The sequence below is a fragment of the Argopecten irradians genome, chromosome 1 (assembly GCF_041381155.1).
Source record: "Argopecten irradians isolate NY chromosome 1, Ai_NY, whole genome shotgun sequence".
Taxonomy (NCBI): domain Eukaryota; kingdom Metazoa; phylum Mollusca; class Bivalvia; order Pectinida; family Pectinidae; genus Argopecten; species Argopecten irradians.
This window is the reverse complement of record NC_091134.1, coordinates 7,807,495-7,951,673: the sequence shown is the minus strand read 5'-3', so window position 1 is coordinate 7,951,673 and position 144,179 is coordinate 7,807,495. Positions and strand designations below refer to the sequence as shown.

Below are 144,179 nucleotides of genomic sequence, written 5' to 3'. Positions count from 1 at the left end.
TTTATAGATCATGTGACTCTTTTAGACAGATAAAAAGTTTAAACTTATCATATAACATTCAAGCATATCATGTATCTACATCAACTATCGAGTGAACACATCTGCAGATAAACCTTTACCACATGCAACCATGAGGAAATTATACAATGTTCAACACGAACATTACATCTGTCAAGTGTATGACCATCTCAATGACACTTTGTGAAGTTTTCAGTCTGGATTGATAATACTTTTTTAAAGTTGGATTTATTTACTTTTATGTTTATTTTTGAGAAATGTTTTGTTAATAATGTTGCTTCAGAATAAATCAAACTACACAGTGATGCTATCATTTCCAAATATTATTCGACATGAGGACGTTTACATGTCAGAAAATGGGCGATATTCTCTGTCGGAAATACTCAAAATATTGCCGATGTTTTATAACTTAAAAAAACAATATATGCACAAATTATTTTTTTTTGTAATTTTTTATTTTTTGTCAAACAATACATCAGTTTTACATTAATCACATATTCATGAATTATTGATATAGTTATCTTCCATGCACATCTTTCACTCTGCCATTCTTTCATTCATCATTATAATTTCATTGTTTGATTTTTTTATAGAGAGAGGGGAGGGAGAGAAAAAATAAAAATAAAAAAGAACAAAGAATTGGGAAGGAAAGAAGGGATAATGGGATGAACTAGAAACGAGAGATCGTGAAGAATAATATTTAAATGTAGATATATTCTTATATGAAGAATAATGATTCAACTAAATCAAAACATGATTAAAAAAAAGTAAAGAAAGAAAAAGAAAGAAAGAAAGAAGGGGAAAAAAAGAAAAAAAAGGAGGCAAGAAGTTAGATAGTCATTCTATATTTGATAGTTACAATTGAATTAAAAATTACTGCTCAACATCCTGATCAAAAGCAAGCATGACACATGTATGTATGACAACAAATAAATATATATTCTATTTTAATAAAAGATATGTGCAACTGTCAGGGATTTGTGAGTTCTATTAGCTTTATCCATTTTTTCCAATCTTTGGTAAATTTTTTAAAAGTTTTTTCTACTTTTTTATAAGCTATATATCTTTGAACATAATAATAATCTTTAATACAGTTTAAAAAAGCCATCACATTTAAAGAACCATGTAAACATCTTGTTTTATAAATATAGTGTTTGATAAAAAGAACAATTTCATTGTCGATTCTTTGATATATGCCGTTATGATTAAATTTTCCGAAAAGCATAGTTTCTTTATTAATTACAAATGGTATAAACAGAATATCTAAAAGACTTTCAAAATTAGCTAAAAAATTCTGAACTTCAGAGCATTCCCAAAATAGATGAGTGATTGTCTCCCTTTCTAAAGCACATAACAAACAATAAGGATTATTAGAGAGACCAATTTTACAAAGATAAGTGTTAGTTGTTAGTATATAATGGGAGATTCGGAACTGAAGCCACTGAAGTTTAGTATTATTGGTAGAGATGAAGGGTATATTATATATATCTTTCTTGATCGTAGTCAAAAGAGGTTCCTCATTTAGCTTTACCAGTTATTACAGTATTGTTTTTGACAAGTGCTCTATAAAAATCTTGGACTCCACAAATGTTTTTCAGTATAATTTCAAGACTAAAAGGAATAATTGGATAAAATAGTATTTCATTTGGTAAATTTACATTCTTCAGATACTTTTTTAATGCTAGATATCAGTCCATTATATTGAAGATAATTACTTATTACACCATAACTATTACAAAGTTCATCATATGTAAGGAATGAACATGGAGAAACACTTTTTAACAGGTCTTGTATATTTGAAATTCCCTTTCTAAACCATGATTGGTAGAAAATCGTTTTATTTCCAACAGTAATGTTTTTATTGTACCAAATTGGTGTCTTAAGAAGAGTGTTTTTCGCTTCTAATTGATTATCCTTTATTCTTAGTTTGAACCATGCTGTAAATACATCCTTCCAAAAATCATTCTTACAATTAGATAAAATTTTATTCAGATATTCACTTCCACAGTTTGCCAGATAAAGAAAGTTTACTTTAGTTTTTAGAATAATTTGCCATTTACCATTTGATCTAAAAATTCTTCTTATCCACCCTATCTTTAACGAGTCTATAAACGATGAAAGATGAATCATTTTCAAACCTCCATCTATATAATTCTGGATAACTACATCTCGCTTAACTTTATCTGAGTTGCTATTCCAAAGAAAATTAAAAAGAACTGTGTTAAGATGTTTTACAAAATTTTCATCTGGATTTGGAAGTGAAATAAAAAGATGATTTAACTGAGAAATTAAGAGAGATTTTAAGATACACACTCTACCAATAGGAGATATTTTCCTTTTGTTCCATGTTTGTATTAAAATTTTTAGTTTACATAATTTTTTATCAAAGTTCATTTTTGGTATTTTATGAAGATCAACATGAAAGTCAATACCAAGAAGTGTAAATTTAGTAACTCCCTACTGTATTTATTTTAAGTCCTGAAATTTTGGCATAAATATTTAATTCTGTAACAGCTGCCTTCAAAGAGTTTTCAGATCCATCAAGTATTAGAGAAGTGTCATCAGCATATTGAGAATTTAAAATACTACAATTTTCTATATTTATACCAACAATGTTTCTGTTATTTCTAATACGAATAGCTAAGACTTCCGCACAGATGATAAAAATATAAGGAGCGATTGGATCGCCTTGACGACAACCGCGCATAATATTAAAAAAATGAAGACAAATTACCTCCTTGATTAATTGCAGAGCTAGCATTATGATGTAAAACTTTTATCCAATTTCTTAAACTATTTCCAACATTAAAGTATTTCAGAGTTTTATCAATAAATTTCCAGGAAACGGAGTCAAAAGCTTTTTCGAAATCAATTATTAACAACATTCCAGAGATATCATATTCCTCAGTGTATTGCATAATGTCATAAATTAATCTTGTATTTTCTCCTAAATATCGCCAAGAAATAAAACCTGTCTGGTCTGAATTTAAAATGTTACCCAAAATATTTTTAACCCTGTTAGCTATTGTCCCAGAAGCTATTTTATATACAATGTTTAATAAAGAAATTGGACGCCAGTTTTTAATAAAGTATTTTGATTTGTTTGGCTTTGGAATACAGGTGATAATGCCCTGACGTTGTGTGATTGAAAGTTGACCATTGAAGTACCCATAATTAATAGAACGAACAACGAAAAACCCCAATTTACTCCAAAAACATTTGAAAAACTCTGAAGTGTATCCATCCGATCCCGGACTTATTATTTTTCATATTTTTAAGAGTTGTTGATGCTTCTTCAAACGTTATTAGACCCTCCATACTCGAAGATTCTGTATTATTTAATTTTGGAACTTCACAACCTTCTAAAAATTCTTCTAAATTTACTTCCTCAATGTTCTTGTCAACAGAGTATAATTGTTCATAAAAGGATTTAACTTCACTAAGAATTTCATCTTGATTAGTGATAAACTCTCCATTTTCTTTCTCAAGTTTTGGAATAATTTTTGATACATAATTTCTACTTTCTAGATTTAAAAAATATTGTGTAGGCTTTTCCCCTTCCTCTATCCATAAAGCATCTGAACGAATTACACTACCTTTAAGTTTTTCCAACCGAATCTCTTCTAATTCCTTCTTTTTTCTATTCAATTCATCTAGATCTATATCAACAGTAGTTTGATTTTCAAGTTTAGTAATATCTTCTTTCATATTGTTTTCTCTTAAATTCTTTTGCTTCTTTTTAAAAGATGAATATGATATTGTTCTTTCTCTTATTTCCATTAAAAGTGTCTCAAGAAAGAGTTGATCATTTATTATAAATTGTGGGCTGCTATCCTGAATATTATCAATAGAGTCAAGATTATATATTGGCAGACAGTACTGTTTTTTACAGATTTAATTGTATTATTTACCAGGTTCAAAAATTCTTGATTAGTGATAAACTCTCCATTTTCTTTCTCAAGTTTTGGAATAATTTTTGATACATAATTTCTACTTTCTAAATATTGTGTAGGCTTTTCCCCTTCCTCTATCCATAAAGCTTCTGAACGAATTACACTACCTTTAAGTTTTTCCAACCGAATCTCTTCTAATTCCTTCTTTTTTCTATTCAATTCATCTAGATCTATATCAACAGTAGTTTGATTTTCAAGTTTACCAATATCTTCTTTCAGATTAATTTCTGTTAAATTCTTTTGCTTCTTTTTAAAAGATGAATATGATATTGTTCTTCCTCTTATTTCCTTTAAAAGTGTCTCAAGAAAGAGTTGATCATTTATTATAAATTGTAGGCTGCTATCCTGAATATTATCAATAGAGTCAAGATTATATATTGGCAGACAGTACTGTGCTTTTACAGATTTAATTGTATTATTTACCAGGTTCAAATATTCTTGATCATGTAATAATGAGTTGTTAAATTTCCAAAGCCCTTTACCTTTTTTGAAGTCATAAAATTTTAAAACAATCTTTGGAAAAGAATGATCAGACCTATACCCTGCATCAATATTTGCTTCAGAAACACTTGACAATATATTTCGAGAAACAAGAAAAAAATCTAATCTTGATTGTTTTACAGGTGAATGTTTTCGCCATGTATAACGTTTCAAATTTGTATGCTGTTCCCTAAAAACATCTACCATATCTAAATTTTCTATTAAATTTAAAACTTTCTCTCTAGCCTTTGGATTATTGATTTTTATAGCTTTTGTCATAGTCCAGCTCAGGGTCAATATCTAAGTTAAAATCACCACAGATTATATATTTATCATTATTAAAGTCAAGGATAGTATCTTCCACTCTTGTAAAACAATCAGGACAATCGGAGTTTGGACCATAAATATTGATTAATATTATATTTGTACCTTCAATTTCCAAGTCTAATGCTAAAAAATTACCAGACGAGTCTATCTTTTCCTTTTTGATCCTGCAATCAAAATTATTGTTAATTAGTACAGCAACACCCCGTGAGTTAGATTTAAAAGAATTGAAATGACAGTTATAACCCCATTCATTGCGTATTAGTATTTCTTTTTCTTTGGTAAAATGTGTGTCTTGAATGCAGTATATACATGTATCATAACTTTTGTCTCTTAAATATGCAAAGACATATTTACGCTTGAACTTATCCGACAGACAGTTTGCTGTTAGTATCTTAACACCTTCAACTAATTATGAAACCAAAGTTACAAAACATGTCATCATGCTTGCTTCTAATAGCTGGTTGCAGTAGGCATACTGAATAAATCACGTAGAGAAGGTACTGTGGAACACGATAAATATAAATAAATTTCCAACGTGCGTTATTGTTGCAACAATTCCAATTTCTTAAGTATAACTTGCCATCCAGAAAAACAGAGTAGGAAAGAAGAGAACAGAAAAGGGGTAGATAGGATACAATAAAAAACATATACATGGTAGGCCTACTTCGGTCACTACTCTTCCACACCGTGCTCGCTTACTTTACTGTTGTGTCTTTGTCATATTGGCGTATTAACTGAAACATATATTTGTATTCAAATCAAACGCACCAATGACAAAGACTTACATACCGGAAACGGAAGTACAAATCTATATAAGAAAACCTTATCCAAATTAAATCCGGATAAGAAAAAAAATATCTAAAGGGAAATCCTTATTTGATAATAAAAAGAATACAACTCACATTTGAATATAGAGGGCAAAATTTGACTGATACATCTATCTGTATATTTCAGAGGCATTCATTGCGACAGAAATATATTTCTGATTACAAATCAGACAGGAAATTAACGGAACAAAAAATATAGACAGGTAAAGGGAGGCCACTCTTACGGAGATTTACATGAGTTATGGTATCAGAAACATAAATATACATGTTTCTGATATTATTACCATCGAGAAGAAGAACTACAAAAATGGACATAAAAATGAAAATAGCAAACATAAAAAAACTATGTATACTGTACATGAACACAAAATCTGTGTTTTTTGTTTTCCCAAATCGAGGAAACTACTCTCGAAGAACATTTAACGTTACAGTTTTTGCTCACAATTCAATATAACATCAACTCGCACTTACCTTACTCACAGAAATTTAAATATTCCATTTTTTTAATCCAAACAAGAATAATTATGCACAACACAAAAATTCACAGTATTCACAATAACATGTTTATCGCGGATCGGTAATCCAGAGACTTAGTCTCTGGCGGTAGTGCTGTCCACTACCTATAGTCCATTATCGACCTTTTGTAATGAAATCTCAGTTACATGTATTTCAGATTGTGAAAATACTTGTACAAGTAGGTCTATATTTCTATATATTCCTTCTGAAATTTGTGTCATTCAGCAGGAAATCTTCTTCCAAAGGAGTATCAAACAGGATTCTACGTTTTTTGCCGTTTTCCAGAATCACAAATAATTTTCCATCTACGCTATACGAATTCTTAACACAGTTCAAATTGTATGCTGTTTTCAGTTTTTGTTGGTTAAGTCTTGTTAGATTTTCAAAAACAGTCATGCCGGTACCCTTCAGCTGTCGTCTCGCGCGGATGATCTCGTGCTTTCTCCGTCTATGGACAAACTTTATAATAATGTTCCTTGGACGATCTTTATTGAATTTACCTAGCCTGTGAGCAATGTCAATGTCCTCACTCTGTACGGGAATATTCAACTTAATGTTCACAAAAGACACAACAGTTTTAACACAGTCATCTACGGATTCGGAATCTGAGGTATCCCGGAGTCCGGATATACGGATGGAATTCTTCCTACCGTGTTGCTCTAAGTCATTGTATTTAGAGTACACTTCACATTGTACCTTCTGTAGCTCGATGATTGTTTCTTCTTGACTCTGGACTGTTTCTTTTAGTCTGTCATTGCTATTCTCTAAGTCGAAAATCCGACTCTCAAGTTTCTGAATCATGTCCTCATTTTCTTTTCTGATATCACTTTTGAGTTTATGTATCATTTTTTCCATAGTGTCACTAGTGATTAGACTCTCAAGTTATAAATATAAAATGTTATAAATATCCACAAGACTTTCCTCTACAGATTTCTCATCACGTCCTTTAGATTTCCCCTTATTGGAGTTGAAAGTACCTCTTGGAGTCGACATGACTATAGTCTATAAGTGTAAATATTATATATAGTAGGTACAATTGTATGTACACCAGATCCACTGTAGAAGTGTAACGGTTCGATTTGTCGTGTCCTTTAATATGTCACAAACCTTGAGTAACCCAGGTTCTATGGAATCACTCGCGGTTCCGTCCCTATACATCCGTTGAATACAAGGTCAAAGGTCACCTAAGAAACCAGCTTCGTGTACCATGAAGTAAGAGTCAAGGCAGAGATAAACTTAACGATATATTTATTAACAACACATGTATTGCGAAGGTAAAACATATCACAATATACATATACTGATTCTCTCAACTTCCTCACGTTTCCCCATAACTTAAGTACGGTACAAATAGATAACCCATGGGACCGTAGAATTTACAGATACTAATGCCTACACCTACAGTATAAACCTACAGCTAACATCTTAGCAATACTGTAACATTTAGCACCTAATAGACCTACCCACAGTCACCGCCCGACTCCTAACGTTAGAAGGGACTAGAAAGAAATAGGAAGCGAGCCTACCAGCCAAGGGCTTCTATAGACTGACGAATTATCACGTTACACATCAATTTATACCCCGTGTAGAATACGGCAAAAGTCTCGTGCAAAAAGCTACGAAATACTCGATCCTGGCTCAATGCTATAGAGAATATCAACCAATGAAATTACGTAATCCAAATTATCGGCCAATGGCTATTAAGTACAAACGGAAGGAGATACGCGTCTACATCCGGTAAAACACAAGAAAATATCAACATGACAAGCTACCGAAGAATACTATTGCAAAATATGCCGAAGTATCAATCCGACAACCAATATAGGCCATGAGATTTCAACTAAGGTATGCCAAGAATAACAACTGACCCATAAATAACCCAACCCGACGTTGTAAACTATGATTCCTAACACTAAAAATCCATTCCCGCTACATTCCTCCCCCCTCAAATGCTACACCAAGCATTTGGCTTGTACAATCCTAATTTCCATTCGATTCGTATCCACTCACACGTAAATACTGCACATGTACCATAGACATATAGTACGCAACAATAATTAGAAAAAACATCAAAACATGAATAGCCTCCAACCTATTTTTCATGGGTCACACAATATCCCAACATGTAAAATATTCATTTAATATATTATGCTTTTAGATATGATCCATATAATATATAACATCAAATTAACTTTACTTTGCATGACCCATACAAATAACTGAGATAATGAATGTAAAGTAATATACATAAACAAATATATATATCAGTTAGCCGCAATTACTAGCACTAAATGCTTTCGAGAGAAAAAAAAATTAAATATACATACAGCTGATGGAAATTAGCAGTACATGTAGAATGCATATAATGATATCAAAATAATAAGATTGTGGAGGTACAAAAATAACCAAAGTAAATTTCATCCGTTATAGGAAATTATATAGGACTGCTGTTTATGAGGATATGTATAACTTTCACAGATTAGACATAAAAATATCTGATTTTATTATCAAAGGTGGGAAAAGAAAAAGATTAATCTTCCCTTCCATCCAGTATAGACGGACATAACTCCAAAACAAATAAACTATACATATGTATATACAGTGTACATGTGTAATATATACACACAAACGCACAAAAAAACTTCCAGGCATTCAACACAAGTAGCCATTTCATCCGAGAAAAAAAATTAATTAGTAATAACTGAATTGAATTATATACATTCAATTCCAATAATCCAATAGCTAATACTGGATTTATTCATTAACACATGTAACAATTAACAAAGAATACAGTCAATATTTCTTCATTCCACAGATATTTTCGTTTCCAGGCCCCGGAATGCTGCGCGTCACATACTTTCCGTTGAATAAATGGCAGAATACTATATTCATGTATACACATGTACCACACATATTTTCCCACATATAATTTAGATACACACAAGGAAAAATTATCACATAACACATCACATCCTTTGCCGTCACAGAGAGAAAAAAAGAAGAAAAGGATTACATCCACCCCCGCACATTATTCCGCAAATCAATCAAAGATTTCCTCCCTCCCAAGGTTGATAAGTCGGATCCGTCTGGAACCTTTTTCCAGTACCTCCCCAACCAGGCGACCATCAGGCCGGGACACAACGTGAACTTTCTCATCCCGACACTGATGAACGGCGTCCTGCAGACCAGGGATACGGCCGCTGATGGCCTCTCTGGCTACGCGCTCCCTTTCCCTCTGAGCCGCAAGCCTCCTGACAGAGGCACCCGCACGCCATTCCTGCCCCTCAAGGGATTCTGGGGGAAAAGGCATTATTGCCCCTCGTGGATCCATGTAGCACCGATTGGATGACTCTGTACCGACAACATTGTCCACTGCCTGGTTGGACAGATGATGCTTACGCACCATATGCCTCCTCAGTTGGCTTCTATCCACTTGGGAGAAAGTGCACTGCAGACACTTATAACGAATAACTACTGGAAGGTGCCTCTGCTCCCAGTGGCGGTGGAGATGTCGGTATTCCTTGAAAACCAAGGGACCACAACCCTCAACCGGACACATCATGCCACCCTCAGGCCAAGGACCCCTACGATCATCCTCCAGCGTGTCTAACTCAACGGCTGATACGGAGAACTCCATGATGAAGCTGCTAATTATTAAAGATAAAACAAAGCGTAAGTAAGATTTCAGTTTGACTGAAGGGACGTCATTTTTCAACCAAATAGAAAGCTGACACATTTTGCCTTGACAAGCTATATATGATTTATAATACCACACAATATTACAGAGGTTGACTATCAATCTATATATCTATATAGAAATTATTCATAATATATAACAGTATCAGATTTTATCCTTACTTATATGTATATTTAACTCCATTAAAATTGCTTGCAATGAGCTGAACACTTGTATATTATATTATGTATATAATTACTTTACTTAACAGAATACAGCTACAGTCAGCTGAGAGGAAAGAAAGGAAATAAAGAGAAGAATTTTATTGTCGGGGACGGTGGCTGTGGGTAATGTGCTATAACTATGGCGAATACACCATGGGGGCCTTCACAACTCTACCGGTACGTGTACGAACTGGAGGACCAGGGGCTTCCAGATACTCTGTATCCTTACCAGAAACAGTACAAGGTGCTGGGATGGGTTGTTCCTTCCCCCAGACTTCCGGTATCAGCTTTCCTTGGTAAGGCTTAAGATGACCTACATGAACGCTAGTGGGATGGGATTTGGGAGTCTTTTGAATTAGATATGTAACATCTGTGTATTTCCTCAGGACTTTATATGGCCCTGTCCAACCCTGTTCCAACTTGCAAGAAACTGCTGGTAAATACCATCGCCACACAAAATCACCTTCTGCATAAGTCCTAGATTTTAGTCCCCAATCAAAATAATTCACCTGTCTCGCAGCCGCTACACTTAAATTCTCATGTGCGAAACCAAAAGACTTTCTCATGGACTCTTGTAACCAGGCTACATATTGACTAGGGCAATAATCTGGGTCATTTTTAGGTACCCCTACCACTAGATCTAATGGGCATGCTGTCTCCCTACCTAACATTAACATGTTTGGACTATACCCGGTACTGGAGTGACAGGTTGCCCTATAAGCCATTAACACGAATGGTAAATGATCATCCCAGTCCTGATAATTCTGATTTACAAACGATGAGAGCATCTGTATCAACGTTCTATTGAACCGTTCTACAAGGCCATCTGATTGTGGTCTGTACGGGGTCTTTTCAATACCCAGTTTCTCAGCCATACATTTAAACAATTCACTCTCAAATTCCTGCCCCCTGTCACTATGAATCTGTCTAGGTACTCCAAAACGACTGAAAAATTCAGAACAAAGTTTATCTGCAACTGTAAGGGCAGTATGATCGGGGGTAACAAATGCTTCCACCCACTTTGTAAAATAATCACTCACTACAATGATGTATTTGTTTCTATTATTTGTTTCAGGCAGACCTCCCAGAACGTCGATAGCTATTCTATCCATTGGTCTATGCACATGAGCTATGGAGGACCTAAGAGCAGATTTACTTGGACCTGGGCCTGGTTTTCTACGTGCACACTGGTCACACTTCCTACACCACTGTTTTATTGACTCGGTAAGTCCTGGCCAGAAAAACCTTCGCTTAACAGAAGCAATAGTTTTGTCCCTACCGAGATGGCTGGAAGTGGGTCCATTATGCAGTTGCTTCATAATATCATTCCTTAAACAATAGGGTGTTAAAATTCTTTGAATTGTCTCCCCTGTCACACTGTTTAAATCCGTAAGGTACATGACTCCATCATTACCAATGCCCAACTTCACCCATAGTTGTACATACACTCTAACTTCATAGGGCCACAAATACATCCGAGATCTAGATGGTTTCGAGGTAAATTCTTGTTTCAAAGAAATGATTATAGCAATGTGCTCATCTAATCCTTGTAATGATTTTATTTTCTCTACTCTCCAGGACTCTACCCAATTACTAAATGGTTCTTCCGAAGAGCAGGCACTGAGAGGATTTACTCCAACAGACAAGGTGTCTTCCTGGACATGTTCCAAGCCTGTTTCGTACTCGATGGGACCCCCCGGCTTCAATCTGGACAAGCTACTCGTTTACATGGTCTAGTTGGAAGTCTTGACAATCCGTCTGCATTTCCATGCATTCTACCAGGACGGTGCACTATTTCAAAGTTATACATCTCTATGATACTCAACCACCTGGCTAACATTCCCTCAGCATCATTCAAGTTTTTTAACCATATCAACGAAGCATGGTCTGTACGAACAGTAAATTTCTGACCCAAAAGATAATGCTTGAAATGTCGTAAAAACGTTACTACAGCCAAAAGTTCCATATGGGTGGTGCAATAATTTCGTTGAGCTTTGTTTAAGGTTTTACTGGCATATGCGATTACGCGCTCCTCCCCATCCTGAATTTGTGACAGAACAGCCCCTAGACCGGAATTGCTAGCATCTGTATCTAGTATAAAAGGACTATGGAGGTCTGGATAGCTGAGGATAGGTGGACTTGTAAGCAATGATTTTAGCTCATTAAATGACTTGTCACAGTCTTCAGACCATTTAAATGTTTTGTTTTTTCTAGTTAACTTCGTAAGTGGAGCTGCGATGGTAGAAAAGTTGGGAATAAATCGCCTATAGTACCCTGCCATGCCTAGAAAACTTCTTAGTTCTGACACATTGGTTGGCGGGTGCCATTCTAGCACTGACCTACTTTTGCCGGGGTCACAGCTTATTCCGTTCTCTGACACCACATGGCCCAGATAGGAGACATGTGTTTGGAATAGTTCGCACTTACGGGGTTTCAATTTTAAGTGTGCCTCCCGTAAACACTGAAAAACTGTATTGAGGTTTTGTAAGGCCTGGGTAAAACTAGAACCAAAAACAATAACATCGTCCAAGTAGCATAGACACTTAGACCACACAATACCATCCTTAAAAACTAAGGCCATGACTCTTGAAAAAGTAGCTGGGGCGTTGGTCAATCCGAACGGCATAACTGTAAACTGGTACAGCCCTTTATGCGTAGCAAATGCTGTTTTAGCCTTATCCTTTTCTCCCATGCCCACTTGCCAGTACCCACTCGCTAAGTCTAGTGTGGAGAACCACTTAGCACCATGCAACATATCTAGTGTGTCATCAATAAGCGGAAGAGGATAAGCGTCCTTTTAGTAACAGCATTAAGTTGCCGATAATCTACACAAAAACGAACAGCCCCGCATTTCTTGGTCACCAAAACAACCGGAGCAGACCAAGGGCTATTGCTAGGTTCTATGACCCCGCTTTTCAACATTTTATCAAGCTCATCCTCAACCACTTGTTTCTGACCATAGGATATCCTACGAGCTGGTATTTTTATTGGCTCTGCCTGTCCTGTGTCTATATGGTGTTCACCTAAGTGTGTACGACCCAACTGCCCATCAGGTCCCATAAATATATCTTGATAGTCTACAAGCAGTTGTTTTATTTGTGCTTTTTCCTTGTCTTCTAACTTATCAGACACCCCTTCCAACAGTGGTTCTAAATGGCCCGGTAAGTTACTATCAACTATCTCATCATCAGTCCTATAGACCTTTTCTACCACTTCTACCGTAGCTACCTGCGTATTTTCGAGCAACTTAACAGGCTGAGACGACAAATTCAAAACCGACAAGGTAATTTGTTTTCCTTTCCTCGGTTGAACTAGTGTCTTGGCTAACAACAAACCATTACACCCAAAATTTTTGACTGACTCCACTATACCTTCTTCTCCATCTATGTCACCATCAATATAACCAGGAAAATAACATTCTTTGTTTTCAGGAATAGAGACTGTCTCTCTCACCCTAATTCTGGCACAAGTATTGGCTGTAGCCACTACAGGCTGCAATTTACACCTATAATTGCCCAACCTGAGGACTTTCTCCGCAAAGCTTATCTCCCCCTTATGCTTATTCAAGAAGTCTATGCCAATAATACCCCTAAGTCCCTCCAACTTAGCGACTACAACCTCCTGTGTAAAGACTCGGTCTCCTATCCTAAAATTACAAACACACTTTCCATACACTTTTAGATTGTTTCCTGAAGCTGTTGATAACCTCAAATTACTTCTATTCAACTCAGGCTTATTATCTGGTGATATTTGTTCATACACTTCTATGGTAACTATAGTTACTGATGACCCTGAGTCAGTAAGATACTTGGAATTGGTGTTAGCTACTGAAGCGTCAACATACAAACTAGGTTGAACTGCATTTAACATAACTACTGGCCCACTTTTATCACTATCAGAATCGGGGGCTGTACTTTTGGGCACAAGCCCAGCCCTTAGAAGTTTTCCTGACCTTGAACCACTTCCCCACTAGCCTGGCTAGTTTTTGGACATGTGTAGGATAAATGACCCTTTTCCCCACAAGCATAGCATGTTCTTTCAGACATAGGAACCTGACCACTAGGTTTTCTATTAAAATGCCTGGGAGGGGTGGACAACTTTCTGTTAAATTTTTGTATCTCCTGTAGTAGTAGTGCCCCTATATCTTGGTTAACAGGTTCAGTTTCTGTGGACCCTACTGCATGAACTGGGCCTAGCTCTTCTGACATTGTCCTAGGTTTTCTGAGTACTTGTTTGTTAGTAACGGCCTCAAATTCGATAGCACTGCTTATAGCCTAGTCAATTGATTTGGGATGGCTAAACTGTACATGTCTCTTAAGTTCATAAGTATCCAAACCTTCAATGAACTGGTTGACTATACACCTATCTTTCTCCTCCCCCGTTGATTTAGGAAATGCCAATGCAGACGGAGTTCTTAACCTATCACCAAACTCCATTAAAGACTCGCTATTCTCCCTTCTACCACTCTTAAACTCACACTGATAGGCAAACTCTCTACCTGAAGGGGAAAACCTCTCTAACAGAGCGTCTTTTAGGATGTCATAATCCCCAGCCTGACTAAGGGTAAGATCTGATAAAACTTTTAGAGCAGAACCCCTCAAACACATGATGAGTTGCTGAGCCTGCTCATACCTATTCCACTGGTTCCAAGATGCAACTCTCTCAAAATGAATGATAAAGTCTCTAAAATTAACTTTCCCATCAAAGGACTGAGGCTCCTTCTCCTTACGTTTTACATTATAACTACCACCTGTGTAGTAAGAACTATTTCCTTGAACCTGCATAGGGGTTTCCTGTCTGACATACCCCTGTGATGAGTTTTCACTACCCTGCCCACTAGAATGGAATACAGGCTCCCCAAGCCCCTGTGACATGGTATTGTGTCCCTGTAAATCGTTGCTATTTACAAGAGGGAATACTGTCTCACTAGGCCCCTGTGAAATCATATTTTGATCTTGCCTACTTACATTACGAGTTGGGGTATAAATATTATTTGCTGGACCCCTTAAATTTGATAACTGTACAGGCACAGGCTTAGGTACAGGCTTACGAGGCTGGTACGGGATATTGACATTGGTATGCGCCTGCCTAGGTCCCTGTGTATTTAACAAACCCTGCCTATTGTTACCCTGCACAAGTCTCTGGTCTAATGTATGTGTTGGAACATTAACGTTTGAGCCTCTAATTTGGTTATTATAGCTTGAAGATACGGGCGTACTCGACAATATACCTGAAGTTTTAGTATGCCGATTCGGGGCCACGTACTGTTCACCCGGCTTTGGCAAGTTGAGATTACTAACAGGAGCTCGTCTTGTCACCGTAGACTTGTAAGCGTATCGCACGTCTTACCACACCTGACCCAGGTTCTGGCAAGGGGTTTCGGGCCTTATAGGCATAAATACCAGATGCAAGAAACAAAGAACTCACGTGAACGTTTCTATAAGTTTATTAATTATTTATACTGTAGGTGCAAGGTGACATACATACATTATACACACACGTGCACGCCGCCCTCTTACCTAGGCCGCCGCTAGGACACATACAAATAGAAAGGGACAGCGCCCGGCTTCTTCCCAACAATGCACGCACATATTACACACACGACATGACAGTGACACAGTTTAACATGGACTCACCATTGAAGTTCAGCACAACAAGCAACCCTCACACAGAGACTACATACAACAACATCCACTGGACAGCCCCCAGCTCAACGAAGCTACTTTAGACTGCCCAGCGGTCACACGTGCGCCAGTGGTATATTGACCCAGCTGGGCCAATCACCGGCGCCGACAGATAGACACACCCACCCTCACTTACATCCAATCACACGACATCTAACGCACGACGGAAATACACACGTACAACATGGTAGACATAGTACACAACAGACGAGCGATCCCAGCGACGACAACATATAATCATTATATTTACAGGTAAAACATTCTCACTCCTAACTCACAATCGTCCAATACAGCACACATACACACACTAGCTCCATCACATACTCTCGCGCATCCAGTAGGCCCACATCATGCATTCCATAGCGAACTTCCACAGACTTAGTGTTGGTGTATGGTAAACTATTTACAGGTAACCCTGTTCACTATAACCACTAGTGTTACTTTCAGCAAACGAAGGGAATGAGTCCTCACGAGGAGACAAACACGGAAACGTCGGAGATGTCGACTGACGTGCTACTGAGTCACCATGTGTATAAATAGAACCGATAGTCTGTAAACCACTATCTAATGTACACGTGGTATTTGTCAAACTAGAACTACTACCAAGCTGTGGCAAATACCCACTGGTATAGCTAACAACATCTCCACAGTCAGCCATCCTACACCTACAGTATAAACCTACAGCTAACATCTTAGAAATACTGTAACATTTAGCACCTAATAGACCTACCCACAGTCACCGCCCGACTCCTAACGTTAGAAGGGACTAGAAAGAAATAGGAAGTGAGCCTACCAGCCAAGGGCTTCTATAGACTGACGAATTATCACGTTACACATCAATTTATACCCCGTGTAGAATACGGCAAAAGTCTCGTGCAAAAAGCTACGAAATACTCGATCCTGGCGTAATGCTATAGAAAATATCAACCAATGAAATTACGTAATCCAAATTATCGGCCAATGGCTATTAAGTACAAACGGAAGGAGATACGCGTCTACATCCGGTAAAACACAAGAAAACATCAACATGACAAGCTACCGAAGAATACTATTGCAAAATATGCCGAAGTATCAATCCGACAACCAATATAGGCCATGAGATTTCAACTAAGGTATGCCAAGAATAACAACTGGCCCATAAATAACCCAACCCGACGTTGTAAACTATATATGATTCCTAACACTAAAAATCCATTCCCGCTACAGCCCGGTGGGCACACAACATCAGGAGGACGTTTTCATTAGGTCCGATCGCAACGTTGCATTTAAGTTGCAAAAAGGTTGCAAATGAAAGTTTGGGGAACGTTTTTTGACAATGTCCGCCGAATGTTTTCATATAATGTTTTCACAACGTTTGTATGTTACGTTGTTTATTTTCATTATTGTAGTATTTTGAAGTACAATAACAACAAAATATAGTGTTTTTATAATATTTTAATGTCTTCTGCTCATCCTGCATGAAATAGGTGCAACAACTTCCACCTAGACTGTTTGTGTAGGAGCCATTTCACGTACTTCCGTGTGTACTTATGTAAGCATTCTCATCTGTAAAAGAAAAACAGAATAAAATATTAAAAATCTATATAATGATTTAGACGATATATTTTCATGTGCCGGTACGTTATTACATAAATAAAAACACAAATAGGATACAGGCACATCATTGAATTTGTTAAGTTACACGTATATGTGTATACATACTCATAATACTGACTACACACACAGTTTGTTTTTTTGTTTGTTTGTTTGAGATTTACGGCCCATCGACAACTAAGGTCATTTAGGGCCAAACTACAAGTCAGGCATTAATATCAGGATAAAAGATCAGGGTAAGAAAAGGCAAGTAAGGATTAAAACACAGATTGTAAACGTTTATTTGATAAAAAAGGTTTGCATGTGATAAAATAGTTTTGGCTAAAACACACGAGAAAACTCATGCAAAATGTTGATGAAACGATGAAATGTTGAGTTGATACGATGATATGATGAGAAAAACGTTCATATTTTATCTAAAATACCAATTTCTTCGAGATAATTAAAAATACTATTATGTCTCACGGCATGAAACAAAGTGTACATGTCGGAGACATCGTAGTGCTTATCTCGTATGTGCTTAAAATCAATACAGTGCACTAAGATATGCTCCACTGTGAGAGGAGAATCACATGCATGACATGTTGGAGGATCCTCCCCTCTCAATAGATGAATGTGTAAAATATGTGTGTCCAGTTCGGAGCCGAGAGAGAACAACTTCCTCTCTGCGGTCTCTCCGACTGGACGGTTTAAGATTAAGTGTAGGTTGAATTTTAAACAGTTTATTGTTTGCTTCGGTAGACCACCTTTGTTGCCAATGGTGTTTGATGGCTGACTGAATTGAAGGTTTGATGTCGGTGTATGGTAGTTTCAAATCTGTTTGTGCTAGGCGAAGAGCAGTCTTAGCTACTTTATCAGCCTGTTCATTCCCCTTTATACCCACATGACTGGGAATCCAGAGATAAGTAATTTGAGTTTTAGAAGATAATCGAAATGTTCGGATTAAAAGATTTTGGATTAGAGTATTTCTAGGACATCTTGATTTCAAAGCCTGAAGAACCGAAAGAGAGTCTGAACAGATGATTGCCTTTTCAATGCGGTGTTCTTCGATGTGGTCAAGAGCCAGACCGATAGCACAAGATTCCGCAGAGAAAATGGAGGCAACATCTGGAAGTCGGATAGAGGAACAGTGATTAGATGTACAGCATGCTGCCGCAACTTTATCACCATCTTTTGAACCGTCAGTGTAGATCTTAACATGATCAGGGAAAGCTCTGATGCACTCCCGAAAGGAGGATTTATGTTCTTCGGGTAATGCACTGGACTTTGCCCTCTCATGCAAAGATAAATTGATATCAGGTGTTTGAATGAGCCATGGTGGTACATCCGATATGGTGTACTCGTCAATGGCGTCGAAATTTATATTTAGTTCCTGCAAAAAATTTGAAATTCTGATGCCAAATGTTGGTATGAGCTTTTGATTTTGTCTGAATATGTCCTGGTGTTGTGGATTAAATACAAGATCGAATGCGGGGTTTTTGGGATTGGATTTCAGTTGGGCAGCATACTGTAAGGATAATTTCTTTCGTCGATCGTCTAGACATGGCTCATTAGCTTCCACATGGAGACTCTTCACATGTGTTGTTCGAAAAGCTCCAAGTGCCAGACGCAGTCCCTGATTCTGGATAGGGTCAAGCATCTGTAGATAGGAGCTGCGAGCCGATCCATAGACAATAGAGCCGTAGTCAAGTTTTGATCTAATAAGTGCCCGGTAGATACGCAGAAGCATTTCACGGTCTGCACCCCAATCAGAATGGGACAGAACACGTAGAATGTTCAACGCCTTCGAGCACTTATCCTTCAGATGTTTGATATGTTGAACAAAGGACAGTTTCGAATCAAATATTAGTCCAAGAAATTTAGTTTGTTCAACTACTGGAATTTTAATTCCATTGAGTGTGAGGTCAGGATCATTGTGTGGTTTTCGTTTTTGACAGAAGTGCATACAGACAGTTTTTGATCTAGAAAATCTAAAGCCATTTTCGTCAGCCCAATTTTGTAATTTGCCTAAACATTGTTGTAGTTGTCGTTCTATAGTGTGCATGTTTTTTGATCTGTAACAGATCAAGAAATCATCCACAAATAGAGACCCTTCCGTAGATTGGCCAAGACATTTAGTTATGCTGTTAATTTTTAGTCCAAAAAGTGTGACGGACAGGATACCACCCTGAGGGACGCCCATCTCCTGTGTTTCTGTTTCTGAATAAGTTGAACCTGTTCGAACTTTGAAATGCCTGTCAGATATAAAATTTGATATAAACTTTGGCAAATTACCACGTATACCGATGTCATGGAGATCGTTCATGATTCCATATTGCCAAGTTGTGTCGTATGCCTTTTCAAGGTCAAAGAATACGGCGACAAGATGTTCTTTCTTGGCAAATGCTTCTCGTATAAATGTTTCTAGTCTAACTAAGTGGTCTACCGTTCCCCTGCGGTTTCTAAAGCCACTTTGCAAAGGACTTAAAATATTGTTTGATTCCAGGAACCAAACTAATCTAGTATTTATCATACGTTCTAGAGTTTTACAAATACAACTCGTCAATGAAATAGGACGATAGTTATTACACACACAGATAAAATAACTTACCGCGATATAATATAATAAACACTTTCTTTTAAAAACAAGTTTGTATACGAATCAACAAAGACTTACCTTGTAATATATGTCGATATCTGGAAGTTATCCTGTTTATATGCTGTCGAGGCTAAGAAATGTTATCCGTGTGAAGCACGTGTGTAAACAAAGTTTGAATGAACAAAGAACCGGAAGTGAAAATAACCGCGCAAACACCAAACAAATCTTTACGAGTTTCCGCTCCTAGTTTCTGTAGTGCGCGGGGAAAATATGTAAAATGTCATATAAATAAAATCACAATTTATTGGTATAAAAAGACGCTTTATTCTAATGATTTTGATTTTTTGTTTTAAATAGTTAATACTGACCCCTAGCGGATAAACTTTAAAATAAAAGGGAGGTAACACAACTCTTTTATCATAACTCGGTAGTTTACATATTTGACGTAATAATCGGTATGTAAACTTGGTATTTATAATTATACTTTTTGTTTTGTTTTCATCTATTCAATTAATACCTATAGTATCTCTAATTCAAAAAATAAAACTATTTACAAGTACAAAAAATGATTAGATCTAAATATTTTTTTTTTATTAGTTAAGGCCTAAGTTAAGGTATGTATCACTATTTGAATAGATTCATTCGCTTCCTTTAAAAGTTGTTTCCAACAATAATTCTTTTTGAAATATATTAAATTATTGTCATAGTTTTTTTCCTAATCATATAAAAACATTCTCAGGACGTCAAGTGCTAATGTCGTGAGGACGTTTGGAGAAAAACGTTCTCACAACATTGTCAGAATGTCCCCGACGTCGCAACCTAAATAATACGTTGCCAAAATGTTGTCCGGACGTTATGTGCCCACTGGGAGAAGTATACAGGTGTGGGGTGAGTAGATCTCACCGGAGTCACATCATTGTCTCTTAGAAAAGTGTTTCAAAATCAACTTGTACGTATAAGTCTGTGCCAATTTCCACACGTATTCGTTAGAACTCTTCCTCAGACATCATACTGCCAAAAGCTGTGTAGCACAGTTCCATCAAAATATAAGAAAACATAGATCTTTATCGGAGCCCTGTACAGTGTTGTCTAGCTCGGTCACCGTGACCTTGACCTTCCAGCAATATATGCACAAATTACCTGAATATCGTAAACAAACTACATGTAATTAATATCTGTATCGTGGCTCCATCAATATGCTTGCTCTGTAAAACAGTTATTTCTGCTTTGTACGTGCCGATTCACCGTCCGTTCACCGATTTTTTTCAATTTCTATCGTTCCGAGTAGTGTGTTTATTGTAGGATGTTAGTACATTATTTGCCGTTGAAAAATGCACGAAAATAATCTTATCAACTTTAAATGAAGTATATTAAAGGTTTATTGAAGTTTTGACAACAAGTTTTTAACAAAATTATCAACACTCACGGCTGTAAACTCGCCAGCCATTCCAGGACCAACACGGCGTCAGGTAATGGCGATAGTACGGGACCTCGGCCGTTCTTCATGAACGTGAGATTTTCGTTCGGTCAACTTGAATAAAACATCGTCTAAATCATTGTCATATTATATCCTTTTAGGCCTGTGATATTTAAATATCATGACATCGTTCTTGTAATTACAAATAGATGCCGTAATATCAACAGCAGAAGCCATAATGGCGTCCCCGGTAACAGATTTTCTCGGTTAATTTATTCTGAGTTTTATATACATGTAGTAACACTCTGCATTGTAGTGCGTCGGCAGAGTTTGTAACAGTTGTCTCCCTTTGAACGGACTGTTCTTGTTGACATGTTTGACTGTTTGGGGGAATTCTAGTTCATTTTTATAAAATATTAGTGGATAGGCCTAGCAATATTCGATTAAATACCCGTAATTGAAACGGCATTTATTGTCAGTTGAATTATTTTTACTTACAAACAAGTTTATATGCAATTACTGTTAGATTCGCGGTTTGTAGGTTAGTAAGGCTAACAGATGCAGCGTACTCACTAGTATAAGTACCGATATTGAAACACACTTTCGGTGAGAATAATTAATACCTTATTGTAACACGACTGCTGTATAATACACAACGTACGTTGCAATACACAGTGTAAAGTTATCTCCCGTAGTTCCGGAAACTGTCGATAGGATTACCAAGGTATAGTGTTCCGGTGATAATTGAAAACCAGGAGTGATTCCATAATGGCAGGCGTGTATTACACACGCCTCCATTAAAAGATTGAGCCCAGGATAGAATCTTAACCCGGCCGCTGATTGGCTGGCTAATTATGAATTTCAAAAGTAAAAATGTTTTCTGACAGGTAATTATTCATAGATAACCATGATATGAATTTGGAAATTCATATTGAGATTTAGGTTCAAAATATCAACTTTGACAATGAATAGGTAAAAACATTAGAATTTCAGGATTTTTTAGTGAAAAATGCGCCTGATTTCAATAAAGCTACCCCGGTTGGAGTTTGAGCAGAAGGACCAAAACTTTTTCTATTTAGTGTTATATGAGAACCTAGACTTTAATTATAGAAGACAATAGCTAACTAATATTCCTTTGTTTTGATAAAACAGTACAAAACTTTAACAAAGTTTAACACTGTGGTCTATGTAAAATTATTTAGTTGGTTGCTCTCTATAGCGAAAGCAACCGGAAGTATAAGAGTCAGTCACTGGAGCCGAGTGAGTCCATGGATACAAAGGTAAGTCGCCAAGTTTTAGAATAATACGTGTCACTGTGACTATGCATGCAGTTTACTTAGAATTGGCCAGTAAGGTAATGGTGCATATAACGTAGATTCAGGTAATTAGCACGGCTGTAAACGTGTGACATGTGCGTTTAACATCAGATGGGTACGATCACATGGGTGCGCGGTGCATGGTCTCCTCATACATCAGTTGTCAGAATTTAGTTCATGGAACTGGATGCATGTTCCGGTTTAGGTGAACAAGGAATTAGCGGTCAAATCAAGAAATTGGGGGTCAGTCGTCTCTGCCATATTGGAGTGCCGAAAGCCATAAAGGTATAAAACATAAGTTACATATATACAGCTTATACATTTGAAATTTTTAACATTAAGGGGAGACAATTACATTGTATTACATAATGTCTAGTTTGGGGTGTGGTATTTATACCTGCCAGGTATAATTGGCGGAAGGGGTGTAATATTAGGGCTAATTAGTTTATTAAAAGTATGCATTTTATGTTTTAATGATGAAAAATACCTTTCGTGAATTTTTCTCTGTTAATGAAGCATATTAATGGTGTTTCAGGGTCATTCAAGATTTCCGGAAATATGTGTTGGTTGCACAGATTCCAGTCACGGACAAAGACATGCATCTTTTGTGCTCATTACAGGTTTGATCTTTGTTTAATTTGTTTATTTTAAACAGAAAGGCTCTGGAACCATGTTCCTGGTAAATTTGAATATGCAAAAGGTTTGGTATATCTGGTTTTCTTCCAAAATCTTGATATTTTCTATATTATAGGGGGTACCTGAATATGTAATGGATTATCTCCCCTTGACTGGGGACTTTTCCTATTTTTTCATTATATTCATAAAGTCTAATGATGTAACCAATAATTAACTTAAACACCATTAATACTATTTCAATATTTAATACATAATTCGCAATTAATCAACACAGTGTGTAAGCTCAACATTTCATGTTTTCAGAATTACTCCGCGGGTGACTGTCCGAAGGTGAAGCCCTGTCTTGGACAAACCACTTGACCGATTAAGTTCATATTACAGATTTGACATACAGCCGAAATACACTTTATTTAAAATTATTTAGTTGGTTGCTCTCTTAAGGATGTTCCGAACAGTGATCGAATGCGTCGTTCGTTCGGACCTCCTCAGGTCATTGAGTGCACTCGGAACTGCACATGAAAACTCTTTTGTGACTAATATTTTGAAAAATAACGATCTATATGTTATCAGTCTATCGATATCTTATCTTTTAACGTTAAAATCAGGATAGGATAGTCGACAAACAAACGGCGTATTTGTCGATGTTGTACTTAGTTCGGTTTGCCGAAAGCTTGGTATCTACTTCCGGAAAAATCGTACCTAAACAAATGAGAGGGGTACGTGCTAAATCGCTTTAAAAACTCGATAGTAATCCGTTTGCTTATTGAAACCTATCAAAAATTAGAACAGTGAAAGCTTAAAATTTTAATATATCCAACAATTATATGAGAAAATGAGAATAAAGCCTCCTTATTTGTATTCAAACATGTAACCTGGATGGTATTTCCGTGCAAAACTGAGAAAATTCAAATTTATCGTAAATACATCATTTTTGCCATAATTGATCATGATTAGTGAGCATGTTATGACTAGAGTGTACGTGTTTGGTACGCACAAAGTTCCGGTTTGGTATTCATTAGTATACGGTTTGGTATAACAACCTTGTTAAAATTTGAATCGCAAATAAAAACATAGGACAACTTAAGGACAGTATTATCATTTCTGGCAGTCAAATTAACATATTACACGGCAAGACCCGATACATAATTACCATCATAGAAATTTTTTTATATATACATGTAAGTTTGTAATCCTTGTGTTTGGTAGCTGTTATATATATATAAAGTATGCAGCTTCGTCATTTCAAAGTATATATCGGGGAAAGCCGGAAAAAAACATCACACGCTATAACAAGTATGCAACAATTGATTATTAAGCATTGTAAATACAAATCAAGTCTTAGACACTTTTATACTTCCATACTCATGCGTAATGTTTACTCATGATATTTTTTTTTGTTACTATATATATATATGTTATTTTATTCACCCCCAGGGGAGGAGACACATTATCTGTGTGTTCTATATTTACAGATACGCATTTTATTACATATAAAATTAATATTGATGTCCTTATATTTTTAAAACAATTTATTAACATTATAATCTCTCCCGTGATGTTATCTACAGGGCGAAATGAGCGATGCTTATTCAAGTGTTCATTTTTATAAAACAACTTATATCCAATTCTCCATAATTTACTGGCTGTGGTATCATTTTAGTTGTTCGACTGCCCTACACCTATTTAAACAACATTCCTATTAAAAAGAACAAGGACGTATATGAAATCCTTGGAAAGACGTATCATCAGGAATCCCTCAAGGATCCGTGCTGGGCCCACTACTCTCCGTAATTTTCGTGAAAATACCAGAAATGTATATTCATCTGCTGATAATGCTAAAATATCAAAATTATAAAATCATAAAGTGTTTCGTACGAAAGTAGTCTGGTCAAACAAACAAAAAAGAGATTTCTTTCGTGCGTCCTTTTTTGCTTCTTCGTTACTTTGATCGTTTGTTCGTTCCTTCAGTAAATCGGATTGTATTATCCCCTGCGAAACGCGTTTTCTGTGTATATATCACAGTGCCCTAGTTGTGCCTTTTGCTATTTTAAACCTTCCATTTTTGGTATTTTTTTGTAGTCTTGGAAACTAGTCAAAATACCAAATTACTGTTTATTTTTGTCACCAGCTGGTTTTTTTCTTCCGTTTTACAATACACGCATTAATAACTCTTATTTTGAGCTTGATATCTGGGTTTTCATACCAACTGTGAAGCGCGGGGATTATGCCACGCTTTATTTGCGGCTCCCCGTTTGTGATTCAAATATAACTTGGTTGTTATACCAAACCGGAATTTTGTGCGTACCAAACACGTACACTCTAGTCATAACATGCTCACTAATCATGATCAATTACGGCAAAAATGATGTATTTACGATAAATTTGAAGTGGTAGATAGTTTTTGTTCTATCCTAATTCTTCATTCAACATCTTATCCTAAAGAAATGCATCTGAAATCTTGAGATATGTTCATATTTTCACGCATTTTTCTGAGATTTGCATGGAAATACCATCCAGGTTACATGTTTGAATACAAACTGAGAGACTTTATTCTCATTTTCACATACAATGGTTAGACATATTAAAATGTTAAGTTTTCACTGTTCTAATTTTTGATAGGTTTCAATAAACAAATGAAATAACGATTTTTTAAAGCGATTTAGCACATACCCCTCTCATTTGTTTGGGTACAATATTTCCGGGAGTAGATACCAAACAACCGGGGCCAGATCCCGTTACCATACAGTGGGTAGGTGTAGGACCTAGTTTCAACAAACTAGAAAAAATAATATTTTCAGATCTTTGAATTTAGCTAGGCTAATATAACATGAAGCTGCATGTATCTTTTGAGAAGCAAATTACATAACTCATACAAACGGACTGATATATGACGAAACGGTCTTGTACTGAATAAAATGAGATTTCATAACAATAAAGTGATTTAAACATTTTCTGTTCAACTCCGTTAAACTGTGAATATTTGACGCTTAATATACACGTGTTTTAAGGGAGATACATAATGAAATCAAGATATTCCAATTTTGCCAAGTAATCCTCAAGTATAAAACTGCAGATACAGTAATATTTCCATCACTCCATTGCCCCACCCCTGCTTTTCCTTCAATTTGTACAAGCTAGTATATTTCAAGAATATTGCGTATGTAGATGTCTATATGTATCATGTTTAGCTAATATGATCTTCAAGAAGCACTAACACGTTCGAGAAACAAGACTTTATTTACTGTATACATGGACGATAAGACATAGGCCTAACTACTGTAATTAGATAATGCATGTATTTCCTGTTTTGAGAAAATGTATGGATCAAATACTATCTTACGAATCAAAGTACTGAAACTACTGAAAGCTTAAGGCAAGTGAAGAAAGTTAATTTGCAGGTATTCACACGAGTAGACATAAAAAAACAAGTGTTAGCTTCCCAAAAAGCTAAGAAGGCTACCATACAGTATTGTTTAATATGAAGCAATGATAGGAAGGCTTGACAAATTGTTCTTTTCACAGTTATCTAGGGTAGCTGCCATAGTTCTTATTCTCATTTTTGAATAATGATAATTCAAATGCTTTCACAATCAATGTAAAAGATTATCAACTTCATGATATTCAAGTTTTCCGTCAAAAATACACTATACTGATATACATTTACATGTACTTGGACAAGTTTGTGAAATACATAGTATACAAGCATAACTTTTCAGATAAAACTGTACTTTACTTTAGCGCATACAGTTCCACAAATATCCCCTAAGTAAAGCCTAACTTTGTTTCAGCAACCCTATGTACGGACAATTTTTACAAGTAGGTCATGACCATCTAGCGTACAGTATCAGTTATGCTATATCTAGATGCTCTACGCGCTCCCGGCAATGTTTCTATTCAGTACGTGTAGCGACGCCTTGTGTGATTTCTGAGAATAATGTCCAACAACCAGAAAAAGCATTCAGACTTCTCTTGGTTTATCTAATGATAATTTGTTTGCAATGATTTCCCCACTGGTACCCCTTACACACATGAAATCTTCAACAACACATAACCGATTTTTTGTTTGCCCTGCAGGTAGGGCGTTAGAATTGTACCTGCTGCCCCTATTGCATGATCGTAAAAGGCAACTAAATTTAGGATCTTATCTTTTCTATTCTTCCTATCTTACTTTATCTTTCCTAATGCCTCCCTTGGCACCGCCTCACTTTTGGCCTTGAGATGAGCGTTCGCCCCTGTGAGGAAGACTCTGGGTTCTGGCCCCTGGCCGAGACAGACCAAAGTCTATAAAAGTGGTAGTTTCTGCCCTTGCTTAGCTTTCAGCATACGGGGAGTGGGACGACTGGTTCGCCCGTTGTCAGTATAATGTGACCGGGTGGGGTGTGTTGCTTGGTGTCTTCAGTTGCATGGTTAGGTGATATAGCACTATAAAAAGGGCAACAGTTCCACTATACAAGAAGACACAACATGAATATACTGCAGTCTCCCAAAACATGCACCTCGCACATAATACACGCAACACATCGCATACATGGGAGGCCGTCCTTACACGACCATAGCTGTTAATAGGACGTTAATTAATCAAACAAAGAACACACGTAAATCATTTGGGCCAGCCAATCAAAGTGAACAGACTACTTATAACAATGTGAAATCCCCACAACATAGCAGGCAAAGCAACCAATTATAATAGGATGGTAGCAATAATGAAAATCACTGGAACCTACAACTTAAAAAATGTGTTCCTATTCAAATAATCTCCCCAGAGAGAAGTTAGAGTGTAATTAACATTATTTGATTATTGATCTTGAGGACAAGATCATGGAGATATATACAGCTAAAAGCTATTTGCTAGAAAATGACAACAAGGGAAACAAGCTAACTTTACCTTAAGACTCAATTAAAGAACGAAGTAAAATCTGACACATGTCTATCCCTATATGGTGTATGATAACAGATAATGATATTGCTTTTCACAAGTTTCATGGCTTTTATTTTAAATGTTGTTTACAGAAAGCATTGATAAGTAATTATATGCAATATCTAAAATTTACATGTAAAACTTTCTGAATGAACTCAGTGGTATAGATCAACTACAGAAGGAAAGGCAGAGTTATCAAGACAGGAAATTAAATGCAAGTAATAACAAAAGGATCATGGGTCGTAATGATCATCTGACTTTTGGCACAATAAAACATTTAAAAAATAGTAATGGCAAATAATTAAGACAATAAAAAGAACTCTTTAATTTGATTATTTGACCTTGAATGAAGGTCAAGGTCATTCATTTAAACAAACTTGGTAGCCCTTCATCCTAGCATGTCACAGACCAAATATCAGGTCTCTAGGCCTCTTAGTTATTCACAACAAGTCGTTTTAAATATTTACCGGGTATGCCTATTTGGTTCCTGTGACCTAAAATGGCAGCCAATGTCATTGAACGTTGTAGCCTTTCATCCTAGCATGTCACTGGCCCAATATCAGTTCTCTGGGCCTCTTAGTTATTTGCAAGATGTTATAAAAAGATTTTAGACTATTTGACCCCTGTGACCTTAAATGGCGACCAAGGTCATTCATTTGAATAACCTGGTAGCCCTTCATTCCAGCATGACACAAGCCCAATGTCAGTTCTCTAGGCCTCTTAGTTATTCCCAAAAGTTGTTTAAAGTTGTAGCTTTTTGACCCCTGTGACACTGAACGGCAGTCAAGGTCATTCATTTGAACAAACTTGGAAGCCTTTTATCCCAGCTTTTTAATCTTTTTTACCCCTGTGACCTTGAATGTAGATCAAGGTAAATCATTTGAACAAACTCGGTAGCCCTTCTTCTTAGCATGCTGCAGACCAAATATCAGTACCCTGGGCCTTTCTGATATTGAGAAGTCGTTTGAGTGAAAAATTTATGCACGACGACGGAAGGTGCATGATGACTATAGGTTAGTGCTGTGTATCGCAAGGTATCTGACGATGCAATACATATCATGATACAGGGTTCACGATACGTTACGTATCACGATATTTTAATAGACACATCGAATGTCATATTGTTGTTGTAAATGTGTTGTTGGGTTGGTTGTATACACTCACTACAATAGACGCGAGTTTTATAGACAGAAACTTAATAAGACCAGCAAGTGGACTTATAGGTCACAGGCACTGACAAAAGTTTAGTGTTTTGCTCTCCTTGTGATTCCACAATTTTGTTACAAACAAACGTTCGACTGACATTGACCAAGGGAGATAATCCAATGTTCAATTTTTATTTTTAGGTATCGCAATACAAATAAATTGTACACGATGCATTGATGCACCACGTGCATCAAGGGATGCAATACATCGATGCATCCATGTGAATCGTTAAATATCTACTATAGGTCATCCTTACCCTTCAGGTCAGATGATCTAAGAGTTAATTGTCCTATAAAGAATTGGTTGCTGCATCGAAATCCAAAGTGAACAGTGTTTAATGATGTTTATTCAAAAATACTTGAATAAAATAACATAGCATAACATTACAAAACATTATTTTTATTTTACTCTTTAGTTATACATGTCCATCTGAATGTATGCATTTTTATATGTTTTTACATACCGTAAATCTGTTCAATTGAAAATTTACTTGAAACCTGCAGTCCACTAATTATGTCATGTTCTTCATTAGATGTTTTGCAACACTACGGTCAATTGGACAGAAAAGTAACCCTAGATCTGACAACAAAGTTGTCTAGGGCTTTATATATCTGCCATTGCAGCTAGTGAATATATGCCCGTATTATTTCACTGCTTCTTGATAATCTCAATTCTTCAACATTTTGAGTCTGCTGTGGATGACTAGCAAATATTGGGTCCTGTTATTTTAGAATTTAACAAAATATGCAACAATTTCAATAAAAAGTTATAGTCCTCTAACATTAACTTAAACAAGAATTTTGTTAAGTTCAAGTCAGTTGTGGAATCTTGTATACAAGTAATTTGAGTTAATATATTAGCATCATTTTTAATCTTTTTATTTTAAATTTTCATCAATATTTTAAGCTCATGTTTCCAGTTTTTAAATCATAGATAATAATTGTCTTAATAAAATCTAGGCTTAATTCACTTGTCTCTTAAACTTCATATATACACATGTATATTATGTATATATATACATGTACAAATGTATTGTGTATGCATGATTGTATCTCTATATTAATTAGCTACTGTTGTAGCGGAAAAGATATCACCTTTTGACTGAAAGTCAGTCAGATGGTGATATCTTTTCCGCTACAACAGTAGCTATATATTGATTACATCAATATGCTAATTCATTGTCATGTATGTTACACACTATACAAAATCCTACATACCGTTATGTTTTGTGATGTGACACCCCATTACCACGGTATCCAGAAGGACAATTTTGCAAATTAAATCTGTTACACCTACTGACTTAAATGCATTAAGTCGTATGTGATAAAATTAGAAAATAATGCTAGCAGTTAATTTTTGTCAACTTCGACTTTGAAAAGGAAACTGCTCCAAAATTTAAAGTAATGTTCTTGTTCTTGATATAAAATAAAACATCTATATCACATGTTAGCAGAAATACACAGAGACGAAATGAACACTTACGATTTTTGCTGTTTCTGTGTCCAAATACAAATGGAATGTTGTAGGCTTTGATTATTGTCACATGGGTCGGGTTGGGGAAGTACCCGGGTACCTGTCAAAATACATGTAAGAAACATGTGTAGGCCTTCCCGGCCGGGCATCCGTCAAAATAGGAAACATACTGATACTGAGTGATAGATGTCTGTGTAAACGTAAAATTCAGTAATAAGAAGTACAAAATAGCACTCTTTTGTTCTGTTTTACTCACACTGATGACACTTCATCTGCTAACGACATGTTCACAATCAACTTGGTTGCAATTCTTATTTCCCATGATCGGAGAAGTGATCATGAATAGCGCACATGTTTACTTTCACTATCGGTATGCTTCAGATGATAACATCAGAGGCTATCCGAAAGAAGACTACGTCACTCTTTTGTACTTCCTGTTGCGCATGTGCGGTAAAACAACATCTGTCACGGACATTCTGGGCTATGTCAGCTTGTTACATGACGATTGTATGATGTTACCGATTGATATTAAATTGATACACCAATGCCATTTGCAGTATTGGAGAATAAATCTCTCACATTTCATTATGATTACATTAAAATTTGCTCCATCTGAAGATCGCCCCAAACAACATCGGTAAATTGTACCACTAAGCTAACTCACGAAGTTGATACGTTCACATACATGTAGGAATACGTTCACATAGGAATACATGTCGACTACCTAGGTACGGATCGGATACTTCAATTCGGGTACACGAGGACAATATTAGTACCCATAGCAGCCCTACTTATACATACTTAAATCATGTCAATTCCTTTAATTAGTGTTATCTAAACTAGAAGTTCATCCTTTATGCAAATGATTGGCGAGAATATAGGTCATCGATCGCTATCATTCATGCAAATTATTCTCACTATTTTCCATTAATAGACAATGATATTATAGCTTTGGACACATTTTTGAAACTATAACACTTAAGGAAATACTACATATTTTTTTTCATGCAATCATAATTACACTATGACAGCATATTTGCTTTAGAAAGCGGAATTTTTGAACCAGAGTTGTAGTACTTTTTCACGCTAGGTGGTGTCGTAGTCGAAAGGGAATTTCCGGTATTTCCGGTTGTAGAGGCAATACCAATACGCTGTAAGGCTTATAGCCTTAAGCGTAAAAAGCACATGTGCATTGTAAGCTAATGTCAACAACAATACGTGCATTGTAAGCTAATGTCAACAACAGTATTGTATCTGTGATATAGAAACTAAACATGTACATAAAGGCATAGACTAATAATTTTCCTGTCTACAGTAATCAGCTGAACGTAGATTGAGGATTCAGAATAAGAGATTTGTTTTTCTTAGGCGTACACTTGCAGTACAGGTTGTCTTGAGGATCCAGAAATCTGTTTTAGTTTACTTCGGATAATAAATATATATCTACATATATTAGATATGCAGATATCTCCTTAAAAACATACAAAGACATACAGTTGTGCATGATGACATCAATTTTATCGACATTTTTGTGATCAAGTTGAAGTAATCAACTTCGATCGTTGTCGCGTAGCCGCTTTTCATCGCTATAATTTTGGCGCCAAATTCACATTTATGCTTGAATATCTGCCTCAAACGACTATTGAAGCTAAAATATCTTGACGATGGAAAGATAGATTTTGATAAAATATTTTTCCGCTTAAACAATGTAAAATCATGGATTGTCTAAAGGGTAATTGAGGTGAAATTTTTATACGGGATTTTCCATAATCATGTTTTAGATATCATATCCAGACAAAATAATGGCTTATTAGTGCCATTTCTTAGCTTTGTATAGCATCAAATCGGTGGCATCGTGACATAAAATTAAAGTGAATAGTCGGGCAAAGGAAACCAGTCTAAATGCGTTCTTTGGCCTTCCAAAAGTCTTTGTATACCATAATGATGGTCAAGTTCTGCTTACGGTGTCCAGTTTTGACCATTGAAATTTTTGGGGAAGCCCCGTGTAAATTTAGCACAGTTCTAAATATAAATTCGCCAAACTCTTTGAAAACGAGGCTGCGTGGAAATGTCAACATGGACATGTGTTTCTCAGTCGTGTCGGTTTCGTTTCGTGTGATAAACCACTAATGCGGTATGCAAATTGTTGTTTTGAGATGATACATTTGATGCAAAGTATTCTTACATTAATGACAATGCTTTTTAATCATTTTTCGATAAATGCATCTTGTACATGGAAATCGACACAAATATTCGTCCGATGCAGAGATGGGGCCCCGGCAAGGGGCAATTATTGCAGCATCGCATTCGTCGTATTTTACATCAACCGAATCATGAAGGTTAAATACAAATAATCGTAACATAATTTCCCATTTAAAACCACACGAAAACGTTCCATACAACGTCCATGCATGTAGCTGTCAAAGATGTGAAAATAAATTAGCTCATACATAGATATTTTACAAGTACAATATATGTGTTCAATTATTCGTGTAGTTTTTTGCAGAGATTTAATTAAATTATCTATGTCTCTGTTTTTTTTTTTTTTTTTTTTTTTTTTTTTTTTTTTGTAAACAATATTTGAGTTCTGGAGAGAGATGACATGAATGTCCAGCTGGAAGGAAAGAAACTTTTATGATGTATATGTATCGTACAATGTATATATGTAAACGTACATTCCATGTAGCTGCTATAGAATTACAACTAGGAAATTCTCTCAAACATTGATAATATTTAATTCTTCACATTCATGTAGGCCTATGCTGTGAGAATTAACACATCATATATATTTCCAGAAAAGACAGAAGAATCATGAGGTTGGGAAGTTGTAACTTGAGTGGGGGGTTGAAATATAGAAGAAATAGCTACAGATAACTGGAAGTGGAAGGATGCTTTATCATTGATCTGGTCATTGCATATTTGGGGTTTACATGGCTTTTTTTTTGGTTATTTAGTCTCATTGATTTTGGAGCAACTTTGAATCCATATGGTACTGTAAATCTTTCTTTTTTCCATGTGTAGCTATTTCTTCTGTATTTCACCCTCCGCCCAAGTCACAACTTCCCAATAGGTACCACTTTTTTGTTTAGAACTCAAATCAAAGACAGATGTACATAGTACTACATACTACATTTTAGTCTATGTGTTTGTAATCACTGTTACTACAGTATTAATACATAAATGGTCTATGTACAAGTTACACATAGACAATAAATGTGAAATTTGGTTCAGACAAAAAGATTTTTAACATTTCAGATAACTTGCTAGTTTTATGGTTTTATTTATATGTTGAGTCTACTCTCTTGTAAAGTAGAATTTAGAAATCCTAAGACAATGGTATCTATATTGCTATATGTAAAACAAGAGGCCCATGGGCCTTAACGGTCACCTGAGTTAGAATATATAATAAAACAAATTAAAGACATATAAACACTATATGCTGGTCCTTGAAGTTGGTCAGTGATTTATAAATTTCACTTTTTAGCCTATGAAGAGTATTTGCTTCCATCAAACCTGTGAACTTAGAGGTATTTTTTGAAATTTTAATAATTTTGACCCTTCTTGGTCCTGCCCCTCTGGTCCCCCAAGGGGTCCTCGAGGACGGATATGAATGTTAAAATGCTATATCTTAGGCTAATAATTCTTATCAAGTTTGACTAATTTCCTACGAAAATTGGGCAATAATGTTCACAAATATGTTTTTCCTATATAAACTAAAGTAAACTTGACCCCTCCCCGGAGGGTAACGTGAGACCCCAAGGTCATATAATTCAAAATTTTTATAATACACCTTAAGACCTTTCCATCTATAATTTTTTTAGATTTTTGAAGTTTTAGCCTATTTGACCCTTTTTTTGCCCCGCCCTCTGCCCCCAGGGGATCGGCCAGGACCAATGTGGATATGATATTAAAATGCTATCTCAGGCTAATAATTCTAACCAAGTTTGACTCATTTCCTATGAAAATTGAGCAAAAAATGCTCATTAATGTGTTTTTCCTATATAAACTATAGTAAACTTGACCCCCTCCCCAAGGGGAAACGCGAGACCCTAGGGTCATATAATTCACAAATTTTGTAAAGGACCTTAAAACCTTTCTATTTATGAAAAGTATTTGATTCTACCATTTCCAGAATTTCAGAAGAAGATTTTTGAAGTTTTAGCCTATTTGACCCTTTTTTAGCCCCACCCCTCTGCCCCCAGGGGGTCGGCCAGGACCAATGTGGATATGATATTAAAATGCTATCTCAGGCTAATAATTCTAACCAAGTTTGACTCGTTTCCAATGAAAATTGAGCAAAACATGCTCATAAATGTGTTTTCCCTATATAAACTATAGTAAACTTGACCCCCTCCCCAGGGGGAAACGCGAGACCTCAGGGTCATATAATTCACAATTTTTGTAAAGGACCTTAAGACCTTTCTATTTATGAAAAGTATTTGATTCTACCATTTCCAGAATTTCAGAAGAAGATTTTTGAAGTTTTAGCCTATTTGACCCTTTTTTAGCCCCACCCCTCTGCCCCTAGGGGGTCGGCCAGGACCAATGTGGATATGATATTAAAATGCTATCTCAGGCTAATAATTCTAACCAAGTTTGAGTCGTTCCCAATGAAAATTGAGCAAAACATGCTCATAAATGTGTTTTCCCTATATAAACTATAGTAAACTTGACCCCCTCCCCAGGGGGAAACGCGAGACCCCAGGGTCATATAATTCACAATTTTTGTAAAGGACCTTAAGACCTTTCTATTTATGAAAAGTATTTGATTCTACCATTTCCAGAATTTCAGAAGAAGATTTTTGAAGTTTTAGCCTATTTGACCCCTTTTGACCCCGCCCCTAAAGTCCCTGGGGGTCAGTCATAGAAAATTTGTTAATAGGATTAAATGGCCATCTCATACTGATAATTCTGACAACATTTGACTCATTTCCTATAACAAATGACCAAATAATCCGCAAAAATGTGTTTTCCCAATATAAACTTAAGTCGGACGACGGACGACGCACGACGGACGACGCACGACGCACGACGCACGACGACGGACAAAAGGCGATTAGAATAGGTCACTTGAGACTTCGTCTCAGGTGACCTAAAAATCCTTATATTTTAAAAGTAATTGAAAAGCTATCTCACAAGCCCTGACAAACAAATGGGCAGGCATATGGATGCAAGAATTATAATCACTGGATCTAGAGGACTAATATAAACAAATATTTCTACAAAGTTAAACAATGAAAAAGTATTGCATCATAATTTTATTTAATGATTACAGTTGAAAGGAACATTTAATAAATTAATACTGTTTAAATCTTCTGTTCATGATCTTCTAGGTCCATATTGGAAAAGTTTACTTTCAAGAGCACTCAAATCAACATTCTTCAGTCTATTGTATGTATATGTATACATACACTTGTATACAGGTCCAAGGGATGAACTTTCTGTATTCATGTCACTATGCATGCATGGTGCCTGAAAAAAAGAACCAACAATTTTTTATATCTGTTGAATATGACAAAAATTGAAATGATCAATTTCAAATATATATAAATGAATAAATGTAGGTTCATTCTACAGGTTTTTTTTTATTTTAGAGAAAACATTTTATAAGTTGTGAATGTGTCACTGATGCATTTGATAGAATCAAATATTGTTTCAAAAAAGATACAAAATTCATTATCTATAGTTCCAACAAAAATTCAGAATAATTATAAATGATACATGGCTGCAGTACATTTCAACTCTGTAAAGTTTGTCATATACACATGAACCAGGTACAGTTGTAATAAATATACAAACACTATTTATTATTATGACCAGAAATAATACTGTATGTGTCCTCCAAATATATCTAAAGAACAAGCTAAAACCTACATGTACATATGTATATGTGTATATCAGAACATATACAATACAATTTTACCAATTAACCTACAATGTAAATCCTATATACAATGTATGTGTATAACACTACCAGAACATGTACAGAACAAAAATTTACAAATTAAAAATCTATAAATATATACATCAGAACTGTATGAATTGACCGGTAGCATAATATTATAGATTAATTGAAACAAATCTTAGCTTGATAATGCACTAGCGGTTACATTCTAACTGTACATGCATTACAACGGTACATTTTATAAATATACAGGGCATTCATTACCCCTAAAGAGGCCCCACGAAAGAACCGCTATTTACTCCAGGGTTACGTTTTACGCGATTGGGGAACAGGTATGAAACATGTGACCATATGTGACCACTCATTTATGAAAAAATACTGCTAGGGACTATTTACATAATGATCAAAATACGAAGACTCACTCACTATCAGCTGAGCAGGGAGTACCGGGTAGTCGGCCTAGGTACGTACAGTAGCGGTCCGGAGCCGCGTGCTCGTTTGAACTGTTCTCTTCACTATAACAAGTTGTATTAACACTCTCCATGCGTCGTAATGTTACCGAGTCATTTGTTGGGATTGTCGCTGCTCCATTGCCTTTCCTTTCGCATTTTAGGTGAGTCAGTTGGTTGTTTTGGCGGAAACCTTTTGGTTCAAAACTCCGGTAGCCATGTTTTGTTTACTACGGAGAGTGGTGGATGTTGCGCATGCGTTAAGGTTGAACTGCACTCATAGCCGGTCGGGAGGACTTTTAGGATTCCCATAGATATTATTATTTTCTTCGCATGTACAGCGATTTTGACGGAAAGTTTTATTTTTCTAATTCATAAGAAATTATACCGGATATATTAATACCATTTTTACCGATTTTACAGTCACTTGCCCGACTATTCGCTTTAACCAAGGACGTATATGAGAAGGATAAGTCACACTGAGTTTTGGGCAAAGACAGCGCAGGCGCTTTTGTGTTTGTGCACTGACCGTGACGTTGGGCGACGACCGATTTCCTTTGATATCCGCCGCCGCAGCCTTTGATGTAGCATGGGGTGCGAGGGTTACCGTCTTACTTTCTGAAGCGTGCTGCCATTTCATGAGCGGTCGTATTTTAGTTATAACAATTTATATTATCAGACTATTACACTTTATAATGTTGAATACATAAGGTGTCCTTTATAAAAATATTATGGCTCGATTTCGGTCTAATAATATAATCGTGAAAAAAGTCATTTTAGGGGGTAGGGGTATAGAAAGGCTAATTACTAAAAAAATTTCGCGGTCAATTTTGTTTATATTCTTTCATCATAACCCAACTAACTGGCTAATTATGTGGACCAAAAAATAAAGAAAACTTAACGACATTTTTTTTTTTTGAAATTAGGTATAATTTAAGTTGAAATTCAAATGCAAAAAATGACCCTTTTTAGGCCTCATTTACATGCATTCACGTACAAAAATCACAATTCATGTATTTTTAAGAGTGGAAACGACATTGAGGTCATTGATAGCCATATAAACTTATATATTAAAGATAAACTAGAAATATCTGTTAGATATTAAGTGCTCGCTAACTACTTCCTAACTTTAATTTCCAGTATGAAGTCATCCTCGACAACAGGTGTACGTAGCACTTTCGCTCATTATCCTTGGGACTATTACAAGGATATGGTCTACGCCCTTGGTATATTGAAATAAATACTTTCCTTTTCTTCATCAGAACTTTCAATGTGAAATTACTTTGAAATTTGTTAAGTGTGTTCTTTGATGCATAGAAGTGTCTTTTTTATAATCATAATGATATTGATACGATAAACCTGATATGCATTGTATTGTTCCGGAAATATCCAACGTCGATCAGAAACAAATGCTTTTAGCACTGTGTAATGTCACTGTTGTAAATCTATAGTAGATTATCGTTGACAAGTTTATCTTAGTATATGTTTTTGAAAGGTTGGTGTCACTAAATCACGGCGAAATCTATTAAGCGGTATAAGACACTGACTTCCGGTATCGCATGCGCACGTGGAATATGCTCATAGCAGATGTACACAGACTCTACACCCGACAAGGAAAATAAAAGTGCGAGTACGTACGCACTAAAAATGTTGTTTGTAATATTTAAGTCAATTACCAAGCTTTGAAAATATGTGTGTAAAATTGTATTTTGAGAAAAACAGACGGTAAAGTAGGGTTATTGAGAGTACAATATTTCCAAAACCGCTCGGTCAAATTTCAAATAAAAGCCTTAATGAATACAACATGTAGTTCATCAACCAATCTTTCAGTGAACAAATTTTAAAGAAAATTAAACAAGGGGAAATTTCCATGCCTAACTGTATCAAACAACCTTAAAGCTGACAATGCAAGTTAAAAAATATACATTTGAGATTAAAAAAAATCATCAAAATTCGTTTCTGAGACAGACGTGCACCTGTCCCGAACAAGTGATGCTTCCAATTATACAGATATAAACCACCGAAGGCACACACGTGTACATGTGTTGTCTTAGAAACAAATTTGAAAAGAATGAAAAAAAATCTTTTTTATTTAAAGGAACAATTCAGTCTAAGAGAACATCAAAATTTGTACACATATCGGGGGAAAAACCCAGTTCTAATGGAAATTAGATCAGCCGGTTTTACTGTGATATGCCAGAAAAGCCCATGGTGGTGAAATGCGTATGAAACGTTCAAACTCGCTCGCTGTCCGCCATTACACGTTGTGGTCGAACATCTTGTATGCCGAACCCTGTCCCTTGCACGTAGAGCAATGAAACTTTTGTCTAGAACTGCTCAAATCGCTCTGACAGTAGTGTATTTACCTTAATATGTAAATTGTCTTGCCTAAAAATCATTTTATCAGCTCCTCAGTAGTTATGTAGTTCATTTGTTTAACGTGTGTGACTTTGTCTCTGGTATTGGTACAGCGTATATATTGTACCTGCTTAATCGTATTGATTAACGATTTGTAATTACAACGGTATCAATTAAGTACTTTGATTCATGGATTTTAGTGTTAGATAGTCCCTTAATACAAATTTGACTGAATGATAATTTTTAGGAATATAAAACAATAATCTCCCTGAGCTTAGCATAGCATTGTAAGTAGGAGTTGGTCTTCCATGCTCCCATACTAAGAATGCGCATGTGTTCAGTAATGGTTTTCAATGGGAACCTAAATTCAGCCTATTGTCATATTTTTACATGTAAAACTGTAAAACCAGTAAAAGTATACGATGATCATAATCTGTACCCATAGGGAATACATCTTTAGTATTATCATGTGTCAAATCACAATTTAGCTACTTCAATAAGAACAAGACCATTAATTTATATAATGAAAACTCCATCTATTATCATTGTTATAACAAGCTGTCATGTACATATTTTTCCAGAATACTACAATGTCTTTGAAATAAAACAATTCATCTCACATGATATAGAAAATGTAGCACACAACTCCTGATGCATATTCATTAAGGTATAAATCAAATATTATAGACAATAGCTGTAAAAGAAGCATGCTAATATTGGAAATATCTCAGGAACCAGCAACACTTTAATAGAACGGTCACTATAGAGATAGAGGAAATAACAAAAAAAGAACATTGGAAGCTTTTCAAATTTGCCATACCAGTGTCATATCAAATTTGTATCCCCTATTAAATAAGTATGCCCATCTGGGGATACTGTTTTGCCCCATCAAAAAAAGTATTCTTTCAGGTGATATTGAGATATTTGTTGGTCAATATTAAAGGCTCAATTACCCTAACAAGTGACTGTACTAGTTCAATTTTCACATTCTATGTTAAATATTTAGTGTGTAGTTGTGAAAAGCTTACTTAGCATAACAGAAATGTGACCCTTTTGACGATATAATAGTCTAGCAACACTTCGCCTTATAAGCTTGCTTGTAAAAAATCACATGAATATGCAATTTATATATATATAAAAAAGTAGAAACACGTTGTTAGTTTAGCATTAATGCTTTCATCATGTTCTTCAGATGCTTCTATATGTTTACCGGACACTGATAATTTAATGTTATTCAATATATATATATAAAAGGATACTCTATTTATAGTGGTAATTTACAATCATAAAAACATAACATTTTTTCATTGTACTTCTGAAGTGTTATAAATCATACGGCAAATAAATATTATATGGCCATGAATTAATTGGATATCTCATAACTATTGACATTGGCTATATGAACAATGGGCCTTATAATGGTCACCTGTGTTCCGATACAGAATGAAACAAAGACACAGATCGCTATAAATTGGTCCATTGCACCTATAAGTTAAAGTCAGTCAAGACTGATGGTAAAGTAAAAAAAAAAAATAATTTAGATAAAGGAGGGGATTTTAGCAATTTGACCTTTTAATCTATCAAGAGTATTTGATGTCATCATATTCAGATGAAGGTTTTTGAAGTTTAAGTCATTTTAACTCATTTTGCCCTATCACCTCAGGCTTGCTGGGGTCAGCCAAGACAATTTTTTTGGATATTGTATTTAATGCTATCTTTGACTGACAATTGTATCAAGGGTTGACTCATTTCCTATGAAAATTGATCAAATAATACTCATCTATTTGTTACTATTTAGAGCAAGAGCTGTTGGAGAACAGCAAAGCTCGCCTATTCAGAAGAAGTTGATTTTCTAGTATTTACTATTTATATAAAAATTGGTTGTATATCACGTTCAGCATCCATACACATTAGGAAAATAAAATCATAAACATTTATGATGACTTATTCTTAAACAATTGACAAAATAGAAACTTGCTCAAAAACTTTAACATGGAAATATGACAAATTAACAGACTCAAAAACCCCCTAAAGGGCCCCAAATTGGTTGTATTATCACGTTCAGCATCCATACACATTAGGAAAATAAAATCATAAACATTTATGATGACTTAAGCTTAAACAATAGACAAAATAGAAACTTGCTCAAGCACTTTAACATGGAAATATGACAAATTAACAGACTCAAAAAAACCTAAAGGGCCCCAAATTGGTTTTATTATCACGTTCAGCATCCATACACATTAGGAAAATAAAATCATAAACATTTATGATGATTTAAGCTTAAACAATTGACGAAACAGAAACTTGCTCAAAAACTTTAACGTGAAATGGGATGCCAACGCTGGCGCCGACGCCGGGGTGACAACATTAGCTCCCCCTATTCTTCGAATAGGCGAGCTAAAAATTGATCGCCTTCCCGATGAAAATCTGAGACTCTATACAATATATATATATATCTGTTACAATATTCATTTTTTTGTAGAAGGCTTTAAGACCATTATATCTTTGGAGAGTATTTGATTCCATCTTATCTATGAATTAAGTAGAATATTTGTTTTTTTTTTCAAATTTAAGTCATTTTGACCCCTTTTGGCCATGTTCCTTGTTTAAATATTTTAGATTATTTTATTCCTGTGACCTTGAATGAAAGTCATTTGAACAGACTTGGTAGCCCTTCTTCCCAGCATGTCACAGGCCCAATATCAGGTCTCTAGGTCTCTTGAGTATTAACAAGAAGTCATTTATAGATTTTAGCCTATTTGACTCTTGTGACCTTATAAAGGTCAAGGTCATTAATTTGTTTGAACAAACATAAGCTTTAAATCCCAGTATGCCACAGGCCTAATATCAGATCTCTAGGCTTTTCGGTTATTGAAAAGAAGTTGTTTAAAGATATTTTAATTTATTAGATTCTAGCATGCTGTAAACCAAATTTCAGGACTCTATAGGTCTCCTACTTTTGGAGAAAATATGGAAAATGTAATGTCAGCCAGCCAGCTGGATGGACGACGGAGCCCTTTAGGCACGTGAGCTAATAACTAACAAACAATATTTTAAATGTATAATTATGCAGGTCAATAAGACATTAATTTGTGTGTATTACTACATTCAGATTAAAAGTAATGTATTATTTCCTCTGTTCTGTTTCAAACTTTTTAATTTGAATTTCGATCTGTTGAATCATTTTCTTCTCATCCACACGTTTAGGATAGTAGTCAGCAAATGATCCATCGGGCCGTACAAGATAGCTGATGATGGCATGGTCAATCTGAGAAAGACATTAAAATGGAAATTGAATGAGCACTTAATTGGAATCTTTGATGCATGCATTCATTACCTTTATAAAACATTGTGAAGTTACATTTTATCAGCTTTTATTTAAATCTGTTGTGTATACAACTTAAATGTAATACAGTAAATACAGTTAAAATGAACCTCTAGGGATCATCAAAATCACTTTTTTGTAAACATATTTTGTTATACACTTATAAGACATTTTATAGGATGGTGAATCAAAATTATTATGTTATAACCATGTAGAACAAAGGGCTTAATCAGGTTCATTTATTTGTATAGGAATTGTAACTCTTAATCCCAGCATGGCGTACATGTAGAACATGTAGTTAGTGGCTAGAATTGAAGTTTTTAGTCGATTTCAGTCACCATATTTATACCCCTGTGGCAAAGGGTAATTATGCCATCTACTTTTTTTCAGCATGATACATTCCAAATACAAAGTTTCAAGGCCTATTAATTATTGACCAAAGTTGGACTAGATCAGTTAAAATCTACTTTTCCAATGATTTTTTTTTAAATAAGGTAAATTATGCTCTTACATCCTTACTTTATAACAAGAGGCTCATGGGCCTTAAAGAATTTGTGCAATCAAAAATGATAATTTCGGTTTATGCTGGAAATGGCTTTATTAGCACGTGTAGAAACCTCTCGGTGCCGCGCGACCTGAATAACCTGTAAGCCGTCGATATCGAGGTCCAATATTCTGACCACCCGATTATGCATATTTTCTAGCTCTAAACGGTGTGACGTCATAATAGTCCGTGGCTTATAGCTGTACTATAACTGATGTGCTATCACTTACATCGACGGTCACAGGAAAAGCCGATCAGCGATTTTTTATGGTTACTTTTGAGTGAAGTTAATCGTAGAATAACTTTGGCTCGAATGTAAATAACTAAAAGAGTGAAATTCGATGTTTCAAATACTCCAATTTATGCTCTAATAGCAGATACCTTCGTGTAATTATGAAAGAAAATCCACACAGAAATAAAAGTTTTGGATTTTTTGTCGAGAAGTTAAGCAACGAATAAGCTTTAATTAGATAATATTTTCCTGTAGTCTGTATCTTTGATACATTGTGAATTACAAAGTTTGTGACTGTAAAATGAAATTTTACGTAACATTTTAAGAAATCCTTGATTTAAGTTTTGACGTACGTACTCATCGATGATTGATCATTACCAACATTGTGTTGTGTGTTGCTATCCGAATAAATTGAGATACATTTATTACAATACCATAAAACGTTTCAACATATGGTAGAAAGAATTTATTTTTGATATTATAAAAGATCTAAATATTGAGATATTAAGCAAAACAAACTACAAATGTATTTTTTAGACCGTGCGGTCGCTTTCAATTTTTAATCGATATACTAGTAGATACTCCGAAATATATATATAATTAGCGGGGTGTTCTCTGAACGCCAAAATATTTATAAACAATAGGTAGGTGTTGTTTTAGGAAACAATATGAAGGCAATTATATACTGTTTCATATAAGCTGTCTTTATTTTCACCTGTAAAGTCACCTGAGATTTACCTGTATTTCAATCAGTATCATAGATAACATTGGTGGATTTTGGAAAATAATTCCTTCAATATATTCCATACAATATACAATGTAAATTATTAATTAAAGATAATCGGTGCTTAAATATACATAAAATCATAAACATTGCAAATGCTAAGAATTTATAAGGAGCTACATGCGGATTATTAAGAACAATGCATTTTGAGTTCCAGGTGAAATAGTTTTTTCCAAATCATTTACCTGTATTTCAATCAGTATCATAGGTAACATTGGTGGATTTTGGAAAATAATTCCTTCAATATATTCCGTACAATATACAATTTAAATGATTAAAGATAATCGGTGCTTTAATATACATAAAATCATAAACATTGCAAATGCTAAGAATTAATAAGGAGCTTCATGCAGATTATTAAGAACAATGCATTTTGAGTTCCGGGTGAAATATTTCTTTCCAATCATATCTCAATATTATCAGAAAAACAGGTTTCTTGATCAATGTATATTCTAATGTAACAGTATTCTGTATTGACATAGGAGTTCTCCAGGGCCAACTTTCATTTCTTGTGACCGTGCATAGTTCATTTCTTTTATCACATAGACGTACACCTTTAAGTATTTGGTTAGAAAATGAGTGGAGAAAAACAATATCATAAAAGTTCAAATTAATTTTGTTGAAAATTTTGACCTGTTTATCATAGTTTAAGTTGGTAATCTATTAAAGCCGACACAAGCACACTTATATGATGTTTTATAAACATTGGTAATAATCTATCATTGGTTTTTAATGCTCTATAAGTATTTTAGATACAAAATATTTTGAGAAGTCACTTAATAATATAACAAGAGGCCCAGAGGGCCTGTATCACTCACCTGGTTTGTAATGCCTAGGAATGTTCTGAATACAGGTTCATTGTTTCTTTTCTGAAGGAATTTGAATATTTACCTCTAATTCCCCTATTGGTCCCCACTCTTTCTGCTCTAGGGGGTCAAAGCCAAAATATATACGAATTCTGTTAACCGCAAGGATGTTTCTGGGCCAAATTTGATTAAAATCCATAAAGAACTATATGACTATTAGCGATTTATAGGATTTACCGCTATTTCCCATATTGGGCTCTGCCCCTCCTGCACTGGGGTGTCAGAGCCAAAATTTATACAAGTTATGTTCCTCTTCCTCGAAGGATGTGGCCAACTTTGGTTATAATTCATGCAGAACTCTAGGACAAGTAGCGATTTATAGGATTTACCTCTATTTCCCCTAATGGACCCCGCCCTCCTAATCCGGGGGGGGGGGGGGGGGGGGGGGGGGTCAGAGCCAAAATTTATACAACTTCTGTTCCCCTTCCCCCAATGATGTTTCTGGCCAAATTTGGTTACAATCCATGTTACCCCTTTTTACCCCGCCCCTAAGGCCCCTGGGGGTCAGTCATAGAAAATTTGTTAATAGGATTAAATGGCCATCTCATACTGATAATTCTGACAACATTTGACTCATTTCCTATTACAAATGCATGACCAAATAATACGCAAAAATGTGTTTTCCCCAATATAAACTATAGTAAACTTAACCCCCTCCACAGGGGGAAACTAGAGACCCCAGGGTCATAAAATTCACAATTTTTGTAAAGGACCTTAAGACCTTTCTATCTATGAAGAGTATTTGATTCTACCAATTCCAGAATTTCAGAAGAAGATTTTTGAAGTTTTAGCCTATTTGACCCCTCTCAGGTGACCTAAAAAGCTATGTAGCAAGCTAATTATGTAGCTTGTAATACATGTTCAAGTTTCTTGGTAATGTTCAAGTTTCTTGGTAATATCATTTTTCTCATGGTTTCCATGTGCAGTTACTGTAGTGAATTATAATTAAAGGCGGATGGAGAAAATGGAATTTTATCATGGCCTTGAAGTATATTCGTGAAAAATACAATTCTCTTCATGATGAAGTTTCATTGGTAAAGATTTGAAACAGTTGTTAGAAATATCAGGGCCATAAATAATTTCATTTAGTAATGAAAAAACCATGAACTTTCAACTACCCCATGATTACTTTACCTTATTTATGGCCATAATCATGTTCACGGCCAGGAAAATATATATAGTCATGGTCATAAAAATACTGAATTAAAATCATGGTCATGAAGCTATTGTAAAATTTCATGACCATGAAATTAAGATCATAAAATTCAATTGGCATGAAATATGAATTTCATTGATTTTTTATGATCATGATTACTTTACCTTTTTCATGGCCATTTTCGTGGGGTTTGCCAATGATTTTTTCATTGCTTTTTCATAATCTAATTCATGGCATTTTCATGGACTATAATCCAGTAGTGTATATTGATATCTCTCTATTTCCCCACTTTTGACAAACTATAGGTAGCTAAGGTAAACGAATACAGGTAAGCATGGGTAAAAATTATTATGAAACTGACTATAATTGGTTTTTCATTGTTTTCCTTGTACACAACGCCATTCGTCGACCTCACCTGTAATCACATGGCCGCGGGCAATTTGCTATTCAGTGGACTATATCGGGTATTTGCTATTGTCTTACTGTCAATCAGGTTAGGACATCCGTTAATTGGATTGTGATTTGAATTATGGAAACCCCGTACATCTATGCTATAGGTTTTTTTTATTGTCACCTCAATTTTTAACAAGAGGCCAATGGCCTCGTAGCACGATGGTTCAGTTAATTAATGTTCAATGATTGGTTTTGACTAATATTCTTGATTATCACTCATATGCACTGTTTAAACTAATAATTAATTAGGACAATTCAAATGACCACTGGTATTTTATTGTTATCAATGTTGGTATTAAAACAATCATAAAATTCTTTCAAAACAGATGTCATTCATCAAATGTTAAGTTATATATAGATCAACAGTTTTATAAAAATATTAATTTGTACAGAAAAGTTTTTTTTTCTGAGCAGGATTTTAGTGTGAGCATACGCAGAAGCAGCATCTTCTTAGTAAGAATATTGTTGGGACCAATTCAAATAGCATCAACTTAACTTTAATAAAATTCAAAATTTAACAAAGCTTTTTATTCAAATTTATCAGAAAATTGCTATATGATAAAAAATAATTGGGGAAACTTTTTCCTGTATGATTGCTTATCGGTATCACACATGTACAACTATGTATAATCAAAGTGCTAAGTTGACTAGACTTTTAAAAAGATACCTGCTGGAGGAGGGCTTAATTCATTATAGGTGACAAAAAAAATCAAAGATGTTTGGCTGTCCTGGTTATAAGAGGTAAACTGAATTTGCTTCAATACGTTGAAATTTATTACTTATCTTTTATCTCATTTTCTTCAACACAATATAAATTTCACAATTAAGATAACAATGCACAAGTTGTATTGGCTGGGTCTCGGCACAATGGAATGTGTACTACGGGTCAACAAATTGACATTGGCAGCTACAGTCGAGCCTTTCCCAGGGCCTTGATAACAAAATACATTAATCAACTCTCAACCATTGTTTTTCCCTTTAACAGTAAATGGTATATTTAACACATTTACACAAACATATAGGCCTATAAACAGCATCTAGATGAAACTAGGGTACCTGACTTGTGACACTGTCCAGGGAATATAGATTATCCAACACAGGTAATTATGATGTCATGACACTTTGAGTAACATATCTAAGAATAGAAAAATAATGAATATTTCTTAATTGCCTAAATCTTTTCTTTTAAACTATATTTCTTTTGTATGAAGTGTTACCGTCGGCCATATAATTTCCCATAATGCATTGTTTTCCTCATTAAATATTACTATAGACAAAGAAGGAATGAAATATATTTTAATTCCTCAAAAATACAGTTTATGTCTGTTTGTCGCCAAGTTTTATCAGTTCCGTCCTTATCTATAACTACATGTTTGTGCCAAATTTCATTGCTGTTAATGGTGTATAACTTGAGATATCCTGTTCACAAGGTGATTTTCAAAACTAGGGGGTATGCTATAAGCTACGATAGAGCTACGCTCCATCGTGCTAAAAATGAAGATGTAAAAGCAAATGGAAATAAAATATCCCTGATCACACTTAGGAATATATATTACATATATATATATATATATATATATCGTACACAGGTAAAACAATAATGGAAGTTGACATATTCAGAAACAAAAATAGTTCTAAGAACTATTTCAACTAAAGATTTAACCTTAAAAAATATTCCGTAATTTCTAAGGTATTAGTAAAAATTCTAAGTATGTATTTACACCGTTTCGAATCTACATGTATAGTCATACAAGAAGGGTTACAGCATTACCACACTAAATATACTTATTTAAATATCACTAAGTATGTTTTTTGAAAAGGTACAGGAAATTATATCTCTTTATAATGCCTGTATACAGGTAATTTCATTTTTCATTTGAACACTATATGTGGTTACTTTTTGGATTATACGATAAATGTTCATATATCATACTATTAAATTTAGGTATGATATACAAAAGTATCGACAAGGAATGTACTATTTTAAGGATTTAGTATAATATTGAGATATTGAATTTATATATACACTTACACTGTTATTTAGAAACATATATCAGAAATATCATTGATGTATTTCTGCTTTTTACATGTAGTAAACGTTATGGAAAAAATTTCAAAGGCAACAATATAAATAAGGGTCAAAGAAGTAATATCAACAGGATTTTCCAGATGACACGGGATCCAATCAAACGTAAGTCTGTTGGATACGAATTACTTCAAATGGTAAATATGGGACAAGGAAGTACATTTTGTAATTCCAGCCGTGTGGACAAAACAAAATTGTCAATTTTTCGAGGCGATCTGCCCCTTTATCAAGAAATACAAAACGAACACGATTTCAAAATAGGATACGAACAGTAATGCGGGACAAAGTAGAAAAATATCAAACTATATAACACAATGGAGCGCAATTTACCCTTCGGCATGTGGCAGCCGAAGGCCGGATCTACAAAAATGTATCCATGGTGTTCGGCAGAACGTTAAAATATGAGCAATTGGGCGAAATTTATTTAAAGTGCTCATTGGTATATGATGCAAATTTTGTCGCCTCGGTGTGTTTGCAAAGAAGCAAAGTCCCAAAGGCAACAATATACATACACATATTATTTTCGGTATAAGATCGGTACTGTTACTCCAATATCACATAACTGGTAACCGCGTCCACATTTTATTTCTACACAAAAACTGTGCCGTGTTTGCATCGTTATGGCAGAAGTTTGGAATACAAACACGGATTCTTGATATATTCATGCTAAATTTTGGGAGTTTACTCGTAAAAAGATATAGTGTTATAGTGATTTAATTACACAGAAATTTACATAATTTGCCATCTAAATATCAGTCCAGACTGATCCGAACATCATTTTGATATCGCTATCATATTGGACTGATTATCTAATCTAAAGTTAGATATATGCTTGTTTGAATGTTTGAAATGGTGTAAATGGAATGTTTTGAAACTGAAAATATCTACATCATAAAGCTAGAATAACCATTTACTCAAAAAACTCAAATTGTAGATTGTATACGTGTATGTGCCATATAGATGTATAGTACTAGGCTTAACTTGTGTAGCCGCGGACTACTGTGACATCACAAAACCACGTGACCGCCTAGCTCATTATCTCTGAACCGTAGTCGACACTACCCGTCACGACAAAAACCAACCAATAGCACAATTTTTCATTCATCCAAAGCAATATCCTGACGTATTATAAAAAAATGGCTGCACAAATCTTTTCATGGTCACTTGAGTTTGGATACAGAATGAAACAAAGACATATTAACATTATATATTAACTTATCAGGCCCTTGAAGTTAGCCAGTGATTTAAGTTTTTTGGCAACAGAGCAAAACATATGAATAAGAATTAACTTGGCACAAAGAGAGGTAACTCGTATTAAATTAACATATCTAGCATATGATTAAGAGTACTTAAGAGTTATCTTTCTTTGTCCATTCTCTATTTGGAATAAAAATCCAGAAAGAATATCATCCCCAGTAGTTTCCTATAAATTAAAACAAGTGTGCAACACATGTGGAAAAAAAATCCATCAATTTCTCCAAGACTTCTTCCCGTTTTTGTGAAAGTTATACTATTCAAGGCAAGGTCATTCACTTTAACAAGCTTGGTAGCGCTTTGTCTCAACGTGCTACAAGTCCAATTTCAGGTCTAAGATCTTTCAAAACTTCACAAGAGGCCATTTAAAGATTTAAGGATTTTTAGCCCATGTCACCTTGAATGAAGGTCAAGGTGATTCATATTAACAAACTTGGCAGCCATTTATTTCATCATCCTTCAGGCTTAATATTAGGTTTCTAGGATTTCCAAGAAAAGTCATTTGAAGATGTTTAGATATTTTGGCCCCTGTGACCTTTAATATAGGCCAAGGTCAATCATATTAACAAACTATTTCTGAAATAACGATTTCAACACCAATGAAACCATTCAGAATCTGAGTATCATTTTTTATAAATATTTTATTTAACAACTTTTAATTTTCATCGCGGAGTGGTTTCATTGTTTTGATATGCATAGGCTCGCTTAGCGAACGTTATATCTTCATATTTGAAATAACTTTGATACTTTTTGAGGTATAACTGTTTTTGTGTTTTCAAGTTTTACGTCATGGAGGTCATATTACATTTTTTACCTACTTAATTTTGTTCGTGGAACACCTTCAGTTACATGGATTTAACATACTGAAATAATTATTCTATGTCTTAACGTTTTTCTGATAGAGCGTTCACAAAAACAGGAAGAAGAAGAATAAGAAACGAAAACAATAGGTCTTTACATCACATAGTATATAGCCCTAATAAAAAAACTTAACGAAAACAAAGTCTTTTCAAAAAAAGACAAGAGGCCCATGGGCCTAAATGGTCACCTGAGTTAAATTATATAATAAAACAAATAATGAAACAAATTAAAGACATATAAACACTATATGCTGGGCCTTGAAGTTGGTCAGTGATTTATAAATTTGGCTTTTTAGACTATGAAGAGTAATTGCTTCCATCAAACCTGTAAACTTAGAGGTATTTTTTGAAATTTTAATCATTTTTACCGTTTGGTCCGGCCCCTCTGGTCCCCCAGGGGGTCTTCGAGGACGGATATGGATGTTAAAATGCTATATCTTAGGCTAATAATTCTAATCAAGTTTGACTAATTTCCTACGAAAATTGGGCAAATAATGTTCACAAAAATGTTTTTCCTATATAAACTAAAGTAAACTTGACCCCTCCCCAGGGGGTAACGTGAGACCCCAAGGTCATATCATTCACAATTTTTATAACACAACTTAAGACCTTTCCATCTATAATTATTTGATTCTACTATATCCAGAATTTTAGAAGATTTTTGAAGTTTTAGCCTATTTGACCCTTTTTTGCCCCGCCCCTCTGCCCCCAGGTAGTCGGCCAGGACCAATGTGTATATGATATTAAAATGCTATCTCAGGCCAATAATTCTAACAAAGTTTGACTCATTTCCTATGAAAATTGAGCAAAAAATGCTCATTAATGTGTTTTTCTTATATAAACTATTGTAAACTTGACCCACTCCCCAAGGGGAACGTGAGACCCTAGGGTCATATAATTTATAATTTTTATAAACAAACTTTAAGACCTTTTAATCTATAAAGTGTATTTGAATATACCATTTCCAGAATTTTAAAAGAATATTTTTGAAGTTTTAGCCTATTTGACCTTTTTTGGCCCCGCCCCTCTGCCCCCAGTGAGTTGGACTGGACCAATATGGATATGGTATTAAAATGCTATCTCAAACTAATAATTCTAACCAAGTTTGACTCGTTTCCAATGAAAATTGAGCAAAAAATGCTCATAAATGTATTTTCCCTATATAAACTATAGTTAACTTGACCCCCTCCCCAGGGGGAAACGTGAGACCTCAGGGTCATATAATTCACAATTTTTGTAAAGGACCTTAAGACCTTTCTATTTATGAAAAGTATTTGATTCTACCATTTCCAGAATTTCAGAAGAATATTTTTGAAGTTTTAGCCTATTTGACCCTTTTTTAGCCCCACCCTTCTAACCCCAGGGGGTCGGCCAGGACCAATGTGGATATGATATTAAAATGCTATCTCAGGCTAATAATTCTAACCAAGTTTGACTCGTTTCCAATGAAAATTGAGCAAAACATGCATAAATGTGTTTTCCCTATATAAACTATAGTAAACTTGACCCCCTCCCCAGGGGGAAACGTGAGACCCAGGGGTCATATAATTCACAATTTTTGTAAAGGACCTTAAGACCTTTTTATTTATGAAAAATATTTGATTCTACCATTTCCAGAATTTCAGAAGAAGATTTTTGAAGTTTTAGCCTATTTGACCCCTTTTGACCCCGCCCCTAAGGCCCCTGGGGGTCAGTCATAGAAAATTTGTTAATAGGATTAAATGGCCATCTCATACTGATAATTCTGACAACATTTGACTCATTTCCTATTACAAATGACCAAATAATGCGCAAAAATGTGTTTCCCAATATAAACTATAGTAAACTTAACCCCTCCCCAGGGGCAAACTAGAGACCCCAGGGTCATATAATTCACAATTTTTGTAAAGGACCTTAAGACCTTTCTATCTATGAAGAGTATTTGATTCTACCACATCTGTGAGTAGAGAAGAAGATTTTTGAAATTTTACTCAATTTTACCCCTTTTGGCCCCTCCCACAGCCCCTTGGGGGGTGGGGACCATATAATTCACAATTTTGATTGGCCTTATGCCTTAGAAGGTTTGTGCAAAATTTCATTGAAATTGCTTCAGCAGTTTTGGAGAAGAAGACGAAAATGTAAATTGTTTACGGACATACGACGCACGACGCACGACGCACGACGACGGACAAAAGGCGATAAGAATAGGTCACTTGAGACTTCGTCTCAGGTGACCTAATAAAAAGCCATAATTAGACATTAAACGGAATAAAAAGCTATGTGTGAAATTGACCTGCAGTTAAAGGATTTAGGAATACTAATATAAATACTTCATAAGTTTTATAAAAAAGAGAATAATTTGATCTTTTTAATACTGGTTTACCTTACAAGGCATGACTGTCTAGACTACTATCAGTACTTTGATCTCCTCATTGTATAAGAAGAAAAATAATCTGCCAATCTGTTATCAGAAAGTCGGATTAATAATTTTGATATGACTCACAGAATAAATTCACTGAATGGACTCCACAGGTAAATGGCTTTGCCACAGTCCATTCTAACTTTAGATGTATACATATCCAACTAATCAAGATTAGACAATATGTCTGCTTCACTTAATGTATTACTCGAGTCATGTACTATATAATGTATTGATACAATATAGTAAATAACTGAAATCGGGCAAAGGAAGGGTGAAACCACATTATATATCCCAATGCACATTTCCTAAAATAGCACTAGATAATAACTTAATTATCTTTAATCTTACCAAATAATCTCCATTTTCATCTACAGGTCCTGTTGAAAAGAAAATTCTGTAGGTCTTCCTGATATTTTCTAACTGTTCTGGTGTTCCAGTTAAACCAAGCAATGATGGTGAGAACTCTGAAAAGAAGGCCACAAGCTATTACATCAACTTATAAAAGATCCCAGAGGGATCTTGTCGCCTACCAAAGATTCATCTATGTCTGACAAATGAAAGAGGGATCTTTTCTCTGTTTTTCAAACTTAATCTTCTTTCTTTTTTGCTTTTCAAACTAAACTTCTTTTTTCTGCTTTTAAAACTTTAAGCTATCGAAATCCAAGATTGTTGCCTGGCAGCCATCTTGTTTACCGATTGGTTCCAAAATGCAATAGGCAGAACTAGGGCTCTAGAAAAGCCTACATGAAAATTTGAGAACGATCCATGTACTTAAAGTACTGAAACGCAAAGGCTACTTGCTATAGTTGGTTCTAATAGTTGAATACTGTTGCAATGAAAGGAATGAATTGTCCATTTTTTTGTCATAAGGTATTCAATATGCAATTGCATGGTCACATTCTTGTTATGAGAGGTGGTTTATCATTTCTTTTATAATCTGATAATTCTGAAAAAACCAACATAACAATGGAAACTCAATTTACACTACTATTTATTACTCATACACTTTTTGAGGTATTACTGAAATATAAATTTCCATATAAAATAATACATGTATATGTATATTGGTTACATGAAATGTTGCTTACATTTTATTTCTACAAACAATCTGTATTTCATAACTAGAACATTCCAATGTGTTAAGAAATACCTAACCTCCAAATGTTAATGATATATGACAGAACAGAATGCTCCATCACTTTATGCCTACCTGTAGGGATTATTACACATTACATATGAGAACAGTTAAATAGCCGAGTATAAATGGTAGATTATAACATGACTATCTATAAAACAATATTCTTTTTACTCATGAAGTGAAATAACTTATTGATATACAATACACATGTATTGTATATCAATAAGTTATTTCACTTCATGAGTAAAAAAAAAACTATTGTTTTATAGATAGTCATGAAAAGTGTATGAACCTTTGTTTGGGTCAAAATGATATATTTAGTCAAATAAATGACATTATCAAAGTCAAAATTTGACATACCTGATAATTACAATATGCATGTAACTGACAAAAGAACTCCTCATTGAGAAACTCAATAGCGGGACATTGTGATGTTGTAATACATCTTTTATAATTAAAACTTGTTTCTAAGAATAGAAACTTGTATGCGATCATTCGTTAGATACAAATACATGTATATTCAAGTACAATGTATTATATTTCGAAAACAATTTAAATAAACAAATTAAATGCTTATTTCTCACAAGCAAACTACTCAATAGCGGGACATTGTGTGATAAACATACTTTTATAATTAAAACTGTTTTCTAAGCATGCGAGAGATACAAATACATGTATATTCAAGTACAATGTAATTATATTATCGAAAACAATATAAACAGCTTATTTCTCACAAGCAAACTACAGCATATAAACAGCAAGAAGACACTTGTGTCTACACAAAAATCTCAATTCTAAGGTTGCATCCTATTCCATATACTTGTGCATACGTTACAATACTAAGGTTTATATAGGTTATATTAACTTATATTGAAAGTCCATTTAACGTTGCAAAGAGTCTGTTACCAAGTAGAAGTAGTAGTCGGAATATTATGACATGTGGTGACATATATGTACATAGGAACATAAACACGTATGCACTTGATCCGTGCATAAAAAACTGTTTGCTTTACAGTGAATGAACAGAAACCGTGTACGCGCCATGTACTTCAACAGTCTATCGTCTACGACTCCCCTGTGTACTGTGTGTCGAATGTATACACATCCAGCCAGGGAGCTATTTATAGCACAACGCAGACCACCGTTATGGGGAGTCACATTTCGGATAAATATGAAATAATACAAGACAAAAATATATATAATATATATAATATTTCAATTTTTATATGAAAATGTATCTTAATACATCGTCTTTCGGTCATTTAAAAAAAATAAAGGTGATAGACCTACAGATTTCAAGTTAATAAAATCTAGAGCGCACATATTCTAATTAACAGAATTTCAATCAGTTAACATAGAAAGTTAAGTCTTTGATTACACATATTCACATAAGTTGTAATATTGCTGCAGATGGTGCGTAAGAATATCCGCTAACGCTTGAAGCACGTACGCTTTATTCAAGGAATACCCTAACAAGATCTGGATATTGAGAAACTTCTGATCGTGCAAGTTAGACACGATGTAATGATCAAAAGTGTCTCGTCGTGCTCTACCTCTAACATAGTTGGAGTACGTTGCGCCTGCGCTTCTGTCGCATTAATCACCAAACACATACTCAACAACATTTTACCCCGGTGAATACGGTGGCTGATACACTACATCTCCCCGGGAAAATACCGGATTCCCGAAATCCTTAGTTTCGTGTAGCGCATCAGCAAAAAAGTTTTTCATCTCAAATGCATTGGATGGGCATCATTTAGTACATCAAATATCAGCCCCCAAAAATACATCACACGTTTAGCGTTAGGCCTAGTATTTTATTACTTGCGTAACTTTGTAACTCAACGGCTTGGTGACCGACGGGGGCATGACCATATTTACGATTTCCCGACGTCATTTTCACTGATGCTTCGTCGAAGAAGTGCATTTGTTCAGGTTTAAATGCCATCATAGTTGCTATAACATTTGTGACGATACCTTCATAGCCTGGTCGCAATCTTTCTGCGGGAACAGAATCAAGTTTTTTATATGTCATATATCCAATTCACGTTTCACTACATACGACTTTTCAAAGATACGAATGATACATTATTTGGATCACATATATTGTCAGACAGCAATTTACTTTGTATTTCACGACAGTACACACTGGGTTTTGTATTCCATCAGCCCAGAGTCTAGTTCCATCAAAAATCTCTCAAACGCTTCGTCAGCCATTTCTTTTTCGGAAGTGTGAAATTCCCCATCCCACGATACGGTCCAGTGAGTAGGTGATGTAACCTTGCGCTATAAATAGATGTTTGCACAGTGCCTTGTGTCGATACACAGTACACCTGTACAGGTGAACCGAAGTTGGCAGGCAGTTTAAGTAAACGGCTTGTACACGCTTTCGGTGTACTCGCTGGCAGGCAGTTTAAGTAAACGGCTCGTACACGCTTTCGGTTTATTCGCTGTAAGTGTTTCAAGATTCGGTAGAACATTACACACACACACACACACATATATATATACATTTGTACATGCAGGTTTCACATAGAGTAAGAATATAAAATCTGCAATTACTGTTGAATTGTTTTCGTTGATATGAATGAAAGTTACACAGATATTTGGCATGTTTCCTGTTCCAAACAGAAACTAGAAATATGTCTGTTAGACATTAAGTGCTCGCTAAATACTTCCTAACCTTAATTTCCGCTATGAAATCATCCTCTGTAACAGGTGTACATAGCACTTTCGCTCATTATCCTTGGGACTATTGCAAGGAGATAGTTTACGCCCTTTGTGCATTGTAATAAATACTTTCCTTTAATTCATCAGAACTTCAAATGTGAAATTACTTTGAAGTTCTTTATAATATAAAAGTGTGTCTATTATCATATTGATATTGATACGATACACTTGTCTCGCTGTTCAAAATAGTCGTCCGCTAGAACACCGTCCAGTCTCTGCAGGTGGTGACTTACCTGTGTCATGCTTGAACGCCTTTCTGGAGTACATTAGATCTAGAGCTCACCCGACAAGGAAAATAAAAGTAAGAGTACACTCGCACTAAAAATCCTCAAAATGGAAAAACTCATTCAGCATATCTGGACGACTTTCACTGTATGGTAGGCAGGATGTTTTGTTGATCACGTATTGAACAATCATCCAATGGGATTAGTATATTTATTTTCAAATAAGGCTGTATCTAGTACAATTTTGATAAATTCATCAGAGTTGAGTGGTGCAACTTCAGTGCCACAATGACATTTTTTGGGTAAAACTCTTTTTTTCTTTTACTCATTACTGTTGCTCCAAATGGTACGTTTAAATTGCTCTGTGCAAATTTTGTTACCTGCAAAGTAAAATGAATCGAATTAATCTGCAGTTATCAGTTTTAAATTTAGAATGCTTCAAACTTCAAAGACAAAAAAAAAATCAGCATTCAAATCAAAGCACCCATAATATCAAAACTCAATTACCTAGCTCAGGTGTTTGAATAGTCTTTAGTAACTACAGTTTCACCTTCCTTCAGAAAAAGACATTCTATTGGATTGCTTTTTGTGAATTTAATACTGTACTTACTAGTAAGTAGCTCTGAAATTGATAATTATGCAGTGAGCTGAGATGACATTTCATTCTTTTCATGACTGTTGGTCCCAATATTATGAATCACTTTGGTATGTCTGATTGTTATCAATGTGCTAGAGTCACATAGTTACATTTGTCTCCATGCAGAGGGGCCGCTGCACAAGAACACAAACCGAAACACTGACTTCCGCCCTTATGTGGATGCGCATCCGGTTAGGCCAAAATATATGCCATGACAAAGGTTCGATATCAACATCAGTTTGAATGCAATGGAAAGTATTTTGTTAATATTAAAAACATAAAAAATGAAAACATATGGAACAAGAGGCCCAGAGGGCCTGTATCGCTCACCTGGTTTTTGCTAGTAATTTTCACAAGACTCTGACAATTAGAAAAAATAAGCAAAATTGACTCCCAAAGTTTAATTTTGAATCACAACCATACAATGATGCTATTGATACCATACAAATATGCTATCCAATACATAGGTTCAGAGACAAAGTAATTTATATGAAAATAGTAGCCTAACTGACCTTTTTGACCTCGCATATATTGCCGTTTAAGGCCAGGGGATAAGCCCTATCATTTGTACAATTTCAAATCCCAACCCTATAAGGATGCTACCATTGCATTATAATTGCTCTTCCATTCTTAGTTGCAGAGAAGAAGTCGTTTATATGGAAATAGCTAAAATGACCCCTTTTGACCCCACCCTTCAGGCCCCCGGGGGGTCAGCCCCATCATTTGCAAAATTTTGAATCCAAACCCTATAAGGATGTAACCATTGCATTATGAGCGCAATCCCATGTTAAGTTGCAGAGAAAAAGTCACTTATATGGAAATTGACCACTTTTGACCCCGCCCCTCAGGTCCCGGGGGTCAGCCCTATCAATTGCTCAATTTGGAATCCCCAGCCTACAAGGATGCTACCATTGCATTATGGGTGCTATACCATGCTTAGTTGCAGAGAAGAAGTCATTTATATGGAAATAGCCAAATTGACCCCTTTTGACCCCGCTCCTCAGGCTCCGGGGAGGGGGGGTCAGCCCTATCATTTGCACAATTTTGAATCCCAACACTATAAGGATGCAACCATTGCATTATGGGTGCTATACCATGCTTAGTTTCAGAGAAGAAGTCGTTTATATGGAAATAGCCAAATTGACCACTTTTGACCCCGCCCCTCAGGCCCCGGGGGGGGGTCAGCCCCATTATTTGCACAATTTGGAATCCCCATCCTATAAGGATGCTACCATTGCATAATGGGTGCTATGTCATGCTTAGTTGCAGAGAAGAAGTCATTTATATGGAAATAGCCAAATTGACCGCTTTTGACCCCGCCCCTCAGACCACCGGGGGGTCAGCCCTATTTGCGCAATTTTGAATTCCCACCCTATAAGGATGCTACCATTGCATTATGGGTGCTATACCATGCATAATTTCAGAGAAGAAGTCGTTTATATGGAAATAGCCAAATTGACCCCTTTTGACCCCGCCCCTCAGGCCCCGTGGGGGTCAGCCCCATCATTTGCACAATTTGGAATCCCCACCCTATAAGGATGCTACCATTGCATAATGGGTGCTATGCCATGCTTAGTTGCAGAGAAGAAGTCATTTATATGGAAATAGCCAAATTGACCGCTTTTGACCCCGCCCCTCAGACCCCCAGGGGGTCAGCCCTATTTGCGCAATTTTGAATCCCCACCTTATAACGATACTACAATTGCATTATGAGTGCTATCTCATACTTAATTGCAGAGAAGAAGTCATTTATATAGAAATAGCCAAATTGACCCCTTTTGACCCCGCTCCTCAGGCTCCGGGGAGGGGGGGTCAGCCCTATCATTTGCACAATTTTGAATCACAACACTATAAGGATGCTACCATTGCATTATGGGTGCTATACCATGCTTAGTTTCAGAGAAGAAGTCGTTTATATGGAAATAGCCAAATTGACCACTTTTCACCCCGCCCCTCAGGCCCCGGGGGGGTCAGCCCCATCATTTGCACAATTTGGAATCCCCACCCTATAAGGATGCTACCGTTGCATAATGGGTGCTATGCCATGCTTAGTTGCAGAGAAGAAGTCATTTATATGGAAATAGCCAAATTGACCGCTTTTGACCCCGCCGCTCAGACCCCCAAGGGGTCAGCCCTATTTGCGCAATTTTGAATTCCCACCCTATAAGGATGCTACCATTGCATTATGGGTGCTATACCATGCATAGTTTCAGAGAAGAAGTCGTTTATATGGAAATAGCCAAATTGACCCCTTTTGACCCCGCCCCTCAGGCCCCGGGGGGTCAGCCCCATCGTTTGCACAATTTGGAATCCCCACCCTATAAGGATGCTACCATTGCATAATGGGTGCTATGCCATGCTTAGTTGCAGAGAAGAAGTCATTTATATGGAAATAGCCAAATTGACCGCTTTTGACCCCGCCCCTCAGACCACCGGGGGGTCAGCCCTATTTGCGCAATTTTGAATTCCCACCCTATAAGGATGCTACCATTGCATTATGGGTGCTATACCATGCTTAGTTTCAGAGAAGAAGTCGTTTATATGGAAATAGCCAAATTGGCCCCTTTTGACCCCGCGCCTCAGGCCCCCCGGGGGTCAGCCCCATCATTTGTACAATTTTGAATCCCCACCCTATAACGATACTACAATTGCATTATGAGTGCTATCTCATGCTTAGTTTCAGAGAAAAAGTCGTTTATATGGAAATAGCCAAATTGACCCCATTTGACCCCGCCCCTCAGGTCCCCCGGGAGTCAGCCCCATCATTTGTACAATTTTGAATCCCCACCCTATAAAGATACTACAATTGCATTATGAGTGCTATCTCATGCTTAGTTTCAGAGAAGAAGTCGTTTATATGGAAATAGCCAAATTGACCCCATTTGACCCCGCCCCTCAGGCCCCCGGGGAGTCAGCCCCATCATTTGTACAATTTTGAATCCCCACCCTATAAGGATGCTACCATTGCATTATGGGTGCTATCCCATGCTTGGTTTCAGAGAAGAAGTCGTTTATATGGAAATAGCCAAATTGACCCCTTTTGGCCCCGCCCCTCAGGCCCCCGGTGGGGTCAGCCCCATCATTTGTACAATTTTCAGTTAGTAACCCATAAGGATGCTACCAGTTAAATTTTGTTGAAATCCGACCAGCGGTTATGGAGAAGAAGTCGATTGTTGACGGACGACGGACGACGGACGCCGGACGACGGACGACGGATGCCGGACGCTGCGGTATCCCATAAGCTCACCTCGGTCCTTTGGACCAGGTGAGCTAATAAATGGATTTAAAACGCTAAAGTTATTGTGGAACTATATTTTATTTACTCCCGGAACTTGACACATTTTTCCGCCAAATTGGAGCCAGCTGTTTCGTGATTACATCAATTACTCAGCTGTTCCATCAATCGTATAACAATGAAAAAACGAAGTTTTATTTCACCGGAACACTAAATTTAAATGAAATGGTCGGTCGAAATGTAAATATAAGGAATGTTTTTTTTTTTAATTTTTTGTTGTTTACTGGTGTGTAAACTGCATTTTTGTACAGATGACGCGCGTCATTTAAAATATCTGTACAAAAAATGCAGTTTACACACCAGTAAACAACAAAAAATAAAAATCATTTCTTAAACATATCGTTTTAAAAGTATAAACTTGTATAATATCATTTCATGTTATAAGGCAAAGAAGTAATTCTATCAGTGTTCACATTTCATGTTATTAACATTTTTTTAAACTTGGGAAAGATCAAGGTGAAGTAGGGGAGAGTCTCACGAGTACAAATGTTAGGAATTGGTTGCATTTAGAAAGATTAGAAGTAATTAAGTAGATAAGTACAAAAGTACAATAGAAATAAAATTCTGCGAACATGTAAAGAATGCAGTTATAGCAAAAATAAAAGTTTCAAAAGCAAATTATGTTTTTATTAGTACGACTCCTTAATCAATATGACTTAAATTTTTCAAATGTAGTTGTATAATGAGATATATATATATGATTTTTTTTAGATCTATTCCCAAATGTTATTGTTTAATAATTATAAAATATTGTTTGTTCCGGAATTGGCTAGAAGACCGAGACATTTTTTAGACAAACTACTTGGACCCTACCAGTAGTCGTGAAGGAACAGTCGTTGTGTTTTGAGAAAAATACTCTTTGAATCTCATGAAACTTATTATTTCCACATAAACAAAACAAAACCATGATGAAGTATTCGTCAGCAGCTCCAGACTTTCGTAAATCTGGACATACAGTAGAATATGCACATAATCACGACTACTGTTCCGTCACAACTACTGGTTGGATCCAAGTAGAAAACATTTTTTGGAATAAATATAAAAAAAGATGTAAAAAAAATCAATTAAAAGTTTAGTTGATCTCTGAAATGCTCGAAACCGAAACTGAAGAGGCTGTTGAGTGTTTGATATACAGTACTTTTAATTTTTAAAAACCTTTTGTTCCTATGCCCCCTTCCCCCTAAGTGTACAGTAACTCTTAGGTAATGTAAATAAAGTGTTTAGTACAGTAGGCCTACGTGTCATGTAAAACTGCAGTGCAAATCTAATAACGTTGATCATCCATTGTCAAACTACCAGATTTTTCAGGTTTGTCTTCTTTAGTTGTCACTTGTATTTTGTTTATGGCTATCCCTTTCCTGACATTGTCGCATGTCGCTTAGATCTCATCACCCTTCACTGATAGCCCTATTATGTTTATTTTCGTTCTCAAACTGTTATTTTAATCAAATTAGTTATTATATCAATATTTACGTTAGTTATATCTGTTTTACTGTTATTATTAAAATTTTAGTTATTTTTAACTAATACTATGTTATTATTATCTAGTACATGTTATATTTTTGCTACTGGGTTATCTTTATCTTTGCACGCGTTAGTCTTTTATAAATGATGTTAGTTTTAGTGACTGATGCTATTATTTATTGTGCATTGTTATTAATTTAATTTCCCTTGTTATGTTGGCAGCATATGACGTTAGTTTTATGTGGAACTTTGTTAGCATCAACAGAATAAGTTATTTTTCACGTGACCACGTTACGATTAAGTTGAAAACGTTATTTTTTCGCGAAAGCGTTACTTTTTTGTGCAAATACCACTTCCCCATTGTTCTCGAGTGACCCCCTACGGCGGCAGCGCAGTGAGCCGGCGGTCGGCTTGCTTCGCTAGTGCGTTGATCACCGACCCATGACGAGAGCACGGCTCACAATAGTAGTCGACTATATCGCTACCGCATCGCATGTGCTTTGCGATCTGTGCAACTGAACATGGTGTATACAGTTATCAGTTTCTATATTTACCATACCTTTTCTCCAGAGTTCACTGTTTAAATTTATTGAAAATTCCTTTCCATTTCTCTGTCGTCTTTGCAATTATTTACATAAAGGGTTGTGTTTGAATAGGTCATAGTTTAACTACACTGTACAAAGAGTTAATTACTCTGTAAATTTTTGGTTAAATATTTTTCAACATATTATGTATTTCAAGTTGATTGATTATTGCGTTAGAAATATAGCATAAGTTTTAGATATGTTTCTGATAACGTACGTTATTTGTTTTGATCAAAGAAATTATGTACATTTCTTGAATGGATGATTTAACAACATTGTTTGTCCAAGTTATGCATATTATAGAACAAGTGCTGTATATTCAAAACGAACATTGCAAAATCTACTATAACTCTTTATAATATTGTGAATGTATCGTATGTACAGCGAAGACGCAAATTAATAAATGTCAAATACACGTCCATTGAGTACAGTTACAATATTCATAATCTAAAGTCTAAAGAAAAGAGAAATATATTTCAAAGTTAATGCTAAAAACACTGTCACAACAAACTCCATTATACCTGCGCAGCGACCTATGAAAGTTGCCCGCGGGTCCAGCAGTCTCAGCCCGTCAACTTTTAACTTAGCAAAGATCAAAATTTTGAAATGAAAAATAGTGACATAGAGTACTTTACTCGAATAATAAAGAATATGTGTCATGATTTATGACTTTGCAATTGTTCAAGCTAAAATGAAGTGTGTTTTCCTTTCAAGACTAAGACGCAGTCATTCGTAGTCATTAGTTATCGGACACCTAAAATATCCGCATTTCAGTATCAGGAAATGTATTGACATATTTGGTGCGTGACATAATCGATCCTCTGCGAGGCAACGTAGCTCATCACTATCAATACTTGCATACACCTACCTGTGATTTTCATAAACCTATTTTTAGCAATCGGGGATTATTGTTTCGTCAATATTCTAACGCAACTGTGATGCATTCCTGTTAACCGATATTTTTTTTATCAAATAGAATTATCTTTAAGACAGTTTAGATAAAGGTGTCGTCTTTAGAGCTACAGTTGGTGCCTATAACTGCTAATGGAGTAAAGACATCGTACTTGTTTTATCTCACTTACCTACTACACAATAAAATGAACCGTATAAAATATCAAATTCACAGCGAGTCATTTTTTCACAATAAATATGTTCCTTTTAGAAGGAAAATTACACAGCAAATCTACAAATTATGAATTTGACGCCTCATGGTCGTTATGTTTGTTTTGGACAAAAAATATCTAAATGCATGTGTACGTTAAAAATAATTAGAAACCTACCAAAAAGTATAGAAAATTATGCTCGAGTGAGTTCTGAGGTAGTGCTCCACTAGGACATATAGGTACCATTTCGTACCAGCCCGAAAAGTATAGTAGGGTGGGTACGTATATTCGTTCTGGGGTGGGTGGTTACGTTACGTAGTAATCTTCAGAATCATCTCACTTTAAAAAATATTGAATCAAATTTGTATACAAGTCATCTAAAAGAATGTACGTCCTTGTGTTTGGCGATATTTAAACCAGAGATAAAAATGTTCTAAAAATGCACATTTGGAAGAATAAACGGTCCTCCTGCACAATTTTTGTACTTCATTTTAGAATTTTTTCCGCTGCGCGATGCATTTCCTAAAACGTTCAAGCACGTAATGTTCAACCTTTTAATAATAAAAAATCAATACTCATGAACTAGACTAAAAACGTCTATCAAGGGATTCTACTTTTTTAAAAAATGACTCATAAAAGATATATATGTTTATACATGTATGTCTTAGCAAAAATAATTTATTATTGTTTTGAGTTACACAACAATGTGCCGACGGTGTGAAGCCGGTATGTTCAGATCAAGCAGGGTTGCATAATGATATAACGACATTTGCAATTATCATTTTTAAATTCAGGTAACTTTAAATCGAAAAAAAATACCATGTTAAGATCGATTTATAATCATCAAAATACATCGTAAAACTCACCTTAGCCATTCTAAATCGTTTTCTCCCGGGGGACACCCCCCAACACCAATCCCTAGGGAAGCCGACATGTGAAATTTGAGAGATCCTTTCAGCACTTTCGGAAAAATAGCGTTAACAAACTTTAACTATTAAAATCAAAGATGGTTGCCTGGTGGCCATCTTGTTGACCGATCAGTCCCAAAATGCAATATGCATACATGTAACTAGGTCCCTAGGGAAACCCGCATGTGAAATTTGAGATAGATCCCTTCAGCACTTTCGGAAAAATAGCGATAACAAACTTTAACTATTAAAATCCAAGATGTTTGCCTGGTGGCCATCTTATTGACCGATCAGTCTCAAAATGCAATGCACAACAAGCGCTCTAGGGGAACTCACATGTGGAATTTGAGTGAGATCCCTTTAGTACTCTCTGAGAAATAGCGGTAACAAACTAACTATCAAAATCCAAGATGGCTTACTGGCAGCCATCTTGTTGACCAATTGGTCCATACATGCAATAAGCATAACTAGTGCCCTAGGGGAACCTTTATATAAAATTTGAGAGAGATCCCTTCATTACTTTCTGAGAAATTGCGATAACAAACTTTTAACTATCAAAATCCAAGATGGCTGCCTCGTGGCAATCTTGATCACCGATTGGTCCCAAAATGCAATATGCATAACTAGTGCCCTAGGGGAACCTATGTATGAAATTTGATAAAGATCCCTTCAGTTCTTTTTGAAAAGTAGCGATGACAAACTTTAACTATCAAAATCCAAGATGGTTGCCTGGCAGCCATCTTGTTCACCGATTTGTCCAAAAATGTAATATACACAACTACGGCCCTAGGGGAACCTACATACGGAATTTGAGAAAGATAGATATCCCTTTCTGAGAAATAGCGATTTAAAAATTGTTAACGGACGGACAGACGGACGAAATATTAGTCCATGATTACGATAAGTAAGAGTGCAATGACAACATATATCTTTATATATACGATTTCGTATTCTTTCAATGAACAAATATATATCAATAGTTATCACAATGTACTTACGCTATAACCAGAAAATGTTGATATATCTGGTTTTTGGACAACTCACACAACAGCACAAAAAAGATAAACGACTCGTCGCGAGCGTAACAGATGATTGCGAAGTGTCGATCGAGAAACCAATTACAGAATAATCCAGCGTTATATGCTAAATATATGAAATACTTATAAAAGGAGGTGTTGCATATAGGGTGAAAATCCGCCCACGATAAATTTTTGATTTTTGAATTTAGATTAGTTAATTGCATTAATACACATATGTTTATAATACTTAGAACCCGATTGGACCATTATTATGACTACAGTGCCCCCTACATTAACATTGGTAAATTTAATGTCCATTGGGCCTTTTACCTGGCATACCTGGTTAAAGGGAACCATCAATGTTGCCATCGTGTCAGGTAGGGCGTTAGTGATCGTAAAAGGCGACTAAATCTGGTACTTTTTTCGCTGGCGTCAATCAGATGTCTCATTTTACCTTTAGTAACCTATAGGTATCACGAATAATACCATCAAAAGTTTACCAGGTACTGATTACAAGTTATAAGTTTTTTTCTCATCCAACATTCTTCATGAAAGTGCATGCTTTCTAGCAGCTTCATTTTGCTAGATATTTTCGTCTAACTTCTTAGAACAAAAGGAGACCGGAGTACCTATATCAATTAGTTTATATTAGAATCGGTCGGTCAACGTTTATATCAGATCCACTATTTTTTTTAAAAATACTATTGTGACTAAATTAATTTTAGGAAAAAATCTTTGATGAAATATCTTGGTTCGGTCCTTTGATGGGGCAACACCATAGAATATATGAAAGGACATACACGGGATGCCGTCCTTAAATGACTATAGCTGTAGTAGTACGTCAGTGAAAATCAGCGAATCAACCAGTTTAATTTCGCGGTAGACCGATTCCTGCATTCTTTGACTCTATAAAATTGTTTTCATTGTTTGTTTGATTAAATCAACGTCCTATGAACAGCCAGGATCATGTAGGGACGGCATCCTATTTATGCAGTGTCCTGAGTGTATGAAGTGCGTAGTGTGCGATATGGGAGACTGCGGTATATTAATGTTGTGTCTTCTTCTATAGTGGAACTCTTGCCCTTTTCATAGTGCTATATCACTGAAACATGCCGCCGAAGATACCAAGCAACACATTCCCACCCAGTCACATTATATTGACAGCAGGCGAACCAGTCGTCCTACTCTCTTAATGCTGAGCGCTAAGCAGGGTGTGTCTCGGCCAGGTGACAGAACCCAGAGCATACGTCACAGGGGCGAGCTCTCAACCGAAAGCCAAATGTACGGCGGTGTCAAGGAAGACGTTAGGAAGTATAAATTAAGTTAGGAAGAAGAGATGCTATGATACGATCCTAAATTTAGTCGCCTTTTATGATCATGCAATAGGGGCAGTAGGTACAATTCTTACGCCCTACCTGCAGGACCGCGTTTCATTTTAATGTCATAAGGTCATCCAACCCGAAGGCCGAAGGGTCAGTATGACCTATAGTCACCATGCTTTGTCCATTGTCGTGCGCTGTTCGCATTTCGTCGTTCGTATAAACTTTTCATTCAAACGACTTCTTCTCAATATCCGAAAGGCCCAAGAAACTGATATTAGGCATGTAGAATGCTGGAATGATGAGCCACCATGTCTGTGGAAATTAATTACCTTGACCTTCATTAAAGGTCACAGAATTCAAAAAGGCTAAATCTTTAAAAGATTTCTTGTGAATAAATAAGATGCCTAGATACCTGATATAAGGCCTGTGGTATGCTGACATGAAAGACTACCAAGTTCATTTAAATTACAAGGGTCAAATAGGCTAAAAACTTTGAACGACTTATTGTGAATAACTAAGAGGCATTGGAATCTGATATTGGGACTGTAGAATGATAGCTTAAACGACTACCAAGTTTTTTTAAATGAATGACCTTAACCTACCTTCATGGTCACATGAGTCAAATAGACTTAAATCTTTAAACGACTTCTTGTGAATAACTAAGAGGACTAGAGACCTGATATTGTACATGTAACATGTTTGGATGAAGTGCAAATTTCCTAAATCATCTTGCCCGATAGGTCAGGGTGACCTTTAGTGATCGTACTTCGTGCGCCTTCGTTCATAAACTTTTCACTCAAACGACTTCTTCTCAATAATTGAAAGGCATCGAAACATGATGTTAGACCTAACATATTCTTAAATAAAGGGCTACAAAGTTGTTTGTCAAATTAATGACATTGACGTTAATTGAAGGTCACAGGGTTCTAATTGGCAAACATAAACAACTTCTTGACAATAACTAAGACGCCTTGCAGTATGCTGGAATAAAGAGCTTCAGCAGGTCAAATATATGAAAAATTTCAAACAGCTTTTCAATATGTGAAAGGCCTAAAGAACTCAGATAGTGGGCCTGTAGTATTCCGCATGATTTGTTTACTTTACCTACTTTCATTGGTAACATTTTTTAAATATACCAGACACCAAGAACGTCAATTGAAAAGTACCTAGAGTGCAATATCTTATTTGGTGCCCCAAAAATTTAAGCAATTTCAGTCCACTGGATTCTTTTTTTCCATTACTGTATAGTTTGACCATGTTTTACTGCGTGAATAATAGTCGGACATGGGCTTTTTGACTTACGAATGAAATCCCAGTTATCCATGACATGTCAACATATAAGTTACACCGATATACCATGATACGCTAAACGTAACATTTGCTTATTAATAAGTAAAATAAACCCATGAGGACAGAAATACTTCTGACGATTGGTGTAGGAAATATAGATCATGTTGACCTTATTTAACATATTGTCTAGTTCAATATATGGCCCTAAAATTAACATTTTGTGATATGTATGCAAAACATTTTTTATTTAGATGAAGGTCAAATGTCAATACTGTATACATGTCAGTTTGACCGAACTTTGGTACACCAACTTACATGGGATACGTTTTACTCAAGTATGACGTCGCTAAAGCGGCTTTTGATACATGATAGAGCCGAGAGAAGGACAGCTATCATTTAACATTTTTAACTATCAGTATTATCAGTACTTTGATATTGGGTAAGAAATAAAGGGGGTAGACGTACAAAAGTGCAAAAATGTCGGCATACCCAGTAATTCATCGACACACAATATTTTCGTGAGTCAATAAATGATATACGAAGATATTTTTGATTGCTAAAATTTTAGGGTACTCGGGGTTTGTCATTATTATATGAGGATTTATTAAAAACTAATAAAAAAATGAAATTCCTCTATTTTCATGAAAAATTAAGAGCAAAACTGGAAATTGCAAGAAAACCCCAACAGATCTAATGAAGACCAAAATAATTTATCTTTTGGTTTTGTATGCCTTAATATCATACATTAAAGGCGCCCAAGAAGGAATAGGACGTAAAACTTACAAAAGGTGGCGCTGTAGTCGCATGAATAATCTATCCATAGAATTAGTACTGTTCTGATACGAATTATGTGCCGATTGATGTATTTGCACCAAAAAATTAAAAATCGATCGTGGGCGGCCATGCAACACCTCCTTTCCATTAATATAATTTTTAGATACAAAACAAAAACTTCTTCCGGAGTTCTTCGCAAAGGAGTGTGCAGAATATCGTACCTGTTACTTTATTAGCGCATGTCAGTGATATAGATATAATTAGTTCTCCATATAGATCTAGTTATAATGCATTTATTTTACGTTATTTTCTAGATTCCTAATTGATTTGGTAACATCACTTGTTTACCGGAACATATTTACAAAATGATATCGATATTGACATGCATGATCCTTTCTTTAGTGTTACCCTCTAGGACCGGATATTATGTATATGGCTACAATCTTTATGCAAATTACGAGCGAGGATAAGGTCATAGATTGGCTTACTTTATGCTAATTGTCTTGACAATACTACAGTGGAACTAGCTAGGTTAATGCAAACTCGAAGGGACCGAGATAAAACTTCCAAGTTATCCGAGTGTTCGAATTAAGCAAGTTCTCAATTACCCATATCGAAATAAAGTACAGAAAAGCATATAGGCCATGGGCTAGGAGGGTCCCACATGCACACAACCCCCCAAACCTCCGAACCAATATTTTTCTGAACCCTTATGACCCACTGATCACAAATCAAAATGTTAACATTGCATAAGTTGGGATGAACTTCCGGTTATGACGTCATCAAGATGGCCGCCATCTCGAATTTCACTAAAAATTGAAAAATAGTCATAACATTAACATTTTTCAACCGAAGTAGACAAATGAGGTATCAAAATGACCACAATAGAACAACAAATACATATCAGGACCAAAAAATCCAATATATGTACAAATGTATAAATTACAAAAAAGCATGCTTTTACAAACAAGAGGCACAGAGGGCCTGTATCGCTCACCTGGTTTTTTATGACAAGTAATGATCTGAATACAGGTTCATTGTTTCTTTTCTGAAGGAATTTTAATATTAACCTCTAAATCCCCTATTGGGCCCTATTTATAGGATTTACGTCTATTTCCCCTATTGGGCCCCATCCGTCTTGCCCCCAGGGTGTCAGAGCCAAAATCTATACAAGTTCTCTTCCCCCTCCCCCAAGGATGTTTGTGGCCAAATTTGGTTACAATCCATGCAGAACTCTAGGACAAGTAGCGATTTAAAGGATTTACCTCTATTATCCCTATTGGGCCCCGCCCCTTGTCCTAAGGACCTTAGGACCTTTCTATCTATGAAGAGTATTTAATTCTATCACATCTGTGAGTGGAGAAGAAGAAGCTTCCTGGGAGGTGGGGACCATATAATTCACAATTTTGATTGGCCTTATGCCTTAGAAGGTTTGTGCAAAATTTCATTGAAATTGCTTCAGCAGTTTTGGAGAAGAAGTCGAAAATGTAAATTGTTTACGGACATACGACGGACGACGCACGACGCACGACGGACGACGCACGACGCACGACGACGGACAAAAGGCGATTAGAATAGGTCACTTGAGACTTCGTCTCAGGTGACCTAAAAGCATGTTTTTTAGTACTTTTCCGGACACACCATCACGGCAAATTATTCACATGGTATGAGAAATGTTCAGAGTACTTTTCATAAGGCATGACTATTTTCAGAGTACTTTTATTTTGAGGTTTTTTTCTACTCCAATTTTTTTTTTGTGGCCCTTAATTTATTTGTTTCTTCTGTGCATTACCATGTCCAGGTAATATCTTTAAACTTGATGTGTGCAGGGTCCATCTTGGTGGGATTGTGTGTCACAGCACTAACTATGACAGGTCTATTTGAAAAAAACCCTTGAATTGCATCTTCATTTAAGAAAAAACATTGCTAATCGATTTGAACCCTGTCACCTTGAATGAAGGTCAAGGTCATTCATTTGAACATAATATATTATGGGGTAAAAGATACTGATTGAAGAAATGGCAGAAAATGACTTTTTTAGTAAATCAAAGGACCAAAACTCAGCTAAGTAAGGTCCATCGACAGTAACGATCGATATTGGCTAAGCCCTTAAGGCATTTAATCTTGTCACCAAGTTTGAAGAAAATCCCCCGTTTCAGCATATCTGGGTCAAGAAAACATAGCAATTTCCAAGTTCATTTATTTCTAAAGGAGTTGTAATGGGTATAAAACACTTATTACACTTTTTATTGTGTTATGCTTAATCTTTCTCTCCCTCCAGTTTCTATTTACACTGCTACCTTGTCAAAAGGGAATGGATTGTATCAGATGACCTAAACAAGAGGCCAAGAGGGCCTGTATTGCTCACCTGGTTTGTAATGCAAAGTAATGTTTTGAATACAGGATCATTGTTTCTATATGAAGGAATTTGAACATGTACCTCTAAATTCCCTATTGGGCCCTACTCTGTCTGCTCCAAGGGTCAGAGCCAATATTTATACAACCTCTTTTCCCCTTCCCCCAAGCAGGGGATGTTTTTGAGCGAATTTGGTTAGAATCAATGCAAAACTCTATGCCTTGTAGCGATTTAAAGGATTTACTTCTAATTCCCCTATTGGGACCCACCCCTACCCCCCCCCCCCTGCGCCTGGGGGGTCAGAATCAAATTTTATACAAACTCCGTTCCCCTTCCCACAAGAAGCTCCCTGGGGGGTGGGGACCATATAATTCATAATTTTGATTGGCCTTATGCCTTAGAAGGTTTGTGCAAAATTTCATTGAAATTGCTTCAGCAGTTTTGGAGAAGAAGTCGAAAATGTAAATTGTTTACGGACATACGACGCACGACGCACGACGACGGACAAAAGGCGATTAGAATAGGTCACTTGAGACTTCGTCTCAGGTGACCTAAAAAGTATGTTTTTTAGTACTTTTCCGGACACACCATCAGGGCAAAGTACTTTTTTGTACTTTTTTGGGACTCTGAAATTTTGCAGAGTACTTTTTTGTACTTTTCTCGGACTTAGTCATTTTGCAGAGTACTTTCTTGTGTAGTGGTTTTTTTTGACTAAAACATTTTACAGAGAACTTTTTTTGTACATTTTTTGGACTTAGAATTATTCACATGGTATGAGAAATGTTCAGAGTACTTTTCATAAGGCATGACTATTTTCAGTGTACTTTTATTTTGAGGTTTTTTTCTACTCCAATTTGTTTTGTGGCCCTAAATTTATTTGTATCTTCTGTGCATTACCATGTCCAGGTAATATCTTTAAACTTGATGTGTGCAGGGTCCATCTTGGTGGGATTGTGTGTCACAGCACTAACTATGACAGGTCTATTTGAAAAAAAAAACCCTTGAATTGCATCTTCATTTAAGAAAAACATTGCTAATCGATTTGAACCCTGTCACCTTGAATGAAGGTCAAGGTCATTCATTTGAACATAATATATTATGGGGTAAAAGATACTGATTGAAGAAATGGCAGAAAATGACTTTTTTAGTAAATCAAAGGACCAAAACTCAGCTAAGTAAGGTCCATCGACAGTAACGATCGATATTGGCTAAGCCCTTAAGGCATTTAATCTTGTCACCAAGTTTGAAGAAAATCCCCCGTTTCAGCATATCTGGGTCAAGAAAACATAGCAATTTCCAAGTTCATTTATTTCTAAAGGAGTTGTAATGGGTATAAAACACTTATTACACTTTTTATTGTGTTATGCTTAATCTTTCTCTCCCTCCAGTTTCTATTTACACTGCTACCTTGTCAAAAGGGAATGGATTGTATCAGATGACCTAAACAAGAGGCCAAGAGGGCCTGTATTGCTCACCTGGTTTGTAATGCAAAGTAATGTTTTGAATACAGGATCATTGTTTCTATATGAAGGAATTTGAACATGTACCTCTAAATTCCCTATTGGGCCCTACTCTGTCTGCTCCAAGGGTCAGAGCCAATATTTATACAACCTCTTTTCCCCTTACCCCAAGCAGGGGATGTTTTTGAGCGAATTTGGTTAGAATCAATGCAAAACTCTATGCCTTGTAGCGATTTAAAGGATTTACCTCTATTTCCCCTATTGGGACCCGCCCCTACCCCCCCCCCCCTCCCCCCTGCGCCTGGGGGGTCAGAATCAAATTTTATACAAACTCCGTTCCCCTTCCCACAAGGATGTTTCTGACCAAATTTGATAAGAATCTATGCAGAACTCTATGACTACTAGTATTAGTGTTTTAAAGGAAATGTTAACGGACGGATGAACGGATGGTGGACGCCGCGCCATGACAGAAGGTCACTAGCCCTTCGGTCTAGGTGAGGTAAAAATGCTGCTTACATTCACAAATATTTTCAAGTCATACAAATCAATTAACAATTCCACCAGGAATATATACTATTTAAGGTCCATGTGCTAATTTACAGGTTTACCTTTACAGTATTTCTTGATGACCTTTGGTGTGTCTCGATCTGGGTCAATGGTAACGAAAAGGGGCTGTATGTTTGGAATGTCAATCCGTCGATCTGTTCACATCAACAAAATAGATATCATCAATAAAGGCATAAAACATAAATATTCATGCAAACATTAAGTGGGTCTCACTATTTCGTTCAGTAAATAAAATAGGTCTCACTACTATATGTTAGCTTCCTTTTGTGATATCCGACAAATCTTTCATGATTTTTATTTCTCATTTCTATGTATTATTTCGAATTGGGATAGTATAACCTATGTTGTTGTTGATATGTGGATACTGTATACCATTTTTTAGTTAACTGTAACGAATGTTTTTGTTCATGTTGGGATATTGTAACTCATGTTTTTGATGATGTTGAAATACTGTATCCAATGTTTTTGTTGATGTTGGGATATTGTTACCGATGTTTTGGTTGATGTTGGATACTTTATTCCATGTTTTTTTGGGTTTTTTTTGTTTGGTTTTTTTGTTTTTGTTTTTGTAATTCTTTTATTTTTCCAAACTGTCATTTCATTAATACAGTAAATAAATATATAATAATTACACACAATCATATATACTTCCTCACCAACATTTTCTTTCGATTCTGTGATCATTACTAATTCAACTTAATCACTTTAACTTCCTGTCTCTCAATCATACTGGGTTTAAGATAAAAACAAAAACAGAAAACAAGAGGCCCAAGGGACTTAACGGTCATTTTACTACCTTGGCAATAATCATATAGGAAATTAATTAGATTTCGGATCGACCCGAAAAATAACAACACTTTGTCAGTATCATATCATGAAAGTTTCAGCCAAATTGCAGCGGTAGAATTTGAGAAGAAGTTCAAAATGTTTTTTCAAGATGGTGGCTGTGGCGGCCATCTTGGATCATAGTTGAAGAACTTGAAAAGAAGTTCAAAGTGTGAAAAGTTAACGCACGGCGCACGGCGCACAGCGACGACGGAAGAAACATGACGATATATAGGTCATCCTGACCCTTCGGGTCAGATGACTTAAAAAGACCATAGAAGGTATGTATATAATATAGTTTGAAAAATATTTTAAAAAACAAGAAGCCCAGAGGGCCTGTATTGCTCACATGGTTTGTAACGCCAAGTAATGTTCTGAATACAGATTCATTGATTCTTTTCTGAAGGAATTTGAATATTTACCTCTAATTTCCCTATTGGGCCCCACCCCTCCTACCCCCAGGGGGTCAAAGCAAAAAGTTATACAAGTTCTGTTTCCCTTCCCCCAATGATGTTTGTGGCCAAATATGGTCACAAGCCATGCAGAACTCTCGGACAAGTAGCGATTTATAGGATTTACCTCTATTTCCCCTATTGGGCCCCACCCCTCCTGCCCTCGTGGAGTCAGAGCCAAAATTTATACAAGTTCTATTATCCTTTTCTCATGGATGTTTGCCTCTAAATTTGGTCACAATCCATGCAGAACTCTAGGACAAGTAGCGATTTATAGGATTTACCTCTATTTCCCCCTCTTGGGCCCCGTCCCTCCTGCTCCCGGGGGGTCAGAACCAAAATTTATACAAGTTCTATTCCACTGTCCCCAAGGATGTTTCTGGCCAAATTTAATTCCAATCCATGCAGAACCTTAAGACAAGTAGCGATTTATAGAATATATCTCTATCTCCCCTATTTGGCCCCGCCCCTCCTGCCCCCAGGGGCTCAGGGCCAAAATTTATACAAGTTCTGTTCCTCTTCCCCCAAGGATGTTTGTGGCCAACTTTTGTTATAATTCATGCAGAACTCTAGGACAAGTAGCGATTTATAGGATTTACCTCAAATTCCCCTATTGGGCCCCACCCCTTCTGCCCCCATGGAGTCAGAGCCAAAATTTATACAAGTTCTGCTCCCCTTTTCTCATGGATGTTTGCCTCCGAATTTGGTCACAATCCATGCAGAACTCTAGCACAAGTAGCGATTTATAGGATTTACCTCTATCTCCCCTCTTGGGCCCCGCCCCTCCTGCCCCCGGGGGGGGGGGGGGTCGGAACCAAAATTTATATAAGTTCTATTCCCCTGTCCCCAAGGATGTTTCTGGCCAAATTTAATTCCAATCCATGCAGAACCCTAAGACAAGTAGCGATTTATATGATTTATCTCTATCACCCCTATTTGGCCCCGCCCCTCCTGCCCCGGGGGGTCAGAGCCAAAATTTATACAAGTACTATTCCCCTTTCCCCAAGGATGTTTGTGGCTAAATTTAATTCCAATCCATGCAGAACTTTAAAACATGTAGCGATTTATAGGATTTATCTCTATCTCCTCTATTTGGCCCCGCCCCTCCTGCCCCCGGGGGCTCAGGGCCAAAATTTATACAAGTTCCGCCCCTCCTGCCCCCGGGGGTCAGAACCAGAATTTATACAAGTTCTGTTCCTCTTCCCCCAAGGATGTTTGTGGCCAACTTTGGTTATAATTCATGCAGAACTCTAGGACAAGTAGCGATTTATAGGATTTACCTCTATTTCCCCTACTGGGCCGCACCCCTCCTGCCCCTGGGGGGGGTCAGAGCAAAAATTAATACAAGTTCTGTTCCCCTTCCCCCAAGGATGTTTGTGGCCAAATTTGGAACTCTAGGACAAGTAGAGATTTAAGGGAAATGTTGACAGGCAGACGACGGACGGACAGACGGACGGACGACGGACGCCGCGCCATTACATAACCTCGCCGGCCCTTCGGGCCAGGTAAGCTAAAAATATTGCAATGTTGTTTGGTGCAATTGGTCGGTTGAGGTTATATTCTTTGTCATTAAAATTTGTAAACATTTCCTTACAGCAGTAATTATTCCATTATATTTAAGAATGTCAGTGTTTATATTATATTTTTGAACAAACTCATTAAAAGAGAGTAAAGTGATAGAAGATATATCCTTGAAGAAATTACCAAGAACATATATACCTTTTTCATACCATTGGGAATAAAATGCTGTTCTACCGCCAATAAGTATATTTTTATTATGCCAAACTAGTGTAAGCAAGAGTGATCTCCCTTTCACCACCTTCATATTATCTGAAGTATCCAATCTTATCCATGCATTTAGTACATCTTTCCAAAAGGTATTACTAATATTTCCTTGACATTTGTCTATATTATTACCTCCAATGTTCAAAAGCTTATTTAGATCTACCGACTTCCTTAAAAGTGTTTTTCATTTCCCACAAGATCGATAAAGACGCTTAATCCATCCAAGTTTTAAAGAGTCAACACAATTTTGAATATTGATCATTTTCAGTCATCCATAAGCATCATCCTGAGTTATTACATCTCTTTCAACTTTATCTATTTTGCTTTGCCACAAAAATTCAAATAAAATAGAGTTTATTTTTGTATCACTTTATCTCCTGGATTTGGTAGTGAAATAAATAAAAGGTTGAAAAGTGAAATCATTAGTGATTTGATCAGATGGACTTTACTTGTTGGAGTTAGATTCCGTCTATTCCAAGCTTTAACAGTATTTTTAAGTTTCCTTACCTTTTTATCAAAATTCAATTTTATCATTTCATGTAAATCCACACAAAAATCTATTCCTAATAGTTTAAATTTTTCTTTTCCCCATTTCAGATTTAACTCTGGTAAAAATTTGTCTTGACTATATTTTTTACTTCCAATCCATACTATTTCAGTCTTATCAATATCTATTTTTAAACCTGAGATTGACGCAAAACTATTTAATTCATTTATTGATTCCTTCAGTGATTTTTCTGTACCGTCTAATGTAAGATAAGTATCATCAGCATATTGCAATAATAAAATATCTGTGTTATTAATTTCTATTCCTTTGATGAATTTGTTGTTTCTGAAGCAAATTGCTAGGAATTCCGCACATAAAATAAAAATGTATGGTGAAACTGCATGGATCCCCTTGTCTACAGCCTCTCTGTATTCTGAAAAATGGTGAAAAATCCCCCCTAGGTTAACAGAAGCCCCTGCGTTATTATTAAAAAGTTTAACGCAATTTCTAATAGAATTTCTAAAACCAAAAAAATATAATACTTTTTCTATGAATTTCCATGAAACTGAATCAAAAGCTTTTTCAAAGTCTATCATTAGAACCATACCTGGAATATTGATTTTAATCTATTTGCAATTACCCCAGACCCAATTTTATAAACAATTTTTAAGAAAGTTATTGGCCTCCAATTTTTTATATACTGACGCGGTTTAATTGTTTTTCTTTGTAATACAAGTTATTACTCCATGTCGTTGTGTGACAAATAGCTCCCCCCTTATGTACCCATAATTTAAAGAACGAACAATAAAATGACCCAAATGTTTCCAAAAATATTTTAAAAAATTCAACTGTATACCGATCAGAACCTGGACTTTTATTGTTCTTCATATTTCTTTATATTTTAGAAGCTTCATCTATTGTAATAAATCCTTCTAATTTTTCAGCATCCGAAATATTGAGTTTTGAAATGTTTTCAAATTCAAGAAAATCTTCAAGAATTACATCACATAAGTTACTATCTGATTTATAGAGATTTTCGTAGAAGCACTTCATTTCCTGTAAAATTTCTTCTTGTTTTGTTATTATATTACCGTTTTCTTATTGAAGTTTTGGAATAATTTTTGATGTAAAGTTTCTGTTTTCGAGATTGAAAAAATAATTAGTTGGTTTTTCCCCTTCTTCTTCCCATTTTGCCCTAAATCTAATATTACTGCCTTTTATCTTTTTCAGTCTAATTTCTTCTAATTCTTTTTTCTTTAGTTCAATTTCTATTAAATTTAGAATATTTTGGCTTTCTAACCTCTCTATTGACTTTGTGAGATCAATTTCTTTTTGATTCTGTAATTTTTTCTTATATGCAGCATGTGATATTGTTTTACCCCTTATATTCATCAAAAGTGTCTCAAGAAATAATTGGTCATCAATAGTGAATTGAATTTCCAAATCTGGTATATTATCAATATTTTCTATAAATTATAAATGGGTAAACAATAATGTTTTTGTATCAAGGATAACATCATTTACTTCTTTCATATATTCCGAATCATCTAATAAAGAATTGTTAAATTTCCACAGTGCCTTACCTCTCTAAAATTCATGAAATTGAACACTAATTTTTGGGAACAAATGATCAGATCGATATCCAGTTTCAATAGAGAAATTAGTCACAGAAGATACAAGATTATCAGATATAAGAAAAACGTCTAACCTTGACTGTTTTAATGGATTTGGTTTCCTCCAGGTGTATCTTTTAGAATCAGGGTGTTGTTCTCTATAAATGTCAATTAAGTTAATAGTTTTTAATAACTTCCAGGACCTTATCCCTTGCATTGGGGCTATTTATAGATCTATAACTCTCGTCATAATCAATCCTAGGTTTATTACAAGATTAAAATCACCACATATTATTATTTTACTATTTCCAAAAATATCAATAGCATCGGAAAGAAGGTTGAAAAAGTTTGAATCATCAGAATTAGGGCCGTATACAGTAATTAATGTTAATTTCGTATACCGTATATGACCCAATAAGCGCCCATGTCCCTATAAACGCCCCTACCCCTTTTTGAGGCCTCGATTTCAATTGCCCACGCATAAAGAAAGACCAAAACTACACATAACTGTATAGATTTGCAATAATTAAGTCTTATTAGCACTTTTTCCATTTTTAAACGCCCTGGGCGCTTATTGGGTCGAATACGGTATTTAAGTTCTAGATCAATAGCTAAAATGTTACCAAACAGGTCTTTTTTAGTTTCTTTTACTTTAAATTCAAAATTATTATTACATAGAATTGCAACTCCTCTAGCATTTGACTTGAATGAATTAAAGTAGCATTCGTATCCCCATTCGTTACGAATAATATTTTCCTTTTCAGCAGTAAAATGGGTGTCCTGTAAACAGTATATATTATAATGTTTTGCTCTAAGATATGAAAATGTGTCTTTTCTTTTTAAGTGTTCTCCCAGTCCTTGACAATAGCAGACAAAATATTTAAGTCATCCATAATCAAATCACGTGTTTAGAATATTAATGCATAAAAATAACCACTTACAAAAGGAAGATTTTAAATCTGCCATCCACCAAAGAGTAAGCGGAAAAAAGAAGAAAAGGAGAAAAAAAGATTGTAGTAAAACCATGACTAAGCCTATAAAAAGTCAAAATCAACCGTTCATCCACACACCTTCTCAAAACCGAACACGGATGTCATGTACGGAATGAATTCCTCTTTACATGTATCAATAGTAAATAAAACTTCCCAAAACCGATCCCTCCCAATTCCGAATACTGGACCGATTTTGAGATCGGAATAGTCAAATGTAGCTATAAACACAATTCTGAAAACCGGCCTTACCTGAGCGACACCGATTGTTTGCATTGAGGTCTGATCAACCGACCGTGAAATATACACGTACCTGTATCCATAGTTGTCGCATGCCATGTCCTGGGGCACTTTTACAGGTGTGAAGGCTATAGGTAGAGGTACAAAGAAATTATACCAGAGATGGTGATCTTGTCTATTGTTTAGTTATTAAACGAAGGTTTACCACGTACCTGGTGGTCTGTTTACTGTAAGAAAAAATGGAGCAGAGCTAGTAATAAACAGAAAGTTTCGTATTCAATTTTGAGAGTCTCACATTGGTTTTTGTTTTTACTGATGTAGTTGTTGAATAACGAATAATATCTATATGAAGAAGCCGAAGCCATGTATTGTTTTGTCATATAATGCCCGGCATCGACTCATCATCGTATAATTGGACCATATTTAATTTGATTCTTGACGTAACTGGAAGCGATCGGCCGTATGTAGGTTAGTTCGGACGAGAACATCCCCAAGCACATTCACTACGATTATAAGCGGTAACAAAGTCAATATTGTTGTAATCCATTCGTTTTAATCGCATGATTTTCTCTTTTCTGATAACATTTACATTAACAATTAATATCGGTTGGTTATAACGAACACTAGCATTACAGTGTAGTGTAGAAAACGACTTCCGATCAATAAAATCTGGATCGCCATGATCGATATTCCGTTCACTTTTCCAAACTGAACCCTCTCTAAACCGGCCGAAATTCTATGCACAGACCATGATCGGTTAATGGAAGTTCCACTGTACTGCCATCTTGCTTCCCTTCAGTAATCTTCTGGCTCGGATGACTTCATGTTTTTTGCGTCTCTGTACAAATTTGACAATTGTTTTCCTTAGCCGACCGTTGGCGAATTTTCCAAGTCTATGGGCGATATATATGTCTCCACTTTTCAAAGGTACTTTCAGTTGCTTATTCCCAAATGACACAACAAGATCAACACAGTTTTCCACAGATTCTCTATCTGAATTGTCGCGGAGACCGGGTATATATTCTGATACTGCTCTTTCTTCCGTGTTGTTCAAGGAATTGTATTGTCTTTCAAGATCATTCTTTGATTCTTGTAGCTCAATGATCTTTTCTTTCTGCTGCTTGACAACATTGTTAAGCTCATCATTGCTATTTTCCAGATCAAAAATACCACCTTCCACTTTTTAATTCAATTCTCTGTTTTCCTTACGAATGTCACGTTTTAGTTTAGTTATCATATCATCCATGGAGTCCTTGGTAATCAAAGTCTCAAGAATACGATAAATGTCTGATAGACTATCTTCCATAGACGATTTCTCATTATGTGTAGGTCTCCCAGTCTTGGTTGCCCCGGGCGTTCCACATTGTTCAGCATTATGATATTGTAAGAGTTCACATGCACTGTGCTATAGTAGGCAGTTCCACAGGTATACACATATACAGGTGTGTGATGTATAGTACTTACAGGAACATCAAGCCATTATTAGTTCAAGAAATGGTCCAAAGTCATTTTTACCTCAAAATTTAAATTGCGTTTTCTCTAAAAATTGGTTGGGACGATGTCCATGAATCTGTCTGTCAAAACTCTTACAACAGCGTTGCATAGAAATATGGAAAAAAATCACTTGAAGAGGAGCTCCAAAATACGTCACTGACTCGGTCAATGTGACCGTGACCTTTTTTTCTGTATCCCATGTACTATGTTTTGTTGGTATCGGGATACTGTATTAAATACTTTTGTTGATGTTGGGATATTGTAACCCATGTTTTTCTTGATGTAGGGATACTTTTACCCATGTTTTTGTTGATGTTGGGATACTGTAACCCATGTTTTGAGTAATGTTGGTATACTGTAACACATGCTTTTGTTGATGATGGGGTACTATAACCCATGTTTTTGTTGATGTTGGGGTACTATAACACATGTTTTTGTTGATGTTAGGCTGTGTAACCAATGCTTTTGTTAATGTTGGGATACTTCATCCAATCTTTTTGTTGATTCTGGGATATTGTAGCCCATATTTTTGTTGATGTTGTGATACTGTATCCCATGTTCTATTGATGTTAAGATACTGTAACTCATGCTTTTCTTGATGTTGGGAAACTGCAACTCATGTTTTTGTTGATGTATGGACACTGTATACCATGTTTTTGTTCATGTTAGGATATTGCCATCCATGTTTTTGTTGATGTTGAAATACTGTATTCCATGCTCTTGTTGATGTTAAAATACTGTATCCCAAAATTCTGATAATGTTTGGATACTGTAACCCATTTTATTGTTGATGTTGGAATATTATATCCCAAATTTGTAGTTGATGTTGGGATACTGTAACTTATGGTTTTGATGACGTTGGGATATTATAGCCCATGTTTTTTACTGATGTTTGGACACCAGATGTTGGGATACCATGTTTTTATTGATGCTTGGATACTGGATCCTATGTTATTGTGGATGCTGGAATACTTTAACCCATGTTTTTGTCGATGATGAAATACTGTAACCCATGTTTTTGTTGATATTGGGATAGTGTATGCTATATAGTGTATGCTATGTTCTTGTTGATGTTGGGATACTGTATCCCATGTTTTATTGATATCGGGATAATGTATTAAATATTTTTGCTGATGTTGGGATACTATAACCCATGTTTTGTTGATATTTGGATACTTTATCCAATGTTTTGTTGATGATGGGATACTGTATTCAATTTTATTGTTGATGTTGGAATACTGTTTTCAAAGGGTTTTTTTATATTGGGATACTGTAACCAATGTTTTTGTTGACGTTGGAATACTGTAACCCATGTTATTGTTGATGTTTGGATACTGTATCCCATGTTAATGTTGATGTTGGAATACTGTAACCCATGTTTTGGTTGATGTTGGGATACTATAACTCATGTTTTTGTTGATGTTTGGACACTGTATACCATGTTTTTGTTGATGTTGAAAGACTGTATACCAAGATTTTGTTGATGTTGGGATACTGTAACCTATGTTTTTGTTAACGTTGGAATACTATATCCCAAATTTGAAGTTGATGTTTTGATTGATTCTGCGATACTGAAACCCATGTTTTTGTTGATGTTGGGATACTGTTAACCATGATTTCATTGACGTTGGGATACTGTAACCTATGTTTTGATTGATATTGGGGTAGTGTATGCCATGTTATTGTTGATGTTGGGATACTGTATCCCATGTTTTGTTGATATTGGGATACTGTATTAAATACTTTTGCTGATGTTGGGATACTATAACCCATGTTTTTCTTGATGTAGGGATACTTTTACCCATGTTTTTGTTGATGTTGGGATACTATAACCAATGTTTTTTGTTGATGTTGAAATACTGTAACCTATGTTTTTGTTGACGTTGGGATACTGTATCCAAATGGTTTGTTGATGCTTGGATACCGTTTCCCATGTTTTTGTTGATGTTGGGTTACTGCGACTCATGTTTTGCTTGATGCTTGGATAGAGTATGACATGTTTTTCTTCATGATAGGATACTGTATCCCATGTTTTTGTTGATGTTTGGATAGAGTAACCCTGTTTTTCGTTGATGTTTGGATATTATAACCCATATTTATGCTGTACGGATACCGTATCTCATGTTTTTGTTGATGTTAAGATATTGTAACCAATGTTATTGCAGATGTTGGGATACTATGACCCATGTTTTTGTTTGGATACTGTATCCTATGTTTTTGTTGTTGTTAGGATACTGTATGGCATGTTTTTGTTGATGTTGGGGTTCTATATGCTATGTTTTCCATTTATGGTGGGACACTGTAACCCATGTTCTTGTTTGGATACGGTATCCCATGATTTTGTTGTTGGTAGGATATTGTATCCCATGTTTTTGTTGTTGGTAGGATATTGTATCTCATGTAATCGTTGTTGGTAGGATATTGTACATGTATCTCATGTTTTTGTTGATGTTTTGATACTGCTTCCCATGTTTTGTCAATAATTGGATACTGTCTCCCATGCCATGTTGATAATCAGGGATAATGTATCCTATGTTATTCTTGATGTTGGGATACTATGACCCATGTTTTTGTTTGGATACTGAATACCATGGTTTTGTTGTTGTAAGGATACTGTATCAAATGTTTTGTTGATATTGGGATAATGTTATTGTTGATGTTGGAATACTGTTACCTATGTTTTTGTTGACGTTTGGATACTGTATATCATGTTTTTGTTGATTCTGGGATACTTTATCCCATGGGTTTTGTTGTTTGGATACTGTATCCCATGTTTTTGTTGTAAGGAACCTGTATATCATATTTTTTGTTGAATTTTAGATACTGTATCCCATGTCTTTATTGATGTTGGGATACTGATCCCATGTTTTGTCGATATTTGGATACTTTATACCATGTTTTTGTTTCTGTAAGGATACTGTATCTAATGTTTTTGTTGATATTGGGATAATGTATCCCATGTTATTGTTGTTTGGATACTGTAACCTAGGTTTTTGTTGATGTTGGGATACTGTAACTCATTTTTATGCTTTCTTTTTTTGTTTGTTTGATTAATTAACGTCCTATTAACCGCTATGGTCATATAAGGATTTATATTCATGTTGTGTCTTCTTGTATAGTGGAACTGTTGCCCTTTTTATAGTGCTATATCACTGAAGCATGCCGACGAAGACACCAAGCAACACACCCCACCCGATCACATTATACTGACAATGGGCGAACCAGTCGTCCCACTCCTTGTTTGCTGTGCGCTAAGCAGGAGGAGAAACTACCGCTTTTATATACTTTGGTGCGTCTTGGCCAGGGGACAGAACCCAGAGCCTTCCTCACAAGGGCGAACACTCAACTCAAGGCCAAATGTGAAGCGTTGCCAAGGGAGGCATTAGGAAAGATAAAGTCAGTTAGCAAGAAGAGAAAAGATAATATCCTAAATTTAGTCATCTTTTACGATCATGTAATAGGGGCAGCTGGTACAATTGTAACGCCCTACCTACAGGGCTAATGTTTATGCTGTTCGGATGCCGTATCCCATGTTTTTGTTGATGTAAAGATATTGTAACCCATTTTTTTTGTTGATGTTGGGGTACTACAACCCATGCTTTTGTTGACGTTGGGATACTGTAATCCATGTGTTTCTTGATGTTGGGATACTGTATTCCATGTTATTGTGTATGTCGGGATACTGTATCCAATGTTGTTGTTGATGTTGGAATACTGTATTCCATGTTTTTGTTGTTGCTAGGATACTGTATCCCATGTTTTTGTTGATGATGGGATACTGAATACCATGTTTTTGTTGACGTTGGGATATTGTATCTCATGTTTTTGTTGATGATGGGACACTGAATACCATGTTTTTGTTGATGTTGGGATACTGAATACCATGTTTTTTGTTGATGATGGGACACTGAATACCATGTTTTTGTTGATGATGGGACACTGAATACCATGTTTTTGTTGATGATGGGATACTGAATACCATGTTTTTGTTGATGATGGGATACTGAATACCATGTTTTTGTTGATGATGGGATACTGCATCCCATGTTTTTGTTGATGATGGGACACTGAATACCATGTTTTTGTTGATGATGGGACACTGAATACCATGTTTTTGTTGATGATGGGATACTGAATACCATGTTTTTGTTGATGACGGGATACTGAATACCATGTTTTTGTTGATGATGGGATACTGCATCCCATGTTTTTGTTGATGATGGGATACTGAATACCATGTTTTTGTTGATGATGGGATACTGCATCCCATGTTTTTGTTGATAATGGGATATACTGAATACCATGTTTATGCTGCTCGGATACCGTATCCCATGTTTTTGTTGATTTTAAGATATCGTAACCCATTTTTTTGTTGATTTTGGGATACTATAACCCGTGTTTTTGTTGACGTGGGGATACTGTATCCAATGTTGTTGTTGGGATACTGTTACAGTATTCCATTTTATTGTTTATGTCAGGATACTGTATCCAATGTTGTTGTTGATGTTGGGATACTGTATTCTCTTACCTCAGACAAAGATATCCAAAGTTTTACCGTTGTGAGATTTTTCTATCTCACCCTAGGTTAAAGACAAGCTACACAACACCTTTTTAGGTGCCCAACAATTGTATGACGTCTCGACAACAGTATCATGACGTCGTGGTAAAAGTATTATAACGTCACGACAACAATGAAATGACGTCACAAAGATGGTGAAGACGGCGACTCATTGAGATCATGTCATCCTCGCTTGCATAAGTGACATGTTTATTAGAGACCACGTGGTACATGGGGTAAGAGAAAAAGAATCATTCACCCTCTTTGGGGTGCCACATGAGATCTCAACCCTCGGGATAAGATTCTTAAAGGGACAATTCAGTCTAAGAGAACATTAAAATTTGTACATATATCGAAAAAATCCAGTTCTGATGGAAATTAGATCAGTCGGTTTTACTGTGATATGCCAGAAAAGCCCATGGTGGTGAAATGCGAGTGAAATGTTCAAACCCGCTCGCTGTCCGCCATTACACATTGTGGTCAAACATCTTGTATGCCGAACCCTGCCCCTTGCTCGTAGAGTAATGCTACGTTTGTCTAGAACTGATTTGTAATTACAACAGTATTAATAATAATACTTAACAATGACGTGGAATTTGTCAATATTTTGTGTTATATGTTTCATAAAAAATATAGAACAATACATGTATGCCACATTTTGCTTCTTAGTTATGTAACAGAATTAGTCTGGGTGAATTGTCCCTTTAAGCTGTCAAACACTCGGCACAGCCTCATGTTTGACAACTTAAGAATCTTACCCCTCGGGTTGAGAGGGGTTGAGATTCTCCTGTCCTACCCCAAGGGGGTGAAAGATTCTATTATTCCATATTTTTGTTGTTGCTAGGATACTGTCTCCCATGTTTTTGTTGATGATAGGATACTGAATATCATGTTTTTGTTGACGTTGGGATATTGCATCTCATGTTTTGCTGATGTTGGGATACTGTTTCCCATATTTTGTCAATATTTTGATACTATATTGTATCTCATGCTTTTGTTGATGTTTGGATACTGTATCCAATGCTTTTGTTGATGTTGGAACATGTATTCCATGTTTTTGCTGATGTTTGGATACTGTTTTCCATGTTTTTGTTCATGTTAGGATACTGTATCCCATGTTTTTGTTGACTTTCGTATACTTTATCTAATGTTTTTGGTTATGTTGGGATACTGTAACACATATTTTTGTTGCCATTGGGATACTGTAACGGCTGTTTTAGTTTGGAAGTTGTATCTCATGCTTTTGTTGATTTTGGAATACTGTAAGCCATGTTGTTCTTGATATTGAGATAATGTAACCCATGTTTTTGTTGTTGGGATACTGTATCCGAAGTTTTTGTTGTTGCTAGGATAATGCATCCCATGTTTTTGTTGATGATGGGACACTGAATACCATGTTTTTTGTTGGTGATGGGATACTGAATACCTTGTTTTTGACGTTGGGATATTGTATCTCATGTTTTATTATTGATGTTAAGATATTGTAACCCATTTTTTGATGATGATGTTGGGATACTAAAACCCATTTTTTTGTTGATGTTGGGATACTGTAACCCGTGTTTTGTCGATATTTGGATACTGATTACCATGTTTTTGTTGTTGGTAAGATACTGTATCTCATGTTTTTGTTCATGTTTGGTACTGGGATCCTGTAACCTATGTTATTTTATTGTAACATACAGACGACGAAAGCCGCGATATGATTTAAGATCACAGGCCATTTGGGCCAGGTGACTAAAAAACAGTATACTTACTAAAAGCTTCCACGACTTTTGCTATTTTATCGAGCTCCTCTGGACAAACATCAGGACAGTGGGTAAATCCAAAGTAAAACAATACCCATTGTCCTAAGAAGTCCTGATCTGTCCTATCCACTCCATTATGGTCCGTGAGACTCCAGGGCTTTCCTCCTATCTCTACTTTTCCTGTGCTCTCAACATTTTGCTTGATTTTACCTAAAACAACATTAGCCCATTATCTGGTGGGTGGTTTTTTTAACAATTTTAAGGGTTAATGTACAAACATACTAGCATATGCTTACTTTAATGACTATTACAATGCTATAGTGCACATATATATTCTAACTAAATATAATCACCGATCCTAATCGACAACTCACCTATCTTTCGCTTCTGATCCATTCTGTCAAATAAATAGAACACTATACCACACACTCCAGTGATCGCTAACACACCAGCCCAGGCAGTTTTTCTCTGTCAATCAGAAAACACACTTTATTCTAATTCTAAAACACACTTTATTCTTATTCTATTGACTTCCTATATATCACATAAACTTCCCCCATTCTCATTTAATTCATGTTGCCTACTTCAAGGAGATTTCTTTTGTTTGCATATGTCTGAATATTGTACTGAATAAGTAATCTTATGTTTTAATTTTGTTGGTTTCCTTCACATTAGATTAATGAAACAACTTTAGAAAGGTCCTGTTTTCAAAATAGCCAGTTCTCTTATTGAAATTTCCTGTGTGTGGTGCATTGCCCATGTCTTTATTGTCACAAATCTATAATGTATTCAGATTTAGGTCACTTGTTTTTTGGTTGTTTTTTATGGCTCCTCAAAGTTGTACCTTTCAGAAACTGTCTAAGTGATGATAAAATATCTATAATGTGAATACTATGTAAAATATTAATGACAAGAGGCCCATGGGCCTTAATGGTCATCAGACTATAAGCACAATACAACATGTTTAAAGATTTTAGCCTACAATACGCGTCAGGTGGTTAATGTTAGCCAAACAACGCCAGTGTCAGGGTCTAATCACTTCCACCAAATTAGCAACCGGTGGAATCTGGGATGAAACACCGGCTGACACCGGCTCAAAACCTGTGTGGCCATTCATATACCGACACCGCGCAACACGGGGATTAGTGAAACAAAGGACCCTGTTAATAATTGACAGGTCACTGTATGGTACATCGATGTGTTATCTAGGTCGTTATTTACCTGTGTCTACCCTATTCTATAGCCATGCTTCATGAGCTAATAATTTTGTAAAAAACGGATGAAAACCCAATATTATACATTATATTTACCTAATACGGCCAGGCTTGTAATTATAGGAGTTTTATATATCTTGTGAGTAACATGTTTCTTGATATCAAAGGTAAATGATGTCTAGTTAAACAAAAATATGCATTTATTATATATACTTATAATGTATAATGTACATGTACACCTACCCCAAACTCTTAAAAATCCGCTGTGTATATTGTAATCTTGCAACAGAAACAAAGTTCTTAATATGCTTCTAGTTGTACAATTTAACATGTAATTATGAACAAAAGAACATTTTGTATTACAATGAATTGCACCACAGCTGAAACAGAGAGGGTTCGTTTCGAATAAAGTTTCGCGACGAGAGATGGTTACACCATGCCGAAAGTTTCTTTGATGTGGTCACAGCCCCCGTCACAGGTAACCTTCACCAAATCACCGACATTCTGTCGAGAATTGAGAGCCACTCCCACTTATAATTGCAAATGCATGGCGACTTTTGACTGGTTTAAACTTGTGCTCCTGGACCTTTGATTGAAATTGGATTTCATCAGGCTCACGTACATATTGTAACATTTTAAAAATCAAAATTGCTTGCATGTACATTAGGGTACCATACAAGTCAATTCATTTGAACAAACTTAGAAGCCCTTCATCCCAGCATGTTACATGCCCAATATCAGTAACTGGGCTTTCAGGTTTTTGCGAAGAAGTCGTTTAAAGATTTTAGCCTATTTGTCCACTGTGACCTTCAATGAAGGTCATTCATTTGAACAAACTTGGTAGCCCTTCGTCTCAGCATGCCAGGAACCTAATATCAGGTCTCTTAAGGCCTCTTACTTATTCACAAGTTGTTTAATGGCGCCCCCTGGATTTTAGCCTATTTGACACCTGTGACCTTGAATGAATATCAAGGTCATTAACTTGAACAAATTTGGTTGCCCTTCATCCCAGTATGTTATACGCCCAATATCAGTACCCTGGGCTTTCTGCTTCTTGAGAAGATTTTGTTTAAAGATTTTTAGACTTCTTGACCTCTGTGATCTTGAATGAAGGTTAATGTCATTCATTTTAACAAACTTGATAGCCCTTCATCACCGCAAGCCACAGTCCCAATATCAGCTCTCTAAGCCTCTTAGTTATTCACAAGAAGTCGTTTAATGATTTAAACCTATTTGAACCCTGTAACCTTAAATGAAGGTTCATTTGAACCAACTTGATAGACCTTCATCCCAGCATGCCACAGGCCTAATATGAGCATTTTTCCCGCATAAAATTTCATTGGAAATCCACTGGAATTTCTACTGGAATTCCATGAAATCCTGGGATTTCCAGTGGAAATTTTCAGTGTCACTGGAAATTCCAATAATTCTAAAAAATTCCAGTGAAAATTCCACTGTCATGTAAAATCCAAAAGTAAAAATAGAATTTCTTATTAAATTATAAATAAATCAATCATTAAGCTATTCATATTTTTAAACTTCAAACCTTAAATTTAAGAAATCCGGAATAACTTTGAATACTAATAGAAACAAGAGGCCCAGAGGGCCTGTATCGCTCATCTGGTTTGTAATGTCAAGAAGTGTTCTGAATACAGGTTCATTGTTTTTTTTCTGAAGGAATTCGAATATTTACCTCTAATTCTCCGATTGGACCCATCCCGCCTACCCCCAGGGGGTTAAAGCCAAAATCTGTACAAGTTCTGTACCCCTACACCCTCCCCCCCCCCCCTAAGGGTGGTTGTGGCCAAATTTGGTCACAATCCATGCACAACTCTAGGACAAGTAGCGATTTATAGGATTTACCTCTATTTCCTCTATTAGGCCATGCCCTTCCTGACCCCGGGGGTCAGAACCAAAATTTATACAAGTTATGTTCCTCTTCCTCGAAGGATGTTTGTGGCCAACTTTGGTTATAATTCATGCAGAACTCTAGGACAAGTAGCGATTTATAGAATTTACCTCTATTTCCACTATTCGGCCCCGCCCCTCCTGTCCCCGGGGGTCAGAACCAAAATTTATACAAGTTCTGTTCCTCTTCCCTCAAGGATGTCTGTAGCCAAAATTGGTCACAATTCATGCAGAGCTCTAGGACCAGTAGCGATTTATAAGATTTACCTCTAATTCACCTATTGGGCCCGGCCCCTCATGACCCCAGGGGCTCAGAGCCAAAATTTATACAAGTTCTGTTCACCTTTCCCAAAGGATGTTGGTGGCCAAATTTGGTCACAATCCAAGCAGAACTCTAGGACAGGTAACTCTTTATAAGATTTACCTTTAATTCCCCTATTGGGTCCTGCCCCTCCTGCCCCGGGGGGCCAGAGCCAAAATTCATAAAAGTTCTATTCCCCTTCCCTCGAGGAAGTTTCTGGCAAAATTTAGTTTCAATCCATGCAGAACTCTATGACAAGTAGCGATTTATAGGATTTACCTCTATTTCCCCTATTGGGCCCCGCACCTCCTGCCCCCAGGGGGTCAGAGCCAAAATTTATACAAATTTTGTTTCTCTTTTCCAAAGGATGTTTGTGGCCAAATTTGGTCATAATCCATGCAGAATTCTAGGACAAGTAGCGATTTATAGGATAACCTCTATTTTCCCTATTGGGCCCCGCCCCTTCTGCCCCCGGGGGGTCAGAGCCAAAATTAATACAAGTTCTGTTTCTCTTTTCCAAAGGGTGTTTTTGGTCAAATTTGGTTATAATCCATGCAGAATTCTAGGACAAGCAGCGATTTATAGGATTACCTCTGTTTTCCCTATTGGGTCCCGCCCCTTCTGCCCCCGGGGGGTCAGAGCCAAAATGTATATAACTTCTGTTCCCCTCCCCCAAGGTTGTTTATGGCCAAATTTGGTCACAATCAATGCATAACTCTAGGACAAGTAGCGATTTATAGGATTTACCTCTATTTCCCCTATTGGGCCCCGCCCCTTCTGACCCCGGGGGGTCAGAGCCAATATTTATACAATTTCTGTTCCCCTTCCCTCAAGGATGTTTGTGGCCAAATTTGGTCACAGTCGATTTATAAGATTTTCCTCTATTCCCCCTATTGGGCCCCGCCTCTCCTGGCCCCGGGGGATCAGAGCCAACATTTATACAAGTTCTGTTCCCCTTCCCCCAAGGATGATTCTGGCCAAATTTGGTTACAATCCATGCAGAACTCTAGGACAAGTATCGCTTTATAGGATTTACCTTTATTTTGCCTATTGGGCCCCGCCCCTTTTGCCCCCGGGGGGGGGGTCAGAGCCAAAATTTATACAATTTCTGTTCCCCTTCCCCCAAGGATGTTTGTGGCCATATTTGGTTACAATCCATGCAGAACTCTAGGACAAGTAGCGATTTATAGGATTTACCTCTATTTCCCCTATTGGGCCCCGCCTCTCCTGGCCCCAGGGGGTCAGAGCCAACAAGTTATGTTCCATTTCTCCAAAGGATGTTTGTGGCCAAATTTGGTTACGATCCATGCAAAACTTTAGGACAAGTAGCGATTTACATTATTTTGAATAACGTAAGAGGCCCAAAGGTGTCTGTTTGTAATACCAGCAACTAATTATAAAGGTGGATTTATCAGTACACTAGTTCTTTTGTTTACGTTTTTTATTTATTGTCCCAAATTAATAATAAAACATGAGGAATTGAGGGATTCTATTTAGAAATATGATAGTACAGCATTCCTTTGTGAAAGACCTTAGCGGCCCCACGTGTTTGTGACATGACTATTTGAGCGGGAAACACAGAATGTGAAACATCTGGCTGGCGGCCATATTTGTTTACGTCTTTCAGCTGATTACAGAATGTAAACAAACGAATATAAACTGCTTGGCCAACATCGAAAGAAGGTAGGATGTTTGCACGAAGACACGAGGTTATTTATTTTTTTGTTTATTGTTACAATATACCATCGATCTTCTCAAACTCTAGCTGGTGAACACCACTGTAGGGCAACTAGTACGGCAATGATGTTTTGATCGAGCACCGAGCAGGTAGGTTCCAACTTGTAGAGTTTAAATACATTACGTATGGTGTTACAAACCGATATTCAGCACAAGTGTTAATTAGATACCCTACCTTGTATTAAGATCGTGATTTGACGCAAAGTACTCCTATTATCATACAATTGTGACACTTACATACAGCTTGATGCGAGTTCTTAGCAAATAGCAAATGCTTCTCGACTTTACATATCGTGACTGCATTATGCAAATTATGTAGTGTTGTGCTTGTCGGTAAAATCGAGAAGCGTTCCGAAAAACCAATGAACATGGCGGTGATGGTTAAAGTAAGTGAGCTACACAATGTTTAAATGGAGTTTCTACAAAGTACGGGTCTTGACACCTCCAAAGGAGATTGTGGATGAACACAGTAATGGGTACTATTTACCACCACAAGCGTAGATTTTGTGATTTTGGCTTGGTTTTTGACGTACCCATTAGAGGCGAGACGACATTTCGACCGGACAGGAAATGTCTACCTAGCATATTTTTTCGTAAATTTCCAGATTCATCAAGCCATAACTTTGTCAGAACTTGGCCAATTTTGCTCATCAAGCACTTACTGGAAAGATAAATTATTTCTCTTTAAGGTAAGATATGCGTCAATGGTGTATATAGCCCATTTATTTAAAACATCACGTTTTTTTAAAAAATAGGTCCTTTTTTCTCGACCTAAGAGTTCATACCCTTGATACTATAATATAAGTATGTATGTATACTGTTGGTTAAAAATTTTCGTGCCAGGTCCCTGTGGGCGTAACGTCTTGGTTTCTTGATGTCCCTTCATCGTTTTTGAAATTACGTCAGATTGAATTTCGTGCCCGTTAATAGCCGATATATTATATTATTGTCCACTGTACATGTACAGTACCTTTGTATGGCGATGATAATTCTCAATATTTCCTTCTACTTTTAGTTTCCGTTTGATCTATGTTAAACCAGATGGCATATCACGCTATGACTCCAATCTGGTCAAGCGTATATTTATATATTGTCACTGCCCTTTGATATGGCTATTTATATATTGTCACTGTACACATGTACAGTACCTTTGTATGGCTATTAAACCCAACGTAATGATAATCTTAAACCAGATGGGCAATATCACGCTATGAACTCCAATCTGGTCAAGCGTATGAATATTTAACGTTTCCGCCACGTCACTGACAATGTAAGGAGTGTATACTTACGCCTATACATAACGGTCAAATAATCTTAAAAAGTTGTTTTAAAATTTATGCGTTCTATGAAATCTAACAGTATTATCGTGTTGACAAAATAGCCTGTATTAAAAAAATATCATCGCATAATTTTCAATTGTTCGCTTGTTTTAAAACGTTTTGTGTTGAACTATATTCAGAATCTAATGCTATGGCTGTTCCGTTTATTAAACTTGGTGACATCAACACTAGCGCAAGCGGGAAATTCAAAGGATATACGTGCATAGTTTTGAATTTGAATGATCGTAATGGAAATATAAGTAATAAACTGTTACCAGAATGGACATAGTTGATATGAAGCCCATCCGGAAGGAAGATAAATAGAATATTTATTTTCCTTCCGGATGGGTTTCATATCAACTGTATGTCCAATCTGGTAACAGTTTATTGCTTAAATATTAACATTGGCAATTACATGTAGATTTTGGTGTGCGAATTATTTCTTTAGAGTTCAAGAGGTCATAAAAACACCGAGTTTAAGTCAATGTGAGAATTCATTGAATAATATCAATGTATTCTTAAAATTGAAGAAGTATATATATATCTTTTTCTTTCATACCTACTGGCCTCAAAATAAGTCGGCAAATCGAATCTGAACGAAAAATCTAGCTGTGTTTTCTGTCATGTGTGATATTCAAATGCATTTTTTGAAATATAAGAAAACAGAAAATAAGATATTTTTTGGTTTGGTTGAAACTTATCATACTCATCAGCAATCACTACATACCATGAATCATGGTATCATCCGTAACGCCAGCAAATTAGTGATACAAAGCACGGTACCGTGGTCTTCATGTCGCCGAAGCGATACCGGAAACGGATCAAAACATCGTTGCCGTACTAGTTGCACTACAGTGATCACGGTACCGATGGAGGATGGAGTTACGGTAAGTTCAATTCTCCTACCTGTTTACTTCATTTTGAAAGCATGTGGATTCAGTAAAAACACCCAGTTTATCAAATAAGTTAGACCTCATAAACGTTTACATAGCCGTGCTTTCTTTTTGAATGGGCTTGGAAATTATTTCATTGCCGTTCACTTGTAAATTTCAACATCATTTCCAATTTCAAATCACAAGAAATTTTACACGGCAGGGGGTTTGAATGTTATAAATCAATTCAACATCCAACACATTATATCTGGACACAAGTTTCATTTTAAAAATATGGGACTTTGCATATCATCTTTCACTTCTATCCCCACAATTTTGTTTTGTGGTGTATATATATATATATTTATTATATTTTTTAAACTTTCGTTTATTCATCGTTACTAATTAGATTGGGAAATAATATTTGTTTTCTTGAAAACATGGGTGATGAATTAACATTATTAACTTAAATATGTGAGTGTGATTTGGATGCTCATATTCAATTATATTGTTTGTTTTCATGACATTTTTGTGACAAGCAGGTATGATGTATTAATGAGTAATCCTTTTTACACTTTGCTGTCCAGCAGCCATCAGTCAATTAAGTCCTGCAATTCAATCTATATGTGTATAGATTCACATAAATGTGTTTCCATACAACCAGGTCATATATATATAACCTCATATTTTTTCTTTCATTCAAATTGCAGATCAGTGTGTTATAATGATCGAGGGCAGACTGGTTAAAGACATAACATTAATTTGCCAAAGGACCTCTTTCACGAACAATGGAAATTTGCCCCTTCAGTACTTTCTGAGAAATAGCGATAACAAGAATTGTTAACGGACGGACGGACCGACGGACGGACGGACCACGGACCACGGACAAAAAGCGATTTGAATAGCCCACCATCTGATGATGGTGGGCTAAAAATGTAACCAAAATTTTATTTGTTACATTTTGCCTACATATTTGTGATCATAATATGTAATTATTTATACTCTTCAGAAAATAATACAGTTTTATGACATAAAACATTATTTTGATACCTTTTTGGATCAAAAAGGGAACCTTGTCATACACCTCTGCTGGGCAACTTTAATTTGGCCACAGCACAGGCCCCTGAGACCTTTTGAATTGAATTTTTTACACGTATTTCAAGGGTTTGCATTAATGTTGCTACATGTAATATTTAGTTTTCATAAAATTGGTTCGTGGGCAAATTTCCATTGTTCGTGAAAGAGGTCCTTTAAACAGGTAAATATTAATAATGGGATGGGGGGGGGGGGGGGGGGGGGGGGGGGGGGGGTGGTAAATATTAATAATGGGATGGTGGTAACATGTGAACATTTAAATATTTTAAGATGACTGATATACACAATGTATGATCATTGTAAAATAATAATTTTACTATCTAAACATAACCTTTGCTTTCTTTTTTTGTGAAAGTAATATTTCATTGAGACTTTCAATTTAAGTGAATTACACTGAGAAAAATGTCATTTATCAGAATGGCCGTAGGGTCACTGGGGTGTTGATCAGGGGTCAGGGATTGGTCACACCTCTTTTGTTTACTTAATTATCAAGCGACTGCCTGGTATTTTGGTAGTTTAGTAAAACTGTACTGGGGACAAACAGGGCAGTTTTATAGGGGCATGGCGTCGGGTAAAAAGGGCACAGCGCGGCACCATGCGTACATAAGAACACTAAAATAATTTAGTTCTACAAAGGAGAAGGTACGTTAAGACTCGAATATGGCCGCAAAATTAATTATCCAGTAAAGAGCAGCGTATTTTGCCATATAACAGTTGAATACATTTGCTAACACATTACATCCCGAAAATATCCCGCATGTGCCAATTATTTTCACTATGACGTCATCAACATGCAGTTTCCCGCCATTTTTCACATAAATCCTTGAAAAATCATACTTTTTGAGTGGTTTTCTCTAAAAATGAATATGGCCGCCTTCGTGGAGCACAAAGAGATTTTCACACGTCTTATGTGTATCGTGTATTTACGCATATCAATGCAAAATATAAAGTTGGTCCAAAGTGGCGGCCAAATCCTTTTCAAGCCTTTTCTAACCTAAAGATGATGAATTTCTAGCAAAATTTGGCGAGAATAGGAAAATCATCAAATTGATGACGTCATAGGTGATGCACATCGTTTACATGGTTATAAAAGTTATGTTTTGATGAATGGCAAGTATGAGAGTATTTATTGATGTGAAATTGATGTGGATCAGAGTTAATATTTTTTCGGCCTGAAAAATTAAGGCCAAATACTGGTCCTGTCATATCTACTCCATTAATCTAGCCATGTGTGAACTTCTCCTGAGTATACTACTGTGCCATATGCATTCACACTGAATCCATATTGCACATCCTATTTTTTTTCTTTTCAAAATACAGTAATTATGAAGGGGAAACAGTCAACAAAAACAAATGTATAGCTGATGACTGCGCCTCATCAAAGAGACTGAAAATCCACAGCTGTCATCAAGCCACTTTTGCAGGTAAATATTTCAATCTATCCTGGTTGCAGATTGCTGTTGCTAGCAATTATGTAAAAATATGGCATGGTATAAAATTAAAGCAAAAATTTATTTGAGCCAAACAAAACAAATAAGACATTTTAATATATCCATCAAACATTACTGTTCCTGCACATGTACATGTAACTATCAAGTCTTTGTCTTTTTTTTTTAGGCTTTCACTGCCAGGAAAAAGGAATGAAAAACAGCATGTAATGGACTTGCACTGGACAGTGATGAAGGGGAAAAGATTTGGACAGGATTTCATTGCATTGACATATTGAGATTTATATTATAGACAACATTGTGACAAAACCTGATGCCAATGTTTAACAATGTACACGTTTTATCTCTGAATACAATGCTGTGTTGTAAATATTGAATATTTTGGCCTACCTATAGTATTATAAAAGTACTGTACTTTTTAGTACTTTTTCTGGATGAAAAAAAAAGGTCAAAATAAGTACTGTACTGAAAAAAGGTAAAAAAGAGTACAGAGTGTGCTTTTTTGTACTTTTTGTACTATTTTAGTACTTTTTGGCCTACCTACAAAAGTACTATAAAAGTACTGCACTTTTTTAGTACTTTTTTGGATGAAAAAAAAAGTACACATGCATCGGTCATGTGTGCTTTTTTGTAATTTTTTCCTCCCACAGAGTACCTTTTTTTATTTCTTTCTGTATGGTGTAAAACAATAGAGTGTACTAAAAGCATGCTTTTATGAGCCTGTTTTAGTACTTTTGTACTTTTTTGACTCATTTTGGAACCGGGAGTTAAGTTTGGTTCCAAATTCAGTAAAAAAAATGTACTTTTTTTAGTGTACTTTTTTGTACTTTATTTCGGTATGGGCAGAGAACATTGATAGTCAAGGCAGGAAAACATAAGACTACCGGTGTTATGCAAATTAATATTTCATTTATTTTAATTAAATTGTTCCAAAGGTGATGATTAGTGTATTATTAACGATAAACTAATTATGTTTTCTGAAAATATGAACAACTAAAGTCAGTTGTGTTATAAATTTAATTTTTTATTTATTTATTTCATTTAAAGTATACATATGTCATAGAATATAAACAAATATCAAGTATATGCTTAAATGTGATAAAAACATTTTAAATATGCTATGTTTGTGTTAATATTTGTTTATTGTGGTGCACTTTATGATTTCAAACAAAAAAATACAGGTTGTATTTGACGTAATTTCAATAAAATGTGCTTGAAATGCAGTCTACAACGACCCTTGTCTAGAACGATCGCATCGCTTATCGCCCCTGATATCACTAGGTGGCCGTAGATTCGTGACATCATCTGAGACAAACAGCTGTGACAAGAGCCGGGGAATTCAATGGGGCAGCTAGTGAGGCGGGCGATTATAGATATTTAAAACAGTCGCGCTATGTGTAATTGCTATATTGATAAGTGGAAATGTATCCGTATATATAATATACAATCTAACATACCCTGATATAATAAAAACGATCGATCGTTTACTCATTCTAATCGTTATATTCTTGGCTATATTATTGTTATGTTCTTTAGGTCAAAAGTCATTTGACATAGTGTACGTGTGTGTCAACTCAGGTTCGAGGAGGTTGCGCTTCACTTTTGTCTGTAAATTAAAATTGACAGATTAATCAAAGACATGAAGTTTGATCTAGATTTTTTCAAATCAACTTCACGCTGGGAGATTACATGAGATGACATGCGCAAGTCACGTGATTCAGCTTTTAGAGTATCTTAGGGAAAAAGTGCATTGAGATATGTAACCATATGGGAGGGTTTTGGGGGTTGGGTGTAATCTTTCAGCGTGAAGTTGATTTGAAAAAATTTAGATCAAACTTCATGTCTTCGTTTAATCTGTCAAATTTTTCAAATCAACCACGCTGAGAGATCCCACGAGATTTTAGAGTCATTGCCTTTTTTTTAAACAACAATGCAACATTTTGAAGATTCATCATACTTTAATATGTGAAATGTATCCAATAAAATATGTTACAACAAAACTAATGCAGCAGTTCACTCAAGGCAGTATTTCCTTGCAATTGGCTTCTGTCACAACACTCACATATCTCTGATAGAAACGGAAAAAGTATTTTCCTGGCTCCAGCCTGCTGATGCCATTATTTTCTGAACAGTAACAACTCTACTAGAGGCTGCACTAGTTGCAGCTGATCTTGTGCTGTGTGCACCGAATATTGACACATCCACACCTGCTTCGGACATGACAGATTTCAACCATCTGGATATGGTGCTTCTAAACACTGGACCATGCGGTGATACAGTACCAAGAAATAGCTGTGTATTGGTGCCTCTAATGACTTTGGTTCTATTTACATACTCCAGCATAGTACTATAAACACACAGAGAAAGTTTGTCTATTAACTTGGGGATGTGAATAGGAGCCTGGTGATGAGCAGGTCGTGTAGTCTTTAAAATCTTATCCACATAAATAGTCAGTTTATCAGAAGTAAAATGAACATTGCCACATCAATAAGGTGTAAAAACTGGCCTCTTTGGACAGTAACTAAAGCTAATAACATAACTAACTTTTTGGTTAAACTAAGAAGATCTAAAGACTGTAAAGGCTTAAGTTTTTCTAAATGTTCTACAACTCTATCTACATTCCAAGTTTCCGTATATCTTGGTAAACTTGGTCGGTTTGTGAAAACGCCTTTTAAAAATCTACAAACTAATGGGTGATTTCCCACTGGATTGTTCACGGATATGTCCAAAGAACTGATCGCTGATCGTGCAGTATTGATTGCACTATAACCAATACCTCTTTGATAAAGTGACACGAGAAAGTCTAGTACCACATTTATATGCTTAGATGGTCGATATGGATCAATCTCCCCTGACTGGCAAAATTGCACCCACTGCGCGATATAACACCCATACTGTTGTTTTGTCCCTTGTCTCCAAGATGCTGTGATGATATTGGCAACGTCAGCTGAAATTCCTTCGTCCTCCAAAGCTGTCCTGATACAGGAAAAACTCCGAGACGCAGCTGTTGCAGTGGATGTTGTCTGTCCTGTCGTGTTGGATGATAAAGCGACCGACTGACTGGTGGGAGGATGAAACTCTGATCGCATATCAGGCGTAGTAATACTGGAAACCATATCTGAGTTGGCCAGATTGGCGCCACAATTATCATCAATTCCACCTGATCCTCCTCCAGTTTGCGTAACACTCGGTGTAGAATGCTGAAAGGAGGAAAAGAGTACATTATGTATTTAGACCAATTTATGGTAAAAGCGTCCACACCAAGCGCTTGTGGGTCAGGTAAGAATGAAACATAACATGAAAGTTTGTAGTTTAGTCTTGATGCAAATAAATCAACCTGTAAGCCTGGTCACATACGAAAAATGGCACTGAATACGGTAGGGGAAAGTGTCCATTCCATATCGTCGGAAAGCGTTCGTGATAGCGAATCTGCCTGAGTGTTTGAACTACCAGGTATGTGTGAGGCTGATAACCAAATGTTTGGTTCCATACACCAACACCAAAGTTTTTTAACTAGTGTGTGTAATTCCTCTAAACGGCCTCACATACGCTGGATATACGACACTGCTACTGTATTGTCTATCTGTGACCTTATATGTACATTTGTCTTGGTATTACACAAACTTTGTAAAACAAGGAAAGCAACTTTCAACTCCAACACATTAATATGATGTTGTTTCTCCACATATGACCAGTGTCCTCCTCTGTGTAAATTTGAATCATGCATAATACCACCCCAACTTGACTTGGAGCTGTCGGTACTAATCACAAAGTCTGCTGGGGGCCTAATTAGGTGTTTAACGGACATGGAAAGATTATCTATCCACCACTGCAAATCTTGAAGACTAGCATAAGATAACTTAATCCTTCCTTCAAAGTCACCTTTTTGTTGTTTAAGACCTAAGTCCTTTTCCCGTTCAAGATTTTTATAAAACAATGGGGCATACTGTACTCCTGGTTCCGCTGCAACAAGCTTCCCTACCAATATTGCCACATCCCGTATAACAACAATTTGCCTGCGTTTCAGACACTCACACATATGGATAATTTGTTCCTTCTTCTCATGTGGAAGTGAGATAGTCTTTTTAATAGAGTTCAATACAAAACCAAGAAAAACAATATCCTGTGTAGGATGCAAAACTGATTTGTCAGGATGAATTGTAAACCCTAAACTGTCCACTAGGGTCACAGTATCCAATATATTCTGTTCACATGCTGCCTTCGAAGGTGACACTAGCAAACTATCATTTAAATAAGCTAGATTAGTATGTCCTTGTTTTCGAAGTGTGGAAAAAAGTGGTTTCGGGAGTTTTGTGAATATTCTCGGAGCCGAAGCAAGCCCATTCGGTAAGCAAGTGAATTGATAAACTGTGTTGTTCCATACAAATTTAAGGTATTTTCTATAATTGTTCGCGATATTCACGGAGTAGTATGCATCTTTCAAATCAATGGAAGCGAACCAACACTGAGGTGTAACAAGACTAATTGCTGCTTTAATTGTTTCCATCTTAAAATGGCCTCGTATCCACACACTGATTTAATTTTTTTCAAATTTAAAATTAGTCTGTGTGTACCATCTTTTCTCGGCCTTGTGAAATAGTCAAGAAAAACCCATCTGTGACATTGTTAGTTTTCTCTATAACTTTTTATTCCAAAAGTTTGTCCACTTGGGCTTGTAAAATAGCACATTGGTGTGTAGGATATATGCAAGACTTCCGTTGATATAATTCACTAGGCTCTGAAGAGAACTCGATATTGCACCCTCTCACTATTTGCAGAATATCCCTGTCACTGGTAAGTGTAGTCCAATAAGAAAAATGGTTTTGAATTTTTCCTGCCACAAAATTTTCTGGCTTGTTAGTAATATTACTCACATGTTCGTCCAAGTTGTTCACAGTTTGTGATTCTGCGTTGATTTCGGCGGTTTGACACTCTGTCTCTTGTCGCCTACAAAAGGACCAGATGTCCTAGGAGTTGTTTGACGAAGAGGATGTCGGAAACCTCTGGCAGCATAATGGTTGTTATAGGGTTGGAATCTAGTCGGGCCTAGTAACCGCTGGAGAGGTGACTTATAGTTGGTCCTACTGCCTCTAAGGCCCCCTCTGTAGCTTCCTCTATAAGCCCCTGTAAGACTCGGCTGTAACTTGTGTGTAATGTTTTTGGCATCAGTCAACTCTCTGAAACGTTTATCCAGATCATCCCCAAATAAAAGATCACTGACTAGGGTGTCCTAACTACAACATATAATGAAATGAAATGTAGTAGAAATATTTGCTATGCAGTGAGAATTGGCATTTGTAATAAGCATTATAACATGTATATATATTCGTCATAAACTCGAGTATAATTCCAAAATAGAAAATATATTTTTCATATATTAGAAACTTACCTGCACAACTCTTTGTAAGACTGGTGTAAATGTGGCTGAATAGCCTCTCGTCATCTGACAGTCAGATCCGTATATAGTATTTGGATGAGTTTGAACGAGTCCATTGCCAATTTCATACATTCTGATATATCTCCACCGAAAATTGGCCTATTCTCCCTCCTGAAAGTATTCATATTGTCAATCAAATATAGCAGGGGAAAAGAAATGGAACATGCCGTGCTCTGCAAAATTTGGAGCCCCACGTCCAAATCTCTCGCGTTCCGTGTCATGCTCTGCCAAACGGCTTTGTTAACACGAGGAGTTTTGAGTGTGGAGCAATTCCCTGGCCGTTTGTGCAATTCTAGTAAAGCTTTACGTTTCTCTTTGGAAATTTTCATTCGAAAACCATTGCTGACAGCGCTGGCAAGACCTTGAGAAATATCTGGTCCGCATTTGTCCTCTGTATTGAAAAAAATCGCTTAAGTCCGAGATAATGTCCTGAGAAAGTCTCGTAATGACGTCACTTCCGGTGCACGCGCTGGATACAAACAAACACACAAGTATTTACGATGTTGTGTTTCGTCGTAAGGTGTAATCACCAGAGCCTTCGTGAGACTTGCAATTTTTTTCGGTTTCCAAAACATTTGTTAAGGTAATGGGAGAAACTGTGCAGGTTGGTTAACATGAAAAACAACTTCAAGTAAAGATTTCCTTTATTTTATTTGGCAAATGTAAACACTGGTACTTCGCCCGGTCATCGTCAGCTGATCAATGTACTCGGCTCTGTCATCAAAGATAAACCAATAATACAGCATTATATATTGTCTTTTCGACTTGTGTACTGTACATACTTAACAATTGATCAATATATTTTTTTTCACTTTAAAATACAGATAGTGGGTTCTGATCACGAGTCGCAAATTACAGCTAATAAGTCACCACTACGTGTACTGATATTTTCTAGCCACCGGTGTTCTTAAATTACCATTTATTGAATGAAAATTATTTTCAAATAACATATATATAAATATATTATTATCTCAGGAGATAATTTTAAACAATTTTTAAACGAAAACTTTGAAGATTAATATTTAGTAATACTTTAAACTTTTTACTATGAAATTTAAATTCAAGTCCTTATAGATTATTTAAATTTGATATATATCTTTCTTGATATTTTGATGCCTTAACTGATCATAAGAAATTATTAAATATGTAGTTAAAAATGTATAACCAGTTATAATATATTAAGGTCCATGTACCCTGGCCATGGTCACCTGTACAATTATCAGTTTAAAAAAAAACTAACATGAACAATTATGTTATGAAGGTTGCAATTTACAAACATAGTCTATACATGTGCCATATGAAAAAAGTATGGAAGTATATATGCTACATGATGCCATGCAATTTCTATATTGAAAATTTATACATCAATCTATATACAATGTAGTAACAAGGACATAGTCATTCAGATCCCCTGTCAATGGAGATAGCAAAGCTGAAGTAAGTTTGATTGTGGAGACTTATGTGTATGGAAAAAAAAACAGGAAAAAGGAAGTTGAGCTAAAGAAAGATGGAGTATAATTCAAGTAGAGCGGGGCTGCAATCGTTGAATCAGGTATACAGCCTTGACATTTATAATAGACTATATACACAAAGATGGGTGGAGTTTTGCAAAGTAACATTTACCATTTACCATGATATTTTCAGCAATGTTTCCATGGTAACGGAAAAAGTGCAAAAAATGAAAACCTAAAAATAGCAAAAGGTACTACTAGACCATAAAAAGAATGTGTCTGTGAAGTTTCGTGGTTAACGATTGCACATCGGCCCATTTCTTTTTCATTTCTTCCATTTTTCTATTTATCATGCTACTGGAATTTACTCTGAAAAAAATGATTTCATTGATGTTATACAATTAAAAATTGTATTATGCACAATATAACAAAATCAAAAAGGTATCATTTTCAATGTATTTTGGGTTTATGAAGTCAAAGTAAAAAACGAAATAATATAGACGTATTTTCAAATACATTCCAAAATTCCATTCCATTACATTTTCATTTTATTATGGGAGCGTCATGATATCCTAGAAGCAGAATACTTTTTTATGCAAGTGATAAGAATAGAATGGTTTTTACTGTCAGTACAGTTATTGCCAATTAATGTTATATAATACATTTATTAATAAAATAGCAATTTGTGACCAGACATGGATGTCTTTTAACCATCCCTGGCCATCTAACTTGGTAACTTAACTAAAGTTCAATTAAAGTGGAGGTCTGTTGAACTATATTATGATTTTGTAAGAGTTAGTTCCCTTCTGAAAACGTTATGAAAACGTTTCTTATCAAGTTTGATTATAAAAGTTTTCAATAATTATACTACGTGTAGTTTGTATTAGCTACTTCATGGCAAGTGTGTTAATGCGCTGTGGTGATACACTGCTTGCAACATAAACATTTGTTCAAAATAAAAAGAAAGTAAGACAGTGTAAAGGGTTTGTCACTTACTGGTTAGGGATACAGCTCCAAATTTCATGCTTACGTTCGGCAGTAACAGACCGGGAGAATTTGGCTTTTAAGATAGCATTTCGGGGTAGCACCGCTTCAGCTAATGCTACCAGTTCGCTCTCTGTCAAATTTGGCTTCTGCTTGTTTTTCGCCTCCATTATATTGGCAGACGTCAACATGAACGTTGCAGAAACGACGTAAATATGACGTAGATTACGTCATATGGTTGACGTAGCGTCTGGGCATGTTGCCAAACTTTGACGTTACACGTGTAAGTGAAAGTGAAAGAAGAAAATCGCCTGCGTGACGACGGTAACAAACAACAAAACCTATCTTCATGCTTAGAGAGTTCCAAAATCGTAACTTACGAATGTTCGTAAGTTAAGTTTACGATGGGAACTTACGAATGCTTTAGTAAAACAGATCCCAGCATGTCAGGGGCCCAATATCAGGTCTGTAGGCCTCTTAGTTATTCACAAGAAGTTGTTTAAAGAATTTAAGCCTATTTGACCCCTGTTGTGACCTTGAATGAAGGCCAAGGTCATTCATTTGAACAAACTTGGTAGCTCTTCATCCCAGCATGCTACAGGCCTAATATCAGTACCCTGGGCCTTCTGGTTCTTGAGAAGAAGTTGTTTGTGGATTATAGACTTTTTGACCCCTGTGACCTTGAATGAAGATCAAGGTCATTCATTTAAACAGACTTGATAGCCCTTCATCCCAGCATTTCAGGGGCCAAATATCAGTTCTCAAGGCCTTCTGGTTCTTGAGAAGTAGTCGTTTAAATATTTTAGCCTTTTTGAAACCTGTGACCTTCAATGAAGATCAAGGTCAATCATTTGAACAAACTTGATAGCCCTTCATCCCAGCATGTCAGAGGCCCAATATCAGGTCTGTAGACCTCTTAAATATTCACAAGAAGTTGTTTAAAGGATCTTGGCCTATTTTACCCCTGTGACCTTGAATGAAGGTTAAGGTCATTCATTTGAACAAACTTGGTAGCCCTTCATCCCAGCATGCTACGGGCTCAATATTAGTACCCTGGGCCTTCTGATACTTGAGAAGAAGTTGTTTGAGGATTTTAGCCTTTTTGACCCCTGTGACCTTGAATGAAGAACAAGGTCATTCATTTGAACAAACTTGGTAGCCCTTCATCCCAGCATTCTACAGGCCAAATATCAGTACCCTTGGCATTTCGGTTTTTGAGAAGATCGTTTGAATGAAAAGTTTACGCACTGCTGATGGCGCACGGCGCACGACGATGGACGGTGCATGATGACAATAGGTCATCCTGACCCTTCGGGTCAGATGACCTTAAAATGCCACTAAGCTTGTAGCTTGTCAGTTTAAAGCAATAATTTTACAAGGACAGTTTAGGACCCATCTTATAAAACCCACGTGTGTTTTGACTTTTTCCCTACGTAATGAGCATCGCTTTTTCCCTACGTAATGAGCATCGCTAGATCTATAAGGAGTTTCATATGCAATTTTACTATAGATATGAAAATTTGTTAAAATATCTGAAATAAAAAAAATACTAGTCAAGTGAATGTTGATGCAATTTGAAGAATATTTGTTTTGTTTTGATACATGTATATAGATCGGTAAAGCTAACTAGTCATTCAGTTTTGTTAAGCTGGATGAGAGGCCGGAGCGTAGCATTCAGTACCAATTTACCTGTGGATTTGGCGACAGTAATAGAGGCGATAAATAACACGGCTACAGTATACTCATTTCTTGATGTCCAGAAACGATAGCGTGACGGCACGTAAAACACTTCAATTCGGTTACACTCATTCAATACATTGAGACAAGTCAGCGGTAGAGCGGTAGGGGTCTATATAGCAAGGTTGTAAAAGTCAGTAGATCTAAGTGTAGTCAAACAATTAGTATAATAACATATAACATTGGGGGATAATATAATATGATGACCGTTGCTGTTGATAGCACGCAAAACTAAATAAACCAAATCAATTAAAGTATGTGTAGAAAATGTGAAGCATGTGAGATCCGGCAATCACTGACAGTTCTTGACCTCTGTGCAATACACAACGTTACAATATATAGTGTAAAAGTTATCTCCCGTAGTTACGGAGATTGCTGATAGGATTAGTAGGTATAGTGTTCCGGTTGAGAACCTGAGTGAGTTTATAATGGAAGGTGTATACACACCTCCATAAAAATGATTGCCCTTCCCTAATGATGTTTCATACCAATATGGATGAAATCCATCCAAGGATGAAGAAGGAGTAGGATTTAAAAACTTAAAATTAAGAAAATTTCCTCTTTGGGGCCCCGCTCCTCTGCCCCTAGGGGTCGGATCTATCTCATTTATGTAAAATATGATTGTCCTTTCCCAAGGATGTTTCACACCAAATACATGTATGGATGTAATTCACACGGACGGTGCACGGCGACCGACGAAACACGATGACAATAGGTCATCCTGATATTCGGTCAGATGACCTAAAAATGTTTATAATATCAAATAATTGGATATATGGAATTTGAAGATGAATCAGATTGATAGCAGATTATTTTTTGATCAAAAATGATTACAATATTAAGCTACTGACAAGGACTTATCAATCCTTGGCTACCACAGTTGAAAATTATTTTTAATTCATCTCCGGAACTGGTTCCAGTTGAAATGATACTTGCATGTAGACGTTCTGTAAAACACAAGGAAACCCTTGTGATCAGCCCCATCAATTTTAGAGTTTTGAATCCCCACCCTATAAGGATGCTACCATTGCATTATTATTGCTGTCCAATGCTTAGTTTCAGAGAAGTCATTTATATGGAAATAGCCAAATTGAGCTCTTTTGACCCTGCCCTTCAGGCCCCTGAGGGTCAACCCCATCATTTGAACAATTTTGAATCCCCACCCTATAAAGATGCTACCATTGCATAATGAGTGCTATCCCATGCTTAGTTTCAGAGAAGAAGTCGTTTACCTTGAAATAGCCAAATTGACCCCTTTTGATCCCGCCCCTCAGGCCCCCAGGGAGTCAGCCCCATCATTTGTACAATTTTTAATCCCCACTCTATAAGGATGCAACCATTGCATTATGGGTGCTATCCAATGCTTAGTTTCAGAGAAGAAGTTGTTTATGTGGAAATAGCCAAATTGAACCCTTTTGGCCCCGCCCCTCACGCCCCTGGGTGTCAGCCCAATCCTTTGTACAATTCTCAGTTATTAGCCTATAAGGATGCTGCCAGTCAAATTTTCTTGAAATCCAACCAACGATTATGGAGAAGAAGTCGATTGTTGACAGAACGACAAACGGCGGATGATGGACGACAGACGACGGACTACAGATGACGGATGCTGGACGCAACGGTATGGCATAAGCTCATCTTGGTCCTTCGGACCAGGTGAGCTAATAAACACATATATACAAATATATGTTTGTTAAAGATTGAAACAGCTTTTTACTGCAAGTGTCATTCTACGGCAGAATTATGAAAAAGAAGTCAGCATTTTCATTGATCTACAAAAGTTGTAGTCCAAAAAATCTCACTTCGAGTAATACAAACATTTTATATATGATTTTTGTCATTCAGGCCAAAATTTTAATTTTATTATTAAGTTTAATGAATATGCTATATATATTCATGTGGTGAACGTGGCTAAAATGTAGTTAAGTGGTAACATCTAAACGTGCTTTAATATCAGGGCTCAACAAATACGTTTGTCCGACTTGTTCGTACCAGTAGAAATCTGTATACATTATGATACACACTTGCCCGCTAAATTTTAAAGTGATGTTTTGTAAACCAAATGATGGTATAACAACAATTCTCTTTTGCATTTCTATGTATTTTTGTTGTTGTTGTTGTTGTTTTAACCGATTGATAAGAGGTCAAATAACTGATTACGAATAATAATTTGTTGTTAGGAAACATTTTTGCTGCGTCAAATATGAAAAAATGCTGAAAAATTACCATTTTTGAGCTTAAAATCTTATTTTTTCATTTCCTGCGTTCAAATCACTACATATATTGGATTGTTTGGTCCTGACATGTATTTATTGTTCTATTGAAGTCATTTTGATACCTCATTTGTCTACTTTAGTTGGAAAATGTCAATGTTATGATTATTTTTCATTTTTCAGTGAAATTCGAGATGGTGGCCATCTTGATGACGTCATAACCGGAACTTATACGATGTTAACATTGGTTTTTGTTGTTTTGTTGCTTAAACTGATTGATAAGTGGTCAAAAAACTTATTATATCACTGCATATATTGTTTTTTTTTATCCTGATATATATTTGTTGGTCTATTATGGTCATTTTGATACCTCATTTGTCTACTTCAGTTGAAAAATGTCAATGTTATGACTATTTTTCAATTTTTAGTGAAATTCGAGATGGCGGCCATCTTGATGTCGTCATAACCGGAAGTTCATCCCAACTTATGCAATGTTAACATTTTGATTAGTGATCAGTGGGTCATAAGGGTTCAGAAAAATATTGGTTCGGAGGTTTGGGGGGGTGCATGTGGGAACCTCCTAGCTATAGCCCATGGCCTATATTAACTGCCGTTAGTTGGAAGATTACGCCACCTTGGACATTTACGAAATGTTCAACGTCTGTCATGCGCATTTTGATCAGTAGACCATGTTTATTCTAAATTTTGTTAGAGTTGTCTTTCTTTCATTGTGGATTTACACATCCATGTGGCATAATGTAGTCTTGATAAACGCATCTCCGTTTCGCCCTGAAATTTATTTGCTCCTGAACTAATATGACTCAAATTACCAAAATCATTGCTGTGACAATTTTGATGTTTGAGGTGAAATATTGATTTCATTTTTTCCGTTGCAGGATCACTGTCACTAGAAGTGATTAAACGTGTGGGGCGAACCAACTTCGGAGCGAAATATTTTCGTTACAAAATGTCTTCATGCATTGTAAACAACATTTTCTGGATGAAAGTCTAAGTACATGGTACACAATTCACGTGAAAATTTCCAAATTGGATAGTGTATATGGTAAGGATATGAAAGCAGTAATTTGCTATTCCCATTTCAACATTACAGATACGCTTATTTCAGTAATTTTCATATTCAAAATTTGCGATTTAAAATTCCCGTTGAAACCAAAGTTGTTGAATACACTGCTGCTAGGAGCGCTAGTATCTGTGAACAATTTCAAAGCCAATCATATTAAGGAAATTGAATGAAAGAGAATTTTGCACCACGATCACAAAGGCGAGGTCATTAACCTTGCCAAAAAGAGGAGTACATGATATGTAACTCTTCTGTGACCAGCTGGGATCCTGTTCATGTGAAATCGCGGTCAGGATCCCGTTTTGTTCCACATTAATTACCCATCGACAAAAAAAAATTTTGATTAATATTGAAATGAGACTTCAACAAGACTGAAACCTCACAAAAGCAGATCCGTAAAATGACCATTACTGATGTTAATGTGATGAGATCTGGCCCTGATTTCTCGAAACAAACTTAAGTCAAAAACATAAAAGTTACATAAGGAGAAAAACTTAAGTTTTGACATAAGTCTGCACTTAAGTTTCAAGAAATCAGGGCCAGATTAGGTTCTTACATTTCCCTGACTACTTGTGGCTGCCCCTCGTATCTTTGTCCCAGGTGTTTTGATTTGTTTACCAGTCAGCATATTTGTATTCCTAGTGTAGAGACTTCGCTGAAGTGGTATTTTCCCCTGAAATTGAACAATTAAAGGTATTCATGATTGTTATGAAACGGAAACATTTCTCATAAGCTGAATGGAAATAATGGTAAAACAAGAGGCCAAGAGGGCCTGTATCACCCACCAGGTTTGTAATGCCAAGTAATGTTCTGAATACAGGTTCAATGTTTCTTTTCTGAAGGAATTTGAATATTTACCTCTAAATCCCCTATTGGGCCCCACCCCTCCTACCCCCAAGGATGTATGTGGCAAAATTTGGTTACAATCCATGCAGAACTCTATGACAAGTAGAGATTTATAGGATTTACCTCTAATTCCTCTCTTCGGCCCTGCCCCTCCTGCCCTCGGGAGGTCAGAGCCAAAATTTATATAAGTTCTGTTCCCCTTCTCCCAAGGATGATTGTGACCAAATTCGGTTACAATCCATCCAGAACTCTAGGACAAGTAGCGATTTATAGGATTTACCTCTTATTCCCCTATTTGGCCCAACCCCTCCTGCCCCCGGGAGGTCACAGTCAAATTTTATACAAATTTTGTTCTCCTTCGCCCACGGATGTGTGTGGCCAAATTTGGTTACAATTCCCATGCAGAACTTTAGAACAAGTATTGATTTATAGGCCTGTATGGCACAACTAGGGACCAAGGGTACGTGAAGTTTGAACAAAATCCCTTCAGTATTTCTCAAGAAATATCTATAACAAACTTTACCTGCCAAAATCAAAGATGGCTGTCTGGCGGCCATCTTGTTTTTCCGATCAGCCTCAAAATCTGTATGGCACGACTAGGGACAAATGGTAACCTCCATGTGAAATTTGAACAAAATTCCTTCAGTAGTTCTCAAGAAATATCGATAACAAACTTCAACTGACAAAATCAAAGATGGCTGCCTGGTGGCTATCTTGTTTTTCTGATCAGCCTCAAAATCTGTATGGCACAAATATGGACCAAAGACCCTCCATGTGAAGTTTGAACAAAATCCCTGCAGTAGTTTTTAAGAAATAGTGATAACAAGCATTGTTTACGGACAGATGACGGACGACATACGACGGACCATGGACTACGGACACAGGGCGATTTGAAACTAGAAGTCAGTCGGTGTCAGTTATTTTATAAATTTCACTTTTTAATCTATGGAGATTATTTGGTTTCATCAAACCTGTGAATTCAGAAGAAGATTTTTTAAATTTTAGCCATTTTGACTCATTTTGGCCCCGCCCGTCTGGTCCCTTGGGGTCAGCCAGGACCAATATGGATATGGTGTTAAAATGCTATTTCATGCTAATAATTCTAACCCAATTTGACTCATTTCCTATTAAAACTAAGCAAATAATGTTCATAAATGTGTTTTTCCTATATAGACTATAGTAAATTTGACCCCCTCCCCAGGGGAAAATCTGAGATCCGAGGGCCATGAAATTCACAATTTTTGTAAAGGGCCTTAAGACCTTCCAATCTATGAAGAGTATTTGGTTCCATCAAATCTGTGAATTCAGAAGAAAATATTTGAAGTTTTAGCTTATTTGACACTTTTTGCCCCCCCCCCCCCCCCCCCCCAAAGGCCCCTGTGGGTCGGCAAGGACCAATATGAAAATGACTATAAAATGCTATCTCAGGCTAATAATTCTAACCCAGTTTGACTAATTTCCTATGAAAAATAAGCAAATAACATTCATACATGTGTTTTTCCTATATAAACTATAGTAAAGTTGACCCCCTTCCCAGGGGGAAACACAAGACCCCAGGATCATATAATTCACAATTTTTGTAAAGGACCTTAAGACCTTTCCATCTATGAAGAGTATTTGATTCCATCACATCTGTGAGTGGAGAAGAAGATTTTTGAAATTATAGTCAATTTTACCCCTTTTGGCCCCTCCCACATCCCCAAGGGGGGATGGGGACCATATAATTCACAATTTTGATTGGCCTTATGCCTCAGAAGGTTTGTGCAAATTTCATTGAATTTGCTTCAGTGGTTTTTGAGAAGAAGTTGAAAATGTAAATTGTTTACGGACATACGACAGACGACGCACGACAGACAACGCACGACGGACGACGACGGACAAAAGGCGATTAGAATAGGTCACTTGAGACTTTGTCTCAGGTGACCTAAAAATTATGTTCCCCTTCTCCCAAGGATGTTTGTGGCCAAATTTGGTTACAATCCATGCTGAACTCTAAGACAAGTAGTGATTTATATGATTTACCTCTAATTCACGTATTGGGCCCTGCCCCTCCTGCCCCCAGGGGCTTAGAGCCAAAATTTATACAAGTTCTGTTCACCTTTCCCAAAGGATGTTTGTGGCCAAAGGAGCAGTGGCAATAATGAGGCTTAATGGCCCAAAAAAAAATCAATTTATGATACACATTTAATACATATTTTCTATTAATGTGATACTTGATAGATAAAAAGAATTTGGCAGAAAAATTGTGACGTCACCACCCCAAAAATTTGGCGGGAAATGTCACTTTATTTTTAGAAATAACTTAAAATGGCAAAATTTTTGTTGTTCAATTAATTATTTAACTACCTCCGCATTTGTTTACCACCGCATTTGTTTACCAGCCTTAAATGTTGCATATAGAACTATCAGCCTACAATGTAGACTATATCCAAAAATATTTTTGGTACATTCTTGCGGAGGCATTCAAAATTAAACAAGTATGTGAGAAAATGGAGCCTTTTTCAGGCCTATGTATCTACGCTGTCATAACATAAAGTTACATCTTGGGCGGATCGATTTCGGATCAGTAAATTATTGAGATATGATGATAAAATATATATAATCAGCAAGACGTAATCGGCTCTTTGCTATGAAAATAAATCATTAATTTCCCCCCTTTTTCCGCGTCTCTAGGGCCGTTTTCAATTATACGATTTGACTGGTTGGACCTAGTTGTTCGTTTTTAAATTAAAAGCGGACCTGGTGATTTTATATTGTTTTGAGAAGAGCCTTGACAAAGCCCTCACAGGCATGTATCATAAACTGCAGGTCCGTCAGGATTTATACTTGAAATAAAGACTTTACAGACAGTCGAACCAGTTGTTCCGAATAAACGAAAACGGCCTTAATTAAATAAATAAGATCGATGCGATGTAGCCTATCACTTCCGGGTTAACGATCACGTCGTATTGTTTACACGTAACCATTCAAGAACGAGCCTGTTTTATCGACTAGATAGATCTAATTCCTACTATCAACAAAGACGAAATGTAGTCAGATAACTTCACAAGGAAGGTAAGTACACTAAAGTACCAACAAGATCTTTTTTTTAATATTAGGCCTAACGCTTTGTTTCATACGTTGAGCTGTCGTAGGAGCCTGTCATGAACATGTACAGCTGCTTTTGACAGACGTAAAAACAACTAAGATTATGCAATAATTCCCTCATGAAATCGTCGTATACTACAATATAACTGAATTTTCTTATAATAAAAATAACAACAGGAAAATTTTTCTTCATTTGTTTGTGGATATTTTTATCGTGTGCTGTTTAAATATTGGGAAAAAATATGTACTAAAAATAGCCCAGAGTCGTCCGAGAAGATTTCTAATGTCATCGAATAAGCATCAACAAAAACATTCGTTCTAACCAAAAATCAATACTTCGTACGCCTAAAATATGCGAGATATTATATGAATTGCTAATCAAGTTAAACAAACTTACTATATTTATGATATATAACCAAATTATTGTTTGGATGCAATTTATTGCAAGCGAATTACGGCTGAACTAACTTTGCTCAAACTTTCAATGCAATTGTTGAATGGCGCACAAAGCTCAACTGGTTAGGAGGCCGTCATGCAGTTTTAAAGGTAGATAGTTCGAAACCTGACTACGGAGTCTTTTATTTTTATTTTTTTTTTTTTCGGTATTCATTTATTTTCCAAAATATGAAATAGCATTATCACCTTCCGAAATCATTTTGTCATCTTATTTCCATTAATTAAATGTACACATTGTTTAAAGGAGCCCACTTTAACAGCTGGATTCTGGGCCTAATATATATGGTAAAAAGGTTTTGATTGTTTTGATTTGGTCTATCAATAGCCAGGGTCATATTAGAAATGCTGGAGTGCCCGCCTACATGGCAAAAACCTTTTAACCCTTCGACCACCGCAGCCACATGTGGGGAAATGTAATATCATAATCATAAAATATACTGAAGACCAAAAACATTTACAATCAACTTGTAAGCAAATGTATACGTTTCAAATCTTGCGATTATCTGGATTAAATCAAGATGGTTTTCAACTTGCTTTTTTTTATCTGACATTTTATCACATATAATGAAAGCTAATATTATCAAATGTGTTTATCGACGTGTTTAAACATAGTTTTTAGATTACTTTACTTATACTATATAGTGTATAACGTGATTTTTGTTATGCGATTGATCCCTTCACATTGATATTTCTGTTGCTGACTGACTAGTGACCACATGTACATCATTAATTTATTTACAATCCTGTTTATTTTCTATAAACTGTTTGTTTCTTGTATTACACATGTTCCGTGAAGTTTAAAATATAATCCCGGTTTGCTGTCATTTAGCTTCTTTGCTGAGCCTTAATTTTATTTAACATAATTAATGTAAAATGTTTAATCGCTTTGATGTATCAAAATAGCATAATTAATCAGTTAAGTAAAATTATATAAATCAGATGTCGCATACGTTTTTTTGAAGTCTAAAATATTTTTACTTTGCATGTATTTCAGAATGGGACCAAGGGCATACCCTTGTGTGGTTTTTTCTTAACGAAAAAAAACAACAGAGCGGTGGCCTGTCAATGGAGATAAGTCATTGAAGAAGTACTTGTTGAAAACATTTCTTATCCAAACACAAGATGGCGACGTGATTTGTGGTAAGTGCCGTCAACAACATCATAGACATCGACTATCAAACATTCCTTCTTCGACCATTTTCAAACAATCAACTGATCAGAGTATTTTTTCAGCGAAGAAAAACAGACTGTCTTCTCCAAGAAACATAACGTTGCCAATAACATCAACAGGTGGAAGTCACACTAAGTGTGTTGTTTGTCAAGACTCTCCATCCCATTTAGTTGTAGTACCACGCGGCACAAAGTACAATCTGTTTTTAAGAAAAAGGTATCTTATTATCAAGTAGTGCTAGGTGTTGTTCTATACACATTTCAAATGGACTTTTTAACTTTGAAGCATTGGAAAACATTGTAGCATCCCATGATTCTATGTCTATGAACAGAACAGATATCACACATTTGATTTAAAGTATTAGAGATGCCGCCAACAAAAACAAAGATCAACGTATTGATTTTGATTCTCCTGATGCCCTCAGTAGCGATGATTATTTAGTACTCACTGGGTTAGAAAAGGAACAATTTTATGACTTGTGTTCTCATTTGAAAAGTACATTGCGCAATACAAAGAACACAAGTATGAAATCATGTGTTGGTATATTTCTCACCAAGTTGAAAGGAGGTGTGTCAAATAGAATGCTGTCAACCGTGTTAAATATAGGAAAGGATATCATTAGGCGAGCAGTTTCATCAGCAAAACGCTATTGTAAAGGATTTCATCCCATCATACTTAGGATTCCAACATATCAGCCGTGAGGATGTAATTACGAAACACACAAAACCTTTGGCACAGACCCTATTTGGAGGACTTCTGCAGCCAGCTATTCTAGTTATCGATAGAACATATATATGCATCCAGAAGAGTGGTCAATACTTGTTTCAACGTAGAAGTTATAGTATGCACAAGCATAAGCCACTGGTAAAACCTATGATGTTTGTTACAACTTCAGGATACATTGTAAGTGTTTTAGTACCGTACTTGACAGACAGCAAAAATAATGATAGAGGCATCCTTAATCACATTATTAGAAGAAACTGTGAAGAAATAAATTATTGGCTTACAGATAATGATGTGGTTATAGTTGACAGGGGATTTCGGGATTCTGTTGAGCTGTTACAAGAACTCGGAATACAAACAGAGATGCCAACATTTTCCAAGAAAAGACAACACACTACAGCAGAGAGCAATGCTTCCCGTCTTGTGACCAAAATTAGGTAATTTTTGTTGCAGTATATTAATTCTTGCCTCTATGGTAGCATTCATTCGCTTTCCAAATATCATTTACCACAGAACGAATATCAAAGGAAACTTATTTAATCAATTCAATGAATAACACTGATTGTAACATTAGGTTGCTTATTTGTGTTATCAGGAACAACATTCAAAAATATATTGCTCACATTTCTACTTTGTAATTTCAGCCTTAGTAGAAATTATGGTCATACTATGGGCTTTAAATTTATTTCACTGAATTCTGGAGTTTGATAAAACTAAGGCACGATATTTTGTAAAATTTCAGATGGGTGGTGGAGTCTGTGAATGGCCGTCTGAAGACATGGAAGTACTTGGATAGAATACTACCGAACTCACAGATACCCTACAAAGGCGATATGGTTCAGATAGTATGTGCCAGTTAAATAAGTATCGGTTAGAGCTTAGCACGGGTGATACACAACAGGATGAGTTGTTAGGGGCAAACATGTTGTTTCTGTCCAAACAGAAAAACAACTTACAGGCGAAGATTGAAGAAGAAGGGCTTGCATCTAAAAGGATTCTATGGACCAAAATTGATAGTAGTGCGTCCATTCTTTTTCCAATATTGTCAGAAGAGGATTTGCGTAATCTTAAAACGCTTGGTGTTTATCAGATAAAGCTGATGGTATCTGGGGTTTGCGTGACATTCCGACAAAGAATTTCATGTAGGAAAGGATTGGTCACAGTTCTTGATGGATGCAGCTAGTCCAGAACCAGTTATGGTTGATCACAGCGACGAAGAGTCATTGGAATAGTGACTTGCAAAATGAAATTATTCACCTTATATATGCAGATTCCATTCATATTTTATCCTTGTTGCTATTATCAAGCAATTGCTGCTTTTGTTGATGCGGATGCAATTGTTTGAAGAGTTGCATTGGAGGTGTCATGACCCGTACTTTGTTGAAACCCCATTTAAACATCGTGTAGCTCACTTACTTTAACCGTGACCGCCATGTTCATTTGTTTTTCGGAAATCTTCTCGAGTTTACCCACAAGCACAACACTACATAATTTGCATAATGTACTCACGATATGTAAAGTCGAGGAGCGTTCTGAGAGAAAAATGAACATGGCGGTGACGGTTAAAGTAAGTGAGCTACACGATGTTTAAATGGAGTTTCTACAAAATACGGGTCACGACACCTCCAAAGGAGATTGTGGATGAACACAGTTATGGGTACTGTTTACCACCACAAGCGTAGATTTTGTGATTTTGGCTTGGTTTTTGAGGTACCCATTAGAGCCGAGACGACATTTTGACCGGACAGGGAAATGTCTACCTAGCATATTTGACGTAAATTTCCTGATTCATCAAGCCATAACTTCGTCAATACTTGGCCAATTTTGTTCATCAAGAACTCAATGGAAAGATAAATTATTTCTCTTTAATGTAAGATATCCGTCAATGTTGTATAGAACCAATTTATTAAAATAATCACGGTTTTAAAAAAATAGGTCCGTTTTTTTCGACCGCCGAGTTCATACCCTTGATACTACAATATATATATATGTATACTATTGGTTAAAAATTTTCGTGCCAGGTCCCTGTGCTCCTGCCTTAGGGAGGTCAGAGCCAAAATTTATAAAAGTTCTGTTCCCCTTCTCTCAAGGATGTTTGTGGTCAAATTTGGTAGCGATTTAGAGGATTTATCTCTAGCTCTTCTCTTGGGACCCGCCCCTCCTGCCCTCGGGAGGTCAGAACCAAACTTTATAAAAGTTCTGTTCCCCTTCTCCCAAGGATGTTTGTGGCCAAATTTGGTAATAATCCATGCAAAACTCTAGTACAAATAGTGATTTAAAGGATTTACCTCTATTTCCACAATTGGGCCCCGCCCCTACTGCCCCCTTATAGGTCAGAGCCAAAATCTAGGCAAAGTCTGTTCCCTTTCCCCTAACGATGTATCTGGCCAAATTTGATTACATTTCATGCAGAACTCTATGACCAGTAGCGATTTAAAGGATTTACCTCGCGCTATTGGGCCCCGCCCCTACTGCCCCCTCGGGGTCAGAGCCAAAATCTAGGCAAAGTCTGTTCCCTTTCCCCTAACGATGTATCTGGCCAAATTTGATTACATTCGATGCAGAACTCTATGATCTGTAGCGATTTATAGGATTTACCTTTAATTGCCCTATTGGGTCCCACCCCTACTGCCCCAAGGGGGTCAGAGCCAAAATTTAGGCAAAGTCTGTTTCCTTTCCCCCAAGGATGTATCTGGCCAAATTTGGTTACATTCCATGCAGAATTCTATGTCCAGTAGCGATTTAAAGGATATACCTCTATTTGCCATATTGGGCCCCGCCCCTACTGCCCCCTGGGGGTCAGAGCCAAAATTTATACAAACACTGTTCCCCTTCCCCAAAGGATGTTTGTGGCCAAATTTGGTTACAATCCATGCAGAATTCTATGAATAGTAACGATTTAACGGAAATATTGACGGAGCAGATAATCTTAAAACTTCTCTCTAGAAATCAATTGTAAACGTAAAAATTTCAAATTTGACATCATAAAAGCTAGTTACCTAGCACTTATTCTGAAATAATTTTATATTCAAACAACGTTCTATGACGTTACCATTTCAAAACACATGTCTACAATTAACTCGATAAATGTGGCTAAGAAACTAATTTAGATAATAAATAGTTTTAAGTCATTAAATCATGTTACGATTGAATGCAAAATGACATTAGGAATAAGGATTAAAAATATGTAAATTTACTAATAATATAGCAAAATTTTCACTTGCATACTGTATAATGGCCACTGACTGCTGTATAAACCGTAGCAAAACACATGGAATCTGCTGAAAAAGGTAACCCTCGTATAATTATCTATAATATGAAGTTAAGAGAAAAATCTGGATCCAAGCACAGGTAAGAAAATTTTCACAATTATAATCTTGAAAAAGTGTTCCAGTTTGAGTAGCATCCCAGCTTTGATTTATTGTATAGTTTTCCATACTGCATAGCTTATTTCTATAGGTGACTTATGCTTTTTAAGTTGAAGAAGAAAGTATTTCAAATTATTCTGTAGCGGGATTGGACTGTGTTGATTATCGTTGACCAGGTAGCTCAGTAGTAGAGCATTCGCCTTGTGTTCAGAGATCCCGGGTTTGAATCCCGGTCTGGGCACTACATTTCCTTCTCTCCCGTTACAAAAATGGCGCCCAGCTTAAATACCCATGGTAGTAGTATAACGGTCTCAATTGTCGTCGAAAGCGGAGACTTTGACATAGAAGTGAGGTGTGTAGTGGGATTGGACTGGGTTGATCATCGGTGATCAGGTAGAGCATTCGGCTAGTGTGCGGAGGTCCCAGGTTTGAATCCCAGTCTGCTACATTTCCCTTCTCTGCTGTTACAATTCTTTACTATTGGTAACACAAACAAGTTACTAGTAGCGATTAACGAGAAGCACATATCTATCCCCGGACCAACTTCTATATGATATTTTTTAAATAAGTAAACTACATTAAATTTATCCATGTAAAACTTTTATTCGCGTCTAAATGTAAACAATATGAAGATACATATAGAGATACGGTATTGCCATATAATATGTATGCAATTTCTTATGAACTGCGCTCATACAAGGCTTTGCCTTAATTCATGTTAAGCCTACTTCAGTTAGACCTGAATAAACAAAACAAAAACTTACGCAACATCGTAATCGTGCAATGTCCCAGCCTAACGTCCCAGCCTAACTTCAAGAACATCGGAGTGCATTTCCAATGCAGTCTTTGAACTAAGATATGCTCCATATGGTTTAGTTAGATAACAGTTTCGATGCTTAAAAAAGGTCGATTCAATTTAATAGAATAACGTGTCTCTCACTTGGTGGGCGCCGCCATATTGGCCAATGGATACGGTAATTTCCACACATGCGCACAAACGCTTCCGGAAGACAACTCGTACTCCCGGGCCGTTCAAAATTAGATTTGTTCAAAAACTGTCACCATTACACATGTAGAAACATAATATGACTGAATGCATGGCCTTAAAAGGCGCAGCCAGATGTTTCAGTAACAATTAAATATACAATGTTAAAAAGTTCAATTGATGGCAATAACGGAGCCGAATTTCTGTTTATTTTATATTCTGTGACTGTGGGTCATAGACACAATCATATTTCATTCGAAAGCTTTAATTTTATTTTTCCATAGCCTCGGTAAAAAAACAAAAACATTAATACAGATGGCTTTTGCTGGAAATACTTTCGAATTAACTTCATACAAACATCTTATTATTGCATACATCTCGGTTATCTGCATAAGGTGTAAATATATATAGAAAGGAGAAGAGAAAGGAGAATATTGCATTTTGCAATAACGATAGTGAGGGTGAATTTTATTTCCTTAAAAGTGCAAAGTGTATGAAGATTTCATATTAGAAAACCATTTTTTTTGTCCGATATTCCAACATGTTTAAGTTGGTTCAATTACTTAATGCTCAATTAATTAATGCACAAAATATAAAAGAATAAAATAATCTTTGAAACTATATTTCATTAGCCCTAGAAAAGAACATTACTGTAATTAAGATTAAGACCAAGTTTTGTGCTCTCTTTCTCTACTACAATACATTTCAATTTTATGAAGAATGTATGTTTTTATCAAAGTTGTGTGAGTGTGGCGTATATCGTCACTGTAAACCAAAAGCAAATAGAGAATCTGAACCCATAACAAGTTATGATTGACAGTTGTCACCACAAGATGAATTAGCCGTGGTCAGTGTATACCTAATTATATGGTAATTATATAGTGTATACGGTGTAATTGTAAAGGCGCTGATATCCCACAAAATTACGGTAAACTGTACGGGAAAGAACAAATCAAATCATGAATATTAGTAAATCAATACATGTCTATATATAAAGGATACAATTCAATTCTGCCTCATACATTCTGTTGGTCTCATGTAAAACTCAAGCCGTTCTCTTCGAAATTTCAGTGCATGTAATCATAATTCACATAATTAAAACTTATTTTAACGTCTTTCATAACTAAGAACAAACAAGTTGCTCAAATTCACTAAATTTTTGACACATGTACATTTGATTTCTAATAGTTTAACAAAATGTTTCACATACTATCATTTGGACGTTTTCTATTTAATTAATGAGAAAGATAATCTATTTCTTGTAATTTCTTAGATACTGATATGTGAGCTACATGTAATTCGTTTTGTAAGATAATGTTACAAGCAAAACTTACCACATATTTTACAGTGAACATTTAGAAGACAAATGTATATAATGAACACACTGAACATATTGAAAAAATTTGCAATAATTAAAGATTTGAATATATTTATTACTTTAACTGCATTCTCAATATTTTCCGTTTGTCAAAATATCAAAAACTCCTACTAAACAAGTACAAGTAATTTCCCAGTTAAATGCTAGCACTTCCCTTTTCAACAATATCTTCGTCTCAACCATACATGAATCGACGAGAAATCAATACTAAAAGTATTTTGAAGACATTTCAAATTGATTTCTTACTTGAATATTAGATCTATCAAACGCTGCTAGAGATCGTGAACGTAAAAAAAAATCATCATTTGAAACATCATTTACTTGTATATGTAGGTATACAGTATTAACCTAACCAACCATCTTTAATAAGATAGACAACAAACATGTTCATTTTATTTAAATTTACTTTTAATTAATCTCAATGTGTTCCGTCATAAGCTTTGTCTTATATCTGCCTACATAAAAGTGAGGCCGTTTCGACTGGGGCCGTTTTAACTGGGGCCGTTATTGCAGTGGGGCCGTTTTAACCGTACTCCTCATTTATTCACACCCTATCCTTGTTCCAAAACCCCCATTTGAGAAGGAAATCCACATATACTCGATATTACAATATCCCATAATGCCTAGCGCGTAACAGGAGTTCCGGTTGCTTGGTACATGTAAACAAACGATTGCGGAACAAGTTCCCATCTCAGAGTTTATACTAGATAAAACGAGTAAATGTAGATACAGCCGTTGTTTTGGTGAAAGCATATTATGAGAAGGGATTTTTATTTCCGTAACAGATATTCCGTTTTTGGTCAGCTGATTATATTAGAAGGTGGTTATCACTTGAACGCTTGCAAATAAAGAGCAATAGCACTGAGCTTTTGCTGGATGAAGATTACGTTCGTCGGATCATAAAACAGTACAAGTATTAGCTGCCCAAAAAGCTAGGTGGGCTACGCGGATGCTTAACCCGTTGATTGGACAAAATATGGAAATATTAAACAATGGTATTATGATATTGTTTAGCAATTTTAATTGTTTTGTTGAAAGCCATTTTATAATTTGTGAGCTTGTGTTAGTGCAAGGTAGCCAGGTCTGGTACTAGTCCGCTAAACCTGCCTATTTTAAGTTGATTGGCTGCCGTTGGCTCTACTAAATGTGTACAGTATACGGCGGCCATTACAAATGTGTGAAATAGAAGGGTCTCGGAAGTATTTCATTGTACACAGTTGTTTGATTTCATAAATGGGATGTAACATGGGGGCAAAGGAGTACATAAGATCCCAATATAAAGGTATGTGTACGTTTTCCCGGCATTGCATGGACGATATATTAGAAATATGCCGCTGACGTAGCGTAGGCCAAATCTGGCCTACGATTTCACATTTTTAAGAGGTACCGCGAGCTGACTATATATTAGGGGAAAAAAAAGCTTATAATAGAGGCAGGTTTAGCGGACTAGTAAGGTACAGGCGAACAGTTTTAATACTTTAGCTTCCAACAAATTAAAAAGGGTTTTATTCAGATATTGCTATGCTCAGAGAAAAGGCAAAGAAAATTTTGAACTTAATCTAATATGTTTCTATATTTTTCTATGGTCCGTTTTCATTCCGCTTTTAGTATGTACCGTCATCCCGCATTTTAGTATGTTCCATGTCCCATTAATAATATATCTGATTATTAATGTTACATGATGATGATCTGAATTAAATAAGAAATATAAAAGTAATGTCTCGAACATGTTATACTACTACATATATATTTGTTCCATCTGTAAATGGAACCAGATTTAATTAAAATGCCCGATTAATTTCTAGAAAATCCTTATTCAGAATACTTTTACCACGAATGCTTGTTCTACACCGAAATCTAATTAACGGATGCAAGCGCACATGTGACCATGCTTTATCAGGAAGATGGCGTCCGAATCCGAACAGATTAAGTCTGTTTCCGTAATTCGTTTTAATATTACTTCAACAGGCAGTGCTTGTAACACACCGAACATCCATCCGATTCAAGCGTTCTTGCTACATGGCTATCCTGCAAGATGGCGTGATTTGCATCCGATTCTAACTGCTACGCCTCAGGCGGCGTAGCAAAAAGCGTTTGAACCGCTAGATTATAGGTGGTGGCTAAATCTTGTATCCGGTGCCGCACCCGCGCCGGGGACCCGCGCCGGAGACACACGTCGAGCTTTGGTTATATTCGTTTTTCTCTTCAAGGACAGTCTACATATGAAATGAGAGACGTAAGGTGCGATAACAGAGTTATCGTTCCTTCGGAACGAATGTTAACACAACAACTTTTACCTACCAACACGCTTATAACCGCAAGTTGAGTAATAAGGAAACTCAATGGGGACAACCTACGTCACCGGAAGTGATATCGGACACACAAAAACAATGAAAAAACGCCCGCTTCAAGATGAAAATCGGCTGAAATTATGACATAAAAGCAATGCATCTTCTTAACCTATCGTGCGTCAAAGACAGTGTATTGTTAGAGACTCTGTGAAATTATTATATGTCGTCAAACTAGCTCAGATTATGCAAACACCTCGACACAATATTTTTTGACAGCAGGGATATCGGTCACATTTTATTCACTAAAACGTTATAAATTGCAAATAAATAAATTTTGCTGCCACAAAACTGTCCCGTTTACTAATATGTAATATATGACTATTGGAAGAAAATATTTCATTCAGTATATCTGCTAGTGGAGAATCATATACGGTGCTTAATTAGAAGTTATGAAAGTGATATCGGTCACACTTAGATTTTTAGGGATGACGGTCACATCCAAAGTTACGAAAACTGCGGATAAGACGCCAAAATACTTTGATTGAATTTATCTGATCTTGAAAGACGACTTTTGAACCCCCTATCAGCAAATGGTTAACGAGCTATTGAAATCGCTTTTCGTCTATTGCTCATCATCCGTCTGTCTTTTTTTCATAGCGTGGCTATTGGTCACATTTTATTCACCGAAAATATGTCAAGTGTATTTTTTTTAACTTTACTGTTATTTACTGATATAAAATACCTTATATTTCAAAAAGTAGCTATAGTTCATTTTATCCGCTACAAAAGTGACATACATGTATAACCTAGTTGGCGTTTTGTTGTTTTTAAAAAAAGATATCGTTCACAGGGTAACGGTCACATCCAAAGATTTTTAAATGCTTTGTCGCTTCGTAAAGATTGCTGAAATATTGCAGCGTTGTTTTCCCTAACTAATCATTCAGGTAAAGAGGAAATACTACCGAGATACATGATACATCATGAACTATTATCGTAACTATTTTTTTGCTGAATACTTTGGTTATTTGTACACTGTATATTGTTTAGTTTTTGTCTATACATGTATTTGTACACACCCTTTGTTCTTGCATTGTCTTTGCGTATAATTTAAAAACTTTGCAGTGACAATATAGAAAAAACTACATAAAACTTAAAGATGTAAAGGCATCCGATAAAACAAAAGGAAAAGCACACTGATCTATAAGCTACAGAAATACGTGAATACATGATAGACAGGATCACTGAGGGTTTTTAGCTGATAGCGTTAGTACAGTTCTACATGTCAGTTCACTAATAATTTCTCCACAGATTTAACACACAATAACGATTGAAAAGGTACTTAGAATATATCTTAACAACAATAGCACAAATGATCATATGCAAACAAATTATAAAAGCAAATCAGTTGATAACAGTAGGGCCAAGAGATATCGTGACGTTTACCATTGGATTTACAAATCGGTCAATTTAACATATTGGTCCAATATCTTTAGCGCTTCATGTTGAATTAACAGATGTCCAGTTGGCATTCATACTCCCCTTATTGTCAACTGAATGCAATTTAATGAATATATTTTCATTTGATAACACTTGTATGATAACATCCCAAGATATTTGTATCTATAAAGAAAAAAATCAATATCGTCAAGGACGAAACAGCCATTTTCTGTGATCGATGGCACAAAAATTATGACATCACATACAAATAAGCTAATAGCAGATCATGCACCCCTGAATGTCAAATGCGCCTGGTAGGTGTACATATTAGGGTTGCAGTGAAAAAGTAAATATATGTATATGAATGCTATAAAGCATCGTGGTTGTCAAATATTTTCAAGATAGCCAAATATTCATTATTTTGTAATCTTATCTGTCTCAAAAATGAGCATTAATAAATACAATCCTATGTTAAAAATGATTATCAAAATATCTATATCGAACAAAATATTTGATAATTGTATGTCTACATGGTAACGAACTTCAAGTTGTCGATTACCGCGTTTTCCCATTGGTGCATTATGCACAACAAGAGTAAAGACAGAGATACATGTAGTACTTATAAAATTCCAGAAAGGTTCATTAAGTATTAAGCTCACATGTTGAATTTGAACCATAGCAACAAGTCCATCTATTAGAATCAAGAAAGATGACTTTCTAAACATGAAATTTAAAAAAAGATCCTTAATACTCTCTGGTAAATATATGTAGCGGAATCGAAATAAATCGATTTCAGTACTTTAACAGAAATTAAAGACGAACGGATGACTAGCAATGGGGGAAGGCTATTTTCATAGCTCGCCAACCATTTGCTGATGGTGGGTTAAAAGGATCAATTCAATAAAAGTATTTTGACGGGGTATCCATTAGAGTTGCATGAATGCGTAAATAACGACTACATGTACAATGCTGTAATATTCAGTTTTCGTAACTTTGGATGTGACCGTTACCCCTATAGTTCTAAGTGTGACCGATATCACTTTCATAATTTCTAATTAAGCACCGTCTATGTTTCTCCACTAGCAGATATAATGAAGGAAATATTTTCTTTCAACAGTCATATATTACATATTAGTAAACGGGGCGGTTTTGTGACAGCAACATTGATTTATTTACAACTTTTAACAGTTTATTGAATAAAATGTGACCGATATCCCTGCTGTCGAAAAATATTGTGTCGAGGTGTTTGGATTATCTGAGCTAGTCCGCTAAACCTGCCTATATTATTAGGCTTTTTTTATTTATTTTTTTTTTTTTTTTGCCTATTAGGCAAAAAAAAAAAAAAAAAAAAATTAAAAAAAAGCCTAATAATATAGGCAGGTTTAGCGGACTACATCTGAGCTAGTTTGACGATATTAAATAGCTACATAGAATCTCTAACAATACACTGTCTTTGACGCGCGATAGGTTTAGAAGATGCATTGCTGTTATGTCATAATTTCAGCCGATTTTCATCTTGAAGCGGGCGTTTTTTCATTGTTTTTGTGTGTACGATATCACTTCCGATGACGTAGGTTGTCCCCATTGTGACAGATACTTTTGAACGGTATTTTACAGTTAAGTAAATCCTGGCGTGATCTATCGACTGAGATAGATGTTGACTGTACGAAAATTCATATGAGTAAGATATTTTGGGTCAAACAGGCAAAAATCGACATTGTCATCGCTAGTTTCTGTTTAATTCGTCCTAGCGAACAAACGCTCATAGTTGACAAACTGAGATTCTACACATTATTAGTAAAAGTAATTCTGAACAAAACGGTATTTTTGGTTTTTGGAAATATTATACAAAACGACCACAAGAAGGTCTTGGAAATTGGTGGTATTTCACAGCTTCCCAGTAAATTTCCCTGATTGTAAATTTCCACGACAGACGAGATTTCGGGACTTGTGGGTCGCCTTCCTTCAAAGCTTTTCTGATCGATTGGATCGACTAGTGGATCATTCACAAATGGGTCGTATTTATGGAAAAAAATATTTATTTTATTATATAATTACTTGAATTTATAAATCTTGCAATGATATCCAAATATTTCTTGGGATTTGCGTGCATTGTGGAAATGTGTGCTGTTTGGGGCGTTCAACCGCACAAAGGAATGCAATACGGCAGTGCCACCTGGTAGAAGGAATATGCATGGTAACTTTGTGTCGGCACGACGATTTACCCAAAACTACCCAAAACCACCCAAAACTACCCAAAAATACCCAAAACTTACCCAAAACTAACCCAAAACTATTCATAACTTACCCAATATTATCCATAACTACCAAAAACGTGTACAGTACGGAACTTTGCTGACAGTATGCATATATATGACATACTAACGTTAAGTTTGTAATAGTGGTTACTTCCCTTAAGCAGGAAACAACCACTGCTGCCATTTCTTTATTTTCAATGCTAAAGGCCTATGTTACAGACAATATGCAATCACTAGGTCCATCTTTAATTCATAAACTGTCAAAACCGCGTAACCGGCCCAAGGCCTAGTGATCAATTTGTTAAAGAATGTCATTTTAATAAATATGCATATTTTTTTCGCGAACCTGTAGAACCTTAATTTTTATTCATAATTACTAAATCTATAACTGGTTCATCTCCATAAGGACTCCCTTTGCATATGCTGAAATATATATCAGTACAATGTAATACATGTTTCTGATATATGACAAAACAGTTATTTGTAAATCGTCTTTTTTAAACGATATGATCAAATGTATGTATACATTACACACAACGTATGGAAATACATAAATCGACTGCTGTTTTTTTCAATTACTACTGTACATCCAAACAATTCAAAAGTAAGTATAAAATTAATCTGTTCATATGCCTGTCGGCAAGATCTTACTATCAAAGATCGATATTAATCAAAGATAAGTTGTACCTTGGTCACGTATTGGTATCTCCAGTTAAAGGGAGGTAACCGCTATTACAAACTAACGTACGTTCCGGTTTGTCGTTTCTTTGATTATCAACTACGTCATAAAATCCAGACTCAGCAAATGTTACTAACTTTATAAGAAGTTATATAAATATTTTGGGTAGTTTTGGGTAAGTTTTGGGTAGTTTTGGTAGTTTTGGGTAAGTTTTGGGTAGTTTTGGGTAGTTCATTCTGTACTTGTTCTCATAAAATATTTTTTCACTGGGATGGAGTAAAGTGAAGTAATTTACTTCTTTAATTTGTTCATTTTCTAGGTATATTTTCTAGCATAATGCTAAATACAATTAAAAGAATAGCCAAAATAAAGACATGTATGTAACTAATTGTAACTGATTTCTTGTTTAGCCAGGCCGATATTGTCTATTACCATTTTCTTATTTATATGAGAAAAAAATCTTTTTGATAGAAAAGGTATAGCAGAGACTTTTACATGAGTATTAGTTTAATGTCATATTAAAGGCCAGATTTGTTGGTGGAGGAAAGTCGGAATACTTTGAGAAAAACCACCAACCAGCGGTCAGTACTTGGCAACTTCCCCAATGGGATTCAAACTCGCGTCCCAGAGATGGAGCTAAGCTTTTGGTAATATGTTGGTCCGGGACATCTTAATTAACCAATTCGCAACCAGGTCCCCGACTTTTACATGATAATTAGATACAAGCCAGGGTCGTGTAAGGATGTGAGGTTTGTTGGTGGAGGAAAGCCAGAATACTCGGGAGAAAAACCACCGACCAGTGGTCAGTACCTGGCAACTGTCCCAAATGGGATTTGAACTCGCGACCCAGAGGTGGAGCTAGCTATAGGCTTGTGTACATCTTAACCCATTTGGCCAGCGTGGCCCAGGCTTTTACATGGTTATAATATTCAAGACATTTCAAAATCGTTAATGTCATGCCATTATAAAATCTAAATTAAATATCAGAATCAGTATTAATTGCAAGGTCATTTAAGGAGATGATAGAGGAAAGTTGGAGTACCCAGAGAAAAATCACTGACCAGCAGTCAATACCTGGAATCTACCACACATGGGATTCAAACTCGTAACCCAAAGGTAGTGGGCTTGTGGTAAATATGTCAAGACACCACTTTACTACTCAGCACCCACAGCCCCTGACAAGCTACTCCATCTTTTTCACCTTCTGAATAATTTAAAACAGTGCGTTCTAATAAGTGATCAATACTGATGAAAGGACGGCAAAGAAAATGTATCAGAAAGTTGAAATTAAAGTGATCATGAAGTCATTTTGCAGGGACAAATATTATGCAATCATTGTGTGTTTGGCTTTTCATCTGGAATAGGAAAGGGGAGGTAATTGGCTGATTTGCTCACTTTCATGCATTCAGCTAACATTCATTTCAAAACTTCACGGTACCTCTTAATAACTTGTTGGGTGTCGTACAATCCATATTACATGAATTTTGGATATTGACTTGATGTGCATCATTACAGTGTAATTATGTGATTCTCTATTATATGATATACATTCTAATCTTGTTCTCTAAAATGTATGTATTTGTAAGGGATTGAGTGTTTGACGAGGACAATATTGTTTATTATTATCAATTTCATTTTTCTTACTTATATGAGGAAAAACAGTTTCTTTTTGATAAAATGGGTATAGGGGAGTTTTTTACATGATTATTCATGAACATGCATATTTCCAGGGTACATGTAAGAACCCAAAACTTGTGATATCATATACATGACATTTCCAAATCTTTTATACTGGGTATCATGTCATTATTTTTATCTCCCCCTACTGACAGATTCTTTGGAAAAACGCAAATGTATAAATAATATATATATCCCTTCGCTGCCTGAACATGTTTACAAGACTTCTTTCAAATTCGTTACATTGATAACATATTATACATGGTATTTATGATACAGATGAAACGCTTTGAAATCAATATATATTATTGTTATTATTATATAATGACATGATTTTAACTTTAAACATTTTAAAGTTTTTGTTACTGAATTCCGTCTTGAAAATGCTATAACATAACAAAAACAAACATTCTTCATGGAACGGTATGTACTGTAAAGGCAATCTAAAATTGGTCCTAATAGGAAAAGGTATTAAAATTAAAAACAATCAATTTCTCCTTTACTACTGAAAACTGATTTTGAAAGCGTCTGTTTTCATTACCAAGGTCTTTAATTATTTAAAATTGAAGTATTACCTGATAAGCTGTTCTACTTCCATGACAGACACCACATGAGAAGTTCTAATTTGGATTGAATAAAGGGAGGTAATTCTCTAATTTAGCAATGTTTGAGCTATACAGTATTTCCAAGCATAATGCTAAATATTTAATTATATTCTAACCGCTCCTCTTTCACAGAGTAATATATCCCCTTATGATTACCCCCCCCCCCCCCCCCAAACTGGTACTCATCATGGATTTAAGTATTCTTATTGAAATGAATAGCAGATTTTCTGTATAATTAAATTTTTGTCCCTGGAGACAGTGTGATATGAAGGTTTATTTACCCTTAGATGTAATATTCCTCACGAAATATTTCATCTTCAGATAAATAAACCTTCATATCACACTGTCAAAGTGTCCATAAATGTAAAGTAGTGTATGTAGAATTGATGAAAAATAATTTGGTAGACCCATACCCAAGGCAGATTTTCATAGGAATACAAAACATTAAATAGTCATTCTGATCTTACTTTTATTAGGGAAAGTAACCTAAAGACAAAATAATGCATCTTATCTTAACAGGTAAATACATTATTCACCAAAAAGGTATGTGAATGTGTACATTCAGATGCTTTTTGTTAGGAAATTAAAATACACGTATACTTCCGAAGATTAGGATGAGACGTGAAAGAATAGGCTACCTTCCGAAGAATTGGTAAGTTGTAATAGAATCAAACTATCTTCCCAAGGTTAGGATAAGTCTTAAAAGAATCAAACTACCAGTTTTGAATTCGGAGTGCCTGTAACATGCTGAAATCAAATGGAAGGCTACAGAAATTGTTCAAATAAATGGAATTGACCTTAATTTATGGTCACAGTGTCAAATGAGCTTAAATCTTTAAATGACTCCTCTATCAATAATTGACTGGTCTGATGTAGTCATATGCATGGTACATGTATTACGTTTGCAGCATGCTGGGCTGAAGGGCTACTAATTATGATTTTGATCAAATGAATGACCTTGATCTTCATTCACAGTCACAGCCACAGGGGTCAAATAGACTAAAATTGTAAAATGACTTCGAATTGTTGGATATTGTTTCCTTAGCTTATGAAACCGCTCTCTTTTAAGAGTAAAAGCAAGAGTTATATCCCTTTCGCGACACTCATTTATACAGACAAAATAGATCAGAGATATGTAATATGACCCCTTGTGTGTTATTTTTCATTTAATTTCCATACAGTATGCACCGTATACATGTACATTTATATGCATAGCGCATATTTTTGAGAATTATCACGAGTTATCATGGTCCTTTTCGTCTCTCATTTCATCTGCAACATCCCTTAAGGTGTTGCCCCACTAGTTAAAACATATATTCTTTGAGTTATATTTCATCATTCCGTGTAAGTTACGTTACATGAGATGACTCGAACTTTATAAATCACCGATTTCAGTTTGTCAAGTGTCATTTGTATGAAATGAAGAGAAAGAACGACAACTCTGTTACAACTAAATAAATAAACCCGCTTATTTTCGCGATTTGGGTAATAAGGAAACTAACCGATATATTTTGCTTAAATTTTGAATGTAAGTTAATCTCAGCGTGATCTATCGATTGAAATAATCATATCAGCTACGAAAATTCATTAAAGGTGATATTTTTCAGGTAAAACAGGCAAAAATCGGCATTTTGACCACTGGTTTCTGTTTAATTCGGCATAGTGTAATAAGAAATAAACTTAACAATCTGAGACTCTACATATTAATAGTCCTTGTAATTCTGAACAAAACAGTATTTCTGATTTTTGGAAATGTCGCATACAACGACCACAATACAGTCTTGAATAATGGTGGTATTTCGCAGGTTCTCGGTAAATTTCCACAACAGACGAGATATTTCGGGGTCCCGGGCGCCTTCCTTCGGAGCTATCCTGAACGATTGGACCGGCAAATATACCATTTAAAAAAGAGTGATATTTATGAAATTTTCTGTACGAACTAACTAAACATCATAAAATGCGTAAACAATTTATGCACTGATCATCACATTTTTGTTACAAAATGCGTCCAAAATGTGCGACAGTAAAATGGATCTGTTTGCAGTGTCTCGATCACACAAAATCATTCCACACACTAGTGCGCCCCCTATGAGGAATGTGTATTGTTTGTATCCGGTTGAGTAAAAACGTTGAAGCCGCCTTGGTGTTCAAGTTATGACCGGCAATATCAGGTAAGTAGATGCGTATTATTTGGTTAGACACCAATATCATTATCGGTGGATATTCATATCATCCGATATTTTTTAATGTTTTTGTAGGCCTAAAAAATAATACTTATTCTGGCTTTTCGTGATCATCATCGCGAGTGCCTGACAACAACCATGCATGCGTTCTAAATCACGGCTTAACAGCACATAAACTGACAATTATGCTGCATTTGAGTCAGATTCCGTTTGAATATATGTATCTCGTAATAAATCTGTATTGTTTGATAATTAACTGTTATGATAAATTGCTAGTAGTTAAACCATAAATTAATGCAGGTCGTTTCGGTACTGTGTACAATGTAAGCTTACATGTTGTTTCGTTACAAAGTCGTTTCGGTACTTGCTGAAGTCGTTTCGGTACCCTTAAGTGCAATTGCCGAACCGACTTTCAGAAGGTACCGACTTTATTTTGAAGTACCGAAACTACTCGGTGCCAAAACCTCTGACACGGATGCCATCATGATACGATGACACCTGTTTACGTCTGCTGTCTGAAAATAGCACCAAACATGATGTTAATAATTGGTGTTTAGGCCTATACCATGATTAGATCAGAAGGAAAGTGACAAAATGTGACAGTGGCAAGGGAGCTAGCACTTACATGTAACAGTAAACTGAATATTATACAACTAAAGAAAACATGCCAGACAAATCTGGAAAAAAGTACTGTCTGTTAGTTTGACAATGGATATAATCAACATTATCAGAAACATTTGTATGCACTGCAGTTTTACATGACACATAATAATTGCTTAAGTTATTGTACAGACTGGTGGGTGGGGTGGGGGAGGGGTGAGTCAATAATGTTAACAATGAAGATTAATTTCACAATTTTGCTGTGTTGTGTATAGTCAACTACTGCGCAGTAATTAGGATGCCGGCAGGAATCATTAGCTTGACCAGCGTTATGAAAATTTGCATACATGTAATGTAATGCACACCGATCGTCAACCTGTTCAGCCATGTTATAAGTTTTGTAAGTCGCAGATATTAATGACGTCAGCTGTGACGTTGTATGATTGACACGTTGAATCCATGCCTGTTTTCGCCATTCTTACATATAAACAAAATTGAAATTGATCCAAATTTTTACCCAGGGCTTAGCTAGGCCCTGACTATTCTCTTAAGGATTTGAGTTGGGTTAGTGCTGAGACTTATAATTTGAAGACTGCATTCATAAATCTAATAGAATTGAATTAAAATGAACGAATGTTATTGACAGTGTTAGGACATTTGATTTCCTTGACAACATTTTTATAAATATTGACAAAAAATAATTATGTTACTACAGAAGCACAGGGACCTGGCACGAAAATTTAACCAACAGTTTACATATATAGTATACTATACAGTATAACTTGTCTAAACCGAACCCTGTATAAACCGGAAACTTGTCTATACCGATTAATTTGTTTGGTCCCGGCAAATTTCTTAATAAACTATAGTACCCAAAACCTGCATAATTCGGAACCTGTCTACTCTGAAAACCGGAACTGTCTAGGTAATGTTACTATACCTTTCTTTGTAAAATTAACTTGGGCAAACCGACAGCAATGTTTTCACAACATGGGACTGATCTTGAGGTGCCTAAGGGGATTTACCTGTACCGGTATACTAAGGGCTAGATAGTGACAACTTTTCACTTTTCATTCAACGGTTTTGTTACATGTACATTGTATTTGTGAATACTTTTCACGGTCAATTCTAATAATAAAACATACACATAACTTCTGAGGGTTCATTTGAATGTAGCACACCGAGAGAAATGGATCGTACATATACACCTCAGAAACCAAGAAAACGTAGGATGGAATTCTGTGTTCTACCATGTACATATGTGAGAATAAATGTTTGTGCTGTAGAAAAAAAAAATCTTCTGATGATTTCCATGTGAACATATTGTGATAAGGTTGTATCCTCTATAAACCGGACACCTGTATAAACCGAACAAATAGACTGGTCCCGTTCACATCCGGTTTAGACAAGTTATACTGTAATATATACATGTATATTATACTGTTAGTTGCAAAAAAAAAATCGTGCCATGTCCCTGTGTGCAGAAGTATCTATGTGGAAACAACAGACATGGCTTTGACACATAGGCCGTAATGTATGTATGCGTTAAAGATGCTCCACCGCCGACAATCGGTATTTTTTCACTATCAAAAACAGGAGCAGACGATCTAGTATTTTTCTTCAGTTACAAAAGCTACTTACTTTACACCATTACCACCATTGAAAAGTTTGAGCTTCTAATTTTTCTTCAAGTTGAAAATATAAAAAATAATTAATTGCATCCCGAAAAAAATCCGTGGCACTATATCCTATATGGAATGAAGTACTGATTGCACATGCATCAAAGGCAAAATAAATTATCTTATATTATTTTTTATGTTAATTAGACATATATATACAAGATTAAACACCAATTATTGTTCTAATGATGCATGTCATTTATGTTCTGTCGGCGATGGAGCATCTTTAATAGAACATAGAAACATAAAACAGGTCTGTCAACTGCACACTTTACTGTCTGATGTCACAACACTCCACACTTTACTGTCTGGTGTCACAACACTGCACACTTTACTGTCTGATGTCACAACACTGCACACTTTACTGTCTGGTCCTTGCCCCGTTCCACAGGGGGGATGGGGCAAACATGTCTTTTTGCCCGCCCATTTTCGCCGACTGAAATGTTCTAAAAATGCACATTTGAAAGAAAAAAGGGGTCGTCCTGCACATTTTTCGTTCTTCATTTTTCATTTTAGAAAATTTTCCGCTGCGCTTTGCATTTCCTAAATCGTTCAAGCATGTACATGTAATTTTCAAACCTTTAATAATAAATAAAAATTCAATACATATGAACTAGACTCAAAATGCCCATCAAGGAATTCTACTATTTTAAAAATTGTCTTTTAAAAGATTGATTTGTTATATGTCTTAGCAGAGATAAAGTATTTATGTAAGACAAGACAATTAATTCATTATTATTTTGAGTTACACAACAATGTATCAATGGTATGAAGCCAGTATTTTCAGATCGAGCAGGGTTGCATAATGATATGACGACATTCACAATTATCATTTCTATATTCAGGTAACTTTAAATAGAAAAATTACCATGTTCGAACGCTCTAAAATCATCAAAATATATCGTAAAACTCATCTCAGCCATTCTAAATCGTAATATTTTTTTCCATGGGTGACCCCCAGACACCAAAATCTTGCGCCTTCAGCACTCACAAAATCATCAAAATACACTGTAAAAAATCATTAAAATACATTGTAAAACTCATCTTGGCCACCATTCTATATATATTTTTCCTGGGGGAGACCCCCGAACCCTCAAAACACCAAAATATTATGCCTTCCACTGTCTACAGATGTGTACAAGGATTATATGTAATGATGTATTAAAAAAGTAAATGTGAAAAAAGTATATATCTCTGGGTCGGATAGTGAGTTTGAATCCCATATGGGGGCAGTTGCTAGGTACAAACTTTTTTTGGTGGTTTTTCTCCTGGTACTATGGCTTTTCTCCTCTATCTAAACCTGGCATGTACAAAATGTATCGGTATGCGTAGTAATTTTTGAAATGGAAAACATACATGTACAGTACTGAGGAGAAAGTAGTTCATTTACGTTACTTGACATTTTGTAAACTTTGAATAAAACCTCAACAAAGATAAGAGATTATTGTAGATCTACATTTACATCTACATATATACATGTATTCCTGTACAATGAACACATATTATATGTTGATTTTTAATTCTATTTTCTTTGAGAGTATTTCTTACATAGATATGGTTTTTTCCACACCTTTTTCATTTAGGCTTTCCTCCATCATTATGTCTGACACATCCTTAAATGACACTGCATGGTTCAAATAAAAGTTAAAACCAAATCAAAACCTTGAATATTTACAAAAGTTTATGTTAAAATATACATATTTGTAATCAGCTAGGTTTACTTGTTGTTGGGATTATAACAATTATGACAATAAAATCTTACTTTTGAAATAATCTGCATAAAACCTTGAAACTTCAGCGCGGGGTAAATAAATTCGACTCGCCAACTGAAATCGTCGATTTTACAAAGTTTCGAATCATCTCAAATAACATAACTTACACGGAAAGATACAGATTAACACAAAGACTAATTGTGCAAAATATTATATTAATGTATGCTGTCGTTAAGGAGAAAACTGAAAATAACCAAAGCTCGGCGCGGGTCCCCGGCGCGGGCGCGGTACGGGATACAAGATTTAGCCACCACCTAAATTATATAATGAGCTCACCTCAAAGCGTCGCATTCACGCTGATAGATTTTTTTACAATGGGTTAATCAATGGCGACCGCAAACTGAAGCTGTCAGTGTGTTGGATTGAATTTTGAAGATTAGTTTTTTATTATATTTTTATGTATGTGTTACCTTAGAAGTGCTGCGCCCTTATTACTGCACACAGATCGACAGTTAAAGAAGATTTTTTTCCAGACGAATTATAGGGATCAAATAATAAACAAATTAAGAAAACTGCATTTACATTTGTATTTAATAAAGGAAATAGAAGTGGGTTTTTTCCAAAGATAGAGACTGTATGACTTAGGGGAAATCCATATAACACCGGATACCTGTCACGTGCTTCATAAGTAAAATGCTATTTTGACGTCTATCCATTAACTATACCAATCAAGTCTGGCGTGACTAGCTAAAAATACACTTTATGCGGTGAAAAATTATAAAGTGAAGAATTTTGATTGGTTGATACATATTGTATTGTAAAAATAAAACGAAAGCCGGGAAGTGCCAGGCACATATTACCGGACACTTCCATGGCATATATAGGGATATATTACCAGACACATCTTTCTTAGATCACAAACTATGTTTACTAGCAAAAAAATTGCTCTATTATTACTAAAATCCACAGATTACATCCCAGTGTTATTAAAAGATGCTAAAAGTCTTCCAATTATTCTTTTAGTATAATAATGCTGTTTGTACTGGCTGGCGACCCGTTATCGTGGTGGACCCATTATCGTGATTTTGAATGGCGCGATACAAAATGCGATTTGTATACTTTTTACGTGTATAGAATGATGACGCATGCCAAAATTAGGCTATAAAGATACTGGAATAACAGGTAATCACAAGTATCACACGTACGTATACGGGGACACTCTGCCCGTGACGATTGAATATCGTTACTTGTACGTACGTACACTGTAAACGCTATTTCTAGTTTTTCAAGTAAATGATATGTCGCTTCACGTGTTTTTCAATTCAATTCTTATATTGACTTTAAGGATGTACACCTCTGAGAAGTCAAAATTTTCTTGTATTAAACTTTTTTTCTCATATAGATTTTTGGAAAAAGGAGTTCCTACCATAAAAGAAAATGGAATAAAAAACATATGTCCGTGTGCTCGTTTTTGAGCTTTTGTCACTCAAAGATACCTAGTTGACAAAATATTGGATTTTATGGGAATTTTGCCTTTTTGACCATATAAGATAGATATTAAAGCCATAATTTCCTAATGAGGTGTTTGATATGTATGAATGTTTCTAGAATTCATTTTCTAGTAGCCTTCTTTAAAAATATACCAGATTTGATCAATTAGACTAATATTTTTTCTCAGAATAACAACATATGCTACCCCTACCCCTTAATTTTGAGCTACAAAATGCACCATTTTCAGCCATTTTTGCCAAATTTAACCCTTTATAGAAAAAGTTCTGGTATTAAACTTTTGTTATTATTTTGCATATCAATAGGGAAACGGTTGTTCTTTCTAAATCAGGAAGAAAAATTGGGGGTCCGTGTTCTTACTTTTTTGCCCCATTTGAATTTTTGTTATTTTTCAGTATTTTAGAGTAAAAAATAAAAGTGCCCAAATTACCATTAAATGTTAAAATAAAGTCACAAAAGTGTATCATTTCACATATTATTGCTCAATATTTTAATTACTACGAACCTAGTAACAATTTGCAACAAAAAATACCTCAATACAGCAAAAAATACTGGCGCAGTGATGATTTAAGTAAAAACAATTTCAGTAAAAAATGGTAAAACTGTGGCTCTACTTGATGCGAAAAAAGACACAATTTCAAATGGCCGCCAAATGGGCCATTTCTTAAAATCATCGTATAAAAAATTCTTCTAAAAATAGAAATGCAATTTTTTGACAAAATTTGCATCTGGCAAATTGCTGCAGATACTGATAAATTGTATTTAAAAATCTCAAAACTTCTTTGATCTATATTGAAACGAGACTTCAACGGGACTGAAACCTCAGAAGAATACATCCTTAAGTCAATGACCCTTTAGTGCAAAGTAGACATAACAAAAATTTGGAAACAAAATTACAAAAAGTATTTAACTTACAAGCTTACCGATACTTACATTATATATATCATTGGCTTCTTAGGTAAAATATGTGTTTTCGTTTTAATATCACATACAGTGTATATTACAATAATGACAATAAAAAAGCTAACCGAATTTTATGGCATATATGTTTAATTCATTTTTCACAAAAAATGATACGGGCAGTCACTTGAAACGTCATGATATACACGTGCATATCAAAAGGTTTCCAATACTTTTAAATGACATACGTATCAAAATACTAGTAAACGTTTCTGTAATAATTTGCGTGCCCCTGTGTTTTGGCTGAGGTGACCAAGATTGCATTTTACGGTCTCGGAATAGCAGTTGATACTGCTTGTTTTACACAAGTTAATAGAAATTTAACTGTCGAAAACAGATATATCTAGATTTAATATCCAATGAAAAGTTACATAATATAAGACCACGACCGAGAGTATCGTGGGTAGCGATAGGCCAAGGACGTCTCCTTGCACGCGTGTATGGAATTTGCAAATTATTTAGTCTAGATGAAATAAATGATTATTCTAATTACTGATTTATGTAAATAATGAATGTACTTGCAATATTCCCAACGTTGGACACTAAACCGAATGAGTGTGTACTCATTTTTACTACCGTGGGAATTATGTAAGCGACGTCATTCAGGTGATTGAGACGTCACTATTCAGCGGGACTGTCTGCCGTTTCATTCACTACTGCGAAAAGTGACGTCACTGGAATTTTCGGGATCAAGTCATCAAATTTAGAAATTGAATCAAACGAAAGAAATCAAACATTTATTTAACGACATCGTAATATTTTCCTATTGCAACTATTACAGGAAATTCTTATTATCCGGTGTCGAGTGCCCGACTAATGGTTTCTTGACATTGTTCCGCTTCTTTTATTGACTTTAAATTCGTTAAATGAACTTAATCCGCGAAGGGCGTCAGAACGCACCTTCAAAGTATGGCAGCAGGGAATTTGCATCAGAGAAATAAGGACACAAAAAGTCGATTTTCTTTAAATGGAAGCAAGTAACACTACAGGCAGGGCTCGCGCTGTCAGTCGCCATAGGCGCCAATGGCGAATTTGAAATGCATTTGGCGATTTAAAAACAGCATTGGCGAAAGAAGAAGATTATATTGCTCAAGATGGCGCTCGGTATGTAGTAGTCATGTCATTACAGTGCTCCGTAGAACTTTGGTGTTTCATCATGTTCAGTGATTTTATTTAATTCAAACCTACGACAGTTCCTTGACGACTCAGTTGCTCTACGTTTCGGCGTTGATTGCATTCTGTAAGTTCTATACAAATGTCACAATTAACGATATTTGAAAACGACATGGCCATCTCTTTGTTTACATTATGAACTTTGAACTTTATTATGCATGATTTGGACATTTTTTCATGTGAAGGACAGTGCTGCTCAAACGTTTTCGTCACGGTCTACAGCTCAGGCTCGCTTTACCTGTACTCTTACCTGTACGAATGGCACACGGTGTAGAACCTGGACACCGGTTTTAGTGTCGCACAGTTCTACATATATACACGAGAGACCTTTTCTTGTTTATGTCATGATCTGTAACTTTCATCGTTGTTGATTTGAAGTTATCCAGAAGTACAACACATACCAATTTTGCGACAAGTACATATCATTCATAATCATAATGTTGAATGCTCATATAGGATCCGGAATGGCTCACGGAGAAGAAACTGTACTGCTGTAATAAGATATCTCAATACTACTACTCTTTTGTGATATTTCAATATGGGTAGAAATTCTAGGAAAAGGAAGAAGGAGGCGGCCAATGATAGCACACACGTCAGCAATCAATCTACAGGTTTATTGAGTTCCATCATAAGCGCAGCGAACGGAGTCTTATACAGTAGCCCACCCAAATCGTCCATCGTGGAAACCCCATCAACTTCAACACCAAAGACTAAAAAGGCCCAAGTGGATGATGACGTTGTTGAAATCAACAGGAAATTAGACTTCATACTCGAAAAGTTGGAGAAATTAGAAAAAAATTGACGATAAATTGAACAATTTAACATCCAAAGTATCAGGAATAGAAGCCAGAGTTGCCGCTGTAGAAAAGAAAACAGACGAGTTCGAACGGTCGGTTAGCTTCGTATCAAGTAAGCTCGACGATGTGGAAAAGAGGGGCACTATCGGTAAGCAGACAGCCCAGTCTATAGAAAAGCATGAACAAATTGTTAGTGAACTGCAACAGAAAGTAAAAAAAGCGGAAGAAGATAGGTCTACCTTACACGATACTGTGGTGGATTTACAGTGTAGATCCATGAAAAACAATTTAGTCTTCACAGGTCTTGGAGGGGAAACGCGGAATGAAGATACGGAATCCCTACTCCGTGATTTCATTTTCCAAGAGCTAGGTATAGACCAAAGGATAGAGTTTGGAAATGTTCATAGATTCGGTCGACGTGTTCGTGGTAAAAACTCGCCCAATTGTTGCAAGATTTCTTTACCAACAAGACCTGCAACTAGTTAAGCGAAACTCCTTCAAGCTCAAAGGATCTAGTTTTGGAATTCATGAGCAATTTCCGCCAGTTGTCGAGGACAGAAGAAGAAGACTTTATCCGGTGCTAAAACATCACAAGCAGTTAGGCGATGAAGTCAGGCTGATAAGAGACAAGTTGTACATCAACAACCAGCTATATGTAGAAAGAGATGAACATACAAGGCAAGAACGGCCAACGCAGCAGTACAACCAGGCCGTCAATCCAGGCGATAGTCAACAGCGACACCACCAAGACGCGAATCGCGAGCACAGGGACACGAAGCGAGAACTCACGAACGCGATCCGCGGGCATTAGAACGCGAACGTCAAGCTACACATATGAACCCCCATCCACAGAGAGGAGCCATACGTTCCAGCACATCAAATGGTGGTTATACCGCGAACCACAACACTAGATAGGACAAAGGGGAGAGTGAACTATCAGTACTTACATGGAATGTGTGTCGAGGACTAGTTGACAAACTTGCGTGTGAAGAGTTTTGTGAAATTATTTCAAAGTACGATATAGTATGCCTCTCTGAGTGTTGGGTTAAAACAAATGATGATTTGAAACTGGATAATTATGGTTATTTTTCTTTTCCAAGATCAGTCTGTAGAGGAGGTGGAATAGTGATATATTACAAAACAGCATTATTTAACCATGTTAAGGTTGTCGAAAACATACCTGATAGCATCATATGGATCAAACTTGATATATCTAGTACTCTAGAAAGCAAAT

At 35.9% G+C, this 144,179-nt stretch overlaps 2 protein-coding genes and 1 pseudogene across 2 annotated transcripts; 1 reads left to right on the top strand and 2 right to left on the bottom strand.

The window, feature by feature from the left end:
* Window positions 1-12,778: 12,778 nt before the first annotated feature.
* LOC138309210 (uncharacterized) lies at window positions 12,779-14,895 on the bottom strand. The gene is made up of 2 exons (XM_069250365.1): window positions 14,358-14,895; window positions 12,779-13,848 (listed from the first exon to the last, which is right to left on the bottom strand). Exons 1-2 carry the CDS (start codon window positions 14,893-14,895, stop codon window positions 12,779-12,781), a joined length of 1,608 nt encoding a protein of 535 aa, XP_069106466.1.
* Window positions 14,896-40,069: 25,174 nt separating this feature from the next.
* Window positions 40,070-121,817, bottom strand: LOC138316560 (protein SCO1 homolog, mitochondrial-like). The gene is made up of 7 exons (XM_069258244.1): window positions 121,787-121,817; window positions 111,928-112,044; window positions 88,952-89,045; window positions 88,587-88,787; window positions 74,431-74,523; window positions 53,867-53,982; window positions 40,070-42,825 (listed from the first exon to the last, which is right to left on the bottom strand). The coding sequence occupies exons 2-7, from the start codon at window positions 111,997-111,999 to the stop codon at window positions 42,685-42,687; spliced, it is 717 nt and encodes a 238-aa protein (XP_069114345.1). The 5' UTR covers window positions 112,000-112,044; window positions 121,787-121,817; the 3' UTR covers window positions 40,070-42,684.
* On the top strand, window positions 115,584-119,042 carry LOC138316552 (uncharacterized; annotated as a pseudogene).
* Window positions 121,818-144,179: the final 22,362 nt, after the last annotated feature.

What these genes read in the sequence shown, in the direction of transcription:
- LOC138309210 (XM_069250365.1), bottom strand. Translation starts at nt 14,895, where the DNA reads ATGTCACAGGGGCTTGGGGAGCCTGTATTCCATTCTAGTGGGCAGGGT. An exon ending in AGTCAACCAGTTCATTGAAG is followed by an intron (nt 13,849 to 14,357) that starts GTTTGGATACTT and finishes TTGACGCTTCAG; the next exon opens with TAGCTAACACCAATTCCAAG.
- LOC138316560 (XM_069258244.1), bottom strand. Translation starts at nt 111,999, where the DNA reads ATGCTGACTGGTAAACAAATCAAAACACCTGGGACAAAGATACGAGGG. An exon ending in GGATCAGAAGCGAAAGATAG is followed by an intron (nt 88,788 to 88,951) that starts GTGAGTTGTCGA and finishes ATGTTGTTTTAG; the next exon opens with GTAAAATCAAGCAAAATGTT. An exon ending in ATGAAAATGGAGATTATTTG is followed by an intron (nt 42,826 to 53,866) that starts GTAAGATTAAAG and finishes TGTCTTTCTCAG; the next exon opens with ATTGACCATGCCATCATCAG.